Source organism: Anguilla rostrata, chromosome 3 (genome assembly GCF_018555375.3).
Source record: "Anguilla rostrata isolate EN2019 chromosome 3, ASM1855537v3, whole genome shotgun sequence".
NCBI lineage: Eukaryota > Metazoa > Chordata > Actinopteri > Anguilliformes > Anguillidae > Anguilla > Anguilla rostrata.
Genome location: NC_057935.1, coordinates 41,355,531 through 41,474,051, shown reverse-complemented (window position 1 = coordinate 41,474,051; position 118,521 = coordinate 41,355,531). Strand labels below are relative to the sequence as shown.

At 38.8% G+C, this 118,521-nt stretch overlaps 8 protein-coding genes across 9 annotated transcripts; 2 read left to right on the top strand and 6 right to left on the bottom strand.

The window, feature by feature from the left end:
• Positions 1-2,750: 2,750 nt before the first annotated feature.
• LOC135250868 (PRELI domain-containing protein 2-like) lies at positions 2,751-16,466 on the top strand. The gene is made up of 6 exons (XM_064327633.1): positions 2,751-2,982; positions 11,089-11,146; positions 11,838-11,908; positions 12,427-12,587; positions 13,912-14,017; positions 15,000-16,466. The coding sequence occupies exons 1-6, from the start codon at positions 2,908-2,910 to the stop codon at positions 15,054-15,056; spliced, it is 528 nt and encodes a 175-aa protein (XP_064183703.1). The 5' UTR covers positions 2,751-2,907; the 3' UTR covers positions 15,057-16,466.
• Positions 16,467-31,470: 15,004 nt separating this feature from the next.
• LOC135250867 (BTB/POZ domain-containing protein KCTD16-like) lies at positions 31,471-40,167 on the bottom strand. Its single transcript, XM_064327631.1, has 2 exons — positions 38,518-40,167; positions 31,471-33,339 (listed from the first exon to the last, which is right to left on the bottom strand). The coding sequence occupies exons 1-2, from the start codon at positions 39,323-39,325 to the stop codon at positions 32,903-32,905; spliced, it is 1,245 nt and encodes a 414-aa protein (XP_064183701.1). The 5' UTR covers positions 39,326-40,167; the 3' UTR covers positions 31,471-32,902.
• A 10,501-nt stretch (positions 40,168-50,668) lies between these two features.
• Positions 50,669-81,391, top strand: nr3c1 (nuclear receptor subfamily 3, group C, member 1 (glucocorticoid receptor)). Its single transcript, XM_064327629.1, has 9 exons — positions 50,669-51,136; positions 59,091-60,217; positions 67,681-67,847; positions 69,163-69,279; positions 70,856-71,134; positions 72,332-72,476; positions 73,082-73,212; positions 76,088-76,245; positions 76,744-81,391. Exons 1-9 carry the CDS (start codon positions 51,134-51,136, stop codon positions 76,894-76,896), a joined length of 2,280 nt encoding a protein of 759 aa, XP_064183699.1. The 5' UTR covers positions 50,669-51,133; the 3' UTR covers positions 76,897-81,391.
• gnpda1 (glucosamine-6-phosphate deaminase 1) lies at positions 81,240-85,689 on the bottom strand. The gene is made up of 6 exons (XM_064327630.1): positions 85,406-85,689; positions 84,639-84,740; positions 84,284-84,466; positions 83,480-83,664; positions 83,160-83,334; positions 81,240-82,144 (listed from the first exon to the last, which is right to left on the bottom strand). The coding sequence occupies exons 1-6, from the start codon at positions 85,527-85,529 to the stop codon at positions 82,071-82,073; spliced, it is 843 nt and encodes a 280-aa protein (XP_064183700.1). The 5' UTR covers positions 85,530-85,689; the 3' UTR covers positions 81,240-82,070.
• A 4,326-nt stretch (positions 85,690-90,015) lies between these two features.
• LOC135250864 (cytochrome b-c1 complex subunit 8) lies at positions 90,016-93,830 on the bottom strand. 2 transcript variants are annotated; one of them, XM_064327627.1, is made up of 3 exons: positions 93,675-93,830; positions 90,709-90,880; positions 90,016-90,568 (listed from the first exon to the last, which is right to left on the bottom strand). In XM_064327627.1, the coding sequence occupies exons 2-3, from the start codon at positions 90,860-90,862 to the stop codon at positions 90,474-90,476; spliced, it is 249 nt and encodes an 82-aa protein (XP_064183697.1). In that variant the 5' UTR covers positions 90,863-90,880; positions 93,675-93,830; the 3' UTR covers positions 90,016-90,473. The 2 variants fall into 2 exon arrangements, with proteins under 2 accessions (XP_064183697.1, XP_064183698.1); XM_064327628.1 differs by having other exon boundaries at positions 93,680-93,804.
• Positions 93,831-96,431: 2,601 nt separating this feature from the next.
• Positions 96,432-99,501, bottom strand: gdf9 (growth differentiation factor 9). Its single transcript, XM_064327626.1, has 2 exons — positions 98,401-99,501; positions 96,432-98,168 (listed from the first exon to the last, which is right to left on the bottom strand). Exons 1-2 carry the CDS (start codon positions 98,756-98,758, stop codon positions 97,234-97,236), a joined length of 1,293 nt encoding a protein of 430 aa, XP_064183696.1. The 5' UTR covers positions 98,759-99,501; the 3' UTR covers positions 96,432-97,233.
• Positions 99,502-101,234: 1,733 nt separating this feature from the next.
• LOC135250862 (ankyrin repeat domain-containing protein SOWAHA-like) lies at positions 101,235-103,012 on the bottom strand. The gene has a single exon (XM_064327625.1). The coding sequence runs from the start codon at positions 102,958-102,960 to the stop codon at positions 101,455-101,457; it is 1,506 nt and encodes a 501-aa protein (XP_064183695.1). The 5' UTR covers positions 102,961-103,012; the 3' UTR covers positions 101,235-101,454.
• Positions 103,013-106,181: 3,169 nt separating this feature from the next.
• Positions 106,182-117,562, bottom strand: LOC135250861 (gamma-aminobutyric acid receptor subunit alpha-4-like). The gene is made up of 10 exons (XM_064327623.1): positions 117,306-117,562; positions 116,953-117,059; positions 115,965-116,032; positions 114,073-114,293; positions 111,272-111,354; positions 111,039-111,182; positions 109,461-109,613; positions 108,760-108,998; positions 107,768-108,009; positions 106,182-106,357 (listed from the first exon to the last, which is right to left on the bottom strand). The coding sequence occupies exons 1-10, from the start codon at positions 117,338-117,340 to the stop codon at positions 106,342-106,344; spliced, it is 1,308 nt and encodes a 435-aa protein (XP_064183693.1). The 5' UTR covers positions 117,341-117,562; the 3' UTR covers positions 106,182-106,341.
• Positions 117,563-118,521: the final 959 nt, after the last annotated feature.

Here is a 118,521-nt window from a genome sequence, read left to right as displayed (position 1 = left end):
TGGCACAGGTGTTTCTGATTAGTCAGATGTGTTCAATTGCTTCCTTAGTGCAGCTATAAGAGAGCTTTCAGTATGCAGTTTTGATGCTAGTCTTTTGGTTGCCTTTGGAGTCTGTTATTGGAATTTGTCAACTGGAGTTGTGCCAGTTAAAGTCAAGGAAGCCATTATGAGGCTAAGAAATAAAAACTGTTGTCCCAAGCATTATTAAGAAGAGAACCTCTGACTGTTCTTTTATTTGTTTGTTTTCCCTCATCCTCGTAATGGCTTCCTTGACTTTAATTAGCACAAATCTGGTCCATATGTTGACAAACGCTAATAACAGACTCCAAAGGCAATCGAAAAGCTAGAATCATAACTAGACGCTGAAAGCTCTCTTATACCTGCACTATAGAAGCAATTGAACACAACTGATGAATCAAAAACACTTTTAGATATTTGTCGCAAACAGTATGATGCCCTGAAATTGGCAGACTATTTATAAAAAAAGTGCTGTAGTTTTTACATGAAACCAAAATGTATAAAAATACCCTTAAGTAAAAGCTGGGAATGCACTTCAATTACTGGTGAATTTTTCACAAATCTAAAATTGTGCAGTACAAAGCCAAATCAATACAAATATGTGTTTGTCCCAAACATTATGGCATTCACTGTATATGGTCTGCCTGAAATTTAAAATCATGGAATCTCTCAGAGGGACAGTGTTTCAAGTGTCCATTACATATGAACCTGATGCCTGAAGAATATGCATTTGTTAATATGATCTTAATGACATTGGTTTGTGCCTGCAACCATTGACGTTCCCTATGGGTGCCCTTCCAATGGAAAAGGGTGCCGTTATGAAGTGCCCTCCATGCCGCCCCTACATGACAGTGTCCCAAAGGGTGCCCTTTCCGGTAGAGAAAATGGGATGCAGTGCTGTATAGGGTACTCCTACAGGTGAGAGAACATCATGAAGTGCCCAATTAGGTGCTCCTCTAATGGGGAAGTGCCCCTCCAGTGGATAAAATGTGATGCAGTGCTGTAAAGGGTGTCCCTACATGCGTGAGAATGTGGGGAAGTTTCCTAATGGATGCCCCTCCAGTGGAGAAAATGTGATGTGGTGCCATATAGCCTAGGTGCCCTTACAATGGGATAAACTTGAGGTTCCCTACAGGTGCCTTTCTGATGAAAAAAACTCATGAAGTGCCCTCTTAGATGCCCTTCCAAGTGAGAAACCACGATGCATCATAGCTTTTTGCGCGCTGGTGGGGCCCCATGTCGTGCAGTAGGTGTCCTTCAAACAGCCTGAGTCCGCCACTGCATAGGACGTAATTTTTTGACTATTTGGACGCAGCCCAAGATTTTAATCACACACAGTTGAAAAAGGCAATCTGTCATGAGGATTGTTTTTTTTTTTTTTTTTTTTAACTAGACCCAAAATATTTTAGGCTTATTTCCAAGGACACACATGCTTCCCCTGCTTTGATTTCCGGACAAAGCATTCAGGTTGCCCTCCTGCCCCTTTGGCGTGTCTGTCATCCCTTGCATGCTATGCACAAGGAGCGTCCCATACGTTTAGAATATGTACCAGGGAGGGTGGAGGGATTGCTGCTATATGATGCAGAAGCAGAATAATCTTTTGAGATACTCTGAGATGCATTTATTAATAAGAAAACCTTCCAGAGGTCACAGGCTTATTTTCTTACATCAACAGCTGGTGGCATATTCATACACACCTATGGCCCTCTCATTCATGGCCTTTTTTGTGTGTTATGCACTCTTTATAACCTTTGGGGACTGTTCTGAAAAGGTCTTGGTACAGTTTAAGTTTTTCTCCTTTTTTTTAAAACCAAAGATTGTAATGAATGTTGCAATGAGTGAATGGCTTGTACTCTGAATTTCGTCCTGGAAGTTGTGCCGTTCTTCCAACGTTCGAGCTTCTTGCATGCTTTTCGTTACGTGTCAGTATCACCGCCTTAGTTGAAAAGTGCACACTTTGGCATCGGGCGAGCTCGCGTCCTTTTTAAACCAGGGTTAAAACGGTTTCGTTTACGGTTTATAGACCTACTGTACCCCCAGTAGCTATATAATATGGTACGCCCGCACTTTTGCAAACTAACTAAACAGACTAAGCTGCTTTTGTTTGCGTCAGTTTGGTTTGACGCCATTACGTATATCAAGGTGGTTCAAAAATAATGGCGTATGTGCGTCACGGTCTTTTGTGCAGGCGCTGCATTGAACTGCAAAGAATACATCACGGTGTTTAAACAAACGCATGTGTTGACTTTACAAAATGGAGTTATTACGTTTATAAAATCCAGATCGCACACATAGGCTACGTCGCCTACAGTAGGCTACTGTGTTCGTACTTCGTAGACCAGAAACACAACACGTAATTGACAACGCTTAAAGTAGGCTAGGTCAAGTTCTCTTCTTCTGAACTTGAGCAACAGGTAGAATATGATGTTCCCTGCTAAAATACATGACAAGTTAATTCGCAAGTTTGTAGTTACATAATAAATATGGCATTTGCGCCTAAAATGTATAACGTTTATTTTTTTCTAGCAAGCCCTTTCCTGGCGCCTCGTTAATTTGGAAATTCTACATGAATACTCACTGCCGTTTCAATTTTCACCTTCAAATAAATTCTACACGTGTCAGCGTAACGTTACCCGATTTTCAGTGGTTGTGTCGAGCCATAGACCATGCCGGATTTAGTTCATTCTTATAGCACAGAATTAACCCGAATTAACCCCACGTTTGTATATGCCCTCTCGTAAGATTACGCGAGATAATCAGAGGAGCAAAGTCTGTTGCTTGTCGCTATTGGTCAATTTGACAGTTGCAGCTCTAGCGATGTTTTATGTATGAAGTTATTATTATTTATTTTCTGGTCTTGTTTTCTTCATAAATAGTTTTGTTTTAGCAATGGTCGTCACAATCGAAATACGGAAGATGTACAGATATCCGTTTGAGCGAGTGGTAGACATGCATCTGAACAAGGTATTGTGCAAAGTTTATTAAATTAGAAGACACACAGGATCTTCTGTTGCGCTCAGAGTCGTATTATGGCGGCTGAATAATTTGTTTCATAACTATAAATCGATAAGTTGAGCTAAATGATCCCTAAGCAAATAAAGCTGCTTCCGATTTTAATTAAATTACCGATGGCATATTCAGTCTGCGAGTGGATATCAACAACCTCGTTGAATGTCGCGCTTGTTAAGTCTCTTATCACATCGTTAAGTCTTTATGAAAATGTTCCTCACTGCTGTAGTGGATGTGCTTACAAGGTGGTCATACTTAATATACAGTTTTGAATCCTTTATGAGGCTCTTGTCAACTTCCTGCTCCTTTTCACTAGCCTATAAGTTGTAGCCTATAAAAATGTCTGAGTAGCATGTCGGTGTTGAACACTGTAGCTGTCGGAATGAGAACGAATAGCTGTTGCATGGGTGCCTTTTGCTTTGTGTTCCTTTCAGTGGCTGTTATTTTCAATACCTGTCTTGTGAACAGTGTAGGCTACGAAGTTGCGCGGTTTGGACGGGTGGAGCAGGAATGTACTCAAACTATTATTATATAGCATACAACGGGCATGGCGTGCCGCGTGCACAGTGCACGTTTCTTCGAACGTTATCGTCTGTTTAGCCAGACAATGGCTCACGTTCTTTCGGGGTATAACTGGTTCAACTCAGGGCAACAGCTCCACCCACGCTATGCTATGGAGTAGCCTAGAACTCCAAGAATTATCTTCACTTCAAACTGCTCCCAATAGGCAGTGCGGTTGAAATAACAAAGATAGATTGCACTTTGAGTGGCGCAAATAATATACTACCTTACCAGTTTCTTTCTTTTTTGATAACCCAAAACTTCTGTTTCTTATCCAGTTTATTCTTGATTAAATAACGACTGTGCATAGTTAACCTAATATTTGAAAGGTAGCAGGCCCGAAATGTGCAACTATTTCCACCGTTAGTAGAGCCAGTTCTAAGTGGCTAATTTTTTGTATTGACTGTGAATGACCTTGAGGACTTTTTCGGAACATTAATGTGGATACATACCTGCTTATTCTTCAGAATCTCAATTACAGAGTGCAGTGTTGCATGTACAGACTGCACCAAACTTCAAAAAATGAAGTGATTTTTGTGGATGTGAGTTAATGGACATTTAAGGGTGTGTCTAAGGTCATGGTGCACAATTGCTGACAGGTGTGATTGTTGGCAATAAAAACATTACTTTCAAAAGTAGCTATAGCTTTATAATTCTATATCCCAACCTCTGATTAATGTGCTAATGTAATGTAATTTACGCTTTGAATTTGAGATTTTTCACAACTCAATAAGTTGGACTTTCACCGCTATAGATATTACTGAATTTTCATTATTGCACTGTATGTTTCTCTGTTGTAACATTTTTTTTAACGACTCTAGTGCAGTTTGATTTCACTACAGTAATGCAGCTAGATTTTCACCACTCAAGTGTAGGCTGTGTCTACTGCCATTGTGCAGCTGAATTTTGCCCACTGTATGGTATCTGAGTTTTCAGCACTTTTGCTTATCTAGAGTAGATTTTGAGCTTTAATAGAAAAAATGTTGTTGTACTACAGTGGTGAAAATCCTGCTGCACAAGCATGGTCAAGACTTTTCAGATTTTCAGAGCATGGATGTAGGCTACACTTTACTGTGAGTTCACTGAGGTCTGAGGTGGGAAGTGTTAGGTTCAACCATCTTTTAAGAAAAAAATATTTTATACTGAGAATATCAAGTGTTTTTGCACAGTTGATCTTGTATCAAAAATAGGTTGACATGAGAAGATGACTAGCACATATAAAAATAAACCTTTTTTGGTGAATTCTTGTTTACCAATAATGTCTTGGAATTTAGGCCTGTATCTTTTTCATATTCTGTGATAGTTAACATCAAAATGTTTTTTCAGCCAATCAGGGCTCTGTGATAATATTGTTTTTGAGGAGCACAGTAAGTTGAAAAAGTTAGGAGCACAGTAATGGGAGCATTGTGGAGCCCTGCCAGTGTCTGCTAAACATTTAGATATTTTCTTACATGAAGGACAAAACAGAGATAGGCCTACACATAGGCTAAATCACAGAACTTAAACTTAATAGGCTCATGTACATGTAGGCTATATGAGCTTCCCTGAATCACAGGCCAATTTAATACACATGTACAGTGGGCTCCATAATGTTTGGGAGAAACATTTTTTTCTCTGTACTTCACATGTATAATCAAACAATTCACACGTGCAGATTCACAGCTTTTCTTAAAAGGTATTTTTATATGGGTTTTTTTTTCACCATGTAGAAATTACCACACTTTTTATACATAGTCCCCCCATTTCAGGGCACCATAATGTTTGGGATAAATGAGTTCACATGTGTTTCTGATTAGTCAAGTGTGTCCAGTTTCTTCCTTAGTGCAGGTATAAGAGAGCTTTGAGTATTTAGTCTTTAGTCTTTAGGCTTTTGATTGGCTTTGGTGTTTGCTATTGCTGTTTGTCAACATGAGGACGAGAGTTGTGTCAATGAGTTGAGAACTAAATAAAAAAGTCAGAAACATGGGCTAAACCTTAGGCTTACCAAAATCAACTGTTTGGAGAATCATGAAGAAGAAAGCGAGCACTGGTGAGCTTAGTATTTGTCAAAGGGCCTGGTAGGCCAAGGAAGCCCTCTACAGTTGGTCATGTATGGCTGCAACAGGTACTGGCTCACTTGTCTTCATTGATGATGCAACTGCTGATAGCTACAGCAGAATGAATACTGTCTTCTACAGAATCATCTGCTCTAGTTTAAGCAAATGGCTCCAAACTCACCGAATGGTGCTTCATCCTACAGCAAGATACTACAAGATAATGATCTGAAACATACTACTAATGGAAAAAAAAAGGAGTTCTTGGAAACCAAACTGTAAAATTCTTGACAGGCGAAGTTATTTATCAGATCTGAATCCAGTTGAACATGTGTGAACATGCTGAAGAGAACTTAAAGGGAACCCCACCTGTTAAGACCTGTAGGCCTTAATATGGTGCAAATGCCTTCAACAATTACATAAATATGTTTTTAAAGCCACATGAAAGATTTGAGTTATTTTAAAATTAAATATAAGTCCTTCAACTCGTAGGTTGCCATTGTTAATACTGTTGCAATGCACTATGGGTAGTAACATCAAATGGTTGCATTTGACTCATTCCATTGCTCTTGTCCATTGAGCGGCATTGATAATGTCTTCTGTTCAGCCTTTTCAATTTGAGCCAGCTCGGGACATAGGCTACCTCCTTTAAGTGCATAATACCTAAATGATAGATATGTGCTGATACACTAAGATGTTTATCAAATCCATCCTATTCACAGATATCCTGTGTTCCAAATCACACACAAATTCTGTTGCATTGTATTGATATTTTTCACTATTAATAACTGCAACTGCTGGACAAAACAACTGAGTTAACTTCCAGCGCAAGCATTTTACGTTGTCTACACAAAGTGTGTTGCGCGTCTAAAATAATGGCAACCTCCATAGGTCAAAATAAAAGGCTGGGGTTTTGTCAAAATAACTGAACTGTTTTGTGTGGTTTTTACAACCTATTCCCATTGTTGAGGGCATTTACATCATATTAAGCCATACAAGTCTTAACAGGCGGGGTTCCCTGTAAGGCAACTAGCTGAAATTAGCAGGAGCTGAAAAGGACTGCAGTACAGGCTGGGCAGAGCATCAACTGAGATACTCAGCACACCCCTGGTGATGTCTGTGGGCCACAGACTTCAAGCAGTCATTGTATGCAAAGCATATGCAACAACTTACTAAACATGGTCACTTTCATTTAAATAACATTAATGTGTCCCAAACATTATGGTATGGTGCACTGTGTTAGTGGGGAGGAGGGAGGGGGGCTATGTATTAAAAATGTTGTCATTTCTACATGGTGAAACTAAAGTGTATAAAATACCTGTAAATAAACCCTGAGAATGTACACTTTAACCATGTGAATTATTAAACTATTCTAAAACTGGAGGTACAGAGCAGTTTTAAGTCAGAGAACAGTCAGAGAAATTAAGAAAAAAAACACTATGGAGCTCACTGTTTGAGTCACTGGACAGCATGACACAACCATGAGGTAGCTATCCCAGTCGTACATATCAACTAACTGGTCCCATTGATTTGTCTTTCTCAAACCCTTGTCTCATTACATTAAATTATTGAATTGCATAAATATTCCACTATAGCAATGCCAGTTGAGGAATGTCCCTATATTTTTACCTACATAAATTTATGTAAGTGATTGCACTGAAGTTGCTTGCATGTACAGTATATGAATGTTTCAAACCTAGTCTATGTGTATAAGGTTGACACTAGCACAAGCCAAGCTTGTACTTGCACATGCAAATCCTAAGGTGCTAGGTTGACAAGGTAGGAAGGCAGTATTATAAAAACTCACACACTTATTTAGCTCCCAATGTTAGACATTGGATGTGTAGATTGACAGCACTTAACAGTTAGTCTTACAGTATGTTATGATACGTTCACAGTAGCTAATTCATTTTACAAACATGTTCCTTTTGTCATTGTGTACTTGATGATAAATAGGCCTATGCTTTCCCAATTGAGTCTTATTGTGGTAGTTGTGTATTTATTAACTTGCAGTACCTCCAACATTTGTTTATTTTTGATCTAAAGTTTTATTATTGTTGATTGATCTATTGTAACTTGTAGGATTTGGGACTTGTACGTACTTGTCCTGTGATGGTTTTTATTACTGGAGTGTGCAAGGTGGCATGGGTTGTTGAAACATGCCTGTTTTCAGTTTCGAAGAACGTTGAATGCCCCTCGAAGGGATTATTACTATTTAAACCAGGTGTTTCTTCAGAATGGTTGCCCAGTGTGTCCATATACACACTACATTTGTAATAATGGGAGCTTAAGAAGTGTGTGGGTTTTTCTTATTATTACGTGCCAATGCCATCTACTGGCCAAAATGACAACATGTGAGTCCCATGGCTAATGCAAGAGACTGGAGAACTATGAATTAATGTTAGTAAGGTGCACTTGAAGTGGGACAAATGTGGTTTTCCCAATAATATCAGTTCATATAAACAGACAAATTTTGAAGTGAGTTTTTTTTTTAAATTATCTGAATTACTACTGCTATGAGAAAGGGGAAGCTATTCTCCATACTGTGTCCCCTCATTGGAGTCCACGTGCTAAAAAAGATATAAAGGTGGCTAGCTAGTCAACCTGGGTTTGGGCAGATGAAGCAGCCAACTGGTCGCTTGCTTGCAAACTGTAGCTATACTTATGTTACTGGAAGCTAACTAATGTGCAACTGCTTATGAAACACCCAAACCCTAGCTAACTAACTAGTTAATAGCTGGGGAGCCGTACAGATTGTGCTGGCTTACACATGCCTGCCAACCTCTTGAGGCTGCTGTCTGTTATTGAAAATGTTCATCCCATGTAAATATGCCAAAAACGTAGGATTTTGGTTAGCACACTGACTAGCTACAGCTACCGTAGCTGCAGAGATTGCTGCTTGCTAACTGTGGCTCTGTAGTCATGTCAGTGGAAGGCAGTTTGAGGGGGGAACTCTCCTGCGGACCATCCAGGCTGCTTCCTCTTCTCCTGGGCTGGCTTTTACAGGGTAAAATGCTGAGTCCTTTTTTTCTCAGGCTGTCACTTAGGAGTCTGGTGCGTCACTGGCTATACATCAGCTGAGTCTGACACAGCTGACTTCTGGAGGGGGGAGGGCAGGAGGGTCTAGGCAGCACCCAGGGTGATCCCAAGACCTTTTCTGCCACATTTAGGTCAGAAGTTTAGCCGTAGCCTGCAACCAGCAAGACTGCTTGAGACAGGTGGAGAACAGAGATATTTTCTCAGTGATGCTCATAAACATACTCATCCATCAGTTTACTCTCGTATTTCTCTGGCTGCTCTGCTTGATAAATGGCAACTATAGCAAGGTACACAGTTACACAAGGTAGCAGCACAGTTATGAAACCTGTCTGTAAGGGAGGTGGTGGCATGGCATCTTTTTATTAGACCCGCGAAACGCCGGTGGGAGGAGGTAGTGTCCACCACTGTGAAGTGGGTGCTTTATGGAACTCAGAGTGTATGGCAGCGTAGCCATGGCCGCCGCCTCGGCCATGATGGCAGGGATGTCCACTCACAGGGTGCGAGCAGCAGCCACCCCCTGCACTGCGGTCCCAAGCTCGGAAGTACTGAAACACGAGAGACACAGCATGGCTGAGTTAGTGGGTTCCTGCTCATCCTTATCGTTCGATGAGTCAGAGTGTGTGAGTCTGTGCTGCAGGGAGGGAATATGGCTGTGCGTCGGCATGTACTGCTTCAGCCATGAGGTCAGGTTGGGGCTGATAATCATTTCCGGTTTGTTCTCCAAGCTTGCTTGTACAAGTGCTTGTGCAAGGTAAAATATATTGTGTGTAGTGTTAGAACAGCTGATTCTCTTTACTGATAGAAATGTGGCAATACTTTATATTAAGTTTTTCACTAGCCATTATTGCACTTGCCGGTCATAGCTTGGGGTGTTAAAATGGTGATTTCTCCCTCTGAGTGAAAATATCTTTTTATCTTTATAATTAAACCGGTTTTGCTATCTCATACCAAAGGTAATTTCCAGTGGATTGTTCTGTTGATGTGTTGGCCATTGGGGTGTATTTGTTGAGTGCATGTAATGTAGGATAGACAGACATATTTTGTGTTATTTTTCCACAGTAATGTAGCAAAGGCAGCCATCTGCTTTGTTATGACTAAACCTATATTTATGTTTTTTTTCACAATAATGTAGCAAAGGGGTCAATCTGTTTTGTTATGACTAAACCCCTATTTTTGTAACCACAAGTTCCATGTTCCTAGTCTAGTACTATTTATGGGGAAGAGGAAATTGAAGGGTGGAGAGTAAGTATGGACATACGCAGCAAAAAAAATACGAAAGCATACACAATCACATGGAGATGCAGTCCCTAAACCTGAAGTTTCCACCACATGGCTTTCCCTTGGCTTAATCTGTCTTATGACTGTGCCGCAAAGCCTGTGCAGAGTCAGGGTTGTCTTTCATTTAGTTTGTTCAAGTTTTCAAGTGCACAGTTCCCAGCCAGTAAAAACTTGAACATGTTGTAGTCCCCCTGAAATACGTAGCCTAGTTCAGACAGGAAAATAAAGTCTGGCTAAAAGCCCCTTTATACTTTGATGATGGTTTCCTAATAGGACTCAACAACAGACATGAACAGTTATATTGAAGGGTGCATAAATAAAATGATACATAATTATATTAATTTTAATACCTTACCGGAATAGCATATTTGATGTGCATGCTATACCTCAACCTAAATATAGGCTACCTTTTGTAAAGTAAAAATAGCCGAAAATTGAGATTCTTTATGGCTTATAATATAGGCTAATCATTTTAAAGGCCAAATTATTATTTCCATGTAGACCCAAGAGTATTTAGCCTATACAACAGAGGTCTAGAGAACTGTGGTCGCAGTCGAGCATTGTTCAGAACAGTGACAGGTCACCTACTTTTGAGGAAATAGGAAATGGTGTTTGAGGGTCATATTTCTGCCTGCCCCAACCTCCCTGCCAGTGTAAATCAAGCGATCTGCGATACAGCTCAGATTTTCAACTTTAAAATTTGGCCTGTGCTTCCTTGTATTTCACGATGTTTGAAGGTCTGAATTGACAGAAACTGATCAACATATCAAGATTGAGAGCCAAAGAGAAAGTATGCTTATACAAGGTGAATAGAAAGAGTGAGACAGAAAATGTGTATGACAGAGTAGAGAGGGAAGATGCACTTCCACCTGTATTGCCTAGAAATATAACTCTAAGAAAATCTTACGGCTTTTTTTGGGTAGATTTAGGTCAGTTCCAGTGAGACAAGGTCAGTAACTGTTCTGGGGGACTGGAGTTGAATTGAGAATTGAAGTGCTTTAGGTCATATTTGAAGCTCTCTTTTGGAGAGCAGGTCAAGTTGAAGAAAGACATCAGAACATGGGAAAGCTTGGGATACACGTTTTTTTGAAATGCATATTCACATAATTGATTTGTTTTTCATATAAATGTGGATTTGTTTGTTCTGCAGTACCCCACGCCACTTGAGGAGCACATCAAAGGTATCAAAACAGTAGAAGAAAAGAAAGGTATGCATATGACACTTGTAATTCACGAAGTAAAAATACTATTGACATTACACTGCATTAGCTGCTTTTTATTTTCAATATTTTATCCATTTTTTCCTTTCATAATCATGCATTGAATGTAACTTGTAACTTGCTGCCCCCACCCCTACCAAACACTGCACACAGTATATATAGCTACAAAAGTATCTTGAATCATTCATCACAAATTAATTGGTCTGGATTGAGCTTCGTACAGGTTTGTGGAGAATTGTATCAGCAGTTTTATAGAGTGCACGTGCAACATATGGGGCAGTAGTGTATAATCCCCACTGACAAAACATTCTCACCATGTTGCAACATTGACAAAATATTCCAGTAACACTGGATGGTTAATGACCTTGGCTTGTGGGTTGTGGGTTCAATTATCAGCTGTGGAGCTGCTCTTATACCCATGAGCAAGGTACCTCATAAGAGTAAAATGTCCATTGATGTCAAACTATGCTTTTTGTAATTTGTTCTGGATAAGAATGCCTTGTAAATGCCAAAATGTCACAGTGTAATCTTCTAAAGATTAAAGGGAGGCCAGGACAAATCCAAACTGCGTTTATTATTACATTAAAGCAGGAGTGGTATTGTCCCCATGTCTGAAAGCTCACCCTATGTATCAGTTACCACAGCTGACTTACAGTAAACCTATTTTAAATCTCTTCAGACAGCTCTGGAATTATTTATAGACGGCGGATAGCCATCTGCAATAATGTGCTTCCCAGTATCTTACGAAAGGTGAGTTTTTTGTGCATGAATATATCTCCACATTTTTCAGAATATGCTCTTTACTCTTTCTATTGCAAAATAAGTTTTGGTGAGTTAACTGAAGTAGCTCAGTACAGTGGGAATATATAACATTTATAGACGACTGCAATAATGTGCTTCTCAACATCATGCAAATGTTGGGTTGGTTCTGCATGCAAATATCTACACATTTTGTAATATGTTCTTTTTATCACAAATATTAGTGTTGATCAATTAAAGTAGCCCTGAACAGCTGATAATGAAAAGTCCAATGAAGATATATATGAATGGTATTGGTCCACAAAACTTTGGCTCGTTTAAAACAAGTTCAGTATGTACTGCCTTGTAATCTACATTTAAAACTGTTAGCTATTTAGCCATATCTATCTGTTGTGTTTTCCCACAGTAAATATTTGTGTGCATTTTGGCATTCATTGAACAGCATGACTGCATGGAGAAGTGGGCTAGTTTAGCACCTGCTTTCACTGTAGTGTTGCAATTGCTTGCAGGTGCGCCTTATGAATGTGGATGATGTTTACATGGAGGAGGAGTCCTGGCTGGACGAGAAACGAAAGACTATGAACATTCAGAGCCGATGTCTAACTTGGAGCCAATATGCGACCTTACAAGAGGTGTCGATTTTCAGAGAAAGTACAGCCAACCCCAACTGGTGTGTGCCCTTTCAGCTTATGTCTCTCAGACTCTATAGATTTAATTTGATTTCAGTGTTATATCTTACCTCAGGAAGCTGACAGTAATTAGACATAATGAAATTATTTGACATTTGCCATGCAGTACTGGAGGATTTTTTTAATAGCAGACAAATTTTAATAGCACTCTTAAGCTAATGTTCTGTAGTTGTATTAATTTATGTTGTTACTTTTAGTAAATACCCTGCTAGTGTCTTGGTAAATTCCCACCTAGTGAGTATTATCCCTGCTACTTATTGCAGTCTGAGCTGGTTGGTAAGATCTCACCCCAGGCCCGACCTCCCCATTTAATCCTTTCATCCCTCCCAGAAAATACCTTCCCCTGTATGGTAAAGACCTTCATCCTATGTTGCAGAATTTCTTTTGCAGTTATGTGCTACGTGTATGAAGTTAAAATGTAATCAAATGCATCTAGTTTCAAGCCCTTCCCTGCTAGTTCAATAAATACAATTAAAGCAACTAATATTAACATAGTGACATCAATCACGTTTTAGCGTTTTCGTCAGCAGCACACCCTGCTCTAAACATCTTCTCATGCCCTTGCCTGTGGTAGCCCATACACCCTATTCAGTGACCTCATTCATATAAGTTTTTTTTTTTTCAACTTTTTTTTTTTTTCAATTCCAGTGTGTGTAATTTAATAATGAAATCCTGAGTTGTTTAGTAACTCTTTCTCTTGTTATTGTGGTTACAAATTTAGTCTGACAAGCACGGAAATTATATTGAATTATATTTTGATTAAGTAATACACAGTATTTTGTATAATACACATGCTGTTTTTAGTGAAAAACATTTATGATGGTTTTCACTATCATAAGCAATAAGGAAAAATAATGTTGGGGTCAATTTGTGCTGTAACTGAAGAGGAAGTTCAAGTATGAAAATCAGTAAACACCATGAGTATAAGCAAAGCTCTCATCAGCTCAGATCATTGTGATTTAGGTTTGAACAGAACCCCAGGGTTCTGGATGGGAACGGGGGCTCTGTATATCTAGATTATTGCTTGGCATGTATACAGCAGGAGGAACAACACTTAAGCACCCTTCATGATTTATTTAAGACACTGCCGTACTTTGAGATGGCTTCCAGTTCGGTGCATGTGATCTGCTTTCTCAACGTTCCTCTCCCTACATGAAATGCTTCCTCTGGCTTCTAGTACAACAGAAACTAATACTCACACGTGACTGTACCTGCTGTTAAGACTTCTTCTTGTCTGTTTCAGGGTTAGCAGCTCATTTTCCACTTGCCTCTTTGTTTTTAGTGTGTGCTCATGTATTTCTGCAGGACAGAGTTCTGGCAGATGGGCAGCATCAGTGTCACCGGGGTGGGAAGACTCAACCGACTGTTTGAGCATTTTGCTCAGTCCTTCTTCAGAAGAGGAGTGAAGAAGGTATCAGTCAATTTATAAATCAGTTAAAATAATCATAGTGTGAACTAACAGTATTTGGAGAGATGTATATTAAGTGATGTTGCTCTTCCTTTAAAATATTGCATCCCAGAAAATCAGTTTATTATGGTGCTGCATACTAACGTCAGGTGTCAGGTGAACTTTTAACAAAAGATAATTAGATGTATATGCTTAGTTTTCCCTTAAACTACATCTTTTCACACTGCACTGCCACTATTTGAACAGTTTTTCAGAGTGTTCCTGAACTCATTTATTTCAATATTTTTATGTAAAAGTCCATCAATGTCTGCATATTTTAATTTGTCACAGCTTATAATAATAAAAATAAGCTGCATGTGCATTATATCTTGTGCATTCATTGATAAATGTTCCTTTAAACAGCATCTTTTCGCATGGCACTGTCACTAATTTGCAACAACTATATATCTGAATGACTGTACTGATGTTTTAAAGTTAAATTATGTTTTAAAAAAAACATTGAGGAGAAAGGAGAGATGTAGGGGCATGGAGGCAACGTGGCAGTTGTGAGAAACCATTTGGGAATGGTAGTAGTTAATTGCCCTGCGACATAGCTCAGGAGGTAAGACCGATTGTCTGGCAGTCGGAGGGTTGCCGGTTCAAACCCCGCCCTGGGCGTGTCGAAGTGTCCTTGAGCATGACACCTAACCCCTGACTGCTCTGGCGAATGAGAGGCATCAATTGTAAAGCCTTTGAATAAAAGCGCTATATAAATGCAGTCCATTTACCATTTGTGTTTGAGAGAAGGTGGCAGGCACAGTTTGAACTTTGAACAGTGAGTTTCCTCAACCTAACGAGAGTCCTCATCTTGTGTAAAAGTATTGGGAACTGTACTTGTTACTTGTATCTATGTAATAGGAACCATGCAAATATGCGGTTTGCGTTGTTGTATTACAATTAGTAAAAAAAAGAAAAAAAAAGATTGACTGCGCTTATCTTGTTACAGAGTGTAAATGTAATGGAAGCCATCCTGGAACAGCGATATGGACACCCCTGTTCTTAAAGGAAGACCCATTCTAGTGGCTTTGAAGATGGATGCCATGATATAAGTCAAAGAAGACACTGAAGCTGCATTATCTGCTGAATTAGATCATTATTGTTTAAGAAAGTCCATGGTTTTGCTTATTGAATATAGTGCTGTGGTGCAATGCCTTTCTGAATATAATTGTATTAAGGCCTTTGCAGATTTATTAGAATCTTTACATTTTAGAGGTCCAACAATAGACTTGGTGTGCTATTTGACTCTGACAAAAAATGTCAATATTCTCATTTTACCTAAGCTCAGTTAGACTTCAAAGCCCCATTAGAAAGTGCAGCATGCTGTTCTCCGACCAAAATGAAAGGCTTGTTTATTTTTTTACAATAAAATATGAGGCAGCTGGTTTGTACTAGATTCTTGATACAGGAAATTATTTTAATTTATTTTACTGTGCACTAAATGATTGGCACTATATTGCATAAATAAGTTTTGTTAAACATACAGAGCTAATTTACTACTAGTTCTGTTTGATAATACTAGTATTTCTCTTGCACAATTCCACTTTCGTCACGAAAATGAATTAGGCTGATACAATCCTTAGCTTTGCTATTGCTTTTTTGTAAAACACAAAAATATTTTACTTCCACCTCACTATACATGTATCATTTCCAATCCACATTGAGATCTGATAAAAAATATCTGATATGATTTTCTGTGTGAATTGATTGTTTCATACTGTGATGGATGAACTGCCCAAGAGAGTAGTAACGTGTTTAAAAGGAAAATAGATATAATGTAGATAAAAAATTTCAGTTTTGGTGTACAGCTCGGGTACACAGGCCTGTATCTTTGATTCATCAATTCAATCAGTTGGTTGTTGTTGCCATTGTATTATTAAATTGAATGTTTTATACTCTAGGATTGCAGTGTCTGACTCAAAGAGTATTGTGGTTGAGGAATGAAAGCCTGGGCCATTGAAACAGTGTTATCCTGTCAATACCATTTTTCCAGTGCCTTTAATGAACTTAGAGTTATAGTGTGTAGACTGTGATTACATCTTTGTATTGCATCATGGAATTGTACTGCTGGAGATGTTGGGAACTTTTGTTCATATTTAATAAGGTTTTGGTCCCTGCTCCATTAGTTCTGTGAATTGTGATTTGCTCCTGTGGGAAAGATTTTGGATTGTCTTGGGTACACCATTGGTATTGTCAGTTGGAGCTGTCCCTGTAAGGTTCTTCAAGGGTTACAAAGTGACCCCAACTGCCACATTCTGTTGTTACTGTTTTTTTTTTCAACACTTTTCAGCTTTGCTCCACACAATTTATGGAGGTTAAATTTCATAATGTATTAAGAAAGGTTCAATCAGTTGTATGTATTTTTAATCAACATTTGTATTAAAAACCAGCTGGTTATATACAATGAATAATCATGTATGCATTTTAATCAACATTTGTATTAAATACCTGCTGGTTATATACAATCAATAATCATGGATAACCTGTTTCCTGTCTTCACTTTTTTCCTTTTTTCCAGAACCTGGGGACACTGGGTCTTTTACTGAGGGGGCTGGCTGACTCACTAACTTGCTGACTCATCGTTGTTGAAACGTGCGCAACTGATGTTGTGCAGTAGGTGGCGGTATTAATCCATTGTTGAAATATGCACAAGTGGCGGTGGCGTGCACTGCAGTTGGTGATGATATTAATCTTAGATGACTAATTGATTGGCCTCAGTTTTTCATTTGATCAAAAGAATTAACTTCTTTTTATGTGATTGTTCACAATAACACAATAAGCCCAATATAACATGGGAATTTTTATATATAAGAGGGTAAATAATCCCTCTAAACATGAAAAATTACCATCTTGTTAAAATTGTGGGATTGCAATTGTGGTTGAAATGAAAACCAGTATACACAGGGGGGCCCCAGGGCCAGGTTTGGGAACCACTGATGTAGTGGGAATAGCCTATTTTGAGGACTCTTGTAAAGGTCAATATAATCATGAATGAATTATAGTTTGTATCCAGAAACGGTCAAAGAGCCTGCAATATGTTCCTCAATCTCATGAAACACAGTAAAAAAAAAAAACAGCTCGCTAGCATAATTCTTGCAAAGGACGGGTACACAAAGTACTGAAAATAATTGAATATTTGTGACACATTTTTCAGTAAATTAATTCATTTGTGATTTCTGGAAGTTGTGTTATTTTGGTTTATTCCATTAAATCATTATTAAAGTAAATTTTTTCCTTTTGAAAAAGGCCTATAGCTCAGTAATTTTTTGTCTTACTTTACTTAATTCTCAGCTTTATCAAGGGTGTGAATTGTTCTGGAGAACACTGGATATGCATGTAAAACATTTTTCGCATTTTTTTGCTTTCAAGCTTTTATTTATTACACTTTCATCTAGGAACTATTTAGTATACATACACCCCACATTTGCTGACAAAAAAGGTGAAAAAAACATAGAGATACTGAAAATTAAACTAAAAATGGATTTGTTGATTGCCCAAGTATTTAAATGCTGTGTTCTGACAAGTGCAAAATAAAAGCCACCTGTTTTTGGGGGTCACTGATCAATTAGTGTATCTGAAGTATGCAAAAGTGAAGAACAAGGAGCTTCAACAGGTCTGGGATAAAATTATCAAAAGCCACAGATAAGAGAAGGATAAAAAAAATCGAAATGTATGGATATGATATCAAATGCACATCGTAAACATGGCCAGTTGGAAGGATGCCATTACTTTTAAAAATAGCATCTCCAAGCCTGTCTGGTGTTTGCAAGAAAGCACAAGAATGATCCAGCTAAAATGTGGAAAGTTGAGCAGCATATTTTTAGTCAAAATGCAAAGTGTTATGTCTGGTGCAAGCCCACTTGTTATGTCTGGGACAATGTACATGTCCCATTTAACACCATCCCTTAAGTGAAGCATGGTGGTTCCAGTATGGGGTTGCTTCTCTTTGGTAGAAATTGCGAAGCTTGTCATAATTGATGGGAAAATGGAGAGTGCAAAGTACTGACTGAAAACCTATTTTAGTCAGCTGAAGACTTTAGTCATGGTAAAAATTTACCTTTCAGCAGGAGAATGGTTCAAAGCACAGGTCCAATGCGGGAATATTTCAAGCTAAGTATGTGCAGTTTACATTTTTGGGAAATGTATTTCTCTGAAGAGACATAAAAGTGAGTCTTTCCTTTTAAGATTTGCCATGAGCAGAGTCCTAGGGTAAAGCCACACATCCTCCGACGGGTTTGCTGGCATCGCTCCCCTTTCCCACAATCAGCAGCTTAAGGGGGTGTTTTCAGGTGTGTGCTTAAATGAATGAGACCAGGTGGCTGCATACATAGTATACATACATAAATACATAGTGTGCCTCCCAGGTAGGAGACTTGCCTGCACAGACAAGCTTCTCACCTGAGTGGGGGTGGATCAGGTGGCCGTAATTTATGTTGGATCCAATGAACTAAAGTATGAAGGTAAAGTAAGGCTTGAGATTCTGCAGGAAAAATAAAAAGACCTCTATGATAGCCCTCTTCTTAGAAAAGTGGTGGGTGAAATAACATTCTGCCTAATTTGCTTTTATAGGGGAGCAGCACTGCCCTGATGATAAAAAACAACATTTTTTAGTAGCCGAGGCTTAGGTCATGTTAGGTCTGCTCCCGATGGGGAACTGCTGTCCATTTAACTGGAGGAAACAGGAATAGAACTGCGATCATTCAAATAGCTTGAATGATGCATTGAACAGTGATGCTCAGTCACCTACTTCTAAATATGATGGTGAAGATTCACCAGCTTTAGCCTGCTAACAAAAAACTTGACAGTGGCTCTAAAGTATTCTGCATTTGGTATTAGCATAGCTCACTACAATAACACACACACACCAAACAGCCTCTTTGCTAGGATGATTGGTTGTGTTTGCCATGGTTCTTTTCGCTACATATTTTTTATTTATACAGCTGTCATATAGTACCTTCCATAACAATTGAGACAAGGACACATTTTTCTTGATTTGTACTTCACAATTTTAGATTAGTAATCAAAAAATTTACATGTGGTTAAAATGTATTTTTATACACTTTTTTCCACTATTGAGAAATTACCCCCCCCCCCCCCTCCCTCCAACCACCTTCAACTTTTTTAAGTAGGGACAGTCCACATTCACTTCTGGGTGGTTAAAATTGTTTCTCAGGACAGTTCTGGGATGATGGTTTTTCATTTTCAGACCTATTAATTATTACTGTCTACATTTACTATGTTGTGTGTTTAGTTGGATAAAAGTAGGCCGAAAGATCTCTGAGCTGTACTGATGCTGACAGGCCCTAGAATTTTAATTAGCACCATGAAGGCTGCCAAGTTGCTCTAAGCCTGAACTGGATTTTATATGTGCCGTCACTCTGTAAGCATTAATTATCTGTGCAGCCATCAGGAAGCATCTGACCCACAGGAGACTCTAAACACCTATCTCTATAATAATAACCATTTTGGTAGCATTCATGGCCCCTGAAGAAGCTTATTCCAGTCCTCACACAGAGAGATGAAAATTAAATGGGGTCTTTATGATAGTGAATTCCAGCCCTGGTAGCTCAAACTTACATCTTGTTTTTGATGTAGACATGCCTTTGGACTGCCTTTATACTTCTCATTGTTCACCAAAAAATGAATGAACTCAAGAAATGTAACTGCAGCAAATTAAAATGCAAGGTTTACAATTTACACTGCTTGTCTCATTGCTAACCTGTAACATAACATAATTGATGAATAACGTATGCTTCTTTGTGGTATTAAATGCATTTGTAAATAATGTGTAAATTACATTCATATCAACATTACAGGATGTGATGCTGTGCCGGGGGTGGTCACTGAATCAGGTGGTGCATGGGACGAGATACACCCATTACCCTGTGTGTGTCTGACCACCTATTATTTACCCCTTGAGTGTGAGGAGCATAAATAAACAATAAAATTACAACAACAACATCAAAAACGATTTCAGAACCCCTACAAAATAGCACAACTTTCAAAGAACACAAAAAGGACTCGAGCGCTGGAGAGCATTACATTACATTACAGGCATTTGGCAGATGCTCTTATCCAGAGCAATGCACAACAAAGAGCAGTATTGCATTGTGGATGTGCTGTAAAGCCATCTCTTCTTCGACCTAAAAACCAAGCCTTTATATGGCCCATCAGTTAGGACTGCCAATGAGCCATAGATGTTGGCCTGCCTGTTAGTTTGGCTGGTGCTGTCTGTGCTCCTGTAGCTCTTCCAGGTAGCCAAAACATCTGAGGTGCTGAATGGACAGTGCCTTACAATACACCAGAGCAGCCCACTCTGCTCTTTCTCCACCCTTCCTGGTGGGAAAAAGCAAATAAAAATAATTGTTGAAGGTTACATGATCCTATTATTAGACTGCCTGTGTTAGGTCCATACTCATCTGCAGGTCAAGGTAGCTGGAGTCACTTGGTTGTTGTTAGTAGTGATTGCAGTCCTGAGAGCTCTGGCAGAGGTTTTCATCAATGATCTCTCTGTACTTTGCTTCGTTCATCTTTCCCTTGATCCTGACTAGTCTCCCAGTTCCTGCTTCTGAAAAACATCCCCACAGCATGATGCTGCCACCACCATGCTTCACTGTAGGGATGGTATTGGCCAGGTCATGAGCGGTGCTTGGTTTCCTCCAGACGTGACGCTTGGTATTGTGGCCAAAGAGTTCAATCTTGGTTTCATCAGACCAGGTAATCTTGTTTCTCATGGTCTGAGAGTCCTTTAGATTTTACATTTTGCTTTACATTTTGGCAAACTTCAAGCAGGCTGTCATGTGCCTTTTATTGAGGAGTGGCTTCTGTCTGGCCACTCTACCATAAAGGCCTGATTGGTGGACTACTGCAGAGATGGTTGTCCTTCTGGAAGGTTCTCCCATCTCCACAGGGGAACTCTGGAGCTCTGTCAGAGTGGCCATTGGGTTCTTGGTCACCTCCCTGACCAAGGCCCTTCTCCCTCGATTGCTCAGTTTGGCTGGGCGGCCAGCTCAAGAAAGAGTCCTGGTGGTTCCAAACTTCTTTTTAAGAATTTAAAGAATGATAGAATGATAAGAGTCCACTGTGTTCTTCCAGGACTTTCAATGCTACAGAAATTTTTTTGTACCGTTCCCCATATCTGTACCTCGACACAATCCTGTCTCTGAGGTCTACGGACAATTCCTTCGACTTCATGGCTTGGTTTTTGCTCTGACATGCACTGCCAACTGTGGGACCTTATATAGACAGGTGTGTCCCTTTCCAAATCATGCCCAATCAATTGAATTTACCACAGGTGAACTCCAATCAAGTTGTATAAACACCTCAAGTATAATCAATGGAAACCGGATGCACCTGAGCTCAATTTTCAGTATCATAGTAAAGGGTCTGAATACTTATGTAAATGTGATATTTCAGTTTTTAATTTTTTATAAATTTGCTAAAATTTCTAAAAACCTGTTTTCGCTTTGTCATTATGGGGTATTGTGTGTAGATTAATGAGAATAAAAATGAATTTAATCAATTTTATAATAAGACTGTAACGTAACAAAATCTGGAAAAAGTGAAGGGGTCTGAATACTTTCCGAAGGCAATGTATACCTTATATAACCATATACCCTACTACTGAATAATACGTTTCTATTCCAGTCACTGCAAAAAAAAACTAACTAAAAAAGTTATTTATGTGTAATTCTGAAACAATGTACATCTACAAATGAAAGTAGCATAAATTATGAAAAAACAATTAGAAAAAAACAATTGGTGTGTATTATTGCTGTTTTCTGATATATGGATTGTCAACTTCATGGCACCCCACCATCTTCATGGAGCTTGAAGTAAAAGCTTGTAAACCTCAGTAGTTTGTTTTTTATTTTAAACTACAAGGGTTGTGTTTCAGGGACATGATGGCTGTGATTTATGCAAAGTGCTAAACAATAATGATTTCAGTGGCTATGAAAGTAAAAATGACAAAGAATAATTATTTTTGAATAACTGCTTGTGGGGGAGCAGAGGGCATTGCAGCGATGTGATCATTATTATGCCATTTTAATTTGCAAAAAAAGAGGAAAATGGGTCACACTCCTTGCGAAGTTTTTCAAAAGGCAAGTATTGCTAAATGTCAGTTGTTCAGTTGTTACTGATGGATCTATTCCCTCAGTTGGCTTGTGAACAGGCAGTGCATGCCAACTTAGCTGCAGTAAATCTGGGCATTATGCCAGTTCCACTGGCCAATGAATAATTTGCCTGTGTAGTGTGAAAAACCTTGGAGCAATGTAAAAAACAAAGAACACTTTGTCACTTTGTAGAATCAATAAAATAAAATGAAACAGCAAAATCTCGGTGCTAAGTAGGCTACTCTGGCCTACCTTCTTGAGATCATCAAACCTTAAAGACTAGTTAGATCCCTTTGTCCTGCAACATCAGCATGCCTGGCTCTCTGTATGCCTCCACTTCCAGGTCACACCTGCTGTCTGACCTGGCCCCCCAGTGGTGAAATGGCCTCCCCCCATCAGAACAGCAGAGACACTTCCCACCTTCTGCTGCAGACTGACCTCACCTCACAGACTGACCGCTTCTAACTTCAGACTTACCCCCCCCCCCCCCCCACACACACACACTCACACACACACACAACCCTCCTTAGCAGTTGTGCAAACAGCTCGCCTACTGAAGCCATGATGAATTACAATTGATTGCACTTCTATTTTAGTGTTACATTGTTTGGTACTGATATTTTTTGCACAATCTTGATATTTTGTTAAATTGTATGTACTTTCTTGTAAATGTGTAATCCTCATGTCTTCTCATTGTAAGTCACTCTGGACAAAAGTATCTGCCAAATGGCAGTAATGTAATGCATGTAATATAAATAGCATAGTTTACTGGTGAATGGTCACAAGGAGAATAGAAAGAATTGAGTTTTATTTGTGTATTAGTTCTTTTTATAGTATTTCTTAAGACATAAACAACCCCCAGTGAGAGCTTTGTGACTTGTTTTGATGAACCAGTAAGCTATATATACATATGAATAAATATGCATGAGCCTAATTTTGCTAAACAGTTGTCACTTGTCACTGTATCCAGTCATAGGAATGATGGGTCCTAAAAGCATGGCAGAACAATTTAAAGCCGCCTCCAGGAGTGTCTTCTCTTTTTCCTGTCTAAAAATAGTAACAGCTGCTTCATAAAACACATTATCTGTGTGTGTCTCTCTCTCTCTCTCACACACACACAAACACACACACACAAAAACTTCAGTTTTTCAGATTCAATCAAACTAACCTTATACCCATAAGGGTTTGCTTTATTCATATAAAGACTGAAAAAACAGCAAACTGGAATAGGTGTGGCCTGAAAGGAGGCATATCAGTGTGTGGGCGGGACCTCAATTAAAGGGACCCTGCACATATGATCAATTTACAAATAATGCTCTCATAAAGACAGAAGTCATAAGAGTTATTAAATATTCCCTTTGATCAGAATATGAAAATATGTTTAAATTAATAACAATTTTGCCATGGTACCTTAATTAAATCTTTAATTGATTAACTTTCACTTAATTACTAAGTGCAAGTACAGGCCACAGTTTGCACTTAAACTAAACATTTTGAGTGAATTTCCATTCGAATGCAGATGAGGGGTCGGATCATAATCTGCTGCAAACAGTGCCACACCATTCAGAATGATTTCACCTGAGAAGTACAGCACAGGAATACAAATAAATACAATGGAGACAATGAAAAGCACCAGTTTTTTTTGTTTTTGTTTTTTTTTAAAACTGATAACAGCTTAGTACCTTAGCACTTGTTGTGCCTGACCCCCTCCCAGACAGCAGCTGAGCATTGCAGAGGGGCAGGGCATGCTTGATGGCAAGGCTGCAGTAGATAATGGGAGAGAAAAGGGAATAGGTTACATATCCTATTTCTGGACAGAAAATAATGCTAAATATACTGTGTGGAAACTTGTTGTAAATTCCACTTTGGGAAAAGCAAATCATGGTAAACTATCCTGCTTGATTTTACTAGATTATGGCAGAAAATCTTTTAAAAATTAAACATGTTAACTCATGGTAAAGCATAATAAATCATTAGTAGATCATGGTAAATATTCTCTTTTGGAAAAAAGGACTTGTAGGAAATAGAATTTAGTGGCAAATATCATTTTTGATGGCAAAGCATAGTAAATCCTAGTAGATATCCTCTTTTGGAACAATATAATGGTAAATATAGCTGCAAGCAGTGATGTCAGGGGCCAAGCACTAAGGGTGGGTCATAGCACATTGGGGGCACTTTGTCACAGATTGCAAACCTAATGTAAATATCATTCATGACAACTTTGGTGTGCATTGCATATAAGGGTACATTTGTAATAATTATCATTGAAATAAACCAAAATTTGGGGCCATATGCATAATTTGGGCATAGCCATTTCAATTCAATTTAAGTCGTTGTCCTGCACATAGACATATATACATAGACGCCGCATTGGCCTTTGGATCGTCCATCAACGTCGCCGCCATATTGGTCCAGGCAAGACTGGCCTGTAAACAAATACAAGTAAACGGGGGGCTGCGGTTTTTCTGGATAAAAAGCACTATAACCTTTACATTTCTCAACCGATTTCAATGAGTCGTTTTTATATTCAAGGGTTTATGATCTACGTCGAGTACAAAAACAGTTTTATCTCCAGTTACATAGAATCTCAATAGTTAGGCTATAATCGCTGTTAATAGGCTATAATCGCTGAGAAATGTAAACGTTATAGTGCTTTTTATCCAGAAAAACTGCAGCTCCCCTGTTTACTTCTATTTATTTTCAGCCCAGTCTTGCCTGGACCAATACGGCGGCCACGTTGACGTATCGCAGCAAGGGGCCGAAGCGGCCAATGCAGCGTCTATGTATATATGTCTATGGTCCTGCAGTCCTGCAGCCATCTTTGGGTATCAAAATATCAAATGTATCAAAATGGTCTTACCAAATTTAACACAGGTATGGGCTGTAGATCATGCTTGCCCAATTTAGTTAGAATCAGACAAGCATTGTAGTGTTTGTAGCATTGTAGAAGTATGAAAAATTAATTTTTTTTTAAAAAAATTCTAAATGGAAGAAAATTGGAGAATATGGCTGACTTCAGGGGTTCTATGAGCAAATGTTTCAGGATGAAGAGGTATATAGGTTTGGAAGGAATTTGGTGCATGCCCATGAGACGGGATGGCCATAATATTTTTTTCAATGTTGCAATTTTGCAGGTGACACTAGAACATCTGTTGCATGGGTGTCATGCAGTTTTTGAGCATGTGGTAAAATTTAGACAGAGGCAGAAGAAGAAGAAAAAGAGGAATATAATAATCCATGAAAAAACAACAGGGGTCCTAGGTACCCTTGGTACTTGGCTGCCTAAATAATGGCAAATTCAGACCCAGTGGGTAAGTCCACATTTTGAACCAAAAATCTATTTGGTATTTGTGTTCAAGTCCACTTGTGAAATCTCTCTTTTCTAGCACACCAAAATTTCTGTATTATGGCACATTATGAATATTTAAATGGAGGCTTTCATCGGTTTTATTTCCCTATGCCCTTGCCACCTGTTTCCATTTACAGAGAAACACAAAAACACAGCAGATTTGAAGCTAGGCAGTAAATAAATCATCATGCTTTTCCATTTATTCTTCCTGTGCGTGCATGGGTCATGGCTGTTTCTTCTTTATATATACAATATCTGAATGGAATGATGGGGAGGTTTGTTACAGAATGGTGAGTGCATGGGTCAATATCAGTGATTATATAATCTACTGCAATATGCCCAAGAGCAGAGCTGTAATTGAACCTTCAGAAAGTGGATCCTACAATAAATAATACAAAGGCCTAAGGCTTGGCAGAAATTCACCAATTTTTACAGTCCTATTTTTATTGTCAGACCTCTATTCACTGCTCCTACTTCTTAATGATGTATGGTACTGAAGAGGATGAATAAAAGTGTTCCTGAGAGGGCGGTATGTAGTACATTACGACTCTTTGAGCAATCTTCAAAGAGACTAAAGCAGGTATGCCTATCTGGAGCACAATAGCATAGTGATACCTTCATAGCATCTTGGTGCACTGGAAGGTACCCACAACAATTTGAGAAAATGAGCCTTCTCCTGGAGGACACTAAAGCAGTATGTCAGGGACACGGCTTCTGTTCATCTGGGCTTCCTCAGCAAACAGAGGAGCTATCTTTAGACTCATGTAGAGTCATATCCCCCTTTCTTTCTCCATTTTCTCTCGACAGTTTCTGCTGTAGTACAGGATTTCACTCAGTTCAAAGGCTTGTCTTACTACTCATCCCTATGAAGGCAGAAAAATTTTAAATTTCCTATAAACCAAAGATAAATCCTATGACATTTATTACCCCTTGCCATTAAATCTGAATAAATTCCTCAAGCAAGGTGTTTTCAGTTCGGATTTACATGCAATATCTCATGTGACAACATGGGCAAAGCTTTGAGGAGTTATCACCTCTCCTACTATTCTGGAAACATGGTCAACAAACTTCATGTTTCTTGGCTTTTAAAAATCTGTCAAACGAAACAGATAAACCTAAAATGAAATTATTTGATGGCAAGAATCACCATGCAGAAATTTTGAAAACAGAGTGTTTTCGGAAGTCTGAGTTAATTTGTTTGAATTCATATTTTATTCCTATTCCAACCTCATTCATACTGTCCAGTTTAAGAAGCCCATCCTATAAAATGTTTTTATTACAAATCACAACATGACTTAGTCTCTTGACTGTTGCTGCAGTATGTAAATAGTGGTTTAATCCTATCCACTTTAACTTTCCCTTTGCATCAAAGTGACTTTTAAATTTTTAGCTTTTAATCTGGACTGGATGCTTTGTTTCTCTCTTCTTTGCCCTCACTGGATGAACAGCTGGAGTGACAAGCACACTGAGATCACCTTTCTCTTTTCCCTCTATTCATCATCTTGACCACAAGAGATTTTTTTTAAAAAATATGACTTTGCTTATATACAAACACTTTTTTGCAAGTGTATTCATTTTCCCATGGTTCTAAAAGCTACGTTTACATAAAAATATGAGCCAAAACAATATGGTTTTCAACATTTGCAATAATGAGAGACAGAAAAAAACATACATACACCCAAACCAGTTCCAATCTGTGAAATCCAGTATACTGTTTCTTGGGGATAGTAACATGTGCAGCTTTGTGCTGGATATGAATGCAATTCAAAACTGAGGAAATTATTTTGCTAAGTGAGTACATGTAATTACTCAGAAAACATTACCAAGGCCAATATTCTGTAATTCAGTTTAAGTTATAGTCATAGATTGTATAAATGTACCTTTAAAAACTTAATTGGGTTTCACACTGCCTGGTCAGGAACAAGCTTCTTCCTATTTTTTTACGCATGTCACTGTTCACTTCAAATATGTTCCAGGGGACTTTTTCCACTGCTCCTCAAATATTGATTGCCCATGTTGATTTTTTTCTCTACATTCCTCTGTAGCACAGAAATATTATTTTGGAAGTGTCCAATGCTTCGACAAGGACAGATAATATAAGATTTGTTGAAGCAAAATGCATACTTGTTTTAGCATTGTTGAATTTTCCATCAAATTCAAATGAAATAATTCAATGGATAATTTTGCTATTGTGGTAAGAGTCTGGTCTGCTGTTGGTTTTGAAAGGTAAAATAAATGTAGCTACTGTTCTTCTGGTTCCATGGACCACCTCCATTCAGACTTCCTCCATTGCCAACGCATGGGCAGTCCATGGCCTGGATTCAATCACCCTTACTTTACTTTGACTTTCAAATAAATGCAAGTATTACTTCTTTCAATGGAATCAGTTTAGGTTGATTGCAGAACTTAAAAACAATACAGTAAATAAAGACAGCTGACATTGAAATACTCAATCTTGGTTTGAGTACTCATTTTTAATGTGATATTACTCCAGTTCAGGCAACACTTCCTAAGCACATGCATGATAAACAACACTAGCAATACAAATCTGTTATAAATTGAAGTTGTCTGTTCACAGTTTGTCCACCATAGGTTACCAGTGATCATTGACTCTGGCACACTGTAGACACAAGAAGATTCAGTGACTGTAAATAGCTTTTTAGAGTTTGACCAGGTAAAACCACTGATCTGTTCAAAAAATAGTGAGCCCAGATAGTCTGGAGGGCCTTTGTTTAATCAAACATTGCATTCAAATAAAATAGTATTAAATATACTGGCAGAAATTATTTTCAGAGAATTATGTGTACAATAAAACCATACAATTTTCACATGTATATTTGTACATTTTTAAAATGTCTCTAAGGATATTTTGAGTAAGTATTTAACCACAACATAATACACCTGCACTAAAACATTAGCATACACAATACGCATTTGCACTCATCTTTTTTACAATATCACAAAGGCAGACAAATAGTCTGCAGTATTTTCCATACACGTACTCAACAATGTTCTGGGCATTTGTAAAGGTAATAAAACTTTTCTTTGTAGTGTTAGATGTAGAATATACATAGGGTGACTGAAAAATGCAAGCAATTATGAAAGTATAACCATCCATTCACATGTATGTTCTTAGAAGTACTTAGGGAATGTTTAATGAATACATCACTGCACACCTATATCAAATGATATGAAAATGGGAATTAAGTCCTCAGAAGTAAATGTTAATGTAGCAATGTGTGATATTTAATGATCCCCTAAAATCTGAATTAGGAACATTAGGAACATGACTTATCATTTTAAGATGGCAATGTAGCCACTGTATGATTTTATGGCAGTACTGTAATGTCATGGGTACAGAGCTGGTCTTGTAGCTCCAAGGCTGCAGGGTTGAATCCCAGGTGGGGCAACCCCATTGTACCTTTGAGCAAAGTACTGAAATGTTACAATAATAGCAGCGATCATAAGTGGTCGCCAAAATAAATTTAAAAAATTAAAAAAGGTTTTAAAGTCTGGTTTCACAAAATAAATAATCTTATGTTGCAATAAATGTAATATGTTGTAAAACGTGGTAAAATTCTTCCATGAAAGCCATTTCTGTACATTAGGTCTTAACACTGAGGGAAATGTTTTAAAATTCTGACTGAAGGGTACAAATCGAGAATGTTTGAAGTTGAACTATAATCAATTTAGAAACATGTTTTGTATGTATAAGTTCTTTCCAAAAGAGAAAGTGACTTATACATACACTACATTTCCAAAATTATGTGGAAACCCCTTCTAATTAGTGAATTCAGCTATTTCAGCCACACCCATTGCTAACAGTTGCATACAATCAAGCATACAGCCATGCAATCTCCACTGACAAACATTGGCAGTAGAAGAGCTCAATGACTTTCAACATGGCACTGTCATAGGATGCCACCTTTCCACCAAATCAGTTCATTAAATTTCTATCCTGCTAAAGCTTCACCAGTCAACTGTAGCTGCTGTTATTGTGAAGATGAACAAATCAGGGTTTGGCAGAATGCATAGTGCCCACTGTAAAGTTTGGTGGAGGAGGAATTATAGCCTGGGGCTGTTTATCATAGTTTGGGCTAGGCCCCTAAGTTCTATTGAAGGGATATTTTAATGCTACAGCATACAATGACATTGTAGAGAATTGTGCACTTACAACCGTTTGGCAACAGTTTTGGGAAGGCCCTTTCCTGTATCAGCATGACAATGCCGCCATGCACATAGCAAGGTCCATAAAGAAATGGTTTGCTGAGTTTTGTGGGAAAGAATTTGACTGGCCCTGCACAGAGCCCTGACAATCAAACACCTTTGGGATGTACTGGAATGCCGTCTGCAAGCCAGACCTTACACCCAACATCAGTGCCCAACCTCACCAATGCTCTTTTACAGCTACCATATACAGACCTGCCAATCCTGGGAAAATATTTTGAGTACCACAATAGTCAGTAGTGAAAAGAGTTTCTGCCCGAATTGGTCTCAAATCATGTGCTTGCAGGAAGAATGAATTAATTCTAGGGACTGAATCTGTAATAATTTTAAAATGTTTTTTCCCCTCCACGTGGCGTCGGCAGTCTGCAAGATACACACACACACACACACACACACAAGCCTTTCTTCATAATTCTAGTTTTGACTGTTCAAGTGATCAGGCAAAATCGTATAATTTGACCTGATTCTAAAATATCACTTGCACTGCACTGGGCTATATTATGATATACTTGCAAGTCAAAAGTACACCTGCTTAAAACCATTTTTTTTATGATTAATATTGCATTATATGATGTGTGCTTATACAAACTGATAACCATAAATGAATTGCATTCAATTATTTAATAAAAATTGAAATAATCTATTTTGTATATTGTATGTTTTCATTTTCAAGTATTTACAGAAACTTATGTTATAATGTAAAAAAAAGAAAACTTATGTTGCAAACACTGTAAAACACTGTCAATTATGAATAAAATTATAAATAAAACCAAGTTTCAGTTCATGATTTCCATTTTTATTTCATAATTAAATAATTGAATCAGCTCATATAGGCACACATCATATAGGCCTAATGGGGAAAAAAATGTATTCAATTCAAAAATTATCTAGGAATGTAGGCCTTTGTAACTAGAGGTTTAGCTAAATTATTACCTGAAGCTCCTTGGTGGCTAATGTCAAAATCATAATTGCACAATGTGCAAAATGCATGGTGCGGAAGTTTTGAGGGGCGGAGGCACGGCCATTGCTCCTGATATTTTGCGAGGAACTTCTGGGGAGCATGGACTCGCTTCTTTGCTCTCTGCTGCTCTCTCTCTCTCCTTGTCTGTATCCTCGTCATCTGAGGTCATGATTATTTTCTAACTGCAAGGCTGGTGCTGCAAAATGGTTGCAATGGTCACTTTGCTCCAACAGAGCGTGCGCGAAAAAGTTAGAACAGGGAGTCTCCGTGGCGTTTGAATTACTGCAACTAAATTACTCTATTAGTTATTCACATCGTAGCCGTCTCGTAACGAGGCAAATCACATCGTATGCGAGATACTACGGCTAACTATATATACAAATTTATCTCATTAGTATATACCCCTAGAAATGCATCATCTCGTAAAGTTACCGAACATGTTTTAACGTTTTATATGTTAACATTACGGTCACATTTTTTGTGCTTGATTATTACTCCCCCACTTCCCATTGTACCTCAGCAATGCAGCGTTACGCCTCGGTGGATAAATAAGTACCGCTGAGTATCAGTGGATGTTGAGTGAGAGTGGGTCGGGGAGGGGTTACAGAACCACAAGGTAGTAGCATCTGGTCCAATCCGAGTGATGTAGTTTAAATGCCGAATAAATGTACGGTATTGTTTTGTATTGATTGATTGTTTTCCGTAAATAAATGACAATAATATATATATATATATATATATATATATATATATATATATATATATATGCGTAGTTTCAGCTGGCATTTCGTACCTGCGTATTTTGACCAAGAATTGCGTGGTTGGTACACAAAATGCGTGCAGGTTGGCAGGTCTGCATATAGTATATGTATATTGGACAATAAACGGCCATTGTGTCTACTTCGTACCAAATATTAGACTGAATACCTGAACAGACAATTTTATTGAATATGTGCATTTATTACATTATTATTATAATTATTATTATTTTCTGCATCATTATATAGTTTTTTAATACTGAACCTGTGTTGTGTTGGGAAATACCCCTTTGCATTTACTGTAAGACTTTAGGGTACAGTACAGTATAGGATTTCTGGCACACATCCCCCAGGACTGGAGAGACTTTCACATGCTTGAGGCCATAGATCTCACTGGTAATGTCTGCCAGCAAGGAAAGATTTACTTTCATTGTGATTTTAATGAATACATGTCATTTTTGCTTGTAATTATTCTCAGTGTCCAGGATTGTACTCTTTTGAAAAACAGAAATAAAATATCCTATAGAGGCAAATAAATAAATATCTTGATTCATAAAATTTGTGAGATTCAGAGGTGGAAAATTTGGGTTCAGAAAGTAAAAGTCCTCCCCAGTATTTTGTTCCAGTCCCCAAATTTGCTAATTAGCACAATTCTTCAGCCAGCAGCCAGAACTAATTAATGAAACCAGCTGGCTGAGTTCCTGGGTGGATGGAACGCATGCGCAGGAGTTTTACTTTCTGACCCCTGGACTTTCCACCTCTGGTGAGATTAACTGGAAATTTCTTGATCTCTCCACATAGGTATAAAATGTTTTTTAGTGCTTTAATATGTCTGCACTCTTATATAAACAATGAATACATATTTGACTACCAATTCACAAACTTGCCATATATTTCCACAGAATGCATGGTCGAGGGGGCTGCCAGGTGAGCTACACTGCTAAAACCACTGGATGCACTGGTCTCATGTCTTATCTTGACTGTATCAGTGCTAACTGTTGCAGGCATCACCACAGGGTAGAGTATAAAAGTCACCTGCAGTTTGCAGTGTCATATGTTTTTAAGGACAGTTCTATAATGTTTGTCTGCACCAGAATTGAAAGAGGAAATAGAAATGGTAAATATAAGCTAGTCCCCTGAGTTAAATTAATAATCCCATAGTGCTTATAGGCATTAGAAGGTACAGAAGAAACTCATGGGAAACTCATGTAAACTCAAACATGAATATTGTAACTTTTCAATGCTAGACATTAACTGTACTGAGTCAGTAATGCTGGAAGCCATAGATTGTGCTTTTACATGGTACAATATGCCATATAAAAAATGTAGTTTTGTTTTTCGAGCATTCTTATGCCTGAGAGAGAAGTCTGAGATAAAAACATACAGTACAGTACATCTGCACACGTTTCTGCTTGCTGTTCATGTGCCTGACGATTGGTCTTATCAGAGGTGATACTTTCTGAGGAGTTCTGATTGCCACACGTACTTTCTTTCAGGGAACTGATCAGGGATTTTGATCCTGCGGAAGTCCCGGATGCATTTCTCTAGCTCCTCCTCAATGCTCATCCTTTCTGGGGCCAGCTTCTTCCTGTAGGCGCTAGTGTCACCTGAGCTTCCGGTCAATGTGCGGAGCCTGTGGAGCTCTGACTGCTGCAGCATCTGAACAGTCCCCTTCTTCGGCGGACGGTCCAGTGTCTGTAAGTTGGCGCGTCGTTTCACTGGGCTGCTTAGCCCTGTACTGTGGGGCGAGCTGGACTCTGATTGGCTCTCTGAGCTAGAGGTAGAGAGCTCGTTGAAAGAGGTGCCACTCTCCTCCTGTAGGTCACCCCCGTGGCTCTTGCAGCAGCAGTGAAGGGTTGATGAGCTCTGTGATGGCCCACCTGAAACAGACCACACACAACTGTTCAAAATGACTGAAAGCTTATCTTCTGGTACTGAGCACACACATGAGTCTGCGTGCATGCACGTATGTGCATGCACACACACACACACACACACACAGGATATTATAAGAAAAAAAGTCAGTTAGCATTGGTGTCTCAGCACAATGCACTTCAATATTTAACGTCCTGCCATCAATATGGAGAAAGAAGCTTGCCTTGGACATTGCCACCTCTTCCACAGTCCATGGCTGATTCATGCCAGCATTCTTTTGTAAAAACATTTAGAAGGTGCTATTACCCAGTGCAACTTGGCTTGGCACAGTAGAGTGAAAAGGCATTAGTGTTGGCTACACTGCAATGCCCCATTGTTCGCAGCTCCACAGAATATGACTGTCTTTTTAGAACACCTCGTTTGCTTAATTTATGCCAAGTTTAGAACACTTTGATTAAGTCATTTATGCTACGTTGAGTAAACAATTTAATACAGTTCTGCAAATAAAATTGATGTACGTCTGCATGGCTACTTGTTTTATAGACCTCTATCTGCTAATAAACATCAAGGCTCCCAGAGGATTTGTATAATCTGCACAGCTGACAGATTGTGCTGTATACAAATGTAATGCTGAACTAGGAGATAAAATGTTCATAGCACATGCTGTTCACTTCATTATGGCAGCAGATCTTTCTGTGGACAGAAATTCATACGAAATGTGACTGTACCATTTTCCTTCTGTGGAGCATTAAAAAAAAATCACAATTACAAATGTACTTGAAAAACTATTGTTTGGAACTTCTTAGAAATATCATCTGCTCAGAAATGCTTCCCATTGTTTCAGTAGGAATGTCTGTGCTCGTGAACAGCTGAACATTTTGTTCACAAATCACAGATCCCAATTGGTGAACATAACTTCATTTTTATTTAAAAAAAACACTGCAGGCTAATTGTAAATCACTTTGATTAGCCATGTTGCCTACACATTGAATACAATGAAAAGCAGGCACGGTTCAGCATAGGTGACAAGGGTAGGTCACCTAGCACAGCATCTATCTTCTCTTCAGGAATGCAGCTAATGTTCTGTCTGTTGGTGGTAACAGGGTAACTTCACATAATAGAAGTATCAGTGTTAGATCATCAGTTATGCACAGACACCACATGTAATATATTAACCAGTGTTCAATTTGATTTGGGTCAAACGACCCATTTTGGATATTTACTAAAATACTTTTTTACTAAAATAGTATTTCTATTTGTTGTTCATAATTGGTATTGCCTTTATGTCTTTTTTGCCTATATGGTTTCTTTGAACATAAGATAAAGATAAATAATTGAGAATGTCAGTTTAAAACAATAAATGTCAATAATTACTGCATTTCATTTACATTTTTCACAAACAAACATGATTTATGCCCTGCATGCCATCTTTATAGTGGATTTATGGGTTAATTGTGCAATTGTAATCAAGCAGAGGTAAAAGGCGACAATTAACCATACACATAGTTTATATTGTTTGAAATTGAGATAAAGATAACATATATTGAGCATTTTTGCATAAATTTTATTTCTGTAATGCTTTAAAATCTCAATAATGTGTATATTTGACCCATGTTAACAGTTTTACAGGTGCTAAGTAAATGGAACACAAGGGTTAGGAGTTACAGTACTCATTTAAAATTGATCTGATGCTGACCACTTTCCATACAGGGCATTATGCAAGTATACTGGCCAGGCTGCCACTATACAAACTGGCTATTTTTATGCTGAAAAAAAGTGTTGTTACGTACTAGGTTTTAGAACCATTGGTATGTACTGTAGTCTATATGCAGATCATTGCACATCCTCCCACTCAAGGTTGCATGATAACACTCCAGTATTCACAGTTTCACAGCTTTGCCATCTGCCCACAGGACCAAGCTATTAAAAGAGTCTAGAAGTGATGCATCATAATGTAGAAGTAAACGATGATGCCATTAAAAATACATCTGTTTATATCGATATGTTTAGGTTTTGGGTGTCATCACATTCAAAACCATGGATTAAAAATACCATGTTATTATTGTTTTTTATTAAACAGATTCCCTAGTTATGTGAGATCATACCTAATATGAAGAAGGTAACATTCAAAATCCAGAATTTAAAAGAATGCCTTTGTAGGAAGGAAGAGCATCTCAATCAATCAATACAAAATTTATGTGTAGCTGTGTTGTGTGTACATTTTGTGACCATTAATGGTGAATTACATCATGTGACATTATCTAGGCCTATATAATACAGGCAATACATAAAGTCAGGGCCCACACACCATTCACTAACACATTCCCACCCCAAGGACAATTTTGACTCCTCAATTAACCTAACCTGCAGGTCTTAGGACTGTGGGATGAAATCGGAGTACCCAGAAGAAATCCACACAAACACAGGGAGAACATGCACACTCCACATAGGAAGACCCTTCACCAGGATTCAAACTTGGTATCTTCTTACTGTGAGGAGACAGCACTACTCATGGCACAACACAGCACAACACACACCATGGGCACAGTATATTTCTAAAAGATGGATCTTATTATCATGGCTTTACATAGTAGGAAATACAACACAAAATATGCGATGAAGATGAAGAGATGAAGAAATACAGTTCAAGTTTCAAGTTTCTTGAAATAATGTAGAAAAACCAAAGGTATCATAGATATAGGATAATACATCATGGCTTATTTCGTTTCTGTAAAACATTGGTGAAAGTTTGTAACTTGGCATCATTTTGATACAAATAATTTGCTAGAGACAGATACAAATAGTATTGTGTATACTTCATGAATGTGAGTCCTTTTATATGCTGAAAATATATATCAATTTAATTTCAGCCACAAAGTATGCTGAAAGCATATAAAACAAAAAAATGAAAGACTTTCAGGGTTTACACAGTGAGATTTTACAGAAATAAATCTTTGGGAATAAATATTTTTTATAAGCTGCGCCATGGTGAATTCTTAATAGCCTAGTTGAGAAAAATAAACTATTTATGGTGGAAAACCACATTGCTAACACCCAATTTCAACACGTATTGCTGTCATTGAAAGTGTGTTGATTTTTTCTATCTCCATATGGTACAGTTACACAACAGCACATGAAAAAAGCAGCTAGAAAGAGTGGTGCACATGGCTGCTAAAATCATTGGACTAGATCTCACCACAGTTGCATCTATCTATCACAGCAGATTGCTTCAAAAAGCCCATAAAATTCTAACAGACTATCTGTTTAATAGCTTAAACTATCTGTTTTAAACGATCTGACAGCTCAGCAGGTGCCATGGCAGGAATCACACCTCTGCCCACGAGTGGAGACCTGCATATGGCTTGAGAATCAGCCACGCTACTGACTATGCCACACAAATTGAAATTTTAGGCCAGTATTGGAAAGTAGCAATTCAGACTCAGCACTAACTATTTGAATTTGATTTAAAGAGAAATCAGTCACAAACACATGAAAACAGAATGCTACTAAATGCAGGAAATAGCTATGAAAATGGACTATGTGGATTTATTCCTGGTTTGAAATCACATTTTCATGCCTCCAATTAGTCATGTAGCGAAAAAACAGGGGCAAATAAAACAGAAACATATAATAAACAGAAGAATTTAAAGTTTAAGCAGTTGTTTAAAACATACCATAAAACATTTTAAGCTGCTATGATAGCAGGGATTATAATGTGAGAGAGGCACAGAGATGAAAAATCGAAGGACATGTAATTAAGTATAACTACAGTCCTCTTGCCTGCTTGGTTTGATTTGCTTCATTTGAGCTTATTAGCTTGTCACCAGCAGCTCTACTTGCCCACAGGATTGTCCCCACACACCTGATATGACTCATGAATCATGTAACACCTGTGTCACAGGGTTCGAATTATGGGGGGGATTCGGGGGGTCTCAGCTTCAGTAAACTAATTTCTCTTCGAAAACTCAAGGCTGTTCATTTAGTTTTTTTTAAGTTTTTTTTTTTTCTCAAGAATAGCAGTATAATCTTTAAGAACAATAAACACCTACCCTAATGTGTGAACCACATGACACATATAACGATTACAGGTAAGAAGGATATATAAATGTTTCGACCCCCCGACCTGTTGTTTTTATCTCTTTTGGGGGGGTCCAAGTCATAATAGGGGGGGTCAGACCCCCGCCATTGAACGGTCCTTTTCTGTATTCTGTCATTGCTGCTCTCATAAACCTAATAAATGCATTTTAGGCCATATTTTACTTCGTAAGTCACTATGGATAAGTGTCTGCTAAATTACTGTAATGAAATGTAATTAGCCCATCTTGTAAAGAGGTACTCCAGGACTGGTTTCTTAGTGAGCTCATTCCCATAGATGCAATCAAAACCATAAAGTTGCATTAAGAGCAAATGTGCTTCATGTTGTTGAAAAAACAAATTGTACCTAAACTGAAACTTCCCAGAATAATTTGATATTTAGAACAAAGTGACTTTTTCTCACAAGATATGGAAGAGGAGGTCAGACATAGTAGCAAATGACAAACTATTTAGGCTCAATCTGATTAAATGTAATTCTTGATTATGGTTGCAAAATTTCAGGAATATTCAGGGGTGGAAACTATGCATGAAATATTGTGGGAATACATGGAAATTAACAGGAATAAATTAAATTATGGGGGTTATTTACACAGGCTGCATTTACCATGGCATATGCATATTGGAACATAAACCCTTTCCCTTGTCATAAGCAGACCATGTTTGAAGACTCCTGCCTTATAACATCAAGGTTAAACAAGACCAGGTTAAAATCTAGTACATGGCTGGACCTAACACACGTGATCCGGCCAACCAATGGTGTAACTTCATAACTCGGCCGACCAATGGTGTAACTTCATCACTCAGTCACTTAGTCACAGACATTCGCATTTGTAGGTCTGGCCCCGCAGTTACGGTCCAGCCAAAAATGAAATTCACTTGAACAAGCAGTAAATCACTTGCTCCCTCTTGTGGTAACCCCGAAAAGTTATTATATTATGAGATTGGTCACTTTCATGTTCTCATTTGAAATGTCTAAGCACTTGATGTACCGTACGTTAGAAATCGCGAAATCCTTCAGTAATTAGTAATACTACATACGGATAGCTGTATAGACTCTAGGTGGTCTTTAATAAATAAATTTGACTTACGAAAGAAGACGTATTCTGTGTAACTTGACAAGATATTGCCATCAGTGCAATGACTGACCAATGATGCTGTCACCGCCGAATTACATGCAACCATATGGAATCCACATTCAGCTAGCATGTCAAAAGCTCTCTCCAGATGTTTGAACTTGAGGTAAAACCGAGAGGTGTACGGCCTGTCAGTGTCCCGGCTCTCGTTCAGGGTCCCCTCGAAGACCTCTGTCACCAATGAAATCCTCCCGCAAATCAAAATTCTGGATACCCGTCTAAACTTTGCTTCGGCCTGGAATTCTCTGCCCGTGGTACACGACGAACCTCTATAACCGACCGTAATGAACCCATACTTTCTGTCATCTGAAACAAAAGACGACGAAGGGCATATCCTCCCATGTGAAGCGTCTTCGAAATCACTATGGGAATTGTCATCCGGACTTTGTTTCAAGTCGTCAGGGGTCAAAATTCTCACAAACTCCGGCAGCTGGAAGTATTCTGCCTCCCTCTTTAGTCTCTCCCTTTCTGGAAAGTGGTCAGGTAGGACGACCTGCTTGTCTCTGAGGTAGTCCAAAACATACCGAAATAAAAACCCATCTCTGTCGATAAAGTAGCGCCCTTTAGGATCCCGCGGCAGGGCACTGGTAAGATCTGTCTTAGGAGAGAATATTCTTCCTAGCAGTGAATTGGAAATGGTAATTAGAGTGGCACGGCGAGTGGAATATAGCTGCCCCCCAACATTGAGTTCAACAACGTCGGGGAAATTATTCTGACCTTCTTTGGGCGGCGGGTATGTCCTGCAGTTTTCATTCAATGCCATTGTTCCAAACTACACACAAAATGCCTAGCGCTGGTCTATTTGCAGAAGTAGCCTATAGGCTACATTCCATTCCTCCGTAATATTTTTAACAAACGATACTAGCCTACATATCAATTCAAACTCATTTCAAAAATAAAAAGACGATTTCACTTACGAGAAATACTAACCTAGGCTACATAGATATAGCCTAAGGTTAGCCTATTTACTGAATTATTTACACTTGCTAGAAATGGGCGATTTTGCATGACATCTTTAGGCTATTTTGGTCTTTAAGACGCCAACCACTGCTTCTAAATCACCAGAGAAACGAAGTAGTTTTAGAAATGTAACCTTCAAATATTTCGTAAGGAAATAGCTTGCGAATATGAATCGGGTTATCAAACGAACCGGCGTTTGGTGTGTTCTGTCAAGGTCCTACCTTTGTTCAAGCAAAAAAAGTAAGCTAAATCCCCTCACTTTGAACCTGGATAAGAAATCTCCAAGTTAATGGCTACTTCAGCAGTTTTAGCAGAGTAGGCGATCTGGAGCGTTTTCAACTCCTTCGGAATGCGATGGATTTTACTGATCTGGTACGGGATGTGGGAACTTCACAAAGAGCATTATTCATACGACGCAATAGGCTACCGTCCCCATCGATTTGGTCAATTTAACATGTAGGCTACGCAATTAGTTGTTCTTCTCCATCCTTAGCTTGTGGTATGTTATTGCTTATTTGTTCTCGGAAGATTTTAAGTATCTGTCACTGAGTGAATAGGTTGTTGATGGAGCCAAGACGGTTGTACACTGCTTAAAAAACGTCTACTCAAGTTGCTTGAGCGGTACTAGGAGAAACCATCCTGGGAAATAATGTCTTACATCATCTTAAAGGCAAATACCATCTGTAACTGTATTAAGCCGGACACCCACCGCACGCGTATCGACCGCGAGCGTAACTGAAGCGTAGTTGAAGTACTGTTATTACAACGGCAGCGGGCGACGTCGTCTCCACCAGATGCAACGCGTCGCGAACCGGCTGCAAAGCTTGCGCGACACAAGCGAACTGAAGCGTAGTTTTTCGCTTCTGTTCTATTTTTTCGGCTTGTCGCGCGTCACGATGGCCTGTTTATACACAGAAATATGCTCTAAAATGCTAGGTATACATGCTCTGATTTATATTTCATCCTTATATTACTGGGGGTGTGTCCCTAGTTCCCTCTTGCAGTAGTGGAGAACAAGATAAAACCAGATAAACACCAGATATTTTATAAGCAGCTGAAAAATACAAGCCTTTTCGTTTTACTATTGTCCTGGCAGGAAAAAAAAAAATAAAACGGGAAAAGGCAAACTTAGTTTCGCTATCTTATTTTGCGGAGTGGGTGGGGTAAATTTGAAAATACACCACAGTAACGGTGAAGCCACATTATACGCAGCCCCGCCGCGAGGGGAGGCGGCCAGACCCCGCAAGGCATGTTGGGATTGCCGGCGGCGCGGCGAGAGGCGGCGAGCCGCGGGGGAGATGGCAAAAATTCAACTTTGACCCCCCCGCCGCGTCGCGGTAACCAATCAGATTTGATCTAATGATCCGTCAAGTAAATTGTCCCTATTTTTTTCTAATTTTAGTTCCACATGCTATTGTTCCACAATGGAGGACTTAACTCGTAATTTCCGTATCGGGCTTTCCAACTTAATAAAATCTCATACAGAGACATTGATAAGAGGAAGTAGCGTGGAGGAAAGTCTCTGAAATTGTCGGTGGCTCTGCAATGTAGTTATCGCCATTAGCTACTATCACTGTCCAGTCTGAATAAAATTCATTTTTGCAGTAACCTAGCTCTGAAAAATGTTAATAAGCTGCCTAGCTAGGCTGTCTAATGTCTAGCCATAGTGAGTAACAACAAACAGTAACAAACAAAAAAAATCTTCATAATGTATGAGTTGCTAGTTGTTCGTTTCTACCAGCCACCTAGGTAGCTAACCAGATATAACTTTGAAGGCATTATCTGGCTAATTAGCCAGACAATGTTTTTGTTCTTGGTTGTTACTCACTGGCTAGACATTAAACAGCCTAGCTAGGCAGCTGACTAACATCTTTCAGATCTAGGTTACTGTAAAAATGATTTTTATTCAGACAGGACAATGAATATGAAACACGATATTAAACCCGGTCAACATTTAACGAACACAACTGTCAAAAATAGGTGACACGCCCACAAATATAGTATAGTGTGGCTTCACCGTTACACCCATTTTGTGTAGTCTACGTGATATGCTGACTTAAAACATTGAATCTTCTTGTATGTAGGCTAAAGGATACAATTTAATGTCAGATTTAATTGCATTGAATTGGCTTATTTCAGTCTGTCCTCAGGTAGACATATACAAATTTCACAACCATAATTTCCTTTATTTAAATAATTTCTTCGTTGTATATCAAGTATATCTTCAAAATATTAAGTGAATTGAACTGAACAGAATATGATGAAATTTGGTGTCCTACAAAGTGTGTTGTTTATTAGAATTCGAATATCATTCGCTCTTAATCTATTATCAAATATAGCGTTAATATGACCAAATCATTTTTTTTTTAAGTCATGGTGTGGTCAGGCGCAAAGAGTTGCAGCAGCGTTCCGGAATTTGTACAAACTAAGGGTCTAGGCTGGCCAGTTGGAAGAACGTTTGAAGCTCAGCCTCGGTGGATAAGTGAGGTGTTGTAACTAGTTGATAGATATTAGAAGATTATATTAGACATTAGAAGAAGATTGCAGGATTCATCCCCCAATGTCATATTTATTTTGATCACGTTATTGATATCACTATTACTGTTATTAATTATAATAGTGTGTCACAGATAGTGGTGTTTCAGTGCAACTATTACCCACTGAAAGTGTTTATGAGTGAAATTCAAGCGTTTTCATTGGTGATGGTGAAACCATTTAGTGTTTTGACTGAGTTGCAAAATGGCAGGAGACATTTTTAAAGCAGAGCAGACTGAGGCACATAGCTTTTTATCTATATTTGGTGTGTTCACATCTACACCCCCAACTGAACTTGTTTTATTTATGTTGCTAATTTTTGTAGTGAGAGCATCCACATGCTACAGGGTAGCAGAAGCTGGGGTTTGCAAGTGAAGTAACTGCTGAAATCCGAGCCCGGCTCATCAAAACATACTTTTTAAAAATGTGAGAATAAACACCCCAACAAAAATGTATTAAATCTCTGGAGCCTGTTCTTACTTCATGAGTGTTGCGAGATATAATAATTATAATTTAACTTTCTAAAACTTTCCACGGTTCTTCAGCAACACCACTCAAGACATACAATTTCATTACAGATAAATGCAGTTCCTAAATGGATGATTATACATATCATCAGCAAGGCCACTTGCTATTCTAATTAAGAATCAGAATGCAGAATTGAGTAATGTCACTTGCTTTGGTATAGCATACAAATCAACCATTTAATTTTAAAAAATGAATAGTGTCATAAACCTACATTGACTCACCAATAAGAGCTGTTGCTGCCTCAGACGGAACACCAAATATTAACATAGGAACAAAATAGAGGAAAGAGCATGTGCATTGAATTCATCTCATTAAATGCAGTCACTTAATGGAGACCATCTATTACAAGGAATTAGGCTGTACTGTCCTAAATTAAGAACCACTTATGGTTTTAAGTGGCAGTGTGAATGTCAAGTAGCGATCTTAATTGTTATTTTCACATCACAAAGGTGGAGATTGTTTTATTGTTTTTACCCTATTATTTTTTTAAAATCCCAGTAATTATGTTATGTGCCATATTATCTGGAAACATGGAGATATTTTCCACTGTGCTAATAACAAAAGCTGTTTTTTAAAACCATTTACTACCGGATGCATAAAACAAATCATCACAAAAAGCAGCAGGATGCCACTAAAAATGACACACACACACAGTGTCCACGTTATTATGACCCCCTTTTCACTTCAGTTTACTTTAGTTTAATGACCACACAACCACAACTGATGGAATTTGCATTCGGTACAGCATAGAAATCAACTCAGTTTCTAATGATAGCCCAACACAACCAAATGAGGACGCCTGGCACACATCAGACAGAACAAATTACACACAATAATTTAGAAATGATTTTCTTTGCCCTGTTGACAGTTTGTTTGAGGTGCAATGACTCTATTGAGGGGAAGGGGAAGCCAATGATTTCAGTGACAATGGGCCTCATTCACAAAGCTTTTCTTAAATTAATCTTATATTTGTTCTTAAAATGTTCCTACAAAAAGCCAATTTGGGATTTATGACACATGTGCAGACCTTTGTTTTTGTGTGTATCCCAGGTGTATGAGATGATGAATACTGACTGTTTGTAAATTTTATGCTTAATCCTGTTCATGTGATTAGCATAATGAAATGTTCTTGGAAACGTTCTTACACACAATTTACGATCACATGTGATCGTACACATTTTGTGAATGAGGCCCTATAATCTGGCAATACACTGAAGCCTTTTTAGAGTTTTTCTTTGTATGTACTGCTGTACCAAACTGTTATAGGTGATGGGAGAATGCTCTCAATGATGGCTGTACAAAAGCAGAGAAGGTGTTATTTTACATTTTCAATTGTAACAATTTTGTTCCAGAACGCACACCACACATTTTTAGCCAATTAAATCAGGGAATGATTAGGTGGCCAGTTTGAGAGAGCCAGGTTGGGAATTTAGCCAGGACACCAGGGAACCCATTACTCTTTGCAACAAGTGTCATGGGGTCTTTAATGACCACAGTGAGTCAGGACCTTGGTTTAACGTCTCATCTGAAGTACAGCATCTCCTACAGCACAGTGTCCCCATCAGTGAACTGGGGCATTGGGGTTTATTCAACCATAGGGAAGATTGCCCCCTGCTCCGCAATTTAGTTTTGCCAGGCTGTACCCCATCCAAGTATTACCAAGCCCACATTTGCTTAGCTTCAGCCATTCAGCAAGATTGCATGGTGGTATGGCTGCTGGCAGTAGCACAGTGGTGTAGTACAGCAGGGCTGATTCCATCATGGCCTGCTGCTTCCCTTTTATTCAGTCTTTTGAATGTGGTCCTCACCTCCTCCTTTTACCTCCATAACAACCTGAAGTCTTCATGGCATGGATTCATATGGTGCCATAAACATTTCTTATGGATTTTGGTCCATGCTGACCTGTCTGCTTTGCACAGTTGTGGCAGATTTTTCAGCCACAGTCATGCTGCAAACCTCACCTTCCACCTCATCCCAAAGGTGTGCTATTTGGATTGAGATCTGGGAACTGTGCAGACAATTAGAGTAAACCGAAGTCACTGTCATGTCACTGGAACCGGCCTGAGATGATGTGTGCTTGATGACATAGCACATTTTCCTGCTGGAAGTACACCACCAGCCTGCACTGTTGACACAAGGCAGGGTGTATCCATGGATTCATATTGTGTATGCCAAATTTTGACCCTACCAACCACATGTTGCTGCAGAAATCAAGATTTATCACACTATCTAGCTCTGCACCCATTTTATAACTGCTTTGTCCAGATCAGGGTTGTGGTGGCAAAAGGGCAAGCAGAGCAGCCCGGATATCCCTCTCCTCAGTGACTTCCAACTCATCCAGGTGGATCCCAAGGCAAACCCAGGTCAGTCTGTGGATATAATCCCTCCAGTATGTCCTAGGTCTGCCCCTGGGTCTCCTCCCCTCCTCGCCCAGAACACCTCCAGAGGGAGGTGCCCAAGAGGCATCCTTCACAGATGCCCAAACCACCTCAAATGACTCCTTTTAATGCGGAGGAACAGAAGCTCCACTTTGAGGTCCTCTCGAACAGCTGAGCTCCTCACCCTATTAAGGAGAGTAAGCTCTGCCACCCTATGGAGAAACCCTGTTTTAGCCACTTGTATTTGCAATCTCACTCTTTTGGTCACTGCTTATAGCTCGTAACCATAGGTGAGAGTAGGGACGAAGACTGACTGGTAAATTGTGAGCTTTACCTTTCAGCTGAGCTTCTTCTTTACCACCATTGTTCAATACAATTACTATGGCCTCTGCACCTGTACGGCAGTTGATATCCACATACATTACATTACATTACATTACATACCTTTTTCTCTTACTCGTGCATAAGATCCCAAGATACTTTAATTCCTCCATCTGGGGAAGTTGCTCCCCCCTTACTTGAAGGAAACAAACCATATTTTTGGGAGAGGTCCATGGACACAGACTTTGAGGTGCTGATCCTCATCCGTGTCACACTCAGCAGCAAACCGCTCTAGTACACATTGAAGGTCACAGTACGATGAGGCTAAGAGAACAATGTCATCCACAAACAGCAGAGATGTCACTCCCATGTCCCCAGATTGGACATACTCCATACCTTGGCTGTGACTTGATATCCTGTCCATGAACACCAAGAACAGGAGGGGAGAGAAAGCGCACCCTCTATGAATGAGCTTGACTTAATGCTGAGAATGCAAACACAGCTCTCACTCTGAGTTTGCAGGGACCGAATGGCACACAACAGCAACCCTGGCACCCTATACTTTCGCAGCACTTCCCACAGGATTCCCCGAGGCACACGGTTATATACCTTCACCAAATCTGCAAAACACATGTACACTGGATAGGCAAACTCCTATGCCCCCTCAAATAGCTACCAGAAGGAAAAAGCTGGTCAGCTATTTTGCAGCCTGGACAAAACCCACATTGTTCCTCCTGAATCTGGGGTTCGATTATTAGTCAAAGCCTCCTTTCCAGCACCTTGGCATAGACTTTCCCAGGGAGACTGAGAAGTGTGATTCCCCGATAATTGGAGTACACCCTCCAGTCCTCCATCTTAAAATGGGGACCACCACCCTGGTATGCTACTCCAAAGGCACTGTTCCCGAATTCCATGCAACATTGAGGATTTCTGTCAGCCACGACATGCTAACATTACATTACATTACATTACATTACAGGCATTTGGCAGACGCTCTTATCCAGAGCGACGTACAACAAAGTGTATAACCATAACCAGGAACAAGTATGACGAAACCCCTAGAGAGAAGTACCGGTCCAAGTACAGGGAACAACCGCATAATTCAACTTGGACCCTGATGGTTAAACTGATTAACACTAACAACAAGAACGGCAACAACGCAATCTATGGAAAAATAAAAATAAATAAATAAAAGTACAAGTAGTCGTTAAGACAGGCGCATCAACTAACTAACCTATGAAACAGCTGCCTAGTTACAACCCTAAGTTTAGTCATTTACAGGGGGGAAGGGAGGGATGGAGAGAGGTGCAGCCTGAAGAGGTGGGTCTTCAGTCGTCGTTTGAAATTGTTCACAGTCTCAGCTGTTCTGACCTCCACAGGGAGGTCATTCCACCATCGTGGGACCAGAACAGACAGGAGACGTGTTCTGGAAGTGCAGGTGTGAAGAGGGGGAGGTGCTAGGCGTCCTGAGGTAGCAGAACGGAGGGATCTGGCTGGCATGTAGGGTTTGAATATCTTGTGAAGGTATGCTGGGGCTGATCCCTTGACTGCCTGGTATGCTAGGACCAATGTTTTGAATTTGATGCGAGCTATAACAGGCAGCCAGTGGAGGGTAGTGAGCAGGGGAGTTACGTGGGAGTGTCTGGGGAGGTTGAAGACCAGACGAGCCGCAGCATTCTGAATGAGCTGCAGGGGTCTAACAACATCCTACGCCTTCAACATTTCTGGATAAAGCTCATCCACCCCTGGTGCTTTGCCACAGAGATCTGATTCCCCAGATCACTCCAGCTCAGCCTCTAAGAAGGAGGGCAGGTCTGTTGGATTCAGGACTTACTCAAAGTGTTCCTTCTTCCTTCGACAATATCCCCAGTTGAGATCAGAGTTTCACCATTCATGCTAGAAACAGCCTGAACGGTGTCCCACTTTTCCCTCCAATGCAGAATAATTTTCCAGGACCGCTTTGGGCTTGACCGAAAGTCCTCCTCCAAGACCTCTCCAAACTCCTCCTATGCCCCAGCTTTTGCTTCTGCCGCAGCTGCAGCCTTTTTCATCTGCCGGTACCTGTCCACTGAATCAGAGGTCTCCTCTGCCAACCAGGCCCGGAATGCCTCTTTCTTCAGCTTGACAGCCTCCTTCACTGCTGGAGTCTATCAACGAGTCCTTGGGTTGCCACCAGGACATATGCCGACCAGCTTTTGGCTGCAACCTCTAGCAGCTACTTCTACAATAGAGGTTTTGAGCAGCCTCCTCTAAGATACGGGAAATGCTCTCTTGGAGGTGAGCCTTCTGCCAGGCATTCCCAGCAGACCCTCACTACACATTTGGGTGTACCTGGTCTGTCTGGCAGCTTCCCCCACCATCTGATCCAACTCACCACCAGATGGTGATCAATTGACAGCTCTACTCCTCTCTTCACCCAAGTGTCCAAAACAATTAGTCGCAGGTCTGATGAAACAACTACAAAGTTAATCATCGGCATTTGGCCCAAAGTGTCCTGGTACTATGTACACTTATGATAATCCTTGTGTTTAAACATGGTGTTCATTATGGACAAACCACAACTAGCACAGAAGTCCAGTAACATAATACCACTCGGGTTCAGATCAGAGTAAATTATGCTTATCTTCAAATTGACAAATGTGGAACCCGGGGTAGTCAGCCCATCTGCTTCAAAGTTTGATGTGTTGTGCATTCAGAGATTCTGCATAACACTGCTGTAAATAGCAGTTATTTAAGCATTTGTGGCCTTTCTGTTAGCTTGAAAGAGTCTGTTGATTCTCCTCTGATGTCTCAAATTAGCAATGTGTTTTTGATCACAGAACTGCTGCTCATTGGATGTTTTTTGTTTATCATTTGCTTACCATTCTATGTCTAGAGACTGTAATGTGTGAAAATCCGATGAGGGCAGCTGCTTCTGAGAGGTGGGTAGCTACCCAACATTTCAGTTTTTTTAAATTTGCCATTAGATCTATCTTTTTCTAGGCAAATGCTCAAAAACATGGGTGTGGGCACAACTATTTGAGCCCATTAATGTATCGAAGTTAATTTAGCTAGATATGCTAGCTAGTAGCTGCCTAAAACAATTGCACAGGTGACAGGACCAATATCCTCATACCCAAAACATTAACTTACTAAGTAACTTAAGTATTCACAAAAAAGAAACCCTGCAACTGTCCACAAAAAATGTACACTTGTATTTTTATAGCACTTGTTTTTATCTACAAAAGTTTTGGCTACCCGCATAGTTCTACCAATCTTTGGTTTTACTTGCCATGCTGCAGTGGCAGCCCCGCAGACATCGTCGAGGGAAAAGGAAGATCGTTGTCAAGACGGCATTCACATAGGCGAGTTTGACTAACGAGCATAAATTGTCGGATTCCCACAAAAAAACTTGCTGCATTTGTCGACGTTGGAATGGAGTCATACTGACCAACACACAAACTCATGAAAATAAATGAGACAAACAAAATTAACTTTAATGTTGAACACAGAAAAACTGATGACATGTAAAGAAATATAGCTATTTTGGCTACATTATGAAGGCTGGCTGCCATGACAATGATTATTCATTGTGGGAGTAGTAAGGTTGTCTTCTAGTAATTTCATGTCTTAGCATCCACAAATTATATACATACATACATACATTATATATATATATATATAAACTACCAAATCCATGCGTATTATTATTATTTTTCTAATTAATTTTTATCAGGAACAAGACCGATTTAAAAAACAAAACAAAGAAAAAAACACCAAATGCACATTTGGACTAACTGTCACATTTGCCTCAAAATTGTCAGCCAACACTCAGCCAGTGTTCCACACACAGAGCAGGTCTCCCCACAGCCTTTAACTTGCCAAATGTGCCATAAGCCCATCATACCTAGGCCGCAACTGTCTACATACCAGTAGGGTCACACACTTAATGCCAGAGGTGACCCACATGGTGGGAAAGTTTCCCTTACTTTCTAAGTGTGGATAAGCACATGCGGCAAAGCTCTGGCCCAAATCCCAACAGCCCTGCCAGAAAAACCAAAACCTTCTTCAAAGCATTAGTGAGGTCGGACTCTCGTTTCCTGTTTTCCTCACCACCACTTTACATTCTATGCCTATTACTTTCCTACAAACAGAAAGCTTTCTCTATCTGTTTCCTCTGTGCTAGTGTCATCAAGGCCTCTTTTAGCACTCCAAAGTCCTGTCCTCTTTCATAATTTCCCTCCCCACCCCGATCCAGTTTATGTACAGCCGCCAATAATTATTTAGAATTATAATTACATTTATGAGTTAGTTTTATATGAAAATCCAGCTCTCTCCACTCATCTACCGGCTAGCTACGTTTCTGCAACTTTCTGGCTGTAATCTGCACGTCTATCGCATTCAACGTTCATAACAGTGCGAGTTGTCCATGCGAAGCAGTATTTCCAAAGTTTTCCTTTTGTGGAAATCGCTTAGTATGCGCTGCCCAAGTTCATTTGGTCGCGGTAGTGTTTAGTTTCAGACTGAGAATTACACACTTCTTGTGTGCGTTAGTCAGTGTTAATTAGCTAGCATGTTTTGATTGCCTATCTTTACGTGCAGAATTCGTATCCGTAATTTAGTTTGAACCTTAAGTTAGCTTACTAGAACCGTCCAGGACGAATATGCTGAACTCGATTTGAGTAAGAACAGCTGAGGTCCACCGATGGCTTGAAAGGGAGTTGAGTTCGAATGGGCGTGTATCGACGGAGAAAATGATACAATGACGCTAGCCAACTAGCTAGATTCGTATTTGAAGCTGTGACGTGCAGTAGCTAAAGCGGTTAGCTACCCGGAACAAATATGCATTTGTGTTCGTAAAACTAAAGAAGGAACATAAGATTGTACGTTGTAGCTCCTGACAACTGGCTAGCTAATTTGTGGCTCAAATAGGGTGCGTCAGCTTCCTCTGTCCAGACTGAACCTTTAATACTCAAATGAGTATCATTGAACGTACCTAGATAATGCGGGCAATGCAGTGACTGGAGGCAGATTGATTTAATCGGAGGTTCATGATTACCTTTGGATGATTGCATGTTAACTAGCAAACTGGCGTTTGGCTGGCACTCGGAATGGCCTAAGTAATTTCAGGATTGGAAACAGGTAACGTTTTGCGTTTTCTTTGTTCTTTGCACCAATATTATTCACCAGGTTTCAATATTATGACTTTCCGCTGACGGTGTAAGAGCCAATACTTTCCAGTTTCAGTGAAATTCACGTTTATATCCATTTAGCATTAGCCAGTAAATAGTGGGCGGTTACCCTGTACTGCCTCGCTGTGTTGTTTTCGATTTCGTTATAAAGCTAAGCACCACAAGTACGAACAGCCTTCAGTGGTAGGCCCCTATTTTAGCATGTTGTAGATATTATTGAATATTATGCCTTCTTTAAATTCGCAAATTTAAAAGTAAAGTTGGCAAACGAGCGACAGGAAAAATAAGTTGATATATGCAGTATCCAGTCGCCACCAACAGGTTGCACTAGTTACTTTTGTGCATGAGCAGGCGCCACTGGGCTTCTCACAGGAAAGCTCCATTTTGTGGCGGGTTTGTGGTTGTTTTCCTGTTAAGCTGAGACTGTTCTGTATGTAAACATACGATATGTATGCAGCTAGAAATATTACGTTTGAAGAATGAAGCTAGCAATAAAATATGTTTCTGTGGGTATTAAGCTCTCTTAAAACCGATTCTGGGCTTTGTGGATGAGAGGGGGAAATAGTTCTGCTAGTTGGCTAGCTAGTTAGCTACGTAGTCAGTGAGATGAGATGCCTTTTCTGCTATTAAAACAATGCTAAATGCACATGCAAGCACGGATAATAACGGCTCATCTAAATGGTAGGAGACTTTATTTGCTTGTTAAGTTCATTAAATGCACTAAAATGTAACATTTTTTCATGGTGGATTTGGGGCAATATAAACAGATTTACGGAGCTGTTTAGCTAGCTGGCTAGCTGGCTCACTTGCAAGCCATACTTCGAAATGGTAGACTGCTAACGTTTAGCTAGGTAGAAATCTGTTCTTTTGAACTTGCAAGATATCACAGTAGTACACTCTTAGACAGAAAACAAAATGTTGACAAATCACACAGGTAATTGTAACCATAGTATTTACTGTATATCAAAGCAAGAATGAGTAGCTAGTATAGCTAACTGAACGTTCATAGCTTGCCAGCGAATTAGGCGTTTCAGCTTGCTTGCGAGATGTCAAAAAGATTAGTGCTTGTCATATCGTCATTGTTAAAATGGGAGAAATTAATATTTAGTCATTTCAGTGAGTAGCCTTGCTAGCTAGCTGTCTGGAATGTGTACATGAATAATATTGAGCAAGTTTATATAGGCATTTACTTCGAGGGTCCAGTACGTCGTAAGGCCCAACAGGGAGAGATCGATGTTTGTTGATGTTGTTTTCATTACGTTTTCGTATTATTTCGGCCTGCCAAGTTCAGCGAACCATTTTAGCTGATTATTCAAGTTATTTTTTTTAACGAAGCCTGCATTAACTATCGTTGTTTTCATGTTTCTCTAACATTCGCCACTCCGTGATTTTTCGAGATTTGTACAAGCGGAATGCCCCGATGAAATACGTCACCCGACTACTTTATTCGGTAGTGCAATCCACCACCCGGCCCACCTCTTAAAAAATTCATGGCAAGCTCTTGTTCTTGGGACACTTTCTAAATAATGTAACTAGGCTATATGTTAGGGCGTGGCGCAAATATAGGTCTCATGAAACATGGTTCTTTCGGCCAACTGGCAAAAATGCAAGTTGTCTATATCCATATGCCATTTATGTGTTGTGGCATTTAATACGCAGTCAGTTTTGCAAATGGCATTCATTTATTCAGATATTTACCAGTCTGATAAAACATGATGGTGAAGTTGATTTTGCCAGGCCAAAGTACTCTATTTTCTATTGTTATTTTGTTGGCCTAGTGCTTAAAGGGGGTTGTAACCCAATTTGTGTTGTATTGACCTAAATGCACTTTCCCATTAAAACTGGAAGTACATTGCACTTTTTGGTGTACCAGCCAAAACACTGCACAATACGGAGGGACATGTCATAATGCCATCTGCCTGCTTTGGCAAAGTGGAAGTAAGAGTGTGGCTCTCATTTTGTCAGCACACTTGGAGTGTGATGCACTTCCGTCTTTACTGTTCTGTCCACTGTGCTGACACACCGAAATGTTTGATGCACCTCTCGTGTTAGCTTGACAGACATTCAGAACCGCACATGGCAAAGCAAGTCACAGACAAGACCAAGAAAAAAACCTAAAAGACACGCATCCAAAACAATGTTGGTGAATGTAGTATAATGTGCCGACCGCATGGGATTTATTTTAAAATGCACCACTGTGGTAATTGGGTCAATCGTGATGATCCAGAATGAGTAGAAACATTGATCATTTTATGATGTGTTTTAAAAATAAATTCTTGGTTATTTGGCAGGTACTAATGCAGTATGCAGATTCTGTTGCCTCAACTGTTAGAGCCTACAGTCATGACACATTCTTTAATGGTCCATTATGTACGTTTGTTGTAAGAACACTTTGGTTCATATTCAGTAAAATTTCTTTCAAATCCTGACAGTTATCAATAAATTGCAAGACCTAAGGAAAAAAATCCCCATGGTCCTAAAATCAGCCACTCCAAATCTTAACAACCAAGCAGGACCACTGTCTGCCCTGCCTCCTGTTGCGCATTCACAGCACTGTCAGAGCAAACAGGGCGGGCGGGGCTAGGGCTACACAGATAAGAGCAGAGCAGAAGTAACATTAACTAGACCGCCAAATGACGCAAAACTCCGGTAGGCCTACTGCTTTGTCATCTTGCATTTAGAAGTTTCAAAACTATATTTTTACTCTGAATTTGGCATTAAGACATACAGATTTGGCATTAAGACATACAGACAATAATATGAAAACCTCAAACAGCCCAAAATTAATATTTTTGACAAACTTTGATTTATATGCAATTGGTCATAGTGACTTCCAGCTGATTATGACGGAATGGGTTACATATAATTTTAATGGTTTTAAGCTCCAAAAGGCAAGCTAGCCCCAGCGTTTCCTCAGACTGATGTTACTGAGACCTTGGCTACTGCTGTTTTTCACCAGTCACATTTATGTCTAGGCTACTGGAGATTTGTGTAGTTTTGAGGCTAGCAATCTTGTCACCAGTCGCATCACATCAGCTGCTTTTGTGGCTACAAGTTGTTGTATTGGGTTTCATCTGATTTTACTCAGAAACATGTCTTTGCTTTCATTATCTAGGCTATATGTCTTAATGTCAAATTCAGAGTAAAATATAGTTTTAAAGATTTTAAATGTAGGATGACGGAAGGTAGTTCCGGTGTTTCACGTTGTTTGGAGGTCTAGCTGAATCTGATTTCAATTTTAAACCAATTAAACAGAGCCTGAACCAATTTGCAAAGACGGTGCAACTTCCCTGTGTGGGTATGTTGACTCATCCATGCGCCCTTTAGCCATGATTCTTGGTGTTTCTACCGAGTATTGTGTTGGCAGCTGGGCGTTTTGTGAATTGAAATGTCAGCCGGAAATGTTCAAGCCGCCTGTAGAAGAAATTGCAACACCTGTAAGGCAATTTTAAATAGTCAGTGCATTTATTGAGACAATTTGGTTGTAAATGTCACAGCATTTCAACTTCCAAATTTTGACTGATTCAGAGTTTGTGCAACTTTAGATATGCTAAATTAAATTCAGTAGAGTCCACGTAATTGCATAAAAGAATGAGACCGACAGAGTGGCGACAACCACGCTTGTGACTCAGCCGTCCATTATGGGCGTGATATTCAACGGAAACCACCTACCATTCTAAATTCTGGCAGTTTTGTGCCTTTATAGAGCAATTGTTGGTTTATTTATGAGGCATCTGGCACCTTTTAATGGGTATTTATAGATCATTATTAAGGCTGGGTGTTTTTCATGAGTGTCACAGATTCTGTGATTTTTTTTCTCCATTTTTTGGCAGTTCAGTGACTTTCAACAGTTTTTGTAATTTCCATGATTTCTTCCGTTTTTAGTGCTTTCCATGATTTTGCAGCAGTTTTGGATGCCAACTGTTAACCTTATTTTAGCCTACAGTGTTTTTGCATAGGCATACATTTTTAAAAACATTGCCAAATGGTGGGGGGAAAGTGCAATGTATACAGATTCTGGAATCCACTGGGATTAAGATTCCTGTCCTTGTCAGTTCACAGGGTTTCTCCTGCGTCCAAATAGGGCTCAGGTGGTGACTTTGAATGAGAGCGACTGCGGTCGGTCTGGCTTTACTGCCGCTGTCAACTTGATGTGTTGACTATATTTGGCTACATTTGGAATGTTCATTCCTGTGAAGTGTGGAGACCACACCAATGCACTGAGATCTATCATCTAAGTTATACAAAATGAAATGGGTGGCAAAAATAAAAAATTGGAACAATTTGAATATTTGTTACACATTAAGTGGCAAAATTGAAAGTGGGAGTATAGCCTATATTGAAGGATTAACACATTGTAAGAGGTGGAATAGTGGTATTTGGAATTAGGCTATAATGTCTTGAAATGCGTTTCATTTTTGTCACTAAAAACGTGGGGTTTAATAATTGTTATGGGTTTTTTTTTGTTTGTTTTCTTGTATAGGTGGCTTAGGCAGCTTAAAACAATGCTTAGGCGGACCACCTAAGACATTTCATTGCTGGAAAAACTCTGAATCAGATTTCTGAAAACCCCTGCCAACAATATAAATGCCCAGCGCTCCTTGCCCAATAAAAGTAGAATTCAGCGACAAGAGGGGATCCATCAAAGACCACACCTAGCAATGCACAACATTTTGTACCAAAACATTAAAGAAATAACACAGGGTAACCGTGTTTTATTTTAGTAATGCCATTTGAACTTCTATGATGGTGGTATTGTCGAAAAATAAATTCAGCTGATCCACAAATAAATGTAGCTGGTTCACAAATAGCAATAATTGGTTCTCAAATGTTTTTTTTTTCACACACAAACAAATCTCTCCTGGAAAATGACTCTACGTGCATTTATGCATTGTCTGGTGCATGTGGAATCACATTTATTTGTGTATTTTTCAGACAAACCTAGCAGCACGATTTACAAAAAAAAATCCACAAATAGTTTTTTTTTTCCCCATTGAGTCGAATCCAGCCAATCATATTTTAAGACATCCTCTTGTTAAAACTCACTTTACTCGAATCACAGCACATATGCTCAGTTCAATCAGTTGAGAGGAGTTGACGAAACAATTTTTGACGGCAATCATGGCCATGCTTAAAGATGTACAACATATGAGTATCATCTGCTGTTTGCTAGTTACAACTTATAGCCTACTTAATTTGGATAGTTAGCTGGCTAATTTGCACACTTACTGAATACAGTTCTAGCTGAAGTCCCTCAATGAAATACCGCAAATAACATCTTCCTGACATAGTACTTAGCCAACAGTCGCTAGCTAGCTACCGTTAGTGTGTGTCAAACTGGTTCAAACTGCCTAGCTATCGTTGCCTGCAGCACTATAATGACACTAGCCCCGTATTTTTTGTTTTATAGTGAGTGTTTGTGCAGGACCTTAAGGAGGAGGTAGGGCCTTAACGAGGAGGTGGAAAGCGCCACTTGGGCGCGAGTCCAGATAATTGCCTGGGACCTGTCGCCAGGCCAGCCTAGAACAAACAGCCTACAGCCCTGGCACATATTCCCTCTTCCTCCGTTTCCTTTTTCTACTTGGCGCCCATCAACCTCCCTGTCCTCTGATGCCATAATGACTCCGATATGGAAAAGGTTGTATCAAGCAAGACAATTTTCCCATTTTTATTGCTTGCATGTGAGGTTGTCGTCAATATCACATTCAAACCTGGAGTCAGTTTTTATCCCTAGCAATTAGCTGGACTAGCACCTGAGTGGCACTTCATACCTCTGGAGGACGTTCCTGCACCAACATTTTTTTACTTTTTACCCTGATATTTACAAATCTGCGATGTATCCCAATCGCTCATTGCCCTTTCTACAATCGGCACGACAGTTCTTAGGACTGTCTTGGCAAGAAAACCTTTTGAACTGGAATTTTTAAAAATTGAATGAGGGATGCAGGGTCTGAAAAAAAAACTTTTTGTTCACTGTGTCTGGTAGATGAAAAAATTTACCAGACACTTGGACATTTTATCAGACGCCTTTTTTTCACAGTAAGAAAATGATAATCACAGAACCGCGCAGGCATGCTTTGTAAAACAATTTTAAAAATCTTTATGAACGAATAGATTTCAGAATGCAATTAAATGGGCAAACAACAGTAATTAGCCTACAATACTTTCTTTTTTTCCTTTAATCCAGGCAGGGCTACCAAAGTTAGAGCTACATCTCTAATAAAACGCATGTCACTCGAGTGTTGTTTTGACTTTTTGGAGATAGGCTATATAGACTGCAGTCAGCACAGAACACGACTTGAGCATCAAATTCAAGCCATTCGCGACACTTGCCGTCAACAAGCTTTCTCTCTTCATTAAAAAAAAGTTTATTTTATTAAACTCGCTTTGTTCTTCTTCATCATTATCATTTGTCTTCTATTCGACAGGTTTTTTACCCCGGTGATGTCGCCATATTTTATATACAGCCGATTAAACGTTAGATAATTTTAGCTATGGCTTTCAGAAAAACGTATTAGCTTAAGTTAGATTACCACTTGTATTATTGTATGTAACTAATTCAAATGTTACTGTTCAACTGCTTTAGAATGTTGAATTTTGTAGTGCATTGATTTTTAGAACTGTTAAAAGGCCAAGGTCCCGTTGTTGAAAAAGTAATGTAGGAACATGTATTGACCAATCAAATTGGAGTATTCAGCCAAGCCGTTTTATACAATTGAAATGGTAGGAATGCCATCCCGCCAAGCTCTGGCTTGGTGGGGCGGCATGCCCCTTATACAGTATGGCACAATACAGTGTCTAGAGTGCTGTAATGTAGTATAAGCACAGTCTAAAACAGTGAAGTGCAATACGTGACAGGATAGTGCAGACAGAAACATTGTATAAACTTAATATATAAGCTTGTGTTGGGAAATACAGTTAATTGTGAATTTGGACAGTATGACACAGTACCAGTTAAAATGAGGAATGGGTTTCCAGACTGAGCCTCGCTTGTGACTGGACCACAAATAGTGATATGAGGCATAACAGTGACAACAGTTAGAATCAAATTCACAGTAAACTTTGTCTAATCTGGCTCTTGAAGTCTATGCACTACTGTAAATGCAGTGAGGCATTATCTAGAGTTATGGCTATATTCTGCAGGAAAACTCCCAGAATTCTTCTTTTAGTATCTTAGCTAAGTTACATTCCCACAGAGATATCAATGGCTCTTTGGATATGCTGAATATTAATAATGCTCAAAATCTTGGGAATTGCTACTTTCAGAAGACTTCATGGTGTTGGGATAATTTTGGAATAATGGAATAGAACTGTTTCATTTTCCCATGGGGAACTTCAGATTAAGTAGTCAGCATGCAATACAATAAATCAAGAAATAGCATTTAGAGAGTCCTTCATTTAAATCAGGAAATGCTAAAATATATTCAGACTAAATCATGAAATTAGATTAAACATTAAATGATCTGTGTTATTAATGAGGCAAACAATTGTTGGCACAAAACTTGAGTACTTCATCCTTTATCCTGATTGCAATGTCTCAAACGGATGATTCAGGGGATGTGAGAGAGAGCCCATTATACTTTCCCCTTTCTTGACTGTTCAAAGTTGTTTCATGGTTCTGTGTTGTCCTTTTGATCTTATTACATGGCAGTGTCATCCTGTCCAGCTTATTTTATCTGAGGTTATTTACAGAGCCAAACCAAGGAGTTAGGCTGAAGGTCAGTGCTTAAGTCAGATTAATATTTATATACAGAGCTCCTTACCTGAAAATAAAAAAGGGACCTTGGAATATTTAACTTTTTTTGCAATTACCTTTTTTGCAAAGGAGGCAAAATTGTTGTCTAATCGACAGCAGTTTGGCCAGGTGATTTGTTGAGACCCCAAAAGCACCGTAATGAATGTTGAAAACAGCAGCATATGTTTTGACGAATGGGAGCAGTTGTCGAGATCAACAAAATGTGGGACAAAGACCAACAAATGTGGGACAAAATCTTTAATTGGTTTCATTGTAGTTACCATTTATCTTATACTGGGAAGTGAGACAGAAGAACATAAATGAAAAGAGAGGGTGGGAGGCTTGCAGGAGGAGGCCTGAATTTGCACCCAGGTGGGCCTCTCCAACTGTAAATCATACCACAGCCAATATAGATTTCTAAAATTGGCTGCTCAACCGCATGAGTGAAAATTTGGCAGGACAAGACCACCAAGGGTTTGAGGTTTCTGGACATATTTTGCTTTGTTTCTCCCGATTCCTAATAAAATCTGAATTTTTAAAAGAGTTCAGGTTTTAATAAAGTTCAGTTAAAATAAATGATATCATTGGAATGGTGGACTACTTGAGGAAGGTATTTGTGGAGTATAAATTTTAATTTGACTGTTTTCATTTGTAAGCATAAATACTTTACGTACATTCCAAAACATTTTACATATGACTAAGAGGGAGGTGTTTGATTTGTTTTCTACTTTGTCATATGCAACATTACTGCATCGCCTGAATAATTTTTCTCGGGTTCGTATAGGTAACCACGCATTAATTTTGATGGCAAACATGGTGTCACTTCTGAAACTGATGCAGTGCTGCAGCGTGTGTATGTATGCATCTTTTTGTAAAGCTTGTTATTTCTCTTTCCCACAGGCTCAAAATATGGATCACGATGGACTGAAACATAGCAATAAGCAGGATGAAAGTTTGACCCTTGTGAATTACAGTGATAGAGGAGCAGAGGGAGCCTTTCAGAGTGGTGTGAGCAACACCACGCTGGTAGCTGCCAGCTCGGGGGAGCCTCAGAGCAAACTGCAGCCTGTGTCTGGAGAAGTCTCCAATGGAATGGGCAGCAATAACCCTCAGGAAGAGTTCACCGCCATGTCAACCTCCATGGGACTCTATGTGGAGGAGCCAGACTCTAAAGCCATTGGGAACGACCAGAGAATGCAGCTTCAGCAATCTCCTGGCCTTTTTATGCTAGGGGAGAACTTGACTCGCTTAGAAGCGAGCATTGCAGACTTTAATCGCTCCACCTCTTCCATGGATTCCCTGATAGGTGGAGCGGACCCCAGTCTGTTCCCTTTGAAAACTGAGGATTTCTCTCCCATGGACAGGGGGGAGATGGACTTGGAGCAGGACACCTTTGAGCATGTTGGGCGGGACTCAGATTTGAGCCAAAAGCTCTTCAATGATAATACTCTTGACCTTTTACAGGATTTTGAATTGGCAGGCTCTCCTTCACAGCTGAACGAGTTCTATGTTGGCGACGATGCTGCACTTCTCTCCTCCCTGGGCGTTGATGATTCCCTATTGGGAGACATTAGCATAATGAAGCAAACCAAACCAGTTGCCTGTGGCAATGGAAACAGCTGTACGAATGTGAATGGCGCAGACCAGCAGCAGGATAAGAGTGAGCCGGTGGTCAAGATGGAGAAGGATGCATACATCCAGCTGTGCACTCCAGGGGTGATCAAGCAGGAGAAGGAGAGCAAGCGCTACTGCCAAATGAGCGGCTCAGACGTGCCCAGCCTCCTCAGTTCCTCAGTTTCGGATTGTGCCATCAGCACCACGGAAGGACAAAGCTGCCCTTTTGGAGTTAATGCTTCTGTAGTCACTGTGCAGCAGCAGGACCAGAAGCCTGTGTTCAACCTGTACCCGGCACTGTCCGCTGTCGGAGAGAGTTGGAATAGGGGCCAAGGGTTCGGGGAGACCACTGGAATACAAAGGGCAAGGGAAACCCAATCTGGTTCTTCACCTTTCCCTGTTAACTTCATCAGGTAAGAAATGACAATGATTGGGCTTAATATTTCAGTGTAGCATGTTACGGTTTGACGTCCTTAGTAGTGAGACGCTGCTGCTATGAATGTTGGGACATGCTTTGGCCAATGAAAATGCTGAGTGGCAGTTAACTTTGAATGACTTTGGAAAACAACTAGCCACAGTGGCTGGTGAGCCAAAAAGTTAATGTCAATCTCTGCTTCTACTGTCTGTGATTGACAAAATCACGTCACATGATCACATGGAAGCTGTAAGACCTTGCTGCAGATCGGCGGTTTTATGAATTCCTAATGGATATGTAGTGATGTTTTTTTTTTTTTGGTAGCATTTCATGTGGCCCCTGAAGGTTGGTGTTTACTACTGCATGAGGTATGATTAAAGAGATTTTAAAAAAGAATGAAAGCCGATGGGGCGCATGGTGGTAATGGTTGTTGCTATGTACTATGTAATGTAATTACTACGCTTATAATATTATCTATGGTTTATTGCCCAGGCCTATTGAATTTCTAATATGGAATTCCTTTATTAAATATAATCATCCCGTGCAAGTATTGCTTGATAAATGCAAGAGAACAATAAGTTAGATCAGGAAAACTAAACTGAGCCTGTTAAAAAACTGTGACTCAGAAAGTGGGTTTTCAGAATGATTTGCAGTTAGAAACTGCGAGCACTCTGTGAGCTGAAAGCCTAAGGTGACTTTCAAACTTGGTTCATTTGGAGTGGATTTTCCTCAACCATGGCGCATGTACCCCCTTTCAGAGTAGAAGGGCAAAGCATGTGTAAAATAACTGTGAAAATAAATGAGAACGGTAAAAGGCTAGTTTATAAATGATAAAAACCTCAAGAACACAGTAGACAAGTTAAAAATAGTAGTATAAATAAATAATAAAAATGGATACATAAATAAAAATAAATTAAAACCAGACTATAGTAACAAAACGTGTAAAATAAGGCAGCACTTTGAGAACAGCTATAGAAAAAAACATTTAAGAAGAATGTTAAGTTGTCATAAAGGCAAGATGAAAAATAATTCAATGAAGAAACGGTATGTCTGTAATCAGAGTTGTTCTAATTAAAAGCCAAGGTAAAACTATGGGTCCTCAGTTGTTTAAAAGTATTCACAGAGCTTTCCTGTCTGATTTATAATGGTAGAGTCAGGTGTTCGTCAGTCATGGTGCATGAAGATAGAGACTTTTTTGTGTTTTCTTTGGGTATTCTGTGTAAGCGGACCTTAGCAGATCTGAATGCTTGACTAAGAACATATTCAGACAGGCAGTCTCAGATGTCTGCCGGTGCCAACTCATTAAGAGCTTTAATATATTAACAAAACCTCTAAAATACAGACATTTATTGAAAAATTGAGAAATTCTCAGTCAAAAAATAAAACTAAAATCCTGAGCACAATAGCAACAGACAGGCTTAATTCCCAATAGCTCTGCATTATATGTAGGAAAATGCAAGAAATGATGATACAAGTTGTGTTGTATCCCCTACTACAAGGCTGATTTCCCAGGAGAGAGAAAAGGCTGTTAAGAAGTAAAATATCCCAAATATGCTTAAAGATAGGCCTACAGGTTATTTGTCAAAAGCACTCAAGTTTGCTGACTGCTTCTAACCTTGTTTACATGAGTCACCGCTTGGCTTTTTCTGACAGCAAATCTAAGCGAAGTTTCCGAGAACTCGTATTATCCAGAGATTCCACCTGTAAAAAAACTCAGATTCACTGTAATGCGTCAATGTAGGCCTACATTAATGAAACTAAGGGAAAATCTGAAAGTAAAACTCTGGATGCCAGCATAACAGGGTGAAATGACTCATGGGCATCCCCCAGTGGCTTGTTAAAAGCAGCTGTTCCCAGTAGCATTAGTGCTTTCCAAAGGCGATGTGCCACACAACCAACAAGCTTAACCTCTTAGCGCAAAGCCCCTAGTGGTCAGCACGCCGGCATGCCGAGATTACTAAACTCAAACATTCGGTGCTACTGCAACCAAAGTGTGAGTTAAAAACAGAAACGCGTTGTTTTAGTTTCATTAGTAGACGATACACGACAACTATGCCGAAAACAGAGTTTCGCAGACCCACTATTGTCGCTCTGGTTCGTTCATTTAACACGCACCCCCTCCCTGCAGTCTCATCTACAAAACACCCCCCACCCTTGACATAATGGACAATATTGTCTATCTTGGCATTTATAAAAATATTCTTTCACCACTAAAAAATCATATTCCGTCATAGCAACAAGATAAACCCGACAGTAGCCCTAAGATATGCCTATACAGCAGTGAAAACGCTGCTCACTGAATAACGAAATAAACGAGAAAATATTTTTAAAAATGATACCATGTCATTCTACAGTCAATATCTGGGACTAAATATTGAATAAATATACAACCTTACTGTTGGTTTCACATGTAGAGATGTCCCTTTTGAGACTGCGTGGTCATATTGTCTTGGACAATCCATTTGGGAAAACGCGCATTTGTGATGCCTGGGTATCTTCCAAAATAGCTGTGCGCAATACCACACCTATTGTTTACAGTGTCGTCGCCCTTTTTAGTACAGTCTGGCTTGATTGACAATTCAGTTATTCAGTATGTGAGAGTATAAGCTTTCTAACGATGTAGCCTATAACATGTCTAATTCTGCTTTTGGAATAGCGTTTTATAGGTCAGCGTAACAGAAACTATTCTTAGCATCGCAATCACTTATGCATTCACTCTGTGTTAGCAGAAAAATACTCTGCACCTAACGAAACGTGGTTAACGATATTTCGTAATTTCTTGGAAAATACTATTGTTATTGAGTGGCTTGGTGACATTTTCACTTACAAACTCTATGGGCAAGGATTGGCAAGATTTGGCTTGTGCGCTAAGGGGTTAAAGGGCTTGATAGGCGGTAGAGTCCAGAGATGGAAAAGAAAGTGGAAAAGATAGAAAGTTTGTACTTGTTGAGGGTTTTTCAGTATTTTTTTAATTTGGCTGAAGCTTGGTTAACGATTTCATGGAAATTTTAAATTCTTAGTTTGAAACGGTATATGATTAACATCTCAATTTTGACATTACAAGGGGCCAAATGAGGACTGAAAGTGAGGTCACTTCTAGTGATTAGCCTAGATCAGAAATTTGATTCACAACTTCGGACCATAAGGTTGCATTAGAATAGAGCTACCCAACCCAGTTCCTGTAGGTTTTACATTACATTACATTACATTACAGGCATTTGGCAGACGCTCTTATCCAGAGCGACATGCAACAAAGTGTATAACCATAACCAGGAACAAGTATGACGTAACCCCTAGAGAGAAGTACCGGTCCAAGTGCAGGGAACAACCGCATAGTTCAACTTGGACCCTGAAGGTTAAACTGATTAACGCTAACAACGAGAACGGCAACAACGCAGTCTATGGAAAAAATACAAGCAGTAGTTAAGACAGTTAATGCACCTAAGTCACCTACGAAACAGCTTTCAGTCATTTACAGGGGGGTAGGGAGGGATGGGGAGAGGTGCAGCCTGAAGAGGTGAGTCTTCAGTCGTCGTCTGAAATGGGTCAGTGTCTCAGCTGTTCTGACCTCCACAGGGAGGTCATTCCACCATCGTGGGGCCAGAACAGACAGGCGACGTGTTCTGGAAGTGCAGGTGCGAAGAGGGGGAGGTGCTAGGCGTCCTGAGGTAGCAGAACAGAGGGATCTGGCTGGCAGGTTTTCACTCCAACCCTAACAAAGTACATCTTATTCAACTGCTAAAGATCTTGTTGAGATACTGATTAGTAGAATGGCGTGCAAAATTAAGTTTGGAATGACAGCCTTAACGATTGTTGATCTCCAGGACCAGGGTTGGGCAGCCCTGCAGTAGAACATTTTCCTTTGCAAAAATCTCTTGGTCTTTTTCATTTTAAATTAGGCCCATCCCCTGTAGATTTCTTTCATTACTTTGCTTCTGCCATTACTGCCCCTGATTAGTTCTGATTGCCAGTGCTTACTTCGTGACATGATGCAACTTGTGTTTTTTAATGCTTATATACAGTACATAGGTGAAATGATATATAGGCAATCCAGGAGGTTACCTCGTGTGTCTGCCAAGATGTGACAACACAGGTGCGTTGTCATATGATGTAGCCTACATAGTGGGGCTGTCAAACTCACAATTGGAATGCTATTCGAATTGTGCGGGGTGGGGGGAATGACAGTCAAGTCGAAAATTAGCCTAACATTCGAATGTGAAAGAAAAAAATGCAGCTTGCCTTACTGAGCTGTCTTCTTTTCAATTTGTTATGTTAAACCAAAAATAAATCTGCCGGATCATATGGGTAGTTTCTATGATGTTACTTGATGGACACGGCACTTTCATTTAATCCCCGGTTTGGAAATAAGTCTTTTCTTTCGCTGGGAATATAAGAGATGGTCCCCGACCTCTTCGCTAGTTGATCATCTGGTGTTTTTGGCAAATAGGCCTAACATGCGGGCCTGACATTGGCATAACATGCTTCACCAGTTTTACCCTTTTCGTTTTCCACGCTAGCATTTTGGGTGTTCTAGCATTCTGACAGGATAACGTTAAAACTACGCTAATATTGGGTCCCCCTCCAAAAAATAAAGAAGGTACTTTCCAGTTTTTAATGGCACTTTATTGTAAATTATCCATTCAGCTTGGGGTTGACATAAGTGGCAATTACACATGCAGGCAAAAAGATTAAAATGAGCAACAGTTTTATTTATTTTTAATTACATATTTTTAGCTATGCGTTTCGTTAGGACATAAAATTGCCTGACATTTTAATCTTTTTGCCTTGCATGTGTACTTTCTTGCCACTTAGCTATGTAAACCCCTGATCAGGATCACAATTCTTTAGTCACATTTCTCAAAATTGTCTGCCTTAATTTCATTTAGACAAAATGATTATAAAAGTTTACTGTATGTAGATTAGGGATGTGAACAACATGTTCCTGACCATCATCTAGTTGCTGTCTGAATCCGATTAATTGTTTTTTTACTGTTTGATGTAGGATGCAACTAATAAAAATGTGCCACTACTTCACTCAGTGTGGATCACAAAATTAAAATATTAAAAAAAAAAAATTAAGAATAAGCATTGCTATATTTTTTCCACAATGATTGTATGCTGCTTCGCACACTGCACTGGTATACACACAACCCAGTCTTCAATGAACTGGCAATTTATAGGCTAGTCATATAAGACTCAGTATAGTTAGTGCTGTCTGCAATTAGATGGTTATCACAGCTTTGTCGAACTTGGAATGGTACGGAGACAGGCGGCAGTTTCCCCTACATTCAGGTCAAGCTGCGGTGGGTTTTGGCGCAACAGTGCACCGCACAGGAACAGAAACAAAGCCTGCTTTTCTGCATTCACGAGAGAGAGTATAGTGGAGTCCATTTTTCTCTCTGCCCTTGATTATGGGGACAGTTTATAAGCATCCAGATGCTTCTACCCTCAAGCCTTTGATGCTGTTTACGATACAGCTCTATTTACAATTGGCAGCGTTTGGTACACGTCACTGCATCTTGTATAAAAACGTAGGTTGGCCCTCTCTTTCCAGAAGGTTTTTATTTATTTATTTATTTATTTATTTATTTCTAAAGCCCTTTTTTGTAAACTACCCCTTTATCTGTCATCACTTTTGGTTTAGAATTGCAGAAATCACTACACACATTCTCAGGACTGCCTAATGCTCCATGTAGCCTACCTCAAGCTAACACAGAACTTGGGAAAACGGCTTTTAAATTCTATGCTCCTCATACTGCAAAAAAATACAGAAACTTGATTATTTTAACACTAGGAAAATTTAACTGAACCTTGTTAATTTGGATTGTAATTGTTTCAATTGATGCTTGTTATTATTTCTTTTCATTTTCTAATATTTTTGAAAATTCTTCTTGATTTTATTGTACCTCGGCACCATTGCAAACGAGGGTCCCAGCCTCAATGTGTCACTGAGCATGTTAAATAAATAAAATAAAATAAATAAATATTCAGGCTTAATTAACAAATGCCAGTAGGTCCCAAATCCCTTCACCTTTTACCATGCTTACTGGTTACCAGTCTAGCAATTAAATCTGTTGTGGTTTCAGCTGGACAGCTGCCACACTGGATGTTTAGGTCTTAGGTGGGTTAGTGTTGTAGATGTCGAAGTGGTAAGCAAATTTGGCAGCACATATTTTGCACTGAGCAGTGTTACCGTTGAGCTTTTCAAAATCATTCCACATGCAGCAGTCTTGCAAGCTGGCCATCTTTTCAACTGATGGCAAGTAACGTTAAAGTGAATGACAAGCCCTGCCACCCCCTCTATTACCTATCTATAGCAGTAGCCTAGGTAACATTGGTGATCTTTTATTTTGAATGGATTGAGAATTTTAGAAAAAAAGGATTTTGGATATTTAACATTAGCCATAGCTTGCAACTGGCAATTAACGAATCAACAAATTCACTGTTCACCTCCCTAATGTTGATCTTAAAAGCCATCTCAAATGTTCATGAACCCCCCCACCCCCCACTTGACTATGTTCATGTTTATGTTCAGATAAAATGTACCTGTGCTAGATATGTCTCTTTGTATTGGTTTCCATCTTGTGGACATGAAATTAACATAGCCCCAAGAGTTTTTGGCATGTAATACAACATATAAAATTGTCATATTTTGGAATATATTCAAAGTATGTTTTTTTTTTTTTTTTTTGGAATATTATTTTTGGCCAATGTTGACAGCCCTAGTACATAGCAGTGTAGCGAGGCTTTGCCCACCAAAACCTGTTAATTTACTTTGATTTTATAGATTACTGAAATTGAAAACAAAAAAATTAATGACAATCATGAGGCACAGGAATCATTTATTGATTAGTCGCTCACAAATTAATATCTTCTGTCTGGCCTGAGGTCCAGTATCATTCTTCCTCTCCCTGATAAAATGTGTTTTTTTATGACATGAGACCTTAGACTGTCAGCAGAAATGAATAGCGACTGTGTTTTCACACACAATCCAGCAATGTTAACTGCTCTCAGCCATGACCTATTTTCTGTCTGTCTAACGTCAGAGCTGCATAGAGAAAAGGAAGCTCAACAGAATGCCACTGGAATTATTTTAAGACTTTAAATGGGAATAGCGATTCTTAATAGCCATTAACTATTAAATGCAGATTTTATCCTGTCATGCACAGCAGCAAAGAAAAAACCGTTTGGGCTGGACAATTTTGGAAGTAATTTCATCTGTGTTTTTATATTCCCCATTATTATTGTTGAATATTTCCTAATCTTGCCAGAGATTATTTTTTTTTTTTTTTTTTTTGTATTCGAATGTAAAAAAATAAAATAAAATAAAAATCTCCCTATGGTAATTTCAATGGATCTTGCTGACCCTTTAACCATATTACTGTATGTTTTGTAAACAAATGGCTCAGAGTCTGCTAGTATGTTATTTTGAAGCCTTTCCTCTCTTTTAATGTATTTCAGTTCTGCAGCCAGAACAGCTGTCGGCGGCTCTACACCTTCCGCTCCCGGAAAGCCAAGTGGTCCAGCTCACAAAATATGCCTTGTGTGCTCAGACGAAGCTTCAGGCTGCCATTACGGGGTCCTCACCTGCGGGAGCTGCAAAGTGTTCTTCAAGAGGGCTGTTGAAGGTGAGCTTTAGACACATGCACCAAAACACAGTTCAGAGCTTTTCTCCCTTCCTCTGATACCATCTATTGAACCCTTTGATTTGAATGCTCAGAGCCTCTCCTGTGAACTGGTAGACCTCATTGAAAGGAAGCACGAAACAGACGACAGCATCAGTTCTTACAATACTTGGATTTTTGTGGATTTAGTAACAGGTCTTTAGTATTAAGGATTATGCTGACATAATATTCACAGATGTGTTGCATTACCTATACCCTATTGCTGAAGTGGATCACTAGCAAATTTGTAGCCTGTAAAATGTTAATTTACAAAATTGCAGCTTGATAGTGTTTGCCAAGCTTAGCTATGTTTTCAGTACATCACAATGACTGGCTGACTTGCTTTACAGTGCATTTGTGACTGCATTAGCTGGTTTCAGGCTTAAGTGCTTTTTTGTGCAGTGCAACAGTACCTTAAGCAGTAATCAAATATTGCAGAATGTAGCCTAATTGAGATGAGCAACATGGGGGGGGGGGGGGGGGTATGTGGCCTTGAATCCTCTTAAATTTTGGATTTCCTTTGCACATTGCCAGGTACATTTTAAAATATAATTTTCTGGGGGCTGCTGGCCAGCTCATCCTTTTAAGGCACTGTGCTAGTGCATGAATAGGCCTCACAGTTTAGTATTGAATCTGGTCTGTGCCAGTGCCACCTGAGTAGCAGCCTTGCAGGACAACTCTCCATTGGTAATAGCAGCACCCGGGGATGGGAGGGTTTCGGTCAGATGGATAATCAGACTAAAATATGAAACTTGCATGAAATTGATCTTCTGTGTTGGCTAACCAAATTAGTTTAAACTGAAGGTCTGCAGGTTTAGCGGCATGATTTGGATTTCTGCTAAATCCCCAACAAAAGTTAAAATGTAGATTTTTTGGAGTAAGATGGAGATGGTAATAATATCGGCTATCATGGTTATTAAGTCAAGCTAGTGTGTGAATATGAATGCTTAGCTTCATGTGGATGGAACTAAGGGCATCTGCATCCAACAGATTCAATTTATTAGTCTACTTGTTTTGCCAGGTGGATAACATTACTGCTTTTGCCACATCTGCTGCTGCAGAATTATTAACCGTTTATCTCACAGGAGCTCCTGGTTTATTGGGACGTTTTGTTTTTGTGCAACCAAGTAAAGTTTATTTGAACCATAAGACCAATAACTTGTACTGAAAATTCAGCCCTTGTACATCAAGCACTGTGCCCCAAATGTTGATGGGAAGGTGGCATTGTGGAGTGTGGAATGTTACATTTGATGAATCCGTTCTTACATCTGTTCTGTAGGACAGCACAATTACCTGTGTGCAGGGAGAAACGATTGCATCATTGACAAGATCCGCAGAAAAAACTGCCCAGCTTGCCGTTTCCGCAAGTGTCTGCAAGCGGGAATGAACCTCGAAGGTGAGTGCTTCTTCCTGTCAGTGGGCTGCGGTCTGATGTAGTTGACAGAGCTTAAAGTTCGGCACTATTGTGGATGTTCGGTGTACGGCTGTTTCTCGATTGATTAAATATTTTCTTGGCTTGTAACGCAATTTCAACTAAGCAGCAACAGTCACTGCACATTAATTTTTGTTTAGCAAAAATAGCAAAAATCTCTGTATAAATGAAAATTGCGGCGCAGTATGTTTTGCAGAGTATATTTAACTAAAATGTCCACTGATTATGTTACATTGTTACTCAGCACTGAGCAGACGAGACACCAAGTGAAATTAGCTTTAATTGGTCTGGCGCCATAGTCCGCTCCCTCATCTCTCCCTAGCATTTGCAATTTCCTTGCCCCCAGTGTGATACTGAGAGCCCGAAGTAGGTTTTTCCTTAAACTATACATTTATTTGCTACATGTTGCTGTTTAAAACAGCAGGAGTGTAAAACAGTTCGCAGTTACGTGCGGATTTTTGTTAATGCATCTATGGAGTTTCCCATTGTTCTTAGCATTTAGCTAATCGATAGTTGAACAGCAGTTCATACATGTTGTTTGATTCCTGAGACATGGAATAGCTGGTGTTGTGTTGCATTTGAAGTTGTATGCCAGTCATCATCAGTAAACGTGTAATTTGCCCTTGGGCTCCGGATGCTTCTCAGAAGACAGTTAGCCATCTGCCTAGCTATTTCTCTTACTTTAGTCGCATTCAATGAGTGCAGATTAAGCGAAATAATCAGGGCAGTGAGCTCTTGCGTTTTGGGCCACCGTTACTGTTAGTTGTATACTGTCTGATGTAGTTTTAATTATCCATATTGTGTATGAAGATTATTTTCCTGTTAGAAAGTGCTTTCCACAGGCATATGTGTGTGGAGAGGCAAGATTCCATTGCTTTTCTCCCTCTCCTAATAGCCTGTAGCCATAGGTCTCTTCTTTTGGGATCTTTAATCGGACATGACAAACTTGCAAAACACAAATTGGGGGTATTTCAGTCCGTTGGCTATGCAGTTCACAGCACTACAAGTTTTGGGCATTTTTGTAGTTTTTGTTTGTGTTCGTTCTTCGTTGTCTTCCTCCTTCCTCTTTCAGTGTTGTTGTTCTCTCCCCCCCCCCCCCCTTCCAGAAATCTTTTCAGGCTCAGAATTGTTTTCTTGCTTTAACCCCCGAGTTGTTCTCTGAAGGGCACCTCTGCAGCCTATCAGAGAGCTGTCCATCTGAACATGTGACTGCTTGCAGGCAGCCTTAACCCATTAAATGCATGATGGCCTGTACTTATCCAGACATGAAAGGCAGCTTCGTTGAAGGTAGTCATTCAGCCATCAGCGGTCAGTGCTGCATTTTGCTATTCAGTTAAACGTGTGACGCTCAACCTACCTTTCAGGTATGTGGGTAGTTTCTGCATGTGCCTGTGCCGAGTTAAATTACTCTTAAAGGGCTCTATTTAAAAGAACAACCAAATACATGTCCAATGGTGTACTTTTCAAAAGAAAATGGCAGAATTCCACTCCGCAGCATTATAGTGTAACAACTGCGTACTATTCTGGTGTCAACTTGCAGCTCGGAAAACCAAGAAGCTGAACCGATTAAAGGGAGTGCAGCAGGCCCCTGCGGAGCCAGTCTTGCCTCCCCTGCCAGAGGCCCGGCCGCTGGTGCCCAAGTCCCTGCCCCAGCTCGTGCCCACCATGCTGTCTCTGCTCAAGGCCATTGAACCTGAGACCAGCTATTCTGGCTATGACAGCACCCTTCCTGACACCTCGACGCGCCTCATGACCACACTCAACAGGCTGGGCGGGCGCCAGGTTATTTCTGCGGTCAAATGGGCAAAGGCCCTGCCAGGTAAGGACTGTTCACTTTGTCCAGCCTTGTAACTTAACCTTCACTTGTTTGTTTCCACACACCTCCAGGTTTCCCACCACTAACTAGTACTAGGCCCTCTGTCTGGCCTGTCACTGGGTGAGTCCAGGTCAATTCGACACACTTTTGGACTGCATCATCACAACTTTTAATCAGATTTAACATGGTGATTTGGTCTTCTGAGGAACCCGTTATAAAGGGAGATATGGGCTAACGAAGTTTGGGCTAATTAGCATGACTCTTGACTTTTACTTGCTATGTCTCTATTACTATAGGTCATAGAGAAAACGTCTTTTACAGCTTTCTTATCTTTTACTTATGTACTACAGTATGTTCATCCAGTATTGAAGGTAACAGAGGTATGAGTGATCATAATTTATTGAAAGTTCTGCAAAATGACCTCTGTCAAGATGGATCAAATTTTAACCAAAGTTGTCGTACAGGTTGTAATGTCATCCACACCTTCAGGAAATTTTTTTTGTTGTTGTTGAGGTTTCTGAGATATCGTTACTTATCTGAAGTAGCATCACGTCACTAATTCCTTACAGTGTTGTTGAACAGTAGTTAATGATCAGTGCGAACAGACACAGACTGACAAATGTAATTTCAGTTCCAGCTGTTTCTATAAAACGAAATCAGCCTGCCAAGTCTCATTATAATGTGTGGCAATGTGGTCCAAATGTTTGTTGAGTTGCCCTGGACTCACCCGAGGACAGCTACATCACCTCTGCCCTACCCCCCAGAATTGATTCTTGTCCGACACCAGGTCTGAGTGGCAAGAGATGGCCCAGGGTAAGAAAGTTAACTGTAATGTCAACCAAGGAACTGTCCATTTTATTACATGCTCATTTTATGTCCTTGTTTGACACCTTGGACTTCTGTGTTGACTCCTGATTTAGGGGGCAATACTGTAAAGAGACAGACACACAGTTGGGAATTACAAATTGGCAATAATTGGTTATGAAAGTTGGTTCCAAATGTTCTGAGAATAGTGCTCCACATTGATAGGGATTAGTTTAGCACTCCATACTGGTGGGGTTCAGTTAAGCGCTCTGTACTGTGCTCCCTACAGTGCTCCCTACTGGTAGAGTTTAGTTTTATACTCCATATTGGTGGGGTTTCATTTGGTGCTTCATGCAAGGGAGGTGGAGTCTCATTGTTCTTTCTCTTTTCCCTTAGGGTTCCGGAACCTTCATTTGGATGATCAGATGACGCTCTTACAGTGCTCTTGGCTGGTCCTCATGTCATTTAGTTTGGGCTGGAGGTCCTACCAGCAATGCAATGGAAGCATGCTCTGCTTTGCCCCAGATCTTGTTATTAATGAGTATGTACAATATTGAATACAGATGTTACCATTATTCTTTTAATACTTATGGCATATTGGCATGGATATGACCCTTGCCGGTGCCTGCTTTAGCTAGTAGTCATACAGAGCACTGCATAATTGGCCATATCCTCATGTGGGGACTGTGAGATCCTAGCCAGTGAGATGTCAGTATCTTTTTGCTTAGCAGCAAACCCCTCTGGGCACTTGGGCACCAACAGTCTGCCTGTGCATGAAGCACATTAAATGTCTGCCTGAGCGATACTGGTGAACAGCATTTGAAGGATAGCTCATGCTCGTCTGGGCTACTCCTAATTGATAGACAGGGTTACAGCAGAGAGCTCTGCTAACGAATGCAATTGAACATTCCAAACTGGGAGAAAATCGGACAGGTAAAATATTTTAAAAGCAGTAATGACATAATTCCATTGTTAAGTTATGATTCATCCTCTGTTATTCAAACGAACATGTTGCAAGCAGCCGCTTCTTGTCCCGGTTTTGTCTATAGCATGCACCAAAAATATTTGTTTAAAATTGTTTGTCTGTGATTGGTATTCCATGTAGTATGTGAATAATGATCCATCACTGGTATCTGTGTGGCACAGGGAGCGCATGAAGCTTCCCTACATGAGTGATCAGTGTGAGCAGATGTTGAAGATCTCCAACGAGTTTGTGCGGCTGCAGGTGTCCCACGATGAGTACCTGTGTATGAAGGTTCTCCTGCTTCTAAGCACAAGTGAGTTTCACACTCAAATTGCTTGCCTATTTGCCCATGAAGCATGAAGACTCAGCTTTTAGTGACACCAGTCTGGTGACAATCCAACGTGATTTAATTAGTTTACTGTGCACAGATGGTAATAGTATCAACACATCAGATACATGTAAATAGAATGCTTGTTCCCACTTCAGCAGCCAGAGAGCGTGTTTGCTATCCCTTGTGTCTGCTCAACATGTTTATGATTAAAATGAATTTTTAAAATAAATATTAAACACCATTTAAAATGCTTATGGTCTCCCGAGAAGGACACTACATGTAGATGGTTTTCAGCACCACCTAGTGTCTCTTTCACCAAATCTGAAGCCCCCTCCATGACCTCCCTGGATACCAACCCTCTTGTTTTCTTTTTAGAGGGCACTCTGTAAACATATAACAGTAAAAAAAGAACTTGTTTGTTATAGCAACTCAGGGGCTGTTTAATTTATACAGATGGGGACATAATGTTTTTTAGGTCCCTGGGCATCTGATTCCTGCTTGAATACACTCCAAAAACCAGCAATTTTTCAAGGACAGATAACTTTTTAAAATTATGATTTGCCGGGAAATTACTTGGCAACAGATATTTAAATTGTTCACCTTTTCTTTTCTTTTTATTCTGTTTCATTTTTTATGGCCTACATCTCAATGCATTGTGGTGGTCTCTTGAGGACTTTACGGAACTTTACATTATAAATGCAGCTAAATATAGGGAGACAGCACATTGGGTCGACTGGGTGTAAAGCAGCACACTTAAGCTCTATTTTTGAGCAAGGCAAAACCCTGGCTCCCATGGTAGAATATTAGAACATTTTACTACATTCAGTTGTTCAAAGTACAGAAATAAATGGTGAGAATAGTCTGATTTTAATTAATCGTTTATCAAGGGAATCCCTAAGAGTTATATGATGATCTAATAACCATTCAAGAAACCTTACCAGTAAAACTACAACCTAAATAAAATTAGTAATGTTGGAATATATGTCAAAATTATGTCATTTAAAAGATGCATAGAATCAAAACTCATGCTAACTCTGAAAGAGTCCTCTTTCATTGATGATAATTGTATTATACAAGCATGACTTGTATCTCAACAAAAACACGTTTTCAACGTAACAAGCTCTATTCCAAATCAGTGCTACCAATGTTTCCTTAATTATTTAGTCTATCTTGGCCCTGTTTTTTTTTTTCAAAAAACAAAAATAACAAAAGTTTCCTCATGGAAGACATTATTTAAATGAAAGAAAACACACTCCAGAAAGGTTATAATATTTATACTTGGTTGTCAAATTAATTTTACAAAATGTACAAGTTCTTGTATTTTTTGAAACTTAAATACTGAAGATATATTAAGTAATAAATAGAATACTTCATTATCCCCATGGGGAAATTTTTATTGCAGCATGTAAAATTCACATTTTATGAACAGAAACATACCAAGGAACATACAATTATTTGCACTAGAGAAGGTTGTGTTAATAAATAAATATAGATAATTAAATACTTTTTGAATATTACAAACCTATCCAGACATACATTAATGTACTATATGTTTGGGTCAGATGAGTTTAGCCAAATAAGTACAATAGTACAATTTATTTTACAGTATAAAATAATATATTAATCTTATTTGTGAACACATTTTTCTGAACAACAATAATAATGGATTTTATTCATGTTGTGCTTTTCATATACTGAAAGCACTGGAAGCCGACAATTGTTGTCTGCTTCCAGTGTAGTCATTTTTAAAAATGTTTTAAGCTAAATCTGTGATTGATTGGCATTTCACACTGATGTGACACATACAGTTTGAATGACCACATTCTCTTCAGATGGTAAGATTAAAAAAAAAAAACACAGGGCCAAGTTACTTGAAATAATTTCGGAAACATTGGGTTGCATTGCTTTGGAATAGAGCTTGTTTAATGTGTGTTGTATTGTGTGTTAGATGGTCTGTTGTTACTTGGCCTCGTTTTGATGATTTACAGACAATGCATGAGTAAACTTGGCATTTTTGAAAACATGTTTTTGTTGAAAATTAAATCTAGAGAAAGACTGCTGACATGCATGCACACACATGCATGCACACACATTCTAGCTGAAAGAAACACTGGTGTAGATTCAGTAAATTATTTTTCACCATAAATTACAAAGAGATGTCATTTTTAAATGGATTACACTTTTTTTTTTTTTTCATGAGTTTGTTCAAAAAAATAGGACATAGGAACAATTTGACCTACTAATTGTTCCTATGTCGGTAGATCTGTAGGTCTTGCTAACATTAATTTGAAAACGTGGCATTTACAGGGTAGCTACAGAAGCCTAGTTATAAAGTAGTTTACACTAGCAATTTGACCGTTGGCTTCTTTAAGAAAATCAGTAAATCTGCCATCAGGAAATCCATATGCCACCCGTATATGGATTTCAAGGTGTATTGATTTCAAAATCAATAAATCTGCAGTCATGAAATACATATGGCTCCCCCATATGGATCGCAAGGTGTATGAATTTCAAAATTAATAAATCTGCTGTCATGAAATCCATATGTCTTCCTCATATGGATTTCAAAATCAATAAATCCCCCCCCCCCATATAGATTTTTCAAGGAGTAACTTTGCAGATGGCATACCTGCTATCCCAATCCCATATCTGACCTATCTACATACGTGGCCTAACTATCCCATTTATACATGTCCTATCATATGAATCTTGTGTTACATTTTCTTTCTTGTAAGTATTTGTATGTACATTATACGCTTTTCAAATGAAAATAATCAAGAATATCCAAGGACAAATTAAATTACAATGTGCATCATTGTTTTATAATTATGAATGATTTGTTTCCGTGTGTCTACAGTTCCAAAGGACGGACTTAAGAGCCAGGCCATTTTTGATGAGATCCGCATGTCCTACATCAAGGAGCTGGGCAAGGCTATTGTTAAGCGTGAAGAGAACTCCAGCCAGAACTGGCAGAGGTTCTACCAGCTCACCAAGCTCCTGGACTCCATGCACGAGGTAAACTGGACACATTTTCCTGTATGCTCTTTGATGTGGTGTACCACCTTCTTTCTGCAAGTCTATTGATTGGGTCCAGACTGTGTTTAGGCTAGAAAAGGAATTTATTTATTTTTATTTTATGGTTTGGGAACACTTCAAAATAGTTGGAAATTGTCCAGTGGTCCTCAGTTCATGATGACCTTAGGTACCTGCCTAAAGGACCAGGCAGACCACATTTTAAACATAATCTCAACTATTGATGACTCAATCAGTAGAGTAGTGAAATAGCACATTTATTTCATCAGTTCAGTCTTACTATATTTATAAATGTGCGCTGGAAAAGGGAAAATGCATGCCATACTGCTAATAGAGTACCTGTTTTGCCAAACCGTGTTAACAGTATTTGCACAAGTTGAGATGCAGTACTGACGGAAGCCAATCATTTGGCTATGTATTGAATGATGAACAGTTCTGTGTGGTGCCTATGGGTAAATACTATTGGATTTATTTCTACAGATAGTGGGAGGACTCCTGAACTTCTGCTTCTACACATTTGTGAATAAATCCCTGAGCGTGGAGTTTCCTGAGATGTTGGCAGAGATCATCAGTAACCAGTTACCAAAATTCAAAGCTGGGAGCGTGAAGCCACTTCTCTTTCATCAGAAATGACAGCCTTACAGTGCGACAAGATGCCTTAAATTCCACCAGCTCACCCCGCTACGCGCAATGTGCTACACCCGGACAAGACATTCAGAAAACACGGAAGGGAAATGGGACAAGCCTGTGCAGGTGGTAGAAGCCATGAGGACAGGAGTGTAAAAGAAGGAAGACTTGCAAGGGAAAGACACTGAACCAACACGCATCAGAGTGGTAAAATCTTGACTAAAATGCTTTTCTCATTGTATAAACTTAAAACACTGTCTAGTGAAATATAACCGCGTGGACAGTGCTGATGCTCACATTTTAGCATTTTATAGGCCAGTCACCATTATATGAGCTTCAATGACAAAACACACACATAGTTTAATATGTTAATATTTCATTGTGGACATAAATGCAAATTACTATCACTTTTTGGCAAATTGCCAACAATTAGCAGCAGATATTTTTTATGTAAGGGATGCCAAATGTGAAAAAATACATTTATGATTTATTTATATCATCTATGAATTATAACATGTCTTGAGTTTAGCATTCCTTTGAATTGGCCCAAAATATTTTAAAAAACATTTTTTTAAAGAATATTTTCTACAGTTAAGTCATTCAGTTTGTGCATGCAGAGTGCTTAAAAGGATTACAAATGTATATCAGAAAAGGGAAAAGATGTGCCTTTTTTTAGCTTTGGTGTGTGATTTTAGCCATTCTCTTCATCTGTCCATGGCGAGTATTTTTCATAAAATAACAATTGACCCTCATATTTGTATGAATTTGTTTTATATTATTGCACTGGCAATTTTCTGCTTTTTGATAGCCATGTGTATTTTTCTGAAGGGGGCAGCTCAATATGAATTAAAACCTTAGACATAAGGTATAAGCATCCAGAACATACTAGTTTTTCATATTGTTTTCATGTGCTTTTCTCATTATAAAATATTTTTTCAACACTTTCAATTCTTTCTCTAATCTCTGCTTTAATAAAGCAGTTTTAAACTCAGAGTAGAGGCCGGTTTGCTGTACATGATGTGACTGTTTAATCAATAAGCTTTATAATTTAGATTGGAATTGGGCCTAATGACAAACACCAATACCTAATACTTTGGTTACAGTTATTTTAATTTGAGGGAAAAAATCCTTGATAGCTAGACTTAGTTTAAACAGGGTAGGTATTATTGGCCAACCAACATTAAAGCACAGAATCAGGTTTTCATGACTTTTAAATAAGGCAAAAGAAACCAGTTGCCTGGAGTGGTATTCCGATATGATGAAATGTTAAAGCTGCTACCTTTAAGTATAAGCCATCCTTGATTCCCAGCTCTACGAGGTGTGTCACTTGCTATTTTTCATACCTATTGGATCTACGCCACTGTCTAACTGCAGCATCTTTAACCGTCCTTAAATCTACAATGTCTACACCACCGTCTAATCTAGCATATTCGCCGTCATCCAAGCCTCGCCTCCCATTGTCTTTGGAGCACCAGTTGGTTTGTCGCATGTTGCTGTTCCTCGTCGTTTGGTGTCTGAGCGCATTTCATTTGGTGAAATGTTTGTTTTGTTTTGAGTTTTTACAGCTCTCCTGATCATGGACGAGCTGAAGTATGGTTTGGGAGAGGAGTAGGGCGATACTCGGGGAATTTCTATATCTAGGTTTTGCTCATACATTTGTGTTCATTCTGTGCCAAACAGTTTAATTTTCATTTGTATGTTTTTTGTGCTCGTCTTAACATGTTTATATAAAAAGGAGGAAAAAAGCTGGATCGTTTTCTTACTGTTAAACAATATTTTCTTTTATTTAAGACCTGAATAAAAACAGGTAATGTGTGCTTGTCTGTCCAGGTTTCCATTGTTTGGAAAAGTGATAGAAAGACTGGGGTTTCACCAGCAGACAAATTCTTCGTTATTCTTCACTGGTTGCGTATTTGATTGTAACGGATATTTGACATGCACATATTAGAAATGGAGGTTATTGATATTTTAAATGTCGTCACCAGCACAGCATCTGGTTTCAGTTCAAATGGTTCCCCACAGCTTTTTGGTTCTACACCGTGCACAAGTGCATTCATTGGGTTAAGCTGTCGAGAGAGAGCACAAAACGGGTTATGATACCCCAGGAATGAGCAGTTTTGAAAGGTGTATTTGCATGTATGTATATATGCAAGTTCCTTCAGAAGTGTAGTGTTGGAAATTGCCTAACTAACGGTTGATAATTGAAAACCAAAAGGTTGTTTCCAAAGGTTGTTTTTTGTAACAGTGTTCAATTCCAAAATCCACAATCCATGTACTATTTTGTTTGTTTGTTCACTAATTCAGCTAATGTTATGAGATTATTTTTTCATTTTATACAGCTTTTTCAATAGCCTGATAACATTTTGAGTTTTTAACTGTATATTTTTTTATTATTTCAGAATGTTTCTTACATGTCATCATTTGTTTATCTGAATTGCTAGTCAGAGCAAATCTAGGTGTTCTTGCATTTAATGAAATTGTCTGATGCTTCCATACTTGGAGACAGTTGAAATAAGGTAAGAAGAGATTTAAGTTTTTTGTGCGAGTTCTCATACCAGAGAAGACTTGGAACATTTTGTTGAGTTACGCGTGTTTTCTTAAACCATAATCTCAGGCAGGTCAAATTCCATAATGGCTCCCAAGACTATTGAAAAAAAATTATCTGTATTGTAGAAAACTTGATTTTGTATGAGTTTTGGATTACTTTCACATACAGTCTCGCAGGAAGCAGCTTGAAATTAGCATGTAAATCACTTTCATAAAGGTGAAGATTATTTCATGTTGCAAAATGTATTTTGCAAATATCAAATGAATGTAAAAACATATTAAGGGCAAAGGTTTTACATTATCCTACCATTTCACCCCCTTTTTAGCCAAGGCTTTAACTCCAGTACCCTCTGCACTGTTATCAGATTTTTTCAACCTGGTCCTATGTACCATCTACAGGCTTAAAATTTGCCTTGGTGGTATATTTACCCCTGGTTGAAAACTTAAGAGTATTGTAATATATTTCATGGTGACAATTAGAATTCTGATTCTAGAATTGGAATTCTATTTCAATTTGCACAAAAACAACCCATGAGATTATGCATTGATTCAGGAAATCTAATAAGAATTGTACATGCTTCATTTATTTTGTTTGTTAAAGGGGTAAAAAAAAATGTGGTCCTGGGTAACTTGGCTTCTAAAATGCATTTTCTCCATGTACAGGCTTGGCCCTGTAGCCGAGGAATAAACAGATTCATTATGACCGTTACCAGGGGTTTGCAATGGGAGGATATGGCCGTCTTTTTCCCATCATGGTTGGGTAGGCATAAGTTCATCAGCTTTACGGTGCACAAGTGCACCATAGCTACCTGCTGGCCATTTTCTGGACCTCTCTTCCATTTGGCACCTTTCCTGTAGTGCATTGTGTGGCCTGTAGTGTGAAAAATAGTCACGTCAAGGAGGCAAGTGGGTGCACTTCGGCTATAGTTGTACCTGCTCGGATGTAGGAAGCACGGTAGTGACATGACAGCATGGTTCAACTGACCCTTCAAAATCCGAGACAAAGAAGGAAGAAAAATACTTTGATGGGCACACTACCTACTTCTGTTGTAATATGCAGAATGGTTTTGTCTTCAGTTGATTCATATAATCTATTACAACAAGAATGGGTGCTGTTTTGGTTGTTTTGTTGACAAAGAACTGTATGCAAATGGGGTTGATGATGAATTTCTGACTTGTAAATAAATGTAAATTGTGTACCACATTGGGGAAATTTTAATAAATTGTCACACTTTCAATAAATCACACACTTTAAATAAAACGGGAAACAGGAGAGTATATTTTATATATAATTTTTATTTATTATTATTTCATATATCACAAAACAACAATGACCAAAGCCGATAAACAGAAGGTAAAGCTCATCATTATCAATAATGAATTTTTTGGTTTTTGTCATTTTTATTTTCTTTGTAATTGTTTAGCACCTTGGTCTCTTGTAATAACTGTGAAAATCACCCAATCCCTAAAAATATAAACTGTGTGTGAAAGTAATCAGCTAACTAGAGCCTGAAAATTTGCACTACCCTAAAAAAAGTGGATAAAAAAAAAATATTTTATAGATTATAAGATACATGCAATTAAGTGATCATTAAGGGCAAATAAGTATTCACTGGCATATGGTTTTCTTTTGCTTGTATTTCAATTATGTAAATGTATTCCAGTGTAAAGAGCGAAGTGTATTAGTAAAAAAAATAGTTTTCTATTCTGTATTATATCTCCTCTCTAGTAAATGTCTATCTTTTCACCCAGTAGATCAAATGTTTTTGACTAAGTTTTTTTTTTTTTTTTTTTTTTGTGTGTGTGTGTGGTACTTTTAAAAACTTTTACATTTGTACTCTGATAGGTATGATGTTAATGCTATTGTACAGAAAAAATGGTAAGTTTATTGTAATCGCTTATAACACAGTTAAGATGAGAAATCATTCATATAATAAATGCGCTTTTCCATTTATGTGCTTATTTCACTTTCTTACCACAGTCATTGTTTGACTGTTGTATTCATTGAATAATTACACACAGATGTTAAATACATATCAATTAGTTACTATTTCAAGAAAAGGATGTTTTTGAATGGGATCTTATGCTTTGTGATAGTTGTCATACCACATTTACACCCAGAAAAGAAAGCGATATCTTTTTGGTATTGATATCAGTGCAACAAAAACGGGCGCAGAAATAAGTTATGGCTGTGCTCTATTGCCAAGACACTGCAGGACCATGCTGCTGTCCAGCTACAGATTCAACCAAATAAAATTAAAAAATTAATGCAAAAATACAGCAGCAGTCAAGTAATACTTTTATTTTTTTAAAGGTTTTGGTAAAACTCCATTTTATGGTGCATGCTTGTGTAGATAAACTGTAAATTATTATTTAATGAAATTATTTAACTAATGAAGAGTCATACATCCAAAGTCTACAGTATGTAGGCTAATCTGCATAGTATGTTGGAATATGACACCAGTTATTGATTCGATGACATGCCATGAACAATTGGTAAGGCCTCAATGACAGAATTACATGCAGTAACAAGGCGTATAGTAAAAATGTTGAGGTGAGCAATACTGAATTATAATTATTTGGTTATGTACTTTTAGTACTGTTCATAATAGGTGTCCCAAACCGTATGCATCTCAGTCACTGTATGGTTTCTCAGCCATGTCTGTTTGGAGGGGTTCCACCAGTTTGTTGTGCATCTGCATCATTCCTGCAAGCAGAAACCATCAGACCTCAAAGAGTTAGGTGTCTTTAACACTTCTCAAGAATAAGCACTGCATTGATGAGCAATGGGTTGATGTGGCATGATGTACAGAATCATTGACAGATTTATGTGTCTGTAAGGACTTCTGCAAGTGTAAGCAGTCATCTTGTCACTGGTTAGTTTTCAGGAACTAACCATCATTATTATTATTATTATTATTATTTGCAGTAGTAATGTTTGGGGGCCAAGCAACTAAGATGTTGGCCCCTTGTAATTGTGAGGACTATTTTTATTATTAGGGGTCCAAGCACCAACTGAATATGCTTATATCATTCAATATGGTTTACAAGGCACACCTATGACACCATTGTTGTGTTGTCCGTTTTGTGATGGGGCAACAATCACTCCTCCTTGCATTTTGTGTTTGTAATCAACTGTCGTGTGCTGTTTTGGTCACACACTTTTGGTCATATAGTGTATTTCCAAAGGTATCTGGACACCCCTTAGTCTGGGGCTATTTCTTATGGTTTGGGCTAGGCCCCTTAGTTTCAGTGAAGGCATATCTTAATGCTACAGCATACAATCACATTCTAGACTATTCTGCTTCTCCTACAGTTTGTGGAAGGCCCTTTCCTTCCTCAGCATGAAAATGCCCCCAGGCACACAGCGAGGCCCATATAGAAATGGTTTTGTCGAGAATAGTGTGGAAGAACTTTACTGGCCTGCGCAGAGCCCTGACCTCAACCCCAACCAAGGGAAAGCCAATTGCAAGCCAGGCCTAATTACCCAATTGGTGCCCACTAATGGAAGCAAATCTGTACAACAATGCTCCAACATCTAGTATAAAGCCTTTTCCAGAATAGTGGAGGTTGTTATAGCAGCAAATGGTGCACCAACTCAATATTAATGCCCATACTTTTGGATGAGATGTTGGATGTCAGGTGTCCTTGTACTTTAGGCCATGTAGTGTATTTCTTTGTCCTTGGTAGCATTATGTACACAACCATGATCAGAGACTTACCCTTGAAGTACTTGACAGTTTTTACACGTAGCTCCAGGGTGGCATCCTCGTCACACACAAAGATTGTCTGCGGGTGCTGCTGGAACGCTGATACTGTCCACATGTGATTTACACCCTCTTCAATGGCTTTGTAGAGGGCAAATGCCTTGTGTGCTCCTGTGATGAGGATCAACACCTACAGACATTGTTTCCATTCATTAATCTTGTGACAAGTATGAGAAGCTTTTTATTCTTTTCTTTTTTAATTTCAGTGATTTCAGAAAGAAAATTTGTTGAAGAAAATGGTTTCTGAATGGTATGGACAGATAAACATATCCTACCTCCTTGGCCTCTAGGACAGTGCCCACGCCCACGGTCAGGGCCATAGTGGGAACTTTGGACAGGTCACCATCAAAGAAGCGGGCATTGGCCAGGATGGTTTCCAGGGCCAATGTCTTCACCCTGGTGCGAGACACGAGACTGGAGCCCGGCTCATTGAAGGCAATGTGGCCATCAGGCCCAATACCTAAAATAAAAGACCAGTTATCTCTTTTAATATGTTTTCAAAATGTCGCTGACAGACATGGCAGAATGGGTATGAATGCCACGCATAAAGGTCAGAAGCAAATTGCAGATATTTAGAAAAGTGCTACTTTTTGGAATTGTAAACATTTCCAGAAAAGGTAGGTTTTACCATTATAGACTACTCTCTTTAATTCCAACCACAGGTTTTTGATAGGGTTTAAGTCCAGAGACTGAGATGGCCATTGCAAAACATGGATTTTCTGTGTTGTTGGAAGGTCCACCTCTGGCTAGGTCAGCTAGGTTTTGGGCTAAAATGATGTGGTACTTGGTTGAATTCATTGATCCTAACAAAAGCCCATGGACCACTGGCTGCAAAACAGCCCAGAAACATCAATGATCTGTCACCATATTTGATGGCACAGTTAGGTATTTTTTGTATTCATGTTTTGCTGCCAACTGACAATAGTACCTGGGCCACTCTATAAGCACAAAGCACTGATCACGTAACATTCAGCCATGGTCTGATTAATTTATTTTTCAGTCACCACAAGGTGCTTGGATCACTGTAAATGTAGTTTTGTTTTTGAGGATTATCTGAGCCCAGAGCACCAAAATCATACCTCCAACGAAAAGCTGGATTCCTCCGGCAGCTTTGATCTTGTCTTCAAAAGCCTGGCACTCTGCCTCCAGATTGGCAGCATTGCCATCCAGAATGTGGGCATTCTCTGTGCGAATATCGATGTGTTTGAAGAAGTTATTCCACATGAAGGAATGGTAACTTTCTGGATGATCTCTGGGAATTCCTGTGAGTTAAAAGGGAAGATGTATTAACGACACTTTTGTGATGGCCCTTGATTCTAATTCCACTTTTTGGGTAAACAAAGCATTTTTATTTGCCAGTAATGTAAAGTAAAAATACATGTATGAGCAACATTCATCATTTCTCATAACCTTTAGAGAGGTAAAGTAACATACCCACATATTCATCCATGTTGAAGGTTTTAACATACTTAAATGAGATCTCGCCATTTTTAAAGAACTCAATCAGTTTCTTATAGCATCCTAGTGGGGTACTTCCTATGGAAATAATACAGAAAAAGATGAAGGCAAAAAGATACAAATACAAAAACATTAAAGGATACTTTTCTATGATATTGCATATGATGCATTTGCAGTACATGTAATAAGTCCTTGGGAACCCCACATATGTTTTTCTTCCCAGCTACAATTTCAACTACTGATTTATAACAAGCAGTTCATTGTTCTACCCAGGTTCTAATATATTATGTGATGACTTAGCATCTTAAGTTACATTATGTCAAAACGTTATAAGCATGCCATAAAGAGTTACTGTCCCATATTCACTTCCCAGGACTTTAAGGTAGGATAAACCTTTCATTTCTATAATGTGACAAAAGGCAAATGATTCATTTAAAAAGAGATTACATTTATAAATTAAATAAATGATGACAGTGACTAGTAAAATCCATGGCATCCTATTTGTTGAAAGTGTGAACACCTGTTCTCCAAAACTTAATCATTTCTTCAAAATAAAGGGTTCAAAGACAAAGCAGTTGGCAACGAGCCAAATCTGTTACGGAAAAAATTCCAAAAGAACGTAAACGCCTTTCAACATTCTTCACTGTCAAGAGATTATGCTAACAATGTTTGACAGTATCAGAAAGGAAGAAAGATGACTGGTTTTAGAAATAAACTGTATAACACATTTTAAGTGTGCTTACCTGTGGGAAGTCCTAAAGTGAAGAATCTGTCTGGCCCTGGATTAAACTGAACAATTCTGTTCCTGATATATTTAGCTGCCCATTCACTCGCCTTGTCATAATCATCAAGAATAATCAGTTTCATTTTCCACAACTTGACATTTAAAATGTAGTCCTGAAAAATGTACTTGTAGAGTAAGAGAGGAAAGCTGCAGTTTGAGTACCTGCCAGACGACAGCTTGCATTAAGTTCTACCACACCTCATTCAGACTTTAGCCCCATTAAAAAGGTGAACACTGAAAAACAGCCAATGTTCAGGCCACAGATGAGGCCTGTATAAGTTAATACAGGAATTATTACCATGCAGGCATCAAACATTTACACATGAGAAAATTTGCGACTGCAGTAAATTTAAGCTTTAAAGGCTATTTGAGTGATTTATGCCAGTAATGTTCATTTATCTAAATTGACTGAACATAACTGCTCCATTACTTGTGTCTTCAATAACCGACCAACCCCCCCCCCCGTTTTCCTAAATCGTAAAAGAAGAAACTACAGTCATATCACAAGGCAGGTATGGGTGAGGCTGCTATAAATGTATAAATGCTACATAGACAACACCAGACAGCTTTCAGGTATATGAAGGCTAGATTGACTCTCGAGACAAAAAACAAAAAAATTAATTGCTGTTTTAAAGTGTTGCTCAGTTGGCTCAAAGAAAAAGGCCCAAATAAGCATTGGAAATTACTGAAAATTCGGAGAGCGTCGGCACGTTAGCATTGTGAGCTGTGGTCACGTGGCCATGGCAATGTGGCTCAGTCATGTATTATGTTTGATGAACTGATCTGGACATTGCCAGCTTTCCTAATACTGGAATATTATTTTACTGTAATCTTATTGCATATAATGTAGACTATGGGGTATTAGTAGCTCCATGGGCTATACTTGTCACACATGGAAAATTCTCATTCAAATTTACTACTGTATGCTGATATGTGCTAGATCAATGTAAATTTGCCCTTGGACTGATTATAAATAGCAACATTTTCAAAAAACTAAATGGAAATGTCATCCCAGGGCATGCTACAAAATACTATTCTGCAAATACAGAAGAAAGTGTTGTTTTATTGCAGCACAAGAGTGAATGATTACATATTTACGTGTGTGTACGTGTGTTATAATGCTTTTGCATTATTTTTTGTGCGACATCAATGTTTCAATCTTAAAGTGCAAATGTATTTGCTTTATAATGGACAAAAGGCATTTCATTCTTTTTCAGAGAGGTTTTGGACCCCCTAGATATCCATCCCCCTACAAGAGAGTTATAAAGTAATTCCCACTTGAAAATGAGGCAGACGTTAGGTCCATGAGTCAAAACAGTTGATTTGTAGTGAAATATACAGTACACTCACTAGCTACTTTATGGTATACACCTACTTTTTAATGAAAATACCCTGATCCTCTAAACAGCAAATCATGTGGCTGAAACTCAATATATAAAGCATGCAGACATGGTGAAGAGATTTAGGTTTTTTGTTCAACCAAGCATTAGAATGGGCAAGATGCATGATTTAAGCGACTTTGACCGTGGTATGATTATTAGTGCCAGATGTGGTGGTTGTAGCATCTCAGAAACAAGCTGCCCTCCTGGGAATTTCACACGATACAGTCTCTAGAGAATGGTGCGATAAGCAAAAAACATCCAGTGTGCGGGAGCTCTGTGGCCAAAACACCTGGTTAATGAGAGAGGTCAGAGGAGAATGGGTAGACTTGTTCAAGCTAACAGAAAGGCCACAAATGCTCAATTTTGCATGCTTTATATATTGAGTCAGTCGTGTACAACAGTGGTGTGCAGAAGGACATCTCTATGCACAGCACGTCAAACCTGAACCAAAACTGAACAATTGAAGACTGGAAAAACATCATCTGGTCTGATGAATTTCTGCTCTGACATGCAGATTGTGGGATCAGAATTTGGCATTAACAGAATTAATCCATGTCCTGCCTTTTGTGAACAATGCAGTCTGATGGTAGTGGTGTAATGACATGAGGAATGTTTTCTTGGCATACCCTAGGCTCCTTAATACCAACTCAGCATGATTTGCCACAGCTCACCAAAGCATTGTTGCTGGCCATGTGTATCCCTTTATGGCCAGTGTAACCTTTTTCGAATGGATACTTTCAGCAGGGTATTACAAAGCACACATCACATCTCAAGCTGGTTCCATGAACAGGACAGTGATTTTAGTTCATTCCAATTGCCTACACAGTCCCCAGATCTCAATTCAATACAGCACCTTCAACATGAGGTGGCATGGGAGCTTTGAAGCATGAATGTGTGGTCAAAATGTGTGGCAGGAACTGTGTGATGCTATCGAGTCAGCATAGACCAACTATCTTGTTGTTGAATCCATGCCGTGAAGAATTCAGACAATTCTGGATTCTTGTGGGGTTGTCAATGACTTATTACATGTACTGCAAATGCATCATATGCAATATCATTGAAAAGTATCCTTTAATGTTTTTGTATTTGTATCTTTTTGCCTTCATCTTTTTTTGTATTATTTCCATAGGAAGTACCCCACTAGGATGCTATAAGAAACTTATTGAGTTCTTTAAAAATGGCAAGATCTCCTTTAAGTATGTAACCCCGTTTCACCTGACTAGATAGGTTTACCTAATGAAGTGGCCGATGAGTGTATGACTATTTAATGATTTACAGCAATGCACAATTTAGCATTTTTGGATAAATTTGGTGACACTGAGACAACAGGGTACACTGTTAACATAATGCTTAATAAATTGTAAGTAGTTCTGCATATCACCTGAAATTTTGCACACTTGTGGTCAGGTAGTGTGATCCAGGAAATATATACCTTATACACCTTATATATACCTATTTTACTGATATGACTCCCAGTATTTAATTCTAAACTAAAGAACTTCATTAAAAAAAAAAATTTTAAATCGTTTTTGCATTTGTGGCACTTTATACCTGAAGTTTGAAGATGAAATTAAGTATTGTAAAGGGTACATGAGTCTTGCGTAATTTAAGCTATTTGTAAGTGTGTGGCACTCACATCTGGTGTTATAATGCCTTAAATGGAAAAGTACATAAATTGGTGAGGATTAGCTAAATTTGGTACCTTGGTATAGGGTCAAATTTGACCTCTTTAGTCAGTCTTGTAAAGATGTCCGAAAAGGGTAAATCAGGACCATAGAACAGTTATGTGAATTGAGCAAACTGTGCTGTTGCCCTGCCACTGCATGTGAACTTCCTAGTTTGCTGTTCCATTTCATACCGAGGCACTGTCAGTCCAGGACCACTCTCATGGATGTCTACAGCCCCTTTCTTCTATTCTTTTAGACATGCTGCCATAGCATCCTGGGGCTTTTCCATATTATGCTTAGGCTTCTTCATATGCAACAGTTAATGCCATAATTATTTTATGCCTAACCTTCTCCCTCCTCAATTTTCCTTCCTGGGGATTCTGCCCCTTCCCCAGCCCTGAGCTCACAGATTGCTCCAGTCAGATTGTCCCACTGTTGGTTCAAGCTGATGCCATGACGCAACCTGGAAGCCTAGATGCATCACCCCACCCCTATGAACTGCACATTAATGTACATATCTTTGCTTGGACTATCTATTCACCAGCTAGTTTAATATCTCAGACCGTAACCAGCCGATGGTTTAATCATTGGTTCGAATATATCCCTCATTCCAATTCTGTTACCATTCATTCAATTTTTACTGTTACACCAGGCCAGCCAGTGTAGGATGGGCTCCCCCTCTGTAGCTGGGTTTCACCCCAAAAAATTTCCCTTTGGGGAGTTTTTTCTCACCATCATTTGAAAGTTTCATTGTTTAATTTTTCTTCACACTGGGGTGTTTTTTCTTTACTTCACTTGCTTTTTGCTTGTACAAGTTTTGGCCTTTTTTCTTTCTGTATCCTCTGTAAAGCATATCAGTATATATGCAGTTGTATAAATGGATGCAACGTAAATGCTATGTAAAAAGTTGTGCAAGTCACTCTGGATAGGAGTGTCTGCTAAATGCCTATAATGCAATGTGCCACAGTTTGTGCAAGGAATGCCCTTCTGTACCAACCTTGTCTTTAAAACGAGGGCATACTCCACCAAATTGGCATAAATGAGCATTAGGCATTCATGGACTGAACAATTATAACTTCAGCATCCACACAAGAGTTGCATGAAAATAGCATGGCTACGTATCTGATTTTCACATATAGATGTCGCATGAACTGGAAGTGGAAAAAAAAACAATTCCAAGCAAACTTTTCTGTTCATACTGTTCTAAAAACATTCAAACTGTGTCACTTGAGGGAAAAAGTTCAGTATGAACAAAGCCTAAGTGTAAGACACTTAACTATAGGATTCAATTAACCTTTACTGTGAAGAGGACTTAAAAAAATGAAAATATATTAAGATGAATGCAAGGTACTAGATTCACGTTCAGTACAGTTCTTTGATTAAATGTCATTAAATAATGTTAAGAATTATCTTCAGTCACCTGCACATTTCAAGAATATATAAAGCATTAACATCCAGTACAGCTTCAATTTTGTTGTGCTTTTAGTTTGGCAATCAAAAATAGCTCTCTGATGCAGAACTGCAAGTTCACCAAGACTAAATTTCCTTTATTAGTGAAATGTAAAATACTTAGGATGTCTTTTTACTTAAACACATTCATTTTACCAGTCAATACAGAACATCAGCCGATTTAAAAAGTCGCACAAAAATAACTGGAAAGAAAATACATCTGGTTTTAAAATGATAAAGTCTAGTTTTCCTGTGGGAAAGATTAACAGCAAAGCACCCTATTGAAGATGACACTCAAATCCATTGCTTTGGCCAAGTGCAGCTGATAGTCATAACTATACCACTTCACATATAAATATAGTTGCTGAAATTGGGCTTATAACAATGAACAGGTTTCTAGGCAATAGTATCTTCAATTTTATTAGAACGAAGATGACAAATAAATATTTAATTTCTTGGTGAAAGCAGCTCAAGAACAGACGGTGATGTATTTGATGATGGATGTCCACCAAGCTCTCTTTGCCTCATGCTACTCGTCATTCTCATAAAGTTTGGGATCCTTCCTCTTGCCCTGTTCATGGACGTGGTTGCCCCATGTGTAGGTGAGGTACAGCAGCACCATTGCTTCAAAAGAATAATAAAAAAATGTTAAAATTTGAACCTTAAACACCAGTCTTTGTAATATGACGTTTGAGAAGTTTTTCCAACTTCTACTTCTATTATTAATGTAATAAACCAGTGCAAGAATGAGGAATCAAACTTACGGGGAGCAACTTTGAAGACGGATCCTGTGAATCGTCTCCACACATTGGGAATTCCCTTGGAGAAATAGTTGGGAAAGGCCCTTTGTTCAAATGGGGAGATGCTGTAGGTGATCACATGCCTGATCCTCGCCAAATCTCCAAAGTGGCGGCCCATGGTGTTCTGAGATCTGATCTGGGGTTAAGAACACAAAAATATATGCATCACCCTGCCTATAAACTGCACTATACTTACCTTCATTTGGACTTCTACTATTCCAGCTCTGTTATTACCTCAACTGTAACCAGCTGAACCAAATGTATTTGCTGTCATAGACCCCTTATTACATTTCTGTTAAATCCTTTCTACCTGTACTTTACACCAAGCCAACCAGTGGAGGGTGGTCTCCCCCTCCATAGCTCATAATTTCATATGAAAATATCAGAACTTGCAAAGGTCCAAAGGCCTCATTCACAAAACATTGATTTATTGTTAACTGTGATTATGAATTGTTCCATAAATGTTTGGGTACTCATCTTTTTTCTCATCTGAAAATGCTCTTTGGTGAGATCAAAATCTATGTGTAATGCATATGCAGAATGTTTCTATTTAGAATTATTTATTATTCATGCAAAGTAATTCCAAATAATTATAGACTTCATTAACAACAATTGTTTATCAATACAATCAATTACTTTATTAATATAATATATTATTATATATGCTATTGATTTTAACTACATTAACTAACCTACAGTATCTGAATAACATTAAATTTCAATTCAGCTTTAGTTAATTTTAAGAACAGGTTTGGTAGTTTTAGTTTAATTTCCTTTTTTCTCCCCAAAACAAATTTTTATTTCAGTTTACAAAAAAATTTTTTTTTTTCTTACGCATTTTAGTCTTCATTTTATTTCACATAATGACCGTGTTAGGAACATGTAGTTCATTTCATTTACTTATTGGTAATGACTGACAGTGACATATAAAGACCCACAAGCGTGCAGCCAAACCAAACATTTAGCAATGGCTGGTCTAAGCTCGTTTTAGAAACTTCTCGTTTAAGCCAGGAATGCACACAATTTTTGGCTTGAAATCTACTTTTTCAATGGCCAGCACAACGTGATCTACCAACCAGTACATTGGCAATACTGGTTCATATCACATTCAAATGCTATTTTTCCAGGGAGCTAGCCTAAATGTATTGAGATGGGGGCATTACAAGGGAAGTAGGTAACTACCTATCTCTAGCAGAGAATTTAGTAGACATATTACTTTTGGCACTAGGAGCTCACTAGAATTGTATCTGTATTGGCATAAAAGTAAAATTATCAGACCCATTTGATATAATAGGACAAAGAAAAATCCCAGCTTTAGATTTAAAGCACCATTATCCATCGGATATTGAAAGTGAAATTCCCTGCATAAAATGGGCCAGATTTATTGTGCCACCTGTTTGCCCAATGCCATATACATTCTAAACATTAATCTGAGTTTTCAACACTTCTAGCTGCTCAAGAGTGGTTAAGCAAGCTGGTGGTCAAACTGGTGGACTAGCAGACAATATAGCCTTGAACAGCCTAGGCTCTTTTATGAATTGGACACTGGTTTTTTGTAGGAACTTTTACTAAGAACAAAAGAAGAATTTAAGAAAAGTTTTGTTTATTAGGCCCAGTGTCTGAAAACGTCATTTCCTTCCACAATAAAGCTTTGGTACCACTTTCAGAACAGAAATATTGGAAAAGGTTCAAGAGGGTTAAACTTTATGTACTAGGTTTGATCTTCACAATGTTCCTTAAAAATTTAATTTGAAAAAGTGCTGGTCCTACCTATAGCCTATACTTTTCACATTTCATACATAATACACAATTTCAAATATGAAAACTTTTATAAATCAAGTCATAAAACTTCAAAGAGATTACTCTTTCAGATTGACAGCAATATGTATTCTAATATGCTAATATGTATTCACAGTTGCCGACAATAAAGAGGGTGAAGTCAAGAAGTTACTGGCTTCACATGGAACGAGCCATACCTATAGGCTACTATATGTAGTATCATCACTAAAGTCAACGGCACATTAACAGCCTCCTCAGATTCGGTCAGCAGTATACTCAACGTTAGCATAGCGGATCTAACTGATAGCTAGTTCATCTTTCCGGTCACAATATCAACGTACCATTCCCAAAGTGTTTGCACATTTTTATTACTCGCGTAAAAGTCCTACGGTAGCCAGAAACACAGATAGCTGGTTAGCTTTCCAAATCCCTCACATTCCCAATGGGGAAATGTAAAGCTAACGCTAATCGAGGGGTTGCGACGATCCATTCATCTTACTCCATATTTTTGCGGGGTTTCACAGGAGTTGTCTGCTTGGGGCCTGGAACCAAGTTGATGAGGCAGTGATCTAAGACCATTAAGTCTAGGCAGCCTTTTCAGCACTGCAGTTCCAAATTTACCTCCCTGAGCTGGAAAAGTAAAATCTCCAATAGCTGGCCAATTAGCATGTGAGTCCTAGTCCTGTCACTCAGCAGCTGGTAAGTTACACAACGAAAGTTACCTGACTAGGTGCTAACTAACGTCTACCTGTGTAGCTTTACAGCTACCCAAACAACTAGCCAGTTAGCCAGTAATAAAGTGATTAACCTTGCTAACTTCAAAAATTGCAACGATTCACACCTAAACTACAACTTGATAATCTAAATGGCCACAACCAGGTTGAGTCACTTTGCTAGAAAATATATCGCTATGGTCGCTGCTAGCTGCTAAACGTCAGCTACCTGGGAAATTAAGGAGACCTTGCTTGACTTTCACAAGGGAGAATTTAACAATTTATACAGCGCTAACACTAGCTGAAACCAAACGTTCAGATACACTGTAATATAATTCTGAATAATTAAGTCATGTTTTCTAAACACAGACAGCCATGCCTTAAAGCTAGTATAACATTTTAAACCATTATTTATATTTATTTTGGTTATTTCGTTACCTTACTTCTCCAAGTGTCTCTCTAATGGCGACGTACGATCAGGGTCATTTTGAACTTCCGGGTAGATCATACGTATGTTCCGGTGACAACCGAAGGGCGGAGGAAAAGTGTAGCCAAAGATGTTTCCCTTAAAGGAACACAATGTGAATAAAAGTATGTGGACACCCCTATTTTTATACGGTCTATGGGACACCCCTTGGCCTGGGGCTGTTTTTCATGGTTTGGGCTAGGCCACATAGATCCTGTGAAGGCAAATTTTAATACTACGCCATGCAATCACATTCTAGACAATTATGTGTGCCCCAAACAGTTGGGGGAAAGGCCCTTGCCTGTTTCAGCATGGCATAACCCCCGGGCACACAGTGAGGTCCATATACTGTAGAAATGGTTTTGTCAAGAATGGTGTGGAAGGACATGATTGGCCTTCACAGAGCCCTGACCTCAACCCCATCCAACACGTTTGGGATCAGTTGGAAAGCCAACTGTGAGGCAGGCATAATCGCCCAATCAGTACTCGACCTTACGAATGCTTTTCTGGCTCAATGGAAGCAAATCCCTGTAGCAATGCTCCAACATATAGTATAAAGCCTTCCCAGAAGAGAGGCAGTTGTTATAGCAGCAAAGGGTGGACCAACTCCATATTAATGCCCATAATTTTGGATGAGATGCTGGTTGTCATGCTTTCCACATACTTTTGGCCACATAGTGTATCTTAGTATCGCTGCACAACTGAATGAATATGGCACTACAATTAGAAATTTAGAAATAAGAATGCTGTGAAAACTGAAAATTATTTTAGTCAAATATGGTATAATGGATTAGTGTGTACTCTGGCAGTTACCTGTGTTGTTTGTACAATGAAGTGTATGATGTTTATGTGAATGTTTAAAAAAAAAGTTCCTGCAGGGACAAAAAAAAAATTGCTGTCTCATTTGTACCGCACATGCGCACACTGCCTGATCTGTAAATGTTACATCAACATTAGGCAGCGATAGGGTGACATCGCAGATCCATCTGAAACGTGTTAAAGTCCCGCACATCGCAAAACAGTGACTGGACCTATGGACTGGACACAGAGGTCTGACTAGCCCTAGGAAGTCATTTGAAACAATGAGATTTCCCATAGAGGAAAACTTAAAAAATTGTATCTTATCCTGAGCAAAAAATTGTACAACTTCTTTCTCCAAAGGATGTGTTTTGCATATCAAGTTATTGTAAAAAAATCTATTTTTATTTTTTTCCCTCAGATTTACGAGTTATAAAAACAAAATAAATAAATAAAAAACTACACAACAGACATTTACGTCATCTTGCTAGCTAACAAGCGTCAAGCAAAATCAGGCATTGATAGCAATTTTTATATGCATTATGGGTATAACTGGGTTGAAAATATGACTCTAAACACCTTAGTTTGGTAGAAAAAGGCATAAGAGGCATGAGTTTCTCCACAATAACCCATGGTGACAATGAGTGGTGTGGTGCAATGGACACCATATTGGTTTCTGCAACTTTCATTCCATATGATAGAATTCAGTGGTTCAGGAGCACTCTGGGAAGTAAACCATACTTTTTAGGAGGTGCCACATAGAGGAAGAGGCAGAGCCATCTTTGGGTCCCATAAATCAGAGAGGAATATGTGGTGCCTTTTTAGTACAAGGACGAGATGTCCTACAACACTTTTGCAGTACCACTGGAATAAAGTATGAAGGATAGTTTTCACATACTGCCCATTACATACAAAAAATATGTACTAAACACTAGGCAGTATGCTTAGTAGACATTACATATTTTGAGAACACAGAGGCCTAATCTCAAATTCAAATTGAGCCTGACAAATAATATTTTTTTGCCACATAGGTAAGTAATGTACACAAACAGAAGAAAGAAATTATTATAAACGACAATTAAAATACTTCATATTGGTATACGCCATTTCAAAATCATCCACACTTCATCCTCCAATCATCCATCCTATAATTAATTATCTTTCTTACAGTGCATGCTCAGAAAAACAAATCATACGGACTGACTGGTCAACCAAGCGTGAACCCTAACCAACAATACCATAACCAGCTGCCCCTTTTCATGCTCCTTGTGCAGTACATTCAATAAAACAAATTCTCTTTATCATTGTGTTTGTTTTCACAGAAGCAAAAAGTGAACATTAAACTGAAACAAGTCACATTTTCCATTAAGAAAAGAAGGATATTTCACAGTCTTGGTCTCTGTCACCCTTTGCCTTTAAGCATTATTTAGGTAGGCACTGAAAACACTTCCCTGATGACCTCAAGAGAGACCTGTGGTTTGCAGGAGCCAGACATTCTGTGAGCTACTGAGCCATGCAAGAAATGCAATAATAAATATTTTAAATTCTAAATGAGAGCAGTAACCAGTGTGGGGAAGCCAATATTGGGGTGACGTGTTCTTTTTGGTTCTGTTTAAAACTGCAGCAAAGGGCCTATGTTGACCTTGACATGATGAATAGACTGAATGAGTACTGCATGAATCATTTTTAGTACCCAAAGAATCATACACTGTAGTGAAATAAATTTAACAGTGGTGGCGAGTGGAAAGAAACCTTAAGATGCCATGTCGTACAGGGACCAACTAAATACTGCAGCAAAACAAATCTAACATTGCAGTAAGCTTAACATTGATAGATAAAAAAGCAAAATTCTTGCCATTTAGTGGCTTAAATGTTAAATTATTAAATCACCAATTGTATCATCAATCATATAAATTAGAAAATCATAGATGGACATGTGCTTGCTTTTTTATTCTTTCCAATGAATATAGCAATATTCAAAAATATTTTGTGAATTCAGCATCAGCCCAACCAGACCTTACAATCCATGTACACAATATACATATTAAATATCACTGTTGTATGATGCATTCAGATTACCAAATCAGTCCTCTCCATTCAGCATACAGTAATTTCATGACTGAGGATAATAAATACAGACTGACACATTAAGTTGTCCATGAGACAACTATCTGCAGTCTGAAGGTATAAAATTAACAGTAAAAGTCATCTCTAAGAGTTTTTGACTACAATTTATATATTTTGTCCAGAACAGGTTTACTTAAAATGTTACCAATTGTGTTGATGCATTAAGCAAGAAAAAACAGAAAGATAACATCAAAAAATAAATTAACAAAAATAACTTAAAAGGATATCTATAACCCAGAATCGAAGAAAACAGGCCTTTTCATTTTCCCCCTTTGTGCAACACTGCGTTACAAAGGCAACTATCAACAATAATGGAACAAAAGGATACTGCTGTTTTTAGTTAAATGGTTACAATAACAAAAAAGTATTTCAGCATTTACAAATTTTCTAAGTTTGGCCAAAATATGTTGGCAAACAAAACATTTGGTTAAGTAAATTCTTCTGCTCTAGATACATGTAGTCCTCATGCACAGTCATTTCAGTAATTTGTCACATTCACTGGTAAGGGTCCAAAAATGAAAAGATGAGAAAAAAAGTCCAAATATGCGAGGTGGCAAGTTAATCATATGGATCGTAGTAAAACTGAGTGAATACAGGAATAACAGTTCACCGACATGTACACTTTGTGGCAATCATATCCTCATATTCCTTGTAGGCAATGGAGCCATCCTTTTCAATGGTTAAAACACTCAAGGGATTATATTCAGAAGGCACACATGAGGGCCTAGGTACTGAGGAGTCCAGCTTCTCATAAATGATGTTTTGCACCATAGTGTGTACAGGGGAACCATAGATGAATCCCATGGCCCTTGGACAAATACCTTTACAGTAGCGGGGGTTATATTTGTGCGGAGCTATGATCCAGTGGTCTAGTTTGAGCTGGCTGAAGCTTACTCTGAAGTCATACAAGCCACAGTCATCTGTTGGGAATGCATAATTCAGGAAGTGGTCCACAGGGCTGGGTGCCAGGCTGGACTGAGCCATTTCGCTATTTGGTAAGTTGCGTCTCCACCGTGAAGCCCTTTTATCTGGCCCATGCTGCACATGGTTCTTCTCTGCTCCTGCCACCAAACCAGCCATCGGATTTTCTGACTCAGCTGCAGTGGGCCACCTCTGATAAGCCAGCTCACTGGTGTCATTGAGGTACAAGAGGAGAGAGGGTGATCTGATAGTGAGTTCCACAGGACCTCTGTGACCCAGGTTCCTGCTGTCAGGTCTTCCATCTGTCACACAGGTCAGGTTGATAAGCAGGTGGATGCCTTTCTTTTGGGACTTAATAAGGGGGTGGAGAAAAGCAGTAACGTCGACCTCTACCCATTTACGGCGACTCCTTTCTGTGCGAACTGGAAATTTCACAGAGTAGTGATTACTAGGGCAAAGCTGCTGATGATCATGTTCCTGCTCTTGGACGTCCAGGTAGCAGACTGAGGTGAATGAACTGGTCTGGTCCTTCTCAAAGGAGTAGAGGAAGACAGACTTCAAAAGCTGTTCGTTCACTCGTACACGTTCAAGGTTGTAGGAAAGATCTTGCATAAAAATCTCTACAACAAAATATGAGACATGTTATGGCTCATTTAGTTGTTAAAGTCAACTTGGCAATCACATAGCCTGCAGTTTGATTTTAAAACCAATTAAATACAATTTAATTTATAAAAACAAATATAGTAATTTTATAAACAAAGAAAAACAGAAAACATTTATAATTCTACATGGCACCTTTTTCCACCAAGTTATAAACTTCGCGTGTCACGAGGTTTCAGAAAGTATTGATACCTTTGCTTTGTTGAAGGCATTCATCTCGTGGAGTGATCAATCTCACGGTGTTGTACAGCTGACTTGAAGTACCTTCCTGACTCCTCTTCTGCTTTGAAGCCACTCTGTAGAGTCTTTTCATGTAACGAACGTATTTGGATTCAGGGATTAGTTTCGGGGCAAAATCTCCCCATGTAGCCTGCTCCGATAAAGCTTTCAACAGGGGGGACAATATGGTGCCGTAAACAGTGGAGTCGACAGTATCTTCCGGGGCGTCGGCTGTGTCTTGTGAGGATGTACCGGGAAAGCCAACGAAAACCCGAGGTAAAATAATTCCATGGAAGTAAAGTACAATAATTATTTTCACTAGAGTCTCCATCGTAATTATTCCACAATTATCCCGAATAGACTCAAAGATCAGCCCTCGGCACCAAGCAACCTATTCGTGCGCTGCTTTAAACAGGTGTGCCTAATCAAAAGAAGTTTGGCTAATCAAAACGTCCTGAAAGTCCCACAGAAAAAGGAGGCAAAACCGGTAGCTTCGTATTATTTTTTAAAATCCATATGGCTAGGCCTTCATTTCATTTTGTGTTTATTAGCACATGGCCACTGAAACACTTGGTGAATTTCTTAGTCTGTCTTCAGAATTGCAGGATTGAGAGTGAGTAGAAAACATCTAGCCTAAATGGGGGGTTGCGAATAAGAGAAACGAGCTATCATAGTGTTTACTTCCCCGGTTGGTAATTCTTTGGTTTGCTGTACGAAGAATGAAGAGCAATCAATGTTTTCCCCAGCACAACCCTATTCTGTTGAAATGCAGTACACTTTTGTATGGGCAAAAACTATACCATCAAAGAGTATTACGGATTGGAATTAAAGGCATATCCACCACCCTGGTATTGATAATAAACTAAAATCAGTGAAAACAGTTTGACGGTCATTTTCGTTGTAAGGCTTCACACGCTCGTGATGCCCCCAAAGTTCTGAAACTAATCCGGTCTATAGCAGTGTAGGTTACTGCCACATCCAGAAACAATGAAAAATCAGGCATACTGTTGCCTCACTTGTTGAGATCATATCCTTATGGGCCATTGAGCCTGGTGTCTGCCTCGCCCCCCCTGGCCAAAGTGAATGATTCAATGTGACAACCGAAGTTACCTTTATTGTATATGGTATTATCCAGTTAACTGATATCATCTGTTATCATTCAGTTAACTGAAACCAGAATGTTCAATCAAGCTAATTCCATATGCTTGTCAAAGGTAGAGATGCTAATCACTTAGTTTGTAAAGGGTTGAAGACAGAAATGGGAAGGAACAGAACAGTGTTTATTAGGCTTATGACAAATAATCAAATGGAAAAGGGTGTGAATGTTTTAGAGGCAATGTTGGCTGCCTAGTAAATTATTGAAGACTGAATGAAAATGTACCAACTGTGGCTGGCAGCACCTCTGGGCAAAGCACACTTGGCATTTCCATTGCCCAGGGAAGGCATGTATTCAGTCAGCCGGGATGATGGCATCTCATCACATGCTAGTGACCCCACTAGTCAATCAGGCGTCCACAAGTCTTCCTGTTGAGCTTCACAGCATCTTCCTCAGAATTATTAATGAGAAAAATAATGTCGCTGTAGCTCAACTGTCTCATGTGGTCCTAAGTTTTTCATATAGAAGAATATATGGTTTCATTAATAAGGATGTTGCTGATCTAAACACATTGCCAGAATGGACATCAGGTAACCTGCAATGTAGCATGTATAATAAGTCTGGTTTGATGCCAGATTTGTTTCACAAAACTTTATTGTTCCACAATAAAGTTAGTCAGCAAGCTCATTAATGCCTCTTTATGAAATACCTCCACATTGACGGCTCTTACTCATGTATGTAAACACAATCGTTTCCATCAGTCTGCCTTAAGCTTGTGAAGAGTTGTCAGTGTGTCATTTGTAATTGAACTGGCGAGTCATGCCTTTGTGTTTGTCAGAGTAATGCAGGTTTGTGATGACTCATACCTACATGCTACAGAAAGGTCAGAACCAAACCTGCCAGGACAAGTTCTCCAGGTAAGATGCAAGCATCACTGAAGACACTGAGTGAATGCATGTTATTTCTCCTACTGTAAAAAGCAATATTTAACACTAATGTAAATTATTGGGGATCTTCTATTTTTTATTTGTAAATCATCTAGCCGAATAACATGTTCTCTTACAATCTGGAAATAAATGATGTATGGTTTACTTTATGTACAGACCATTATTTATTCAAGAAGCGTGTCCTTGCTCTCACAAAAATGTACAACGCACTTAATTCCCAATCTGAGAAGCACAGGTGTCATCACCCAGGTCACAGACCAGGGGTTATTCTGAAGGAATAGAGATTGAGTCTGTCTCTGCAAGACTCAGTGATCAGAGTGCCACATATACTACAGCTGACATAATTTCCTCCATATAAATCATACAGTGATGTGAACCATTCACAGAATTTATTGTAAACAATTTTGTAAAACTTTGAGCAAGTTTTAAAAACAGTGCTATATATTGCATCATTTTTCTCAATATACAACAGCACTTAGAATGTTGATGTGATAAAAGCATTGTTTCTTCACTGGTAAACACTCCATGTCCATGTTTTGTAGAAACACAAACTGTCACCCAGACAACCTGCATTTTGCACCTTAATGCTCATATCAGTTTTCAAACAATAGGATAACATCAAATTAGTACAAGAGAGGGTGCTTCTCTCTAGGGTCACGCCTAAATATGAACTGCACTGTAGCTTCACAAACGACTATTTGTAGTACACTATGACAAGCATGAATTTCTTTTTTAAAATATAGCTTAGCACAAATAGTACAACATGCAACAATACCTAACTATATGTTATGGTAAATCATTAAAAATGACTAAAATAAGAAATGCATGTAAACTTCACCTTCAAGTCAAGCTTTGAGCATACATTTCTGAAAGGGAAATCAGTGCGTTATTTGTATAAATAGCTTCTTAAAGTTATTGTTTGAAAAGGAACAAATAAATAAAATAGTCAAATGCAGATTCCCCAAATTTAGAGATAGTGCATGTTCAAAGGAACATGTCTGAAAGGGGTCTAGGCCTAAATGTATTCTCCTCATTCTCATCCTCCTTCCATAAATGATATTCACGTATGGAACTGAACAGTGGTCGTTTATGCTTCTTTTTATGTCCCACATAAGGATGAAGCAGCCGACTTAAGCTGTCAAAGCCCCTTTGAACCTCAGGGAAATGATAATCTTCATTCCTTTCAGCATTTGACTCCTGCAATACCCATGGCTCACCAAGCATCTTTCTTAGTTCAGGGGACGCACCTTTGAGCAAGTAGTGATATGGTTTTTTACCACTGTTATCCCGAATGTTTGTGTCAGCTCCGTAATCACACACAAGTAAAGTCATCACACATTCTTGACCGTGTATGGCAGCAATGTGTAAAGGTGTGTAACCACCATGTGTTTTTCTGTTAACATCAATGTGTACACCCGCTCTCTTGGATATTTCGATTATTTTACAAACCATCTCACTCTTGCCACTTTTAGCAGCCCAGTGAAGAGCTGTAAAGCCAGAAATGAAGTCTTTCTTCTCAGACAGTTGACTATCTTTCAGCAGGAGACCATAGACTTGAGTCCAGTGCCCTGCTGCTAAATTTACAAGCCACTCGTGCTCTGCACGGTCCAGCGGGATGGTTTCTGAGTATTTGGGCTGATCACCCGGTTTTGTGCTTCTGTACCCTCTCCTCATCTGGGGTGATCCTGGTGCCGCACATTCCTCTACTTCTCTCTTTTTTGTTCTGAGAGATCTGTAAGGGTCCACTTCTGAAGCCACTTTACCCATATACATTTCCCTGCAGTCTGCTACTGGGACTTCTGTGTTTAACTGGATTGGTGGCATCCTTAAAGGCAACATGTAGGGCTTCATTGTGGATTCCACTGTTCCTTGATTCAATATTTTGAAGTATGATCCATCTTGTCTGCGCAGTAGTTCAGCTCCCTGTGCATTTACTTGGGATTTGACTGCTACTACGGCAAAAACGGCACTAGTCTTGTGCTCAAGAGGACATAACTGTCGTGGTAAAGGCAATTCGGTGGGCGAATTGAAAGAGTTACTGTTCAAACGGTCGTCACTAGTACTTGAAACAATTGAAATATTGTTGTTGTCCAGATCGGAATGGAGGTTTTCACCCACTTCGCGATGAGAACAGCCACGGAAATCCAGTCGGGAGAAAGTTTTCCAGCAATCCGAACTTTCCCCAAGCTTTGATTTCTGTGGCGCAATGTCTCCTTTCAGTAAGTGCTGGTACTTTTTCTTAATCACAATGTACTTCATGCCCTCGATTTCTTTCACGACCGCAACGTTGTTAACGAACATCTTGAAAAGTTCCCTTTTGTGTTTCTTTTCCGTAACATCACAACTGTTTAGAATACATTTAAACGCATTCAACAAATCCGAATTCTTTGCCTTTCCGCCTTGTTCCACCAAGAACTTCAAAACATTTTCTTGAGTCAAAGCCATCGTTATCACGCAACAAATGATAAAGCCCAGTATCCAGCCTATCATACAGTTCAGTGAGCCTGTCCCTGCTTCTACCTGCAGCTTCCGGGGCGCACGCTCAGTTGGGGAACAATTGGAATAAATTATGCGTGGATATAGGAAGCGAGGGAACAGACTATGGTTTTAGCGGTGGTTTCTGGTAAATGTAGTCAATTGTGGCATCAAATTGCCTGACGTTCTTAAATTGGCTCCTTTTTATACAGTTTAAAGTAAAAGAGAAAAAAAGAGCCAATCTCTTGATCAGTTATGTTGAAAATAATTCCACGTGTCCGCTTTGGATAAAAGCGCTATATAAATGCAGTCCACTTAACACAAATCAGGTGTTGCAAATTATCATTTGCTTCATCTGAATTCTCAAAAGGAAATCAATATAATCAGTGGACAGTAGACAAAATGAACAGTGTAGAAGTACTGTGACCATGATAATCCAATCTGTATATTGTCAGTTTATCTTGATGTGACATAACCAATTTATTATATGACTTAAAGCGTAATGTACAGAATTGTATTCATTTCATATAGGATGGCTGAAGAACAAGATTTAATGTTTTAATATGTGCATTGTTATTTCACTTTATACAGAAACCGTGTAGAAGTGGGATATGTGTATTATGTCTTGTTTTAGCAGCATTTGCTTGAGAGTAACTGAAATGTAAACACAAGTGCACATGCAGTTGTCATAAAATTGTGGATTGCAGTTTGAGTTTGGATTATACATTTAATTTTGATACTGATGATTATGAATTCGAATGACTTTGACATAAATGTATAATGTATGAAGTGATTTTTGTAAGTATAAAATTTAAATCTTTACTGGAAAAAACTACTTTATAAAGTGGTGCCATGGCAAATGTTTCAGCATTGAAGAAAGTCTCTGAGATTAAATGTTTGCCACTCTGCTAGTTTTAAATCCCAATTAAATGACCGCATTAACAAATGTCAGTTTTGTCCTTGTTTTTAAAAACTGTGTAGACAGCAAACGTTCTTTCACTCTGAACTTCTAATTTAGTTCCAAGTGTCAATTGTGGCTTTTCTCTGCATGTTCTCTATTTGTAAATTATATATTATGAATGTATATTTTATATATTATTTTCTATGATATTATAAATTATCTTTAACAGGGAGTAAATCAAATAGTTTGATTCTCAAACTTGGTACTAAGGAGAGGACCCACGATGTGTATGCTGGTTTTCATTCCATGACTGTGATTGTATAAACTTTAACAAGCCACTAACTGAGCTTGTGACTTAGTGAGACTTTACTTTGTGTAACTGCCACAAGCTGCCTTGGCACATCATGTGCAAATGTGAGTGGCATTCCGAAACAGCAGGACATCCCAGAATTGGAGAAAGTTCTCATGCCCCATGAAATATAGTTTAGTCTTTTGAGAAAATATCTCAAAATGGAACTACTTTGAATTGATCTTCCTTATAAAATAATAGTAAAAATGTTACTTGTGTGCTATAGTGGGAGCCTCTGTTGGCAGAAAATATAATTGCAGGGAAAGTGTGACTAAGTTGGGTGAAATATTTGTTTAAATGAGTGTTTGAGTTCACTGGCGGATTTGGGGGGGGGGGGCGGGAGACCCCCATGGCACCAGGGGGGTGCCCCCATGGTTGGCGTCGCTAAAGTGCCCTCTAGAGTGGCGGAAACGAGAGGAAGTGCCATATTGGCTGCCCTTCACAATATGCCCTCTAGGGTGCCCTTTCATGCAATAAATTATGATGATGTGCCCTCTAGAGCAAGAAAATTCGATAACGTGTCTTAATGAGTGCCCTTCTAGTGGAGAAAACGTGATGCAGTGCCCTATAAGGTGCCCTTACAATGGTCTAAACTTGACGTTCCCTATGGGTGCCCTTCCAATGGAAAAGGGTGCCGTTATTAAGTGCCCTCCATGCCGCCCCTACATGACAGTGTCCCAAAGGGTGCCCTTTCCGGTAGAGAAAATGGGATGCAGTGCTGTATAGGGTACTCCTACAGGTGAGAAAACATCATGAAGTGCCCAATTAGGTGCTCCTCTAATGGAGAAGTGCCCCTCCAGTGGATAAAATGTGATGCAGTGCTGTAAAGGGTGCCCCTATATGCGTGAGGATGTGGGGAAGTTTCCTAATGGATGCCCCTCCAGTGGGGGAAACGTGTTGTGTTGCCATATAGGTGCCCTTACAATGGGATAAACTTGAGGTTCCCTACAGGTGCCTTTCTGATGAAAAAAACTCATGAAGTGCCCTCTTAGATGCCCCACCAAGTGTGAAAACACAATGCATCATAGCCGGGGCCGGCCTGTGGCGTAAACACTCTTTGCGGTTGCTAGGGGGTACGGAATGGCAACAGAACATTTCATACCAATTTAATGCAAGAAGGATTTTACCAGGCGATCACCCCATCCCCCCCTTGACATTGACAGAATCCAACAGCATGCCCCCCCCCGCCCCCCCCCCTCGAACAGATTTGTAGATTTGGTTAGTGCCACCGAAATCCTAGGGCCGGCCCTGATCATTGCGCGCTGGTGGGGCTCCATGTTGTGCAGTAGGTGCCCTTTTTATTTTTTCGCCCCTGCCCTGAAAACAACCTGAGTCCGCCACTGTTTGAGTTGTATGATAGTTTGAATAATGAATGTGTATAAATGAAGATAAATTCGACAATGTGGTTTTTTTAAACTACAAATCTGACTTTATTTTCTCAATAAAATAATTCAATGTACAATCACAATGTTACTTTTAGCCCTTAAAGCACATAAAAAGCTTCCTATATTATTGCGAAACCTTTAGGAAAAATTATTAGTGCATTTGTATTCAGCTTTCAGAGCACATTACTTCAATTTTACTTGCTAGGTACAGAAATCAGCAAGAATAACATTTAATGTCAAAGCTAGCATAATGTCCCTATACCCATCTATACTTCAATTTCAAAGCAATAATATCCAGAAACACATTTTCAAAAGAATCTTATATTATTTTAGTAGTATAAGGACTGCAAACCAGTAGATCATTGATGCAATCTGCTGTGGGATACAATAGTGTATCTCATCTTTCTGAAGGAATGAAATACCAATAAGTTCTGCATGATGAGCATGAGAGACCTCATCTCAATTTTTTCAAGTGTATGTTTAGGTATAACAACAATAAATTATGGTGAAGGGTATACCTCTTATTGAATGGTGCCTGATGAGCTCAGCCAGTTAGTGGGTTTTCTTGAACAATATTAAATATTATATAATTAATATTAATATTATAACTGACATGTTTTGATAGCACCAATTTAAAAAAAAAAATTAATCACATTTATGAAGGTTCATGTGGAGTGATAGCACGTGGTGGCATTTCCAAATAGCTCATTTAAAAATGGAGAGGTGGAGAAAAATGTGTTTAACTCTTGTAGAAACGAAGCTCATTCACTGTCCTCCCTGTAACACACACGCACAGACTTATAAATGCATACCCAAAGTAAAAATGAGCCATAAATGCACATTGCATGAAGTTATAAACAGAAATCTGCCATAAAACACTGCAATGAACAATAGATATGAAAACATTGGGCCTCATTCACAAAACCTTTCTTAAATTATTCTTACTTTTGTACCAATATGAGATTCATGACACGTAAAGACCTTTGTTTTTGTGCATATCCCAGGTGTATGAGATGATGAATGCTGACTGTTTGTAAATTTTATGTGCAATCATGTTCATAAGATTAGCATAAGGAAAACTCCATGAACAAATACAGATAAGAAAAAAATGATGAGTGATCGTGGAAATGTGATTGAGGCCATTGTCATAAATGCATGCACACTTCAAGGAGCTAAAAAGCAAGGATCTATGGGGGGAGGGTAAGTAAGGAGTAAGGCTAATACAGTGTCTGGGAACTGTGCCAAACAGGACTATAAAATATGTTTTGTACATTACAAAGGTTATGACTTGATACTGACTGCAACTACTCCTGTCTTTGCCCTACTGTTGTGCCAGAATTAGGCTGACTCACTCTGATATGGCTGTGCAAATGTTTTCACAATTTTCTTTATCAAGCCAAATGAGAACCAACCATAAAACTCTGGACACTTAACATATCTGCTGCTGGGCTGGTGATAAAGACAGGCTGGTGTGGTGGAACTACAGTGCTGTGAAAAAGTATTTGCCCACTTCCTTCTTTCCTTTATAGTATTTCACTTCTTTTGTACTCTACTGCATAAGTCTTTCCAACTTCACTGGATTCCTCCTCTTATAATATAAACATATTTGACATTTTCTCAATTTTCTTCCCAATCACTGTGATAGTCACATTGTAGTTATTACTAATAAAATCTGGCAATAGAGCTTTGTGTCAGGTCTGAGATATATAGACTTCACAAATCACCAGACCTGGGTCAAATACGTATTTGTTATGGATTCAAATACTTTTCTATACTTTACTGATCTTGTCTAGTGTGTTGGAACCAATGAAATAGTCTCAAAAAGTGCAAACCCCCCTTCTGGTCATATTGGCAGGCTCAATTGCACCAGGAAAGATCAAGAGAGCACAGAAAAGTATTTGAATCCAAAACAAATACGTATTAGGTCTGCAAATCACAAATATGATTGTACAAATATTCTGGACCATCATATCACCTGAATCAAGCAGCTGGAAACTTGCCCTTAAAAGTGCTGGTCTTTTCCCCTGTCTATTTAATAATCTATATATCAGTGTGCATTTCTTCTGTTTATCTATCCACCTTTCAATACTACAGCTTTGGTTGCTTTTTAAGCGGTCAGAGATTAATGTGACAACCTGGCTATAAATGGTGTTGTAAACATATCAATTTAGCAGTGAATCCCTTTACCTGGAGGGTTCCATGGTGTCCTTGGTAAGATAGACGATCCAGTAGAACAGGTTGAAGGCAGCAAAGGAAAGAGGGAAGAGAATGCGAGCATACTGGTCGATTATGCTGGTGCCTGTCAGAATATGGTCGGGAGGGATGGCAGAGCCCTGCTGGAGGAAGATGGGGACTCGAGGGTGCTCAGGCTGCTCGCTGCGAGATACAGAGCATCTTTTCTTCAGTCCACTGCCGTAGTCAGACTGGAGCTGTGGGCAGGGGGGACAAATGTAGATATTTCTAGGAACACACACACACGGCAAAGTTTTTGTGTCCTGATTTCTGACACAATTGTACTTTATTAATTTTCTATTTATTTAAATAGGCGGTTTAAACAAGTAAAATATATCAATCTGACCACAGAAGCCACACAGCTGTGACTGGTCTATTGCAGATGGACGAAGCTGCTCACAGACACAAACTTGGTTGTTGTAAGTTTTCATTAAATTACACCACTTTGTTGTTTTAAAATGTACAACCACATTCTTTGAGGTTAATTTGAGGTGTTTGAGTATAATGTAAATAGGGAGTGAATGTAGTCCTACAATATTGAGAGGTATAGTTCAAATGACTTGAATTAGTGTCACATGGTGTACCGGCAGGCATAGATCATCATGGTAATTCAACGCTGTGTAAAGAATTTTGTCAACTTTTCATAAAATTGGCTTTATAACAGTATGTTCTTAAGTGAATGACTGCCAGTGAAATGTGGTGACCCATCTAATCCCTGCAACACCATCCGTCAGTTCAGGACAGTGCATTTAATCATGTTATCAGCTTTCGGGTTAACAATGTTCTTGTATGAATACACATATATGACCAATTTAACAAATGGTCCTTTCTAATAAATAAATATTATATTTCTAATCTGTTGCAGCCCCACAGAAAGAAACAGTAAACAGGTGGAGGTGAGAAACAGCTTGGCTAATGAGGAATGCAGTAATAAAGGGTGATTCTACCGAAGTGAGCTCCTCATCGCTCCCTGCAGCCGCTGCCTCCAGTGCAGCTCTCTTGCGCTTTTCCCGGTTAGCGTGCAGGGTGGCGAAGTAATTGACGGCGGCGAACTCAATAAGTGCGAAGACAACAAAGGCAAAACACACAGCGATGAACCAGTCCATAGCTGTGGCATACGACACCTTGGGCAGAGAGGATCGAGCGCTGATGCTGAGAGTGGTCATGGTAAGAACAGTTGTTATGCCTGTAAATATGAGAACCACAAATATTGGTTTCAGAGACTGGAGTCTGACGTGAGTTTAATAAGAACATTTCCATTAAAAAAAAGAAAAAAAATATTTTTTTTTTTCATTTTTTAATGGAATTACACTTTTAAAAAATACTGGCCACTACAAATTTATCTTTGCAATATGTTTAAGAGCCAGGTAAACCTAATTTGTTTTTAGTGCAAGCTTTTTGAAAGATGTTAGCTAATGCTTAATACATTAATGTAAAAAGCAAACTTTAACACTATAAAACACTGAAATACACATGTATTCCTCAGAGGCTATATGTCCAGTCAAGCCATGAAAAACAAGTTTTACAAAGCAAAATGCACATGCTTTCTGTGCATCTTGGACACTTTCTATTTAAAATCTAGACATTCTACAACACATAATAGTTCATGTGGAATGTCAAAGCAAACAAAGATTGTATGTAGCCATACCTGCCACAGTACGTGCAGGGACAGACTCTTTGTTGATCCAGAATACAACTTGTGACAACACAACAGTCATGATCAGTGGGATGTATGTTTGAATGAGGTAGTAGCCTAGTTTCCTTTCCAGAAGGAAATGGATAACCTGGACAGAGTATTCACCTAGAATTAAAGCAGACAAACATAGCACTGGTATGATGAAAAGCAGCTAGTGAAGGCTTACAAACAATTCATCTACAAGGAAAAAGGAGCTTCAAGTTAACTGCACTTGGCAATATGGCAGCATGGCAATTGTAAAACATATCTTCATCCTGGTACCATTTTTAAAGAAGGACTGCTGAGGTGTTTATCCTGTTAAGGCACTATTCTAGTGTGTAGGTGGACCCCATAATCTAGTGCACACACACCACTCACTCACACACTCATACTTAGACTCTCCAATTAACCCGTGGGAGAAAAACGGAGTACCCAGAGGAAACCCACGTGGTCACGGAGAACAGGCAAACTCCACACAGAAAGGCCTTCTTGCTGTGAGGCAACCGTGCTACCCACTGCACCACCATGGCGTTGTGCATAAAATATGATATGCATTCTCCTTGGGTAGCCCTCTATTAAATGTATTAATATAAATAACACTATGTAAAATCATACATATAGTATAAATGTCCTTTTTATAGGCTCACATGAATATACTCATATGAACATGTGCATATACAGTACATTTACATAATTGTTGTTAGCAACTTGTTTTCTGATTAATTTACAATTGTTTCACTGTTGTTTTTTCCTCCAGTGTCTTATTATTTCAGATACAGCAGTAAAATATTAAATACATACCTTGTTTGGCGAGGTGCAGACCAAGGGATCAATAATACTCTAAAAAGAAAGGTTGCAGTCTCCTCCAATTCAGGTTTTTAATCACCAATATGCCCTGATGAAGGTAGCTTGCAGCCAAAATGTTCGTAAAAAACTGCATCGATGGAAATGGTGTGTACGACTGTTTCCTTTTAAGTTTTATTATCATAGATACAGAAAAATAATAGAATTAGAATTTTTTCAGCTTTTCATGAAATTGGCTTTATAACAGTATGTTTTTAAGTGAATGACTTTGTCAGTCAAATGTGGTCATCCATCTAATCCCTGCAACACCATCCGTCAGTTCAGGACAGTGCATTTAATCATGTTATCAGCTCTTGGTTTAACAATGTTCTTGTATGAATACACACATATGACCACTTGAATAAATGGTCCTTTCTAATAAGGAACTACTTTGTTTCTAATCTAATGAGTCAAGATAGGCTGAATGGTCTTGTGACCTTATGATTTAACCCAGAGCAGTTTGAAGAACACAGTCTGCTCTTTCAATGTTTATATATATATTTTTTTAACAAGACCAGGTCAAAACCTAGAATATGGCTTGACAGAACCGGCCAACCAATGGTGTAACTTTATCAGTCAGTCACTCAGTCACAGACATGCGCGATGTAACTTCATCACATACTCAGTCACAGACATTCGTGTTTATAGGCCTGGCCACTCTGTCCAGCCAAAAATCATACTTGGTCAAAGAAAGAATTTAGCTCTTACCAGTTTTAAACCGGAGTCTTTCGCTGGATGCTCTCTGGCCCACAAGATCATACTGAAGTAAGCTTGATGATTCTTTCGGTACTTCTACAGAAAAAGTTGCTCCCTTCTTCCAAGTATAAAGAAGTTCACTGACAGGGTAGCCATCTGTATTTCAAAACAACATTGTTGTCAGTTTCCAAAAATAATTTCAACAAGTCCTTCTGATAATTACCGCTTAATAAAGGTCAACTTACAGCTGCCAAATTTCAGAGGACAGGCATGTCCATCCATGGGAAAATCCATCAGTCTCATGGGACACTCTGCACTGATAGTAAGTCTGAAAGGCATAGAAAGCAACAAAAAACAACTTTGAACTGTTAGTTTTTTCATCATAGCATAGCAACAAAATTAAAAAGACATGCTAAAGCATATGGTGAATAAAACAAAATGTTACCAGGAAAACCAACACCAATATCATAGTTTTGAATTCAAACACCACCAGACAAATGTAAATTGAATCCTGGTAACGGCGTCTCATGGGTCTAAATGGTAAGCTTGGTGTGGTAATGGCTAATACTTTTCCATAACTACTTTTTATTTTTTATATACAATACTTGCCAGCAGAGCTTGATAAAGCTTTCTGGGACATGGGTCTAATGATATTTAACCCTTGTGTTTGCTCCTGGGTAATATTGCATTTTAAACTACCCAACCAAAAGAGCAGTGGCACTTTTGACTAGTGGCTAAACCAGTGCTAATTTTCTTTCCATGTGCTCTCCCTGACCATGAAATCAATTGAGTTTAACAACCGAGGTGGGTAACCCGGCTTCAAAGAGTAAAAAGACTGACCATGTATTTGCTCCACCACCATGCACTAAACCAGCTGATTCTAATTAGCATAACTCTTCACCATGGTAGGAGAACTAATTATTGTAATCAGCTGGTTTAGTGCATGTTGGTGGCGCAAATACATGGTCAGTCTTTTTACTCTTTGAAGCCGGGTTACCCACCTCTGCTTAACACCTCTCTCAAGCTAACCAATCAGTGTCATGGGACTCTCCATGACCGCATCTATTTACATTCATGGTTATTTTCCAAAATAACCAGTTAAAAGATATTTTCTTTGCAAGAAAGACAACACTAAAACAAAAAATGTCTTTTTACTGAGTAGACTAATGTATATTTTAAAATTTCTCCAACTTTGTGTACCTGCATGTGTGTGCATGAGTGCATGCCCTTGCGCACATGGATGAACACCATATGTGCATCAGACCTCATCTGAGCATGCATGACTTGCACATCAATATGATATGATTATACTGATGGGTTTCATTTTTCTCAACTTGACATTTTAATTTCCCTTAAAAAGGGAGCATAACAACAAATTTTGAGTTAGATGAATTTATCTCATTGAGTTGTGCATCCTACTTCAAGTTTAGGCAACTTTTTTTCAAGTTGGAATTTTACAGTGTGCTGCTGCACAATAAAAATATAATTTTGAAATAGTAATCTCAAAATAGTACTGTTATTATAAGTTTTACAGTATCATTAAAAATGATTTAGCATAAAAAATGTAATCAATGACTGTTGGATGGATAGATGGACAGAATTTTGCCATGCCTTGTTTATTTTGTTTACACCACCATCACCTGTATTTTTACACTGGCCCAAGTTACATGAACTTGGTCATTTTGGGTTTGTATTTGAATAGAGTAATAAAATATAGCTCACAAAACTACAAATATTTTGTGAGCTGAACAGAAGGAGTTAATAAATAAGGAGTTAATACACCTTATTTATGGTTGCTCTGGAAACATAAAAGGCTTGTCACCAGAGCTTAGAATTAGTGATCCACAGAACCTTGAACCTTAACATTTTTAGATGGGAGAGGCAAACATTTTTACAGTGTGTTCTTAGCTGACAGCCGTGGAACCCGGCATGGTCTTCTGCTGCTTTAGCCCATCTAAATCAAGATTTGATGTGTTGTGCATTCAGACATGCCCGTCTGCACATCACTGTGGTAAAAAAGCTGTTATTTGAGCATTTGTGGCCTTTCTGTTCGCTTGAACAAGTCTGCCGTTCTCCTCTGACCTCTCTCATTAACAAGGTGTTTTTGGCCATAGACCTGCAGCTCATTGGATATTTGTTGTACCATTCCCTGTAAACATTTAGTTTTGACTGTAGTGCATAAAAATCACCGGATGGCAGCTGTTTCTGAGATGCAAGAACAACCACGTTTGGCACCAAAAATCATACCATAGTCAACGTTGCTGAGATCATGCATCTTGCCCATTCTAATGTTAGGTTGATCAAAAAACTAAACCTCTTCATTACATCTGCAACCTTTATATATTACAGCTACATGATCTGCTGTATGGTGGAGCAGGCTATTTGTGTTACAAGCAGTTATACCTAACAAAGTGGCTGGTGAGTGTATTGAGTATATCTGCATAACTTTTATTTTCTGCATTCCTTAAATGTCTTTTACAATCCCAATAATCTCCTGGGTATATCTGAACCAGGCTAACAGTTCCACAGGCACTAGTAATTAAACGGAACACAGAGGTTATGGGATCCATTGTGCTAAATATCAACAATATAGGAATGTGCAGTGATTGTACAGTGTAAATGCTTGACTGGTATACTACAGAATGAAAATAAAAGTGATTAGATACATAAATGAATTTATAAACTATGGATATTTATATTTCCATTTCTAAACAACAATGGAAATGGCATTCCCAGTGCTTAAAAATTGGAGTTATTCCAGGTTTTACTTAAAGCAAGTGAAATTACTTAACAGGAACTGCCAATAAGTTACATCCACTTAGTACATTCACATGCATTAAAAAACTGGTATGGCTTGAACACTCACCACCCAGCAGTCTGGCAAGTCCCATCCCATGCAAAGGAATGTATATTCTGGGATAATTGTATTTAGGGATTTTTTAAAATAAATGCCAATAAGAAAAATGCAACCACTACTTGTCGTCTCTTCATTCTGGAGTCCAGTACACTAGCTATAAATGCCATGTGAAAAGGATTTTGGACTTACTTCATGGTGTAGAGAACTGTGCCATTCTGCATGATGCGGAACATCTTGTTTGGAGTGGTCATGTTGTGAGCAAAAGACTTTCTTGCATTCCGGAAGAAAGTGTCTGGAGTCCAAATCTTGTTTACCATGAGGTTGTTCAGCCGGAGGATCTCAATTGGCCCTTCAAATACCAGCCTCTTGTCCACCCACATTTGCCGAAAGAAAATGTCCATGGTGTACTCCTCCAATGTTTAATTGGAAACAGCAGAGAATTACTTTAAGGCTACCTCACAAATATGCTATCCAAAATATGTATTGTTTTCTTATATTTTTGCTTATCCAAATGAAAACACATTTTATTACATGCGCTAAAACATGACTGAGCATATCCATATTGTAGTGCATGCATAACTGTATATTTTTTGTCATGTTCATTAGGATGATAATGATTTGGTCTGAGACAATATAAACAAGATCATTAATGTAATTACCAGTCCTCTAGGATGCATTACCACCATTCTGTATATCATTTCACTTTAAACCCCCCTTTCATGACACTCATTACATGTACCCCCATTCCAGCACTTTTTGGTAATTTGTATTCGTCCTAATATTGTAGCTTGTTCTTCTGCCTAGTTGGCTTGGCAGAGGTTAGGTCAGAATAGTGTCCACTGTGTGAACTAAACTGCGTTCTTGGCTAGAAATAGCCAATCTTATTGAACCTGTGTGTTGTAGTTGTCCATGACCATGAAATGCACTTTTGTCCGTCGCTTTGGATAAAAGCGCCAAATAAATGTAATGCAATGCATTAAAGGATATTATGATTCATTTATTCAATACCAATCTGATCCTATTGTTTTCTCCCAATTTTGGAATTCCCAATTGTATTTGTATGCAAGAACCTAGCCACAGGCAACCTCTATTTGGAGATTCCAGCCAGCTGCCACATCTTTTCATTATACAGTACACAAGGTGAAATGTTCAGTCATATGAATCACACAGGTGAACAGCAGTTTACACATCAACCAGAGGAGATGTTCTTAAATGATAAGGCAAGGGAAACCCTGCTGACTGAAACCTTCCTTCCTGGGGCAACACTTTCGCCAATGGTATTTGCCTGATATGACTCCCAGCCAATATCAACACTGACATGGCTGCATCAATGTATTATAAGACATCTCCAGGAGGTCCCAAGAACTATATATGATGTTGCTCATTAAAATGCCTCCTACAGTGGATACTACAGTGCTGCCTGGGAAGCAAGGATATTAGTGTCAGCACCCATGTCTGAGGCTCATTGCTCAAGACCAGCACTGGTCAGTTGGTGCTCTGCCTGCCCACTCTGCAGACAAAGTGCACTCCCATAGCTTAATTACTAGAGCTCAGGTGGCTGACTGTATAGGGAAAATAAAGCAGTGGATGACCGCACGCTCCTTATGGGAGACCCAGGCTTCTTTGTGCTTACCCCAATTGCCAGAGGACATTGCAGTGATTTAATGGGCCGAGGATTATGATTAGGCATTCCAGATTGGGAGAAAGTAAAATTCCTTAGATAATATGGGTCAGAAAATACTACTTTCCTGGGATAAAAGCCTCCAAAAGCATGTATTCCTGAAGTGTCTGGTTCTAAATGGCTTTTAAAATAGTAAAGAGCACACCAGAAATAGAGCACTCAACTTAAACCTTCATGGCAGAGATTACCAAGAAGATTAAAGTTTTCAACCTGTTCTTCTGTCATGCACGCAAACTGCACGATAGCAGCACCATAAGGACACAACCAAAAGTAATGACTAAGAACATGAATGGAGACTTAAGAGGTTTGTATTTTGTCTACATCAGCAACACTTGAACAAAAATCACAGCATTTGGCAGTTTGCATTTATGGAAGTGAAATATCAGCAAGAACAACCTACCATTTCAACATCTGAAACTGGGCCAAAGCTGGTGACAAAAATGTCTGTTTTGATCTCAGTCACAGGACCTTCAAAAGATTAAAGCACAATTCTAAATTCATTTAACATTTTCATAGCTTAAAAAAGGGTTAGAAAATATATAGTTAACATTGTCAGTTATATATAATTAACTAAAGATACTTGGTATTCTTAGAATGTATTTCTGCCTTTTCTTCTTTTGATACAGCATTACAACTTTTCAGCTAGCAAACAAAAAATGAAAAATTAGGTTGATGTAATGCATATAGGATGTACTAGCCACATATGGTGGTCCAACTCCTTATTAAGTGGCTTTATGTGAGTATTTAATTTGTTGTTCACCAGTTCAATTTATGCAATTAAAGTTTACATGGTAAATATGTTTGAACACATTCCCTAAATTAAATGGCAGTGCATTTTACCTTATAAAATTACACTGCAAATGTTTCTGATGGTAATATAATGAAAATAATAAGATGCGCTATATGATAAATGTAATTTCCAATTTTACTTTATTTCACAAGTATTTCTTTACTTGTTATTTATTAAAATTAAAAATAAACTATTTCACTTACTTATGCCCATAATACATGGTAATACATGTATGCCATATACTTCAAGAACCCGTTCAGACACCATCTCTGATGATCCGCAAAGTACCTAATATCTCAGTTTGTTTTGTAATTTTGGTTAACCATAAATGTTCCAAATCAGCAATTGACTTAAGCTAAAATTAAATGTGCGCAGTGATTTAGGTCGGTATAGGGGCTGTTGTTTGGATGGGCTGTGGAAGAATGGGTGTAGAGAGGTCAGTAGGGGGAAGTGTTTATTGTACTTATTGTATTATTCAGAGATAATTTAAAATTGTCAGTTCTTCAGGTACAATGGATTCATTTAAATAATAGACACGTCGCTAGATGAGCACTCTAGAGAGTTAGTACATTGCCAATGTGTCTCTGGACACAAGTACCTCCAAATCCTGGTCGCAGCCGGTTGTCATAGCCGTCTAGTAGTCTGTCCAAAATGCGCGTGATGTTATCCGAATATACTTGCTGATTTCCACATGCCCTGCATACACTGAAAACAAATGCTATTTAAGTTTTCAAAAATATTATTTCCTGTTTGCTCCAAGCATGACTTAGTCGTATCGCTAACATATGCCACTTCAGTAAAAGTACGCTTCAATAACGTCGGTTTATTTATATTTATATTTTATATTATATTAATATATTCTTTACACATTGTTAATATAAGATACCGCCACCGTAAACGCAGTGTTCATCATACCGTGAACTCAGTGTACAAACATCATAGCCTACTCACCACGTCAGAAAAAACAAAACGACAAGGAACGACATTCTTGACCCAAAAGCTCTTGTCAGCTGTAATACTTTGAATATCCCATAGTAAATGTTGGTAATCCGGCAATGTGCTTCTTTACAAATTTGCAAGGAAATGTGTATGGACGAGGTTATACTGGTTAACAAATATATCACATTTTCAACGAACAGCAGAAAAGGAGAGCGAGCCCAAGACAGGAACAAATAACCATTTGAAATAATCTAAGGCATTACTGGAGATTTACTGGAAGTAGCTAATCCACTGGTACTTTTGTAGAAGAATTAGCCAGAGCCGTTTAGGGCAGAGATTTTTAAAAGCTGAACGTCCTGCTGTTTGAGAATTTCTTTATTAACAACCTGCCAGTATTATAAAGTAAAACGCGCAACCGTTGGTAGGTAAAGTGAACCAGCCTGTTAAAATTAACTCTCCAAGACAGCAGCCACATTGCGAAGAATAAATAATGTCTCGTGTTGTTTGTAATGTTGATATGACATACATTCATCATTTATGTAGTCTTTTGACCGTTTACCAGATTTTTAAAGCACTGGGAACATTACACATATAAACGCATGTTAAATCTTTATCATGGAGATATTTATCCTTATGGAACAAATCTTCCTTCACAATTTTAAAGAGTTAAGGGTCACACACATGAATTAATTTAATTAAAAATAGGCCCTGGCAATAAACAACATGAAACTGAACGACTTCATATTAAAGCATTAAAACCTACAAGCAGATTTTAGTAGTGCAATTGGGATGGCAGGTTACGACTTGGTGGGGCCGCATGCCCCATACCTATACAGCAACAGTAGTTTGGCACTTTTCAAGGTTCCCTACAGAAATAACCACAATGACTGACCAGAGTGTCAGCCTTTAAAATATTAATTTCTGTACCTTCTGATCCCATTTCAACAGACAGAATTCACAAACAACTTTGCACATCCACACAATAAAGCCCCAAATTTAGGGGATTTCGTATTTTTTCCTCCTCCTCCTCCTCCTCCTCCTTCTTCTTCTTCTTCTTCTTTCCTGCCTGATAACGTCATCGTAAATCTTCCAGGCCCACAAAGAATATATCTCCCCACTGGATGTTTAGGTACATCAGCCAATAAAAACATTGGATACACACACAAAATGGACATAAAAACAAGTGCACACATTTAAAAGAACAAAACTTTGCAACGCTCACATCAGC

What these genes read in the sequence shown, in the direction of transcription:
- LOC135250861 (XM_064327623.1), bottom strand. Translation starts at nt 117,340, where the DNA reads ATGTCGTTCCTTGTCGTTTTGTTTTTTCTGACGTG. An exon ending in CAGTTTCAGATGTTGAAATG is followed by an intron (nt 114,294 to 115,964) that starts GTAGGTTGTTCT and finishes TAAACATTGGAG; the next exon opens with GAGTACACCATGGACATTTT. An exon ending in ACAGTTCTCTACACCATGAA is followed by an intron (nt 111,355 to 114,072) that starts GTAAGTCCAAAA and finishes TATGCCTTTCAG; the next exon opens with ACTTACTATCAGTGCAGAGT.
- nr3c1 (XM_064327629.1), top strand. An exon ending in CCAGATCTTGTTATTAATGA is followed by an intron (nt 72,477 to 73,081) that starts GTATGTACAATA and finishes TGTGTGGCACAG; the next exon opens with GGAGCGCATGAAGCTTCCCT. An exon ending in TCCTGGACTCCATGCACGAG is followed by an intron (nt 76,246 to 76,743) that starts GTAAACTGGACA and finishes TTATTTCTACAG; the next exon opens with ATAGTGGGAGGACTCCTGAA.
- LOC135250862 (XM_064327625.1), bottom strand. Translation starts at nt 102,960, where the DNA reads ATGATAGGCTGGATACTGGGCTTTATCATTTGTTGCGTGATAACGATG.
- gnpda1 (XM_064327630.1), bottom strand. Translation starts at nt 85,529, where the DNA reads ATGAAACTGATTATTCTTGATGATTATGACAAGGCGAGTGAATGGGCA. An exon ending in AATCCAGCTTTTCGTTGGAG is followed by an intron (nt 83,665 to 84,283) that starts GTATGATTTTGG and finishes CTTTTATTTTAG; the next exon opens with GTATTGGGCCTGATGGCCAC. An exon ending in CTGTCCTAGAGGCCAAGGAG is followed by an intron (nt 83,335 to 83,479) that starts GTAGGATATGTT and finishes CAATGTCTGTAG; the next exon opens with GTGTTGATCCTCATCACAGG.
- gdf9 (XM_064327626.1), bottom strand. Translation starts at nt 98,758, where the DNA reads ATGGAGACTCTAGTGAAAATAATTATTGTACTTTACTTCCATGGAATT. An exon ending in ATGCCTTCAACAAAGCAAAG is followed by an intron (nt 98,169 to 98,400) that starts GTATCAATACTT and finishes ATTTTGTTGTAG; the next exon opens with AGATTTTTATGCAAGATCTT.
- LOC135250868 (XM_064327633.1), top strand. Translation starts at nt 2,908, where the DNA reads ATGGTCGTCACAATCGAAATACGGAAGATGTACAGATATCCGTTTGAG. An exon ending in AACAGTAGAAGAAAAGAAAG is followed by an intron (nt 11,147 to 11,837) that starts GTATGCATATGA and finishes AAATCTCTTCAG; the next exon opens with ACAGCTCTGGAATTATTTAT. An exon ending in TCAGAAGAGGAGTGAAGAAG is followed by an intron (nt 14,018 to 14,999) that starts GTATCAGTCAAT and finishes ATCTTGTTACAG; the next exon opens with AGTGTAAATGTAATGGAAGC.
- LOC135250864 (XM_064327627.1), bottom strand. Translation starts at nt 90,862, where the DNA reads ATGGGCCGCCACTTTGGAGATTTGGCGAGGATCAGGCATGTGATCACC. An exon ending in CGTCTTCAAAGTTGCTCCCC is followed by an intron (nt 90,569 to 90,708) that starts GTAAGTTTGATT and finishes ATTCTTTTGAAG; the next exon opens with CAATGGTGCTGCTGTACCTC.
- LOC135250867 (XM_064327631.1), bottom strand. Translation starts at nt 39,325, where the DNA reads ATGGCATTGAATGAAAACTGCAGGACATACCCGCCGCCCAAAGAAGGT. An exon ending in CACAGAATACGTCTTCTTTC is followed by an intron (nt 33,340 to 38,517) that starts GTAAGTCAAATT and finishes GGTCTGTTTCAG; the next exon opens with GTGGGCCATCACAGAGCTCA.